This window comes from Melozone crissalis, unplaced genomic scaffold, assembly GCF_028551555.1.
Source record: "Melozone crissalis strain CALT ecotype California unplaced genomic scaffold, PUWL_Pcris_2 ptg000005l_1, whole genome shotgun sequence".
Taxonomy (NCBI): Eukaryota; Metazoa; Chordata; class Aves; order Passeriformes; family Passerellidae; genus Melozone; species Melozone crissalis.
The window spans coordinates 42318250-42462428 of record NW_026535783.1 but is presented as its reverse complement, the minus strand read 5'-3'; the positions used below and the strand labels follow the sequence as shown (position 1 = coordinate 42462428).

General features: G+C 38.3%; 3 protein-coding genes across 3 annotated transcripts; all 3 read right to left on the bottom strand.

Moving 5' to 3' along the window:
• Window positions 1-34995: 34995 nt before the first annotated feature.
• ZDHHC21 (zinc finger DHHC-type palmitoyltransferase 21) lies at window positions 34996-66015 on the bottom strand. Its single transcript, XM_054287001.1, has 9 exons — window positions 65957-66015; window positions 63822-63914; window positions 60488-60686; window positions 59622-59720; window positions 56777-56888; window positions 55744-55882; window positions 47947-48063; window positions 35753-35796; window positions 34996-35260 (listed from the first exon to the last, which is right to left on the bottom strand). Exons 3-9 carry the CDS (start codon window positions 60639-60641, stop codon window positions 35128-35130), a joined length of 798 nt encoding a protein of 265 aa, XP_054142976.1. The 5' UTR covers window positions 60642-60686; window positions 63822-63914; window positions 65957-66015; the 3' UTR covers window positions 34996-35127.
• Window positions 66016-75644: 9629 nt separating this feature from the next.
• Window positions 75645-77392, bottom strand: CER1 (cerberus 1, DAN family BMP antagonist). The gene is made up of 2 exons (XM_054289158.1): window positions 76865-77392; window positions 75645-75938 (listed from the first exon to the last, which is right to left on the bottom strand). The coding sequence occupies exons 1-2, from the start codon at window positions 77390-77392 to the stop codon at window positions 75645-75647; spliced, it is 822 nt and encodes a 273-aa protein (XP_054145133.1).
• A 9985-nt stretch (window positions 77393-87377) lies between these two features.
• Window positions 87378-143891, bottom strand: FREM1 (FRAS1 related extracellular matrix 1). Its single transcript, XM_054286988.1, has 36 exons — window positions 143664-143891; window positions 138507-138601; window positions 137666-137967; window positions 136963-137159; window positions 135980-136303; window positions 134480-134588; window positions 132519-132650; window positions 130518-130862; window positions 129722-129864; window positions 128965-129161; window positions 127723-127813; window positions 126536-126703; window positions 125774-125982; window positions 124903-124996; window positions 124289-124541; window positions 122371-122568; window positions 120967-121152; window positions 119777-119973; window positions 118778-119006; window positions 117066-117210; window positions 114646-114787; window positions 113136-113331; window positions 112145-112409; window positions 106617-107031; window positions 105292-105493; window positions 104706-104850; window positions 102335-102464; window positions 100875-100947; window positions 99849-99998; window positions 98434-98672; window positions 97701-97748; window positions 97269-97427; window positions 96952-97077; window positions 96170-96285; window positions 88928-89013; window positions 87378-87577 (listed from the first exon to the last, which is right to left on the bottom strand). The coding sequence occupies exons 1-36, from the start codon at window positions 143889-143891 to the stop codon at window positions 87378-87380; spliced, it is 6534 nt and encodes a 2177-aa protein (XP_054142963.1).
• Window positions 143892-144179: the final 288 nt, after the last annotated feature.

Sequence of the window (144179 nt, the reverse complement as noted above, 5' to 3'; positions counted from 1 at the left end):
CCCAAAAGTTTGCCAACTTGGAAGCATCTTTCATAAAACAATCACTTCTCTGGATCTGTGATTGCATGTGTTCAACTGCCCATCCTCACTCATAAGTAGTCGGAAGGAGAGCTTCTAATCTTATTCTAAGCACAGATAAGTACATAGTCTTCATTAGCAAGTTTTTAAAGCAGGGATAAACTTGGCCATTATGATTAGTAACTTTGTAGAAATGGAGAGCAAACTGACTTTGTCTTTGAAATACTCACCTGGTTGTTAGTTTGAGTTTTAGATTAATTAGAGAAGTAAATTCCTGAAGTACTCCTGAAAAACAGTCTTCCACACAGAAATTCTTTCAGTCCCTTTTTTGTTGAGGGTTAACAGGCCTGTAGGCAGTTCAAAATCTTGTATTGCATGCAGGTCTCAAGTTTCATGCAAAATTGAATTCCTGAAGTCTGTTGTGTAATGCACTAGCAGTTTCAAAGTACTTTTTCTCATGTATACCTCAACTCAACATGGGACCATGTAAACACAGTTAGGCAGAGAAACAGCTGCAGTCAAATATAGGACATGACTAAAGAGTGCCATTCACGTTCAAAGATATGTAGAAATATATGTAGATATATAGAAACGTGGAATATTCATGAACCTTTAATAGAAGATATGCAGACAAAAACTCCCTTGCTCCCTTTCCAAAATATACCTGAAGTCAAAATCATTTCGTTCCTATAGAAGTGTTCCTCAGTGCCATGCCCATATAAATTATAGCAGACAGATCAGTAAGTCACTTTCTTAATGATCAGAGGAAAGTGACATTATTCTAAAGAGACTCAGAGATTTCTGATGTAATTTTACTGAAGTTATCATGCAATTTCTTTATAGATAGCAACAAAAATTATGTGAATCAACAGCTAAAATGATGGTCACTCAACAGAAAGAAAGGACAAACCTTTAACCAGTTAACCTACAACCTATTTAGCTATCCTGCTTCAAATGTCTGCCAAAGACAGATCCCTCCCTAAACTCCACTGTTTCAGCAGCTTTTAACTATAGAGGGAGGCTATGACCACTTGCTCAAATGTAGGTGTCTACACCACCGCAAACTGTCTCCACCAGGTAAATCCCCCAAATCCCCCCCGTGCACTGCTGTGAATGAGCAAGAGCAATGTTTTTGTGCATCTTTGCGTCTGGTCAGTTTCCAAGAAAAATCATCAGGTGAAGTTGTAGGAGCTGTGATGATTGCTATTATTAGACTATCACCATGGCATTCACCACTGCATGTTGATTTATGGATATGGATTATTTTCAATTCTATCTGAAGAACAAAATAAGCAAACCTAAGAGCTTCTGGAAAGTAAAGTCATAAATATTATCCCTTTGTCAAAACATTTCTTTAACCTCAGTTGTTTCAAACAAGATTTAGTACCTCTGTTTCAAGCAGTGGTTGTATTACACTTACACTTTGAGGCTGCCAAGCCCATTACCATTCCAAAGAGGACAGAATATATCAGCATGTTAAGTGCAGTGAACTAAGTCCTGGTTCAAAATGCTAGGTTTATTATTGTTCAATTCCAAGAGTGGCTTGGAGTAAAGCAACAAAATGTACTGTACTGGCAAAAAGCACATATATTGAAACCAGTTCTGCTCCAAAAGTGAGGATTCAGCTTCCAGGTGAAGAACCAAAATGCTAAAATCCTAAAATGCTTTTTAAAAAGTTGCTTTGATGTCATTGTCTGATCGCAACTCTTACTCTTAGGTACCCCATATTTGACACTAGGATAGAAAATATTCAACTTCTTAAAAGATGTGCTATGACTTCAAATATGTTTTTAGATCTGTGACTGGCTGAAACACTTCTAAAGGTAAGAAAGCTTGCAACCTAATACCATAAATAATTCTCGTTTAAATATTAAATCAGTGATGAAAGATCTCACACACTTCTAATCCAAGCATGGGTTTGAGATGTCTGGGAATTCTTATTGAAGCAGAATTTTTCTCAAAAAGGCCAATTAATCCCAATCAAAACTTTCAACAGAAAATTAACAGTTTAAATAAAAACTTAACCCAAAATAGAGGCCAAATATATCTTTTTTAATGAAATAAGAAAAATGGGGAAAGGGTGGGCAAGAAAAGAAGCAGCTAAGTCTAGGGTTTATCATCGGTGTGGGAAATCCAATTTACCACCTTCATTCTCTTTTAGATGAAAGGTATATCCTCTAAATTTCACTTTTTGTTCTAGTTGTTAAATTTCTTGGTGTGAGTCTCTGATTCCAATTTGTAAGTTTGCAATAAAAGAATAATACTGCATTCACCAACTATGTATCTCTTTATTTCAGGTATGGCAGAGCAGGAAATTTAATCTTGTCTTACATTTTCCTGGATATGAAAGCAACATGCTGCTACATAACATAAGTTACTGTCTGCCCATCTGGGAGCCATGTTCTCTGTCTCTCTGCCTCGCACCTTCCCTTTTCAGTCCTAATGACTAAATAAACAAAACCAGAAACATTTTTCACTGATCTAAAGTAGAAAGTACTTGAAGCTTATTTAGAGAGAAAAACCCCTTATTTAGAGGGAAATTTGGAAAGGAAAACCAAATTAAAATCCACATGTGTAAAAATATTTGCAAAATATGCATCCTACTCCTTTTTATAAAGTAAGTATTTCATAATTTTTAGCTGCAATATTATCCTGTGTCTCCTACATATTCAGCTCAGACAAAACCAAAGATAAGGGTATAGATGTGATAAGATCATCATCTTGGACGGCTTTTGGAGCTTTCCCTCTTTCAGAACAAATGACCTTTCCGTTCAGTGCAAGACTTGGCATAAGGATTCTGGCACTTCTTACTTGCAGATCCATCCACAGAACACTGACATTAGATTCTATTTAAGTCAAAATTCCTGTTTTGTACTTTTTGTGGCACATCAGGAACTCAAGAGTTCTTACGCCCCTTCTTCCTTAGCTGCTTTAAATATATAAACATACTTATATACTAGCATATACATATATGTGTATATATATATACATATGTATGTATATATACATATATATAAAGTTGCTTTTCATTATGGAGGGGAGCTTTCATAATTGCTGTTCTGTGTGCATTTACTAACAGTTAAGGAAAGATGTTTTTATGAGACTTTTCCTGCCTGGCAGGAGGATTCAGCACAAAGCAGAATTAATTTAGATTCAGCAACAGCACTCAGATTTCTTGGGGCATGCTCTTGTGCTTCGGCCATGGACTGCACATATACTACACACTGCAGCACTGGCAGAGGGATATGCTCCACATAAGTTAGTTTAGGAAGTACTAGTATGAGAGATAGAGGTTATCACATTGATGCCTTCAAAATCTAGAAACAAAATAACACATTTTCAAGACAATATTAATGTAGGAAGTAACATAATGGCAGGTCTTCAATTAGAGGCCTTCATGTGCATATATGGCAAAATTCACATGTGATACAGGACTTCTACAATTTTATAAGTTTTAAAAATGTAGAATATTTGACAATCATGTACAATCAGAAGAGCAGTTACTTAAGTAACCCACCATTTCAGTTCTGACCCATTTGAACTACTCCCCCCCGCCCCCCGCCCTGAGTTTAGCCCCATATTTCCCCATATTTATTATTTTATCTAGGATACATAGTAAGAGAAAATAAGACTAAATAATATTTCAGGGATGTAGCAAATGTGTTAGAAGGCTAGCTAATTAATTCTAATTCTAAAATATAGGGGAAAAGGGAAAATATAGGAAAAATATTGGGAGCTACAGCCATGTATTAGAAATCTACAAAGCTACAAATATATGAAGAATACATAAAAAGCTCAGGCATCAACATGATGAATTATCCTGCTTTTCTTTCAGACAGAGTTTGATTATGTTTAAAACCTTTTACATTGTGTTGCCATACATATTGTGGCTTCTCCTATAATGACTATTTAGACCAATATTCTAAAACTGGATTCCTGTTCTGTTTGTTTTGATGACAGAATTATATTTTCTCTTTACAGTCAGAGACCAAAGGAGATGCATTCAATCATGCCTGCCCTTAAATGACAGTCTCTTTTCCTTCTTTCTGTTGAAAAGGGTATTTCCTTGAATATTTTTCCTCATTGGGCTGTTTGCAGAAATACAAATACAAATACAACCCCTACTTCTATATGCATTATTAAACATAACTTTCCTTTCTTCACTTTTTTATGTTTTTGGGAAATACTTATGTATTAAATTTCAGCAGACATCATCCAATTTCTCTAGTTTGGTAGATCATCTCATAAAAGAAGATTAATTTAAAGTTGAATTCTAGCAACATCAAGATAGGCTTTGAAAATGAAAATGTCTGAAAATGAAATGAAAATGTATCCAGCTACTAATTGTCTGAGCACCCTGAAGCACTTATAAGCACATCTACAACTGATTAAGTAGGCTGGTGTGGAACTCCTCACAAGGCATTGCTTGGAAGGCAAAATTAACTTTAGCAGTGCATGCTATTTAAGCTTGAGAAGCAGCAGCCTTGACAAAACAAAAACTTTTTCAGAATGGAGCCTGAACAGGTTTCATATTGCTGAGAAACTGCTCAGGCCCCATTCTGAAAATATTTTCAGAAGTCTGCCAGAGGAAAGGCTGATTTAAATTTTGCATTAGCTCTCCAACCGAATAGATGTCAAAATTATAGGTCATGTAAGAACAGGCAATGTATGTGAGGTACACACAAAACACTGCCCCAGTGTAATACCCCTACACTCATCCAAATTAGATCTGCTACTACACCCTGTAATATCTATTGTACTTTAATTTCAGTTCTAACTAGGCATTACTTTGAAATTACACTGCATAACCAATAGCTCTTTGGTGCAACTGAAGAATTTGTGTACCATAGGAATACTACAAGACTGCATTGCAGCAACAAATAGTAATAACAATAATAACAACAAGAGTACAGGGTATTCCTGAAAAAAATTTGTAAGCAAAGGCATACCTTGCAATAGTTTTCATAATTTGGTATTTAAAATAGCCATAATATCTGCTCACAAAGATTTGAATGACCACTCTGATATAGGAAGAGAATCATAACCTTTAAACCAAAAGCATTTTAAAATATATTTTTAACATAGTCTATAGTATAGACAGTCAACAGTTTTTTTCTTTTTTTTAAAGAAAGCACTCTTATAACCTAGGCATACTTCAATTATTAAGAAAACAGCTGTACCAAATGCTAAAATACAGATGATCAATTACTTTTAACTCATAGCATATGTCTACAAATACTCTTTTTTTCCTTACCCAACTAGTTTATGTTTATTAGTAATAGTATGGATGTAAGCATACACCATCTAGTTCTCTTTTTGCTTGAAATGAGCCTAATTTAAAAAAAAATCTTTGAAGTGTCTCTACTGTGTTGTGTATTAGGCACCCTATCTTTTACAGATTAAGCTCTTTGGCATTATAGGAGAAATCATCTGCTGCATACTGGCATCATCAAGCAAAAGCAGATTCATAAACTCTGCCCTTAATCTCTCTTTCAGTTTTCTTCCAATTAGAAAGAATCTTTCGTTGATACTCTAATTAATACTTACACATTAAAATATTAGGCATTATAGCATAAATCATCTGTTATATTCTTGCATAAAGCAAAACTAGGTTTGTAAGCCCTTGCCCTTAATCTTTCTTTCAATTTTCTTCCATTTAAAAACCATCTTTCCCCAATACTCTAATTAATGCAAATGATATTCATGATTAGTTAGTATTATGCTAATCTGAGCCCCAAATTTCCCTAAATCTACATGGTGTTGTCTGAGTACCAGATTGCTTTGGGTTCCTAAGTAAAATTACATTAGCCTGCCAGCTGTACAAAACACCATGATAGAGTAGAAATCCAAGCAAATCATCAAGATTACATTAGTTTTGTTTCTTAATGAACAACTGTTTGCATTAGGGATTACAGACAAATTATGATTTTCGTCTCTGTACCCAGGCAGCCAGGCATCTGTTGAGAAGTTTCATTTTTTTTCCTGACTAAATAGATTGAGGAGAGCTAAGACAGAGAGATGAGTCTAATATTTCACGTAATTGAATTTTTTCCATTACAAAGCAATCAGCACTCTGTGGCTCACTGCTAACCTTGAATTCTCTCTTCCACTCCAGCCTGGAATGCAGGAGAAACTTGAGCAGCTTTTTTTCAGAAAGCCATCAGTCACCCAGCTTCTCCTCTCTTCCTGCAGAAGCAGATTATGTACTTTGTAGTCATACCTGCTTGCTGTTACACTTCAAGCCTGTTTCCCAAACCGTGCTACCGCAATTCCTGCTGCTCTGGTATATAAGCAATGTGCCGCCAAAAAGCATCCCATATGGAAAACAGAGCACAGGGTTTGTGCCTGTCTGAGTTAACAGTGCACACAGAGAAACTCAGCCAGGAAACTGGGTGGTAATGAACATGGTACCACCAAGACTGCCAGTCTTTAAAGCATGACAACGAAGCGCAGCCCTATACATGTACACCGTCTGTCCCTGTTTCGTGTCAAACTCCTGTAGCATGCTCGTTGTCATGTTCTGCTTGATTCAATTATGCTCCTGGTGTACAGGTTTACTCATTCTTCCATGCGTTAATCTCATCTCCAAAACTCACACCGTGACAGCTCATTATTGTTGGCAAAAATGTAATACACAGACAGGAAAAGTAAGGTTCTGACACATTCATCATTGTGTATCGAGACCTCCTGATTACAAGATACAAGTAGCAAGTTAATCTGATCAGTCTGTAGAATGCAGGGCAGTAAGGGGTAGGTAAATCACCGTCCATATCTTAGGTGACAACATAAAGCAGCAGCAAAATAATTCTGCACAATTTCTTTTCACATATCAAATCGTATTTTAACATTACAGCTCACTCTTGGCCTATGCAGAGCATCAGATGTATAAAAATGTTTACTGAAGGGCACTGTCAGTGTTGTGGAATTTACTAAGAAACCTTACCTGAATATCCTCCAGAACACAACCTTCTTTTCACTTCATTCAAATAGCCAATTTAGTCAGTCATTATTAAGTTTAGCAACAACATGTGAAGTAAGAAAGTAAATTAAACTGAAAATTACCTTTTCTATTTATAGTCAAAATTTACATTTCAGATTTTCTTCTGTACTTTTTCAAGTTTTTTACTGCAAACTACTGCAGAAAAATACCATTCTAGATCTGATGTTATATGCTGTCAAAAGGACATAAATCTAAAAATATCGGCATATAAACGGTACAATAAATGTTATTAGGACTATCATGTTATAAAACTCATTTGAGAGCTTATGGAAAAAATCTAAGTGATTTCCAAAATGCCTTGGAAAAAATATTTATTAGTATACCTAGTCTGAAACAGGTAAGCTGCAGTTCTGTCTTCACTGGGTCTTATTAGCTGCAGCAGTTCAAATTGGAGCAAGATGAAATCAGGCCTTTTACTTGAGAAATTGCCTAAGAGCCAATTCAAGTGTTTTGCCTTCCATGCTTGTCACATATTGTACTTCTGCATGAATATTATTTTGCTTTTGACAATGTGTACAGAAAATTTAAAAAGTCACTAAAATTAGTCAAAGAGGAGACAACCTTCTTATCAGATACTAGGAAGCTTTTAGTTGCACATCAGCATCAGTTGGGATGTAGAGATTGGCAAACACAGTATCAAAAGTACCAGGGAGTACAGCATGTAAGTAAAATCATTCACTCCAAGAAGTAAAAACCTCTTTCAGAGTTAAAGCCCTATACAATTTCTGCTGTGGTAAAAGGCATCAATAAGGCAATTAAATGGACCTGAATAATCGATATGCTATCAAGTGCAGACATTCTGTCAGTTAATGATACATCAGTTTGCTTATAGATTTGTGAAAGAACACTAAACATTAATTATATTCTTCCTTATTACTTTTCCATTAAATAACTTGAGATAATTCTAGTAGCACTGTGTAAGAATACATCTGGGTGAAGCAGTGTGAAGATCACTGTATGATATTAACTTTGGGTAAGGTTTTTTAGTAAATCAGAACATATCTTCCATTTCTATTAACACATTCACATTGCATGCACTAAACTAAGACCTTACCCTCCTTATTTGGGCAGCACCATTAACCAGAGTATAATTTTACCTGAGAAAGAATACAAGAGCTCCCTTCTCTCATGGACAATTACTCCTCATCTGAGGTAGTCTCAGGCTTAAAATACACTCATAACGTTTTCCCCTCTGGAATAATTCCCAGGTTAGTAACTAATTTGAATGAAAATAATAGATTTTTATGAGAAATCACAGCATGAAGTTGGAGCAAGACACATCATTAACAGGATTAAAGTGAAGAACTTGTTGGTGGGAATGAGCTGAAATTGCTAGTGAAGACTTCAATACTAACTTGAATTAAGCAAATGGCCAACCTGGCTCAGACTCTGCCCCAAGAGTCCTAACCTGTCTCTCAAACTTGCTAATTATCAGTACCAACTGTGGGAAACTCTTGGGCTTTGGGACTGCATTATACCCTCGCAGAGCCAAGATTCAAGCCCAGGTGCAAAGTGAAAGCCAGTCTGCTGCTGCTGCATCTGCCATGGTTGTTGGGTGGGTAAATGGCATTCTTTGGGTCAGATCCATTTAATACCTTCTTCTAATGCTGGGCCTCTGAAAGTACACTCAAAAATAAATTTGACTGGCAGGCTAAGAAACTTGACAATATGCTAATACAGACATACGTGGACCATATTCTCCTTTCTTAGCATGACAGGATGTTACATTGCTGCTCTAGCCAGAGAGATGACAGTTCTGTGAAAGCAATAGCTGATGTAATAACAGACCCCAGCAGTATTGTGGCCAGCAGGAAACAAACCACCATTTCCCCTAGTATCCTCAAGGATTCCACTGATAAAGCCTAGATTTACAAACACTCATGCAGGAACAGTGCTATGGCTGGGATGCTGAGGCAGTAAACTCTCCTCAAGAAACATCAGTGTGTCTGCAAAGGTGTTCTGAGAGATAAAAACCCCGTCAGACTTTCAGGATAGTGCAACAAATCTTGGTGGTCTCTGAAACTGTATGAACTTTTACTGTCAGGTAGAACAATGATGCCTTCATGCATGGAACAAGCACAGCCTGATTTATTTGGTGAAAGAATCTTGTTTAATATCTTTTAACAGGTGATTTTTAAAGATGTTATAAAAGCAGAGTTTCTCAAAACATGTATAAGGTAGTTAGAGCAAACCAACACAAGTCAGCCAGAGCAAATGGAATACGACTGGTTAAATGGGACAACCTGGCATGTCGTAATAGGAAGATGAAGCATTTCAATTATTTAACTAGTTTAGTTTAAAGACAGTATTAAGGAATTCAGTTTGATCTTCAATTTTTTTTTAAGGGGAACTTAGGTCCTATATTTTATCCTTGCTTCTCAAGAGAATAGGTTTTGGTAACAGCTTAATTTTACAGATTTCTTGTCCTAAACAAAAGATCATATAACTTCATTGGTTCAAATTTATTACATGGAATAAATCGGAAGTCTTTATTACATGGAAGAAATTAAAACCCCTCTGTCTCATTGTCTAGAGCACTGGGAAAATGTACACCTAGTCTAACCAATCTAAGCACAATCTTTCCTTGACTTGCATAGAATTAAGTTCACTTCCACTGGAAGGTAATATTATTCCATATTCCCTAAGAAGTGAGTCACCATTTAAAATGATGATACATAGAAAATCTCTCCATTAATGCTGAATATCTTTGAGAAACTGACATTCCACAATGACAATCTGAGATGTGACATTTGACATTGAACCTGTGTTTAAAAACATAGATCTATCACTGCGTTCTACTGCAAGAACAGAGAAACTTTTGGATTACATTGAACATTCAATGGAACATTTTGATGACATTGCAAAGTACATCAGCACCATCTGTTAAAATATTGATGGTGTGGTTTTGTTCTGTTTTGAATTCTGAACAACAGTAGTGAAATTTTAAGACAGTTAATTGCGCCACTGCATCACAGCACAAAGTGTTAAAGTTGCTCTTAGCAGTTCAAAAAGAAAATCAAAGTTAGTTTCTAACCCTATTGGGCTTAAAGATTCAAAAGAACTGATTGTATTTGTTCTCAGTGAAGCTCTTTCTTCTTCAAACTATCTTTGCCTTGATGTTATAATCTCAATGCCAGGTGTAGCTAACCTAGCTATCTCTTATTTCCAATAAAAGAATGACCTAATCATTTTTTTTCTATGAATAGCTTCTGTTTCTAAATTAAATTGCAGAAAGAAATTGCAGAAAACTTTACCTGTCTTTATTTTAGCTCTTCCATTTCTCTCCTGATTTTTGCTCTATTCAAGATTGTAATTCTATTGTCTTACACTAGGATTCTGAAAATATATCTTAAAGAGTGAATGTGTTTTGACAGAATTTTCAGTCTGTTAGTATTGAAGCATAGAGAAATTAGCGTTATTTCTTCATTATTTGGATTCAATCATCATCAAATAACATTGGAGGCCATAAATTCCAGCTAGAAAACAATGTTTTTTTCACATAATGTTTTTTTTTAATGGAGCAAAGAAATCAAATATCTGGGAGGGGTAAAGTGAAAGAATCAAGTGATAACTTCAGAACAGAAAAAGCAACTTTATTTTGACTTGCACAGAATTTCTACAGGTCCTACAGAAGATTCAAGTACATCAAGGTGCCATAGTCTAGTTGGAGCACACATTTCCTCAGTCATAATACATGTTCAGAGAAGTTACAATGAAAAGCTATAAATGAATAGCTTGAAACACCAACGTTAATTGCATCTTGAATACTACAGTTGTCTAAATCTCAAGCACATTATTGAAAGTAAAATTGCATTTTACCTGCTGTAGAGAGATGATTTGGAATTACATAGCTGCTTTTTCCTGATATTAATGAGCTCTGGGTGGTGCCTTAAGCCAGCGCAGTGCGCACATATTTAGATACACAGCCACAAGCACACCTTCACACAAAGTAATGGACGTACAGTTTTCACCATAAGAAAACTCTCAACATTGCCAGAAGGAACAGACAAACTGAGGCACTATCAGACTCACAGAGTAGAATCCTGATAAAAGCATGAAGCACAAGCAGAAAAAGTAACTTTGCTGAGAAGGTGCTGCAACTGCTAAACGCCCCACAGTAGCAAATCTAACTGGAAACACAGTCATAACATGTGTCTAAAGACAGAGAAGAGTTAGAGAAGTATGTGCTTGACAATAAGTACAAATATGTTTTTCTTGGGACACATTTTTTTAAAATCAGCAATAAAGGAGTATTGAAAGTGATTAAAACCACCTTAATTCTACATTAGCACATGGTGTTAGTATGTGTGTAATGTATGTGCACTGCTACTGCGTTGTTTGGGTTTTTTTTGATGAAGGGAGATTATTCCCCCATTCCATTAATAAAAAACATTAAACAATAGAGATGAACATGCATTCAGTATTTACAGTTCTCCATACTTTGGAGAACTGTAAACAAATTTATTCCGAGTTGTCCAATTATACAGAGACCTGAGCCAAATATTTTTTATAGACAGAAATTCAATGGTTCTGAACAAGAACTAAAAACTATATATTTATAGTGTCTCATAAGCCTAACAAACACATCTCCCAAAAAAGATATCTTGCGACTCATCATTCAGAATAACCATTAGATAGTCAGTAAATGATCTTGCATTATGTTGTATATGATGTTGCCACTTTCATGTAAAGAAAACCGAACAACTTTTGTGGATATAACCTTATATCCTTCTGCCCACTCCTCCCCCTGAAATTTATAGAATTAAGATCTGGTGTTCTAGGTCCACAAATAAGCACAGCACATTCAATATGTCCACAGTTATACTGACATTTGTTTCTAAATCATTTAATTAAAAGTCATTATTGAGAACAAAGGATTCATTAACAAGCTGTACATCTGAACAACTGATGGAGTTGTTGTGTTATGAATATCATTTTAATCCAAATTAGAAAACTGCACAGATGTGCTGCTGCAAAATATTGACATACTGCAACTCCCCTGGAATGTGATTAACATTTGTATTAAACTAAAAAGTACATTAAAATCTGGATTTACTAATAAATTTAGGATTGGAATAATACTTTTTAATGCTGAAATACAGCATATTATTATTTAACCTCCACTTGTGATTATTTGCCCTATTAATATGCCTTAATACAACATGGTAAACTTTGCATTGACAGATTTTTTATTCCAAAATTTTGTTACAATGTCTTTGATCATCAGAACTGCCATTAAGCATAACAAAATGTGCAGTATTTACAATAGATCAGAAGCTTTTCATTGTCTCTGGTTTGTTCTTAATAAAATCTGTGATTTCAATATTTTTTCCCCAAGAATTTGAAAAGTTTTTCATTATCTCTACTGCAGAGGCATGTAAATTTGTGCACAAAAATAGGATTTTGATATTGGGAAGAAAAGATTTTTCTTTAGAATATGTTCTTTCCCCCTATATAATTGCATGAAAATGATCTGCAAACCAGAGACATCAGTTCAGACTTAGGCACAGATTTGACAAAATAGCTTTCAAGAGATGTGTTAGATGTAAGTATTTGGAATCTTTTCCCACAAGAAAAACCCAATAGCCTATTAGCAATGCCATAAAGTTATGTAAATAGCTACTTAGATTTTAATTTGTGACCTGTAAAGTGATGAATTATTAAATTTGTGAATTCAATCACAAAACCTGATTATGACTATAATCCCAAACTAGCCATTTGTCATTAATGAAGGGTCAATGAAAAAATATCTACTTTTTCCATGGATATCACTCTCTCAATCACCCACATTATCATTGTTCCTCACTTTTTAAGTGGAGATTTTACAGCAAAAAAAGTTTCTAGATTATTTCCCAACTGTACTGAACAGCACTTTATAGAGACAGGTTCTGTCTCTTCATGTCCTTTCCCTCATCACAAATTTTAATGTTAAAATATGATGCACAACCAAGATGTTCATATTTACACAATTACAAAAGAAATAGATAATCAGTTAACAGATTTCCATATATTCAGCTATTTAGTATATTAAAAGTTTATTTTTGTTTGCATTTGGTTGTTTATTACATTCTCAGTAAAACTTTTGCCCTCTTGTGTTTTAGTAAATATGTCTGTGTTCAGGAGAACACAGATGGAGAGCGTGTCATTTATGTTTGTTTGGTTGTTCCCTGACAAACCACGTTTTTATTGTAGCCAAATAAAAGAATATGAAGGAAACAAACAGGAAGGTAGGAAACAAAAAGCACCCTGAAAACTTAACAGTCATTCCATTTAGTTGAAAGAACAAGATAGAATGTTGTATTTCTTGATGACACTAGTTCAATGTAATTACTTTAAAGTTATCAAAAGCCAATATTCTAGGTTTATTCAAATGGAATTTTATATTAATATTTACATGCTGCAAAATAGTTATAGACAGCTTATGCATAATAAAATCCCACTAAGTTTATAATGATGCCTGCCATTAAAACATTTGCGAATAAACTTTTTTATAACTATGAATAACTATCTTATACAAGATTTCCTGTTCTCCATAAGGCATTTACAATTCTGTGTTTACAATCATTCAAGAAAAGCAGAAGCAGAAAGATAAAGTTTATCTTGCTTGTTTTTTCACTCAGAAGTCTTAATATTTTACTTACACTACATATTTTGGATAGGAACATACTGTAAATAATTACACAATAAATTCTGTGATAATATTTTGCACACAAAGGCATTGCAGCAAGAGGTTTTTCTTTTCTGAGAGAAAACAATTTGTATTAGTAGTGCACACACGGGTTTACCTTAGATCTTAGCTGCAAATTTGTATGTTAGAAATATGATGCAAAATCAAATGCAGAGCTAAAATATCATTGGATTTTTACCAATACAGAGCAATTCTTAAACTCTCTTTCCAAAGTGTGCATGAAATACACACTCAAGAGAGTGAACATTTATATTACATGTTTTACAGATCACCATTCAGGATAAAATACTGCAGTGAAAGTATTGATTTTCTTTTCTCTTTGGAAGCTATGTCATCTCACTGAAAGGTATCCTCAGTGAACACTACATTAAACTTAAGATGTGCTCCGTAATAAAAGCAAACCTTCATACACACAATATTAAGGAAATACACTATGCAAATATTTCGTAATATCTATGTCTAAACAACTGTCAGTCACTTTAACAGCTCTACTTAATAATGTACAAAATTACAAGAAGAAAATCTGATTAAAGGTCTAAACATGAATCGAAAGATGATACTAAACAGAGCAACACCCAGCAAAATAACAGTTTAACAAAACAGCTTTTTATCACCTACATTCTACTGTTCTTTTAAAGTTACGCCAGCAGTTCAACAAGTAACAAACACAGAATACTTCTTGTTCCCTGTACTCAGAAACTACAGAAACAATCACAAGTAATAAGCATAATTTAAATTAAATACTCCCTTCAGGTTTGATACCCTCACTGAAAGCACGTATCAACATCCACCTTTGGAAAGATAACGAAGTCCTCGCAAAACAGTGTAGGAAGGCAGTTATAATCAGAAACCTGCCTTCTGTCCAGGCACTGGGATGTGCTCTCCACTGGCGCTCCCCAGACCCCCTGCTCAAGAATAAAGTGCCTATTGTCCCAGCACTGTACTAATTGTAAAAACGCAGCGCATGCAGTAAGCATTATAATTATCCCGACAAACAAGCAAAGGCAATCAATGAAGGAATGAAAGGATAAAAATACGCCACCAGACAAAGCAACCCAAGAATGAAATTAATATTCATAATGGAATGCAAGCTGGCCGAATGTCCCTTTCATGGCATGGTTATTGCATACAAGAGACTATTGTCCACAAGTGAAAAAATCCATATGTGGAGAAAATTTCATGTAGTTCTGCTGAGGAGAAAAGCTTTTCATTCCCAAAATAGTTTCTCCTAGTCCCACTGTTTTGATTAAGTAAAGTTTTGGGCTCCTTTGCCTGGTAACATTAAAAAAAGTTGTCTCTCAGGATCCACCCTTCCCTGAGCTCAGTAAGGTTTGCTTTTTTTCCAGCTCTCCGCTTTCATTTGCAGCTGTATAAATATGAACAAAAAAGCCAGGCTCATCCAAACAAAGAAAAAATGGACTGAATATGCATATCCTCATTAACTAAATTTAATTATGACAAGCAGCATATTAATCAGTAGTTGCTCCAGTTACTGCATTCATTGGTAGGGAGGAGGACTCCAAATTAAAGAGAAGCGTGGGGGACAATCGCATAGTGATTAGGAGGCTGCTCACAACATGATACAATGCACTTTCTAAATAATTATTCAGAGGAAACAGAATAAAGAGGCAGATTGCTCTATTTTTAAGACCAACTCAAGAACAATTAGCCAAGAGCATGATGACAAGGCTGCTTTCTTTTTACCGTGACTGCTTCCAGCTCCACGTTCTCATACCAAGTAGCTTGACAAACTGAAAAATTTACATTTCACAGGGTGCAAGGGTGGGGGGGAATAAAAAAAAAAGGAAAAAGGAAAAAAGAAAAAAAAGAGGAGAGAGAGCTGAGCAGGAGGAGAAATAAAATGGAGAAAGTAAAAGAAAAATCCCATGCTGTACTTGCTGCTGTTTTAATGAGAAGGCCCATGCCCCTACAGCAGCAGAGAAATCCTATCTGTCTCACTGTGATGTTAGGAGCTCTGAATAGTCACGGAGCTGGAGCTGCAAACTGCGCTCTGAACTTTGCAGCACGTGCATTGCAACAGTGAAGGAGGAGTTCAGAAAAGAAAAAAAAATGCTTCCAGGGAGAGGAAAAAAAGTTATCACACCAACTTACCATCCACCAGGTCCTGGCTGACATGTCATAGCAAAGCTGCCATTTTATGGAGCTGTCCGATGCTTTTCCTGCCATTACGCTGTCAGCAACCTTCATCAGATGCAGCTCAATGGAAGATAAGACACCTAATCAAGAAAACATCAGCAGTGGCTTGCTGGGCTACATGTAGGCCAATCCTTATCACACTGCATCATGGGAAAAGCTCCTTTATTAGCAAGAACTCCAACCTCACTGATATGAAGACAAGGATCAGGTCTTTTCTTTTTCTTTTTTTTTTTTTTTTTTTTTTTGTCGGAAGGGATTGGTGAAACCAGCCAGCGTTCTTTGTGTATCATGTGTACACCAGTTTAGTATCTCACAAGTGGGCGGCTGGCTGCATTGCTGGGCTGCACAGACCGAAGTTTATTTGCATTCTTCTCAGTTGTATATTGTTTGACATGATCCATGGTCAGCTCCGAGTGCAAGAGAGGAGGGGGAAGAAATTATTCTGAATTAGTATCTTCCCCAAGAAGGACAGACTGGTTCAGCATTACGGTGGGGCCCTGGCCCAGAGGTCAGAGCACACGTGTGTGCACACGTGGATCTGGGCGCTCGCACACGCGTGCACGGGCGCGCGCCCCGGGAACACACAGGTAGCAGCTGCAGCTGGGGCAGCCGGGGCTGCCAAAGGCTACAAACTCTGCAACTGGACATATGGAAACAGTTTAACTCTTTGCAATCAGCTTTAGCAAGAAATAGGAAGACTGTAAGTCCTCAGCAGTTAGAATTTAAGTGATGCAGACTTTTCCTCCTCCCTTTCCCATGGATGTTCTTGATTTCCTCTGCTCTGGATGATCTAGCTGGGAAGGCGGGAACAAGTGGGCAAGGAACTATTTTAATCACGGCTCCCTTCTGCCCCACAGCTTCAGGTCATTTACCTCTTCTAAGTACTCTCACCCTCCAGGGTGAGAAGGCATTCTTCCTTCAAAGTTTTCCTTGCAGGGCTTTTTCCCTAAATGAAAATCTGTCATTCCCTGAAAGAAGGACTAACCTAGAAGAACAAATTTTTATGACTTTGTTTTAAGGTGCAGAAAAGAAAAAGTACTTACATAAGCACACAGAGGAAATCCATAAACCCTGGCTTACATTTAAAAGCTATATAAAGAAGAACCAGGATTTGCCAGTCCTGCATGAAGTGATCAGCATAGGTTTTACTGGAGTATTGCAGATTCTGTACATACCTTAGCAATAAATCCCTCTTTAGCAAAAACCATATCAAAGCAATCATCTTCTCCACATCTCTAAAATTTTATCCTTAAAATTAACACTTTAGCATAGCAACAAAAACTACAGCAATAACAACAAAGCAACAGCAACGCAACAATTGTTGTTGTTGTTGTTGTTTGGGGTTTTTTTGGTTTTTTGTTTTTTGGGGGTTTTTTTATATTATTTCCACAAGATCAACTCCTGAGTTAAGGTCCCATTTGCTGAGGTCCTGAAACACTGTCAGCATCTAAATAAATGACCCCCTGAGCCAGTCCAGAATGCTGAAAACAGAACAGCTCTGTAGCAGCACCCAGTACATCAAAAGATAAGAGCCGTTTTCCCTTCTCCCTGTGTGCTATTGAGGTTGGTTTGCAGCCTCAGTTTCTCAGTTGTTTTAAATACACTGATGAGGCCAGCATCAAAGAAGTCAGACCAAAATTAATGGGGATTTTGGCCATCCCTATCCCCTAAATCAGCATAGTTCTCTTTCAAGAAGAGTTTCTGTATAATAGATGAGGATGTTTCCTATTTAATTTCATTTAGGTCACAGTGATCAATTTGGATATGAGAAAATTTTTGAATACTGTAAAATCTGCCTATGATCATATGCTATGGGATGGCTCAGAGCACTTAGAGGGCACAGGAGGATTAACTCCAGCTCTGTACCCTACATCCTGCTCAAACAGCCTGGCTTTGTGATAAACATTATAAGGTATGGAGAGCACCAGCAACAGAGTTTTATCCAGTTTTTGGCAAGCAGTGCACAGGCAGATGTCCTGAGGCTGAATCTTTCATGTGGCCTTCACTAACATGCTCATCATGTTGGGCCTACAGAAAGCAGTCAACTGTGGGTGTGAGATAAACCCTGGACATCACCCCTAATTTCCTAACAAGCATATTTGCCAGCTCAAGGGAAAAACGGGACTGATGTTGAAGAGGGAGATTCTCTGCAGTTTCCCATCCACCAAAGTCTGGCCACAGGTGAAGAGACCAATTGCTTCAGCCACTAATCTGCCTTACTAGGGCAATTCACAAATCCCCAGCAGCACTGTGACGGCTGGGAGTGTGAGCCCACACTTTAGGTAATCATGAGCCAGTTCACTGTGCTTAAAAGAGGATAAAAGTTTTATCACACTGTAGCTAGCTGAGAGGTCTCAAGCTGCTCTCAAATGTCCAGCCTACAGCAGATCCAATCTTGCAGCAATGTCTTTTACTAAGTCAGTCAACAGTGGAGATGCTCCATCCTAGAAAGCTCCTGAAGTTTCAGGAAGACTATGCATCTCCTATAGCCACAAGCACCACATGAATATTTGCTTTTGTACATCCAGAAAAGACAGAGTTAATGATAAGCCTCCCTTCTGCTGCTGCATGTTGCCTTCTGGCATTAGCTGCAGGCAGAGTGGGGATTTCTGGCACCCAGGAAAACGATGCCTGCAGTGCTTCCCCCACACACGCTGCTCCCATGCCTCCTCCTGCCTGCTGGGAGGTCTGCCTTTCTCCCAGCCATGTCTGTTTTGCAGGTGGAACTTTTTAAACGCTGTAATATGTGGAGAGACCACATCTCCTATGCAGCTTGAAGATACAGTCATAACCAACATAGGAAAAGTATACAGTATAATATGCTTGTTACATAATAGCAATGAATTTCAAGGTAATTCAGGTTTACATATTGATATAAGTCTGGAGTTTTTTTTAAAGTGGAATAATTTGAATTTTCAAGTGAGCTGGATTATTCAAATTAATTTTTCAAGTGAATTTAACATTAATTTCTTTCGGCTAAGCATTTTTAAAATCTTTTCAAAGGAAAGAAGACATATATGAAAATATAAAATTTGGCAGAACTAAAATCTGCTTCCAATTTAAAATAAATTAAATGCAAGCAAGTTCACCCACTTCTAATATCTGTCTTCCATTAGGAAATAATTGCCAATCTAGCTTTTCCCCAAAGTTTTAGGTTTTTGTAAGGTTTGTTTTCTCTAGGCTTACTCAGCTTTTGATTCTACTCCAGGGAACAGTTCCATTTCATACCCAGAAGGAACCTTTAGGAATGTTTAATTTATTTCCATAAGGTTCCAACACCTACTAATAGGCTCAGAGTAAGAATTCACACTACTCTCCTCTGGAGGATAGGCAGTGCTGGGACAGAGACACAAATTAGTATTGTAGATTTAAGCAATTGTAGAAAACAAACTCATCCACGCTTACACACACTCATTGGTGATGGGCTGAAGCTGGGAGATCAGTCCCAGCTACTTACAGCGACAGATTTTACAAGTTTTAGATAGGTGTTGGAAAGCCTCTTTGGCATTCCCTTCTTTGGTCAGGGGTGCATACAGCCCTGCCTCAGAGCTTCTTGGGAATCCAGAAGGACTGCTGATCTCTAGAACCCAGGAAGATTTCCCCACAATCCTCCTCAGCATGTACCTTTCCTGTTTCTCCTGCTGTTTTCTGGTAAATATTTTAATTCATCACCATTGGCAGCTGCAAAACCCGTTAAAATAAACTCACACAGAAACATTCTTAATGGCATTAGGTCTTTTCATTTCTACTAAGGGAGCAGGATGTGGCTGCAAAAGCCTGACAATCTGCTGCCTTTGACTGAGTTACGTACCCTGGAAAATATAAATTAGATTATTCCTGTATAATGTGGCAGTAATGGGGGTGGGGAGGTGGGGAATACCTGCTATTAACTTTGCTCAGCCTTTCTATTTTTCCTCATTTGACATTAGTGAAGAGACAAATAAAGCTTTTAAAAAATTAATTAAACCATGGCAGTATTTGCCCAAGAAATATCTTTGCTGACTTCCAGAGTGATGAAAAGCCGTCATTCCTATTGAGCTGTTTTCTGGGCATCTGAAAATCAGACACTTCCCTCTAAGCACTCTCTTTCTTGTGGATAGAAATACCTCTTCTTTTGTGAAGCTCCAGAGTGTCCAAGACATGGCAGGATACTTCCAGGAACATGAAGAGCTCCCCAGTTGAGTTACAAAGGTTCCTGGCAGAGGATCCAGGGGAGGCCGCAGCAGTTCCACTGAGAGTAAAAGTGAAGGCTGACAGGCAGGCCGTCTGAGAGCGTTCTTCCAACACTCCTACTCTTTCTCCTGTCACAAGTGCCTGCTAGTCTTCCAGGCCTAGCACAGCACTTTTTGGGACAGGCAGAAAACAGAGGATGGCAGGTACCATCTGGGGTGGACAAGCTGGCTTCCAAAAGGCTGGAGACTCAGTCCTGGTCTGATGACACTCAGGAACAAAAGCAATGCTAAAGTATTTGTTTCAAATAGCTTTTTGAAGTAATGCATCTGCAGTGCTGACTAGCAAGGCAAAGTGAAAGCCCTTGTTATATTCAAAAGCACACATCAGTCCAGCTGAAAGGCAAATATGATTGTTTAACTTGAAAAAGGAATAATGATACAATTTCATTATGTCAAAAGAACTGATGCACCTTGTGTGTATATGTATATATATCCTTGTGGGCTATGGTACATTGCAAATTGGACAGAAGACAGTCGGGTAGTCAATGATGGAGACATGCCCAGAACTGGAATGTTCAAGTGTACGAGAAAAATGTAAGAAAATTATTCATTTGCATTATTTTCATCGAAATAATCAATGTGCAGTAATGAATCCAATGCACAATAAATTGACAAACTAAACTTCTAGCATTTTTTTACATTTATTTATTTTAAAAAGTTTTTAAAATGCAGTATGTAATTTTTTCATGTCTAAAAATACTTTTCCCAAAGGAAAACCATTATTCAAATGTGAAGGTGGAGTTACATTTGCCATACAAAAAAAACCCCAAACGTTTGACATTTAAGAATTATGTGTCTCACACGAGCATTCTTTCTTCAGTAAGTACCTGTTTCATGAGGAGGGTAGCCTTTAATGTTCAGTACAGGATAATACTCCATCCATTGCATTTGGTGATTGGATTTCATCCCTATGAGAAATGTGAGAATCATACAAATCTGAATTGTATCCCCTGAGATGTAGTGCTAAGAAGCCCAGAAATAAATGGAGGTCATTATGCTGCCTGCTCACAATCTCCTTAGAAGAAAGGATGGATTCTTTTTACCTTCTCTTTGAAGAGAGGGGCATACTGATAGGCTTTATCAAATACAGTGCACTTTTGTAACTGGATGTGGAGCAGGCACTTTGCTTACAGCCCATCTCCACTTCAGTGGCTGCCAAAACAGCTCTATCAGCCAAGACCAAAACACTTACACGGTGTTCACTGTGAGCCAGTAAAAGCAGAGGGCTCTAGGGAAAGCAGTGCCCTTACCCCAGACTGCATTGCAAATCTGAGGGAGTGGCGTAGGTACTGAAAAAACCAAAGCGAATTGCTCCCCTCTCCTAGGGCACTGCAAGCAGTAAAGGTTTGGAAGCCAAACCCACCCCTTACAGTGACTCCTTGCCATTTCACTGCCATGAAATGCTGGTCCATTTGCACGACAGTGCCCAAAGACTGCAGTGCCACACTGTGCCCTCACAGCCCAGCTGAGTGCACTCAAGGTGGGCAGGAGCAGTGGGGATGCTGCTGGTGCTCAAAGCCAGCACTTGCCTCTGGAGCAAACATAGCACTCACACTATTGAGAAACCACATTTGCCACATAGATACCGGTTCACAACTGCTGCTCTTCTCTCAGCTAGCTCTATCCCATTCTTCTCACACCTCACAATTTCTAATCAGTTCTTCACATCTCCAGGCTAACTCAGTTATTACTGGAGATATTAAATGCATAAAAAAGTCTAGATGGATTTCCTTTATTTAATATGCCATGGAAATAAATTATTTCCAAACAAAAAGTAGATTGGCGTATTTTCTGGATGCAAAACGTTCCTCCTCTATTTTAGTTCCATTTCACATTCATTTTCACAACTTTAGTTGCTCCCAATATATCTTTCTATGTTTAGCATTGATGTTAGTTTGGTGTGAGATGAAGCTAGCTCCAAGACATTTTCTGCCTTGTCTTCCCTTTTAACTCACGTATTTCCTTTGCTTGTAACCCCTCAGAAGTGGCAACTTCTCCTCCTAATTTGATAGACTTGAAATCTTTGCTAGTGTTTCTGCAGCTCTGTATGGTTTGTATTGGATTTGTGCAGCAGGGTTTTGGTAGCAGGAGGCTACAGGGGTGGGTTCTGTGAGAAGCTTCTGGAAGCTTCCCCCATGTCCAGCAGAGCCAATGTCAGCCAGCTCCAAGATGGACCCACTGCTGAGCAAGGCTGAGCCCACCAGCAATGGCAGTAACACTTCTGTAATAGAGGTGAAAAAGAAGAAAAAAAGAAGTACAGAAGGAAAAAATAGTTCTTGCACAAAAGTGATTGCAGCCACGCAAGAGAGAAACAGCCCTGCAGACTCCAAGGTCAGTGCAGAAGGAGGTGAAGGAGGTGCTCCAAGCACCGGGTGTGAGATTCCCCTGCAGCCATGGAGCAGCTCTGTCCCTGCAGTTCATGGAGGCTCCATGTTGGAGCAGAGATCCACCTTCAGCCAACTGAGGATGCAGGAGCAGGCAGATGCCCAAAAATGGCTGTGATTCCATGGAAAGCTCACTTTATCTATGGCCCTGTGGAGAGAGAAACTAGAGCAGGTTTGCTGGCAGGACTTGTGACCTCTGGGACTCATGCTGTTCCTGAAAGACTGCACTCTGTGGAAAGTGACTAATGCTGGAGCAGTTTATGAAGAACTGCAGCTGAAAGGATGGACTGAGAGTGCAAAAGTTCATGGAGGACTGTCTCCTGTGGGAGGGATTCCACTCTGGGGAAGGACTCCTCTCCTTGAGCAGCAGCATAAGCAACATGTGATGAACTGACCACAACACACATTGCCTGCCTCCCTGCACTACTGATGGAGGGGAAGCAGAGAATCTGTAGTAAAATTGAGCCTGGGAAGGCTCAATTAAGGGAGGAGTGAGAGGAAGGTGTTTTTAGGATGTTTTACTTTTTACAAACCTGTTCTGATTTTGATTTGTAATAAATTCAACTAATTTCCCCAAGCTGGATGTGTTTGCCCACGACAGTAATCAGTCAGTGATCTCTCCCTGTCCTTATTTCAACTGGCTTTTAATTATATTTTCTCTCCAGCTGAGGAGGGGAGAGACAGAGCAGCTTTGGTAGACATCTAGCATCCAGCCAGTGTCATCCCACCACAGGGCTTCTGGGGCTACTTTGCCTAAAGCAAGTCTGACACTGAGTCCATAGTCACCACATATATTGAGTATTCTGCCTGCCTTCTATCAGCAGGTTAGGCATGAGGACTACTTACCTCAGTGAGGGTAAGGAGATGTGGGAGTTGAATTGTGACTGGCAATCATTGTCCCTTAGCTAGAGATTGTCCAGGTAACCTCTTGGTATTGCAAACCACACTTGGGATGGGAAGAATGTGATGGATAACTGGCTGAGGGACAGGGATTTTCCCATGTGGTTAAATACCAGCTCCAGGCCCTCACAGCAAACTCCCCCAGGGCAGAAGGACTGGGCGTGGCAGGTGCCTTGGTTTGAGTGCTGGTCAAACCAGAGATGACACAGCTGGGGCAGAAAATATGGTCTCCACCAGTTTTCTTTGATGAAACAAAACTGAGAAGGTGAAGTGCAAAGAAAGGTGAAGGCCCTGTTCCAGATAATTTCTTCCAAGGATATTTATATTTAGATCCTTTATTTCATGTTGATGTTTTTGGCAGAATGATGTAAAATGGGTTTGTTGTTAGACACGAGGCACAGATAGTGAAGTCTCCTTGGTTTGGGGGACATTGTGTGTATCTGCTGAGAATAATCCAATGGTATCCGTGTAGCTAACTGGCTTATCTCTGAGTAAGGCTTATGGTTATATTCAGTGACCTGGCTGCCCAGGTAGTGATGGTTAATGATTTCCCCATGATGAGCATTTTCATGCTCTTTCACATCCTCATGCAGTTCACAGTCTGAAAGCCCATTCTGCTTGTAAAGAGAAAACTACAAAGGTATGGTTAAGCTTTATATAGGGTGAGGCATTGTAGCATAGCTGCAACTGATTTCACGTGAATGATTTTCAGCTGAAGTGAGAAAAGGGGGAGAACAGGTCAGGACTAAAAGAGAAGTTCTTACTTAAAATATCTAGGAACTCTATTTCCTATTAACTCCACTGGACCAGTCAATGTTTTTGACAGCATTTGTCAGCAAAAGGAGACTTCCTTATATAATGTTGATAGTAATCATAATCCTCTCCTGAGGCTAAGCAAGAATTCTGACTTCACTCAGCACCAGACTGGGTCAGGCCCAGCACCATTCTTTGAAGAATGCTAATGTACTACCTGTATGAGTTCATATACGCAGGAAGGCAGGAAGCACAGGAGGTTTTTAAACAGTGTTCAGCTGCACACTCAACACTGTGAGAGTCTTTACTGCCACAGTCAGTCACAGAGGCTGTGCTGTCCCACAGCTGAGCATATGCCTCCCTTGCCATAAGGTCAATTTCTATTTGATCCCCCAAGAGATCACCACTATGAGTCCCACACAGGCAATCCCTGCAGATGTAAGATGTTAATGTAAGACCTCTGATTTCTCTGCAATTCTTTTTCTGCTGGAGTGTCTGTCCTGCTGTTAAAAGGCTTGCATCTGCCATGATCTTCTCTTCTACATTCTGTCCTGCTCAGCTCTGGAAGGTTGGTGCTGTTCCAGCAAACAGCACTTCAGGCTATTCCTCAGTTTGCCGCCCACGGTAGGCAAGTCAGATGTGTGAAGGGTCTATGCAGACGTATTTTGCCTCAAGTTTTGGCGCCAGATCATTGGAGCTCACACAGGTATCTGTCTGATGCCAGAGGGGAGGATCAAGTTTTCCCAACAAAAGCACTAGCTTTTCAACTGAGTAGTTATCAGTATCCCTGTGACTACAGGTGTGTGATTTAGCTACCTATCCATATATGTGGATAGTTATCAATGCCTGCTACTCTGACTATTGCTATTGTGCACAATGCTATTGTGACTTCATACAAGTTTTGACGTGCCCTGTTGTTTAGGTGTTTTCTTTCATATTCATTGCTTCTGAATCTTCCTTTTGTCCAGTTTTACCATATAAAGATTAGCACACTGTGGGCAGAGTATGAAGTAACTCAACAAACTGACAAATCCTCTGCTGCCCGATTAGACACCACAAACCTGCAGGAAAGAGCAAACATGGGTAATTAGTGCACAGGGAGCTCAGTGGTGCAGCACTATAAGAGGCCAGCCCCATTTCTTTCAGTGCATCATCCTTCTTTACCCCAATGAAGCACAGAACAACGAGCTACAACAGAGAAGAACAAACTGTATATAAATAGAAAGAAGTATAACATTTAACTCAGTTCACATCTGGGAAAATTACTACCTGTCTGAAAACTGCTCCAGGGTTTCAGCAGGGTCTGTTTTTTAAAGCTTGCTTCTGAAAGGACTTTATATAATAATGTAGTTCAATTCATCTGAGCAGCTTAAAATTCTAAGGACATATTAAACAAATTGAATTAATCATTCTAACCACCTAGCCAGCTCCTCTGGGTGATAGTAACTGAAACATATTTAGTTAATGATAAAGATTTCTACCTACAAATGTCCCTGGGGCTTTTTAAAATAACTGCACAAAACATATGGATTGAGATAACATTCTGCAAAGAGCTCACTAAACCTGGACTTGCTGTCCTATTCACAAACTAATTACACATTGCATATCTGCTGTCCATTTTACACGATAAATAAATACAGCTCAACATCCATGGCATTGGTTTTGTACACAACCACAGCTGTAATACAATACAGACCTTCACATTCAAAGACTTTAGGCACTATAACTAAAAGTGCATTTAAGGTACGTTTGCCAAAACACTTATTAGACCTAGTAATGGTAAGTGGACATATGGAGCCTCATCAGTATTCTCCTAGATGGAGACATAGCCCTTTCTCTCCAACCCCTTTTAAGCAATACATTAATATTATTTACTGCCTATCTTTCATGAGAAAACAAACTGCTCTTTCACTCATTCATGTCTTTTTTCCCAAAATTTGATAAAAAGAAACAATGTGCTTAAAAAAGTTTAATCTTTTATCAGAATCAGCTGCAAATGACTGTCAGAAAATTTGCCATTGTTGACTTTCTCAAACAAAAGAGATGTAATTGAGATAATTGTTTCAACTAAATGCTGTTCTGTATCATCTGTGTTTATTAATTCAACATCTATTTGCAAGAATAATGGTTTCATTCAGACTTTCCAAAACTGGAAAATTGTTCCTATGAATCATACATGCTCACTGATTTTAACTGTGACAGATAAATTTTCTTTTTTCTTTTTTCTAAGCAGATAAAGTAAGATATGTAGGGAGTGGCACATCTTAAGTATAACATTAACCTCTGGCTTTTCAACTGCTTTTGAATTAATTTTTCAGAAAACAGCACTTGTATTTTAATGAGAATACTCTCCGAGGTACATAGCTATCAATTTGGCTGGCTAGTACATTCAGAATCATTTTGTTGCTTGAAAAAGACATGCAGGTTAGAAATCTGATCAACTGCACATGACTATGGCTAAACTTCAACAGTTCCATCAGTGCTCCATCTTCCGAGTATCTGCAGCTTTGACACAGTTGAAATGTCTAGTTTTTGAAAAGTAAGATCTCTAGGCAATTTTCAGGAAGGGTGCACTGTATGTCCCAGCCAGATGCACCGATTCATACCTCGGCTATTCCACAGGAAAACTCCAAGGAGTTGTGCTTAACAGAACAAGAGCAGCTGAACTGATGGCAGCAGAAAGGATGAAAAGATCAAGTAAGACTTTTTTTTTCACTGCCATTACTTGAAAATTAATATAAACTTAGCAACAAAAATTTTATCACCTACCCACAGGGAGATGCTACTCTGAGATACGGAGGATTGTGCTACATCTCTCTGTACATCTGCAAGAACAAGCAAGAAGATAAAGGGTCACAGAGCCACATTGCTACTCACAGACTCCTTTGCAGCCTCATCTGCACCTGATGCGCTGGGGCTGCAGTGCTGTTACTTCTGCTATCTTAAAACAACATTAGGTTAAAAATACATGCTTTATTCACCAAACAAGGCTCCTGACTCTCCAATATACAGCAAAAAATAATTAAATAAAAGAACACACTTGGACCAGCAGAAAAGCCATTGCAGCTCCTTTCCTAGTTCACCCATGTTGCTGTGGCTTTTCACTAACCAGGGATATGAAAGTAGTACCTGTTGCATTTGACTCTGTAGCAATATTTTTTCAGATTTAAGAGGCTATGAGATCATTTAACTAGTCTAAAGAAAACACTTCTTAGCTTTTTTGTTCTGGGAGTATTGAGGTAGAACACGGAAACTAAATTCCGATTTTTCAGTCCCAGATTAAAAAACCTTGACATAAAGCTGAACAGTTCATGATGCTGAAGATGTACTACTGGTGAATGGAGAGATGTACAATAAAAATTTTCAGTCCTGGCTGTTAGTGAAAAATAACCAGAATTAGTCTTCACCCATACACATTCTGCATTTATGCTTTTGTAGGAATATGCCCTGAATATGTAACTGTGTAGAAAATAGCCAAATTAAATTCAGAAAGGTATTTTCAATTTCCTTACAAGTACTTACTATTAAAAGGCATACATATAAAGCTTTAATATTTGAAAGCAAAATAAATTTATCTCAGGTGATTTCCCATGACATGCACACCTGTTATTCTTAATTTTAATCCAAATTTGAAGTAGAAAACTAAACAGTTTCTTATGTGATCTCTCTTCTTGGTGTATCCAAGAAGTTCATGGGAATGAGCTGAAAAACACATATGCTTCAAATTCCAGTCACCTATGCACTGCTAGGATGTTAGGGGGCCAAATTCCTTCCTCGTGTGACGTGTGGGATATGGCTGTTTCTTCTGAAGTGTGTTATTCAGATGTCTCTGACATGGGCAGTACACCTTCAGCACTGCAGCTCTGCACAACTCCCTAGTTGGAAACCCAGGTGTCTTTGCAAAGAGAACCACAGGTCACGCAGATGACTGAAGGCAGATATTCTGAGCCCCAGACTTGCAGTCTAACCCAGTGAGTTAGCATCCATCAGCTATCAAAACAAATTATCACATTCCACCTCTAAAGGGCTCAAATTTCTGCACTGTCCACACTCACATATCTTATACTTACTAAAAAAGAGGAGTCCATTATGGCAGCCAACAGACTGGATTTTTGGGGGTTTGGGCCCCAGCTACAGGAAAGTCCAAGCTTCATGGAATAAAAATGAGGTCAGGAAGCATATCCTAAACAGCAAAATCATGCTGTATTTAGAAATAAATTATTACTTGGGCTTGAGAGAGTTGCTACATTTCAGCAGCACCCATCCAGTTTATTTTATGTTTATCTCTGTGCAACTGAAATACAGCTTTTTGGCTTACACCACACAAAGCCTTTGCTCCATGTGTCTGTTGTCACACTAATCTTTCAGCAAAGTGAAGGTTTTTGAGATGGAAAGTGTAATGAGAGAATTATTGTGAAACTAGAAGACATACAAAAAATGTGCTACAACTGATACAATTACGGCCAAGTTTTTTTCAGCTTAGTTTAGCTTCTTTTTATTCAGACTAACACATCCTCCATCCTTCCTTGAGCCTATTTATTCAGCTTGAAGTACACAAGGTCAAATTTTCCCTCCTACTGCACTTCCAGATCAGTATTATTTTGATGTATATTATGATATATATTATTTTGATGTATATTATTTTACTCAATATGAGTAATAAATCAGACTACAGGACTGTTTGCATGTATTTTTTCATCTGTACTACCTGGTCGCCTCTTAAATTTATAGACTCAAAAATACTATTTCATTCAGTTTATAAATTGAGAAAACACATCAAGAAATACCTCCAGGAGCAACACATCAAGAAGTACTTTCAGGAGCCTTAGGCACTAAAAATACTGGAGTGTACATTGTAAAATTACTTTTATGGGCAACTTGGAATAGATCTCAGCTTCCGCACATTGAAAAGCTGGCATGCACTCATACAAGCCAGGAAAGATTGCTATGGAAGTGATTTTTATTTCTGTTATTAGCTGAATCCGGTTCCTGGTTTGAAACAGAAGATGCAAGGCCTGTAGATGCAAGGCCACCACCAAGTAGTTTGTGCCTCCTGATTCATGAAGTGACACAGTCCAGCTATGCTAATCATTTCCTTGCAGACATAACCACTGTTTTTTTCCCTTGGGTTTACTAGTCTTGCAGTGATCTTCCCAGGTGTCTAAAATCTTCCCTGTACTTCTAAAGCTGAGACTACTGCACCACACCCAGCAGCTTTTGTTTGATTGCTCTCTAAATTTTTTCCTGTGGCCACCGCTGCATTTCTTTTTACTTCTTTAATGCCAGTATCTCATTTGAAATAGACCAAAGTGTGTGAAAATTTTCTGCATCAAAATCTGACATAAATTCCCATGTACACAAAACAGAAGAGCTGCTGATTCAGATTCATTTGACTCTATCAAAAACTGCTCCAAGGATGAACAATCTAATGCATTGTAAAAAAAAAAAAAATGCAAGCCGAAGATTATAAACCCCAAACTCTATTTCTGTAATTTGAAAAAGGGCAATTTATATAAATCTTAATTGATACTGACATCAGAAGTTCCTACTTTGGCTGTAACTATAGGCAAGAAAATTAACCAATGCTGTAACTAGTGTTGTGTACCAACATTAGTTGATAGACTATTCCTATCAGAGAAAGATTTTAATGTTTCCACCAACATTCAGCTCTTCTCTTTAAAGCAAACAACAAAGTTCAGATAGTAAGTACCTCACTAACTATTCAGTGATTTTTCACAGTTCAGTTTTTCAGAAGAGTCATTTGGGATTGTAGCTTTTTCACTTGTTACAATAAAAAATATACAGCAGTGGGAGTAATTTATAAACTAATTAGAAAAATCTACAAACATCTGAAAAATATTAGTAAACAATGTACACAATTTTAAATCAATGTAAATGAAATTCAGTGAGGAGAAAAAAAATTTTTATTTTTTTTCTTAAAAATAAGATTTCATAAAAATACAGGAAAAAAAATTCTCAGTAGGAATAAAAAAATAAATCATAATTTTAATCCATCTTAAGTAATCTCACAGAAACATTACATGGATCAAATTAACAAAGATTAAAAAATTACAAAAATTAAAAAAATACAATGCTTATAGCTGAACATACTCATGCATTTTCAGATTTGATTAAAAGAATACCACAGTAAGCTTTCCTGTTCTGATATTATTCAGTCATTCACTTCGTATATTACCATTCAGGCATAATCAGTGTTAGACCTCATAATTTTCAACTCCAGTAGGAACTTCATTCAGCATTATCTGAAAACAGTCAAGATCAAATTAAGAACAAATGAATAAAACTCAACCACATGCCCATGTTTCAGCTACAACATTCAGAATGCTAGTTTAGAAAAATCAGTACTCTTTTTCCTGTTAAAGAGACAGAGTGATAATTTCCTGTCTGCAAACCACTGTGATATACAGATATGAGTCCAGGGAATGTGCATGGAAATCCCCAGAAGGGCACAGAAATTAGAAGTTAAATTTTGTATTTTCTAATTGAAAACCTCTGTACACCATTGATACTTAGATGGCCCTTGTTGCTACAAGAGGTTTTAAACACTCTGCCATAGCCTGGCCAAGACAAAAGATATCACTGGATAATTTCAGCAGAACAGAAATCCCAGGCCTTATGCAGTCCACAGATACAAGTATTTCAATGCCTCCTAAGGGCAAATACTCAGCCAGTGAGAAAGTAGTACAAAAATCTTTGAGGAATGTTTTCTGAAGTATCCCGTCATGTAGTACGTTACCTAAGTATGGACGGTGTATTTAGAAATACCTGTTCTTCCCAAAGGCAGTGCCGACCAGCATTCAGCACCACACTGTTGCTTTTGAGATCCTAATACTTCAACGAATCTAGAATTAGATTCAACTTCTTAGTGGGAGAAAATCACCTCCCTCAGCCTCTTGGCTGCACTTATGATGCAGCTCAGGGAACAGGTGGTTTGCTGTGCTGAAAGCACACATTACCAAGTCATGTTGAGCTTCTCATCAACCAAACATGGTAACATGAACAATTAAATATCCTGGATTCTGAATGCAAACAACAATGTGATCAGTCATAATCTGCTGGTTTGGGATGAGGTAATTTTCTTCAGGGACCTAATGCAGGGCTGTGTTTTGGATTTGCACTGGGAAGAGTGTTGATAGCACAGGAATGCTTTCCTTACAGCTGAGCCAGAAGGAAACACGGTGGCATGGCCTTTTTGCTCCTTACAAGGAGGTGCACAAGGAGGTGGGAGGGGACACAGGTGTGACAGCTGACCCCAGCTGACTCCAGGGACATCCCACAGCACATGGTGTGGCACTCAGCAAACAAGCTTGGGGAAGGAGGAACACATGAATGTTTGGAGTGATGGAGTTGTCTTCCCCAGTCACTGTCACGTGTGGTGCAGTCCTGATTTCCTACAGCTGGCTGAACACCTGCCTGACCATGGGAAGCAACAAATTAATTCTTTATTTTGCTTTGCTTGCCTGTACGGCTTTTAGTTTACCTATGAAACCTAGAGATCTTCTTTATCTTGACCCAAGAGTTTCACATTTTTACTCTTTCAATTCTCCCCCTCATACTGCTGGGGGGAGATGAGTGACTGGCTCTGTGGTGCTTAACTGCTGACTGGTGTTAAACCAGGATACATGACATTCCACTTGCATTTATAAACCAATTAGTCAAAATAATTCTCAAGAATATCTGAAGGACAGCTCAGAACATATTTTAAAAGTTAAATATATTAATAAAGACAGATGAATAGAAAATCTATTCTTAAAACTCCATGTATGTGAAAATTCAAGACTCATAACTCCTGCTCAAGAGTGAAAATTATTGTGTACCTGAACTACTAGACCAGCTGTGTGATGGAATCTCTCCTTCAAAGCAACAGATCAGAGGACAGATTCACAGATATTATTTAATAAAATATCTTTTATTTTAGATATCAGCATTTTTCAAATGAAATCTCAAATCTCTGATTATGAGAAGACAGCAAGTTAACATTTTTCGGTCCTACCAGAAGTTATCCCACACTGTAAATAAACCAGCTACTTCCAAATTTTTTCAGGGAGGAGTTCATTGGTTCTTAAGTTCTCTTTGTGCCTTTCAGGAAATCAAATATTGCCAAGTCAGAAGATAAGATTCACTTTTCTTAATAAAGTACATATTGTTCGGATATTATACTAGGATGAAATTTAGTAACACTGTCTTTAAGATTTTTTTTTTAATGCATAAAAATGACAAACACTAATCAACCTTGAAATTGCAGTTTCTACTAAAAGAAAGAATTCTAGGGAAGACTTTCTTTCCCTATGGAGGGAAAGAAAGCGATGGTTCAAAGGATTCAAGAATTTCAAGGTCTGAAGGATTTTAAATTGGTTGATAAAGTCTGATTTTTCCTGACAGAACAACTCATTCTGAGAATTAATTTCAGAAACATTACTTGGAGAAACTAGTAACATGATAGGGTCCTTCAGCTGAATTAAGAAAAAAATTATTACTTTTACCATTTTAGATGCCTCTCATTCAAAGAATAAAATTTAGTACCTCCTAAAATGTCAAGACTCTCCAAATTCTCCCCTTTGTCCCCCAAACACTTAGAAAAAGAAAAGGGACAAAAACGAGCAGTCTTAATCATGTTGCAAATTGATGCCTATCAATTATTATATTATCAATTATTATGAATATTATCAGTTATGATGAGTAGGAGACTGAGAAAAAGTAGATTTCAAAGGAAATCAAACAACATGGGAACATTTGAGAACATGAAATTGTGAAATTAGCACTTTCGTTTGAGAAACAGGCAAGATTTTCACAGGCATCACTTGCTGGAAAGTATAACTGATACTCCAGCCTGACACAGTAATACTGGGAAGCAGAACACACAGTTATATGCCCCATGATAAATACACCAGAAAATAGTTAAATTCTTGGTTCTCTTTCTGAATAAGGTTCAGAACTGTGCAAACTGCTCTGATAACTGAACAGCATTAAAAACTTCAAACAATGCTTTGCCCATGAAACATTTAAATATTGGCACAGAAAATGAAATATTATTTCCCTGTATATTCCAGAGACTAAAATAGTGGGGGGAAGGAAAAGAAAATAACAGAGCCATTACTTTATTATGTATATCCAGATTCCTTTCAATTTCAAGCATTGCTTCAGGCTTTTCACCCATTTCCTCAAGCTTCTTTTTGTTTAAATATTGCTGCCAATATATCAATACCACTTGAAAGAAAGCCTAACCTCACTACAACTGGCATGAGGAAAATAAAAAGGAAAATAGCTGAACATTAGGCTTGAAATTTAAATTAAGGAAACATTGCATCTATTTTTAATAGGACAGGAAAAGTAAAGTTGGATCAAATGTTAAACATTTACAAAAGTTAAAAGTTCAAGTGATTTTTAAGATGCACTTCTTTGAACTTTCAGTGGATCATCAAAATCTGTTAATTCAATAAAGGGACAAAGGGACACCTAAGATTGGCAGTAACTGTACTAAGACTTTAAGAGAGTTGATCTAAAAATTTTTTGTGAACATCAGTCATGAAAATTCTTATTCTTCTTTTTCGAAGTAACTGTTCACAAATAAACTATTACTTTCTGCACAATCTACATGTATAAAATCCTGATTTTGTGTCTTTTACTGTGTCCTGCTGCATGGCTGTTATTTAAGGGGGATCCTAGTCCTGTTAGACTACTCAAAAAACACAGTAAGCAGCATAGCTGGAAACACCGAGTTGTGAATTTCTCCTAGAAATCCATAGTAGTTTTCACAATCATGAAGTTAATATTTGTATAGATACAGAGAGCTAAAGCAGGTACATAACTTTTTCAGAGACAGGAAGACCGAGCTGGTACTTTGGAAATAATTATCATTTTACCAGATCTGAAAGACGCTTTCTTTGGTCAACTACTTCCACACTTAAAAGCTATCAACATTAACATAGTATCCTATTAAATGTGTTTATATACTTCAATGTTTGTGTTAATAGCAAATCTATAAATATGTATAAATATTAATTAATTTTATTTTAAATATACAAACACTTAGACCAATTCCAGCTAATCAAGACTAAAGAAAAGTAAATATAAAATTTTAAACTTTTATTGACAATATACTCTTCTTTATGACACATTATGCTAACTAACTACATCTAGATTTTTTAAAAGTAATCATTCTAATATTTGCACCATGCAACTTCTTTGTTGATTATTGCTGATTCAAATCCTTGGGATTTAGGGAAAACATGCATAGTATCTGCATAGTTTACCCTGAAATATTTAATCCCTCTCACTGACATAAAGACATGAACACTTTTCACTAACATCATATCTAGGCCAGAAGGTAACTCTAAGCTGTTCTCTATGTAAACACACACATTTGTGTGCCTCTACAAAACCTCTCTGAGAAAGGCTTAGGAAGTACTCTGCTTCAGCTTTCAATGTTACCTTTTATAGTGCAGTGCTGCAGGATTACTTTTGCATATCATAAATAACTCATGGAATCATGGAATTTTAAACATATGCAGCAGGAAAAAAGACATTATTATTATCCAGACTGACCTACTGATAAAAACTCTAAAAAAATTTCAAGGCAGAATAAGACACTTAGTGAGAAAGCTAACCACCAATGTAAACTTCAGTGCTTTCTACACAAAAATTAAAACAGAAGGAAAAAGAAAAGGAAAAAAAAAAGGAAGAAAAAGAAAGAGCCAGTATCAAACTGGATGAAGACTACATTCCAATTGTTTGCTTTTGGTATTAACCTCAAAGACAAAAGGAATCTCTTTGGAAAGCTAGTTTGAAAGAAAATAAGCCTGAAGTTGATTGAAGTATATAAACACAAGACCATAACTAAAATAATGCCCGGGCCACACAGTGATGCCTATGACTGGATTTTAATTGACTTGAAGACTGTCACAGTCCTATTATCATAAAACCTGTAATGCACTTCCAGCATGGAGGACCCATCTGTGCCCACCATCCATCTGTTTAGTCATGATTGGCAAAGTGGTAGGGAACTCGCAGTGGTTGCCGCTGCCTGAAAGGAATAAACCACAGGATCTTCCAGTGAGTGCCAAAAACTTCTGAGAAGGTCTGCTGCCATGGCTTCTGGGGCCTCGATCTACAGAAGACAGCATTATTAGTGAAAGACAGCATGCCCACAGCGCACTTCAGTCAGCTACAACAATGTAGGCTGGCTGGGAGTCCAATACTGGACTCTGATGAATTGTGTCCAAGCATCACAAATACAACTTTTATTTCATTACAACGCACAGCTGAGACTTAACTTTGGAGAACAGAAATTATCTGTGTCATCAATCAAACAAAGGCAACTTTTGAAGCACAGGCGACCTCAATATGAATGAAATGTATGTCAAAATGCTGCAGAAAGTATCTTTTGATCTGTACTTCTGAAAAGAAAATATAGTTCCACTGGCTTTGAGTAGGGAAAGAAAGGGAACAACATGCAGCTATTTTGTGTACAACCACTATTAAAAGATTAGTGAGGTGCTGCTACAGATAGGAAGTACAGTGCACAGTACCATGCAAAATCATCTTAACAAAGAGCTACTCCCTTAGCATTTCAGCAACGTAGGAATTTTACAGAACTTACATGTCTTCACAACAGTTAGACATTTTTTCTATACTTGTAGTGTCCTGTTAAAGAGAAAAAAATCCACAATGAAAAAGTATTTATTTACATTCCAAACTTTTAAAATGTCATTATGATAGCAAGTAACCACACCAGGGAATTAATTATTAATGTACGCTGTTTTGACTTTAGTTCATTAGGATGCATATTACACATATGCCATATTAGTTTTAAATAAATGTGAGATTATACATATAAATTTTAACTCAGTCTGTCTGTTAAATTATTTTTATAGGCATGATATGAAACTATACTGTGTAGTTTGGCTACAGTACCAAAGAATGCCAACAAAAAATTTCAGCATTATTACAGCAAAAATTAATTCAGATATTACAATTAATGCACAGGACATTTATGAGCAATATGTATAAGGCCATACTTTCCACAAGCACTCATTCCAGACTTGGAGTATCCCACTGAGATAACCTCAAAGCCAGTAAAATGCAGTCATTAACAGATGTAGTATTTTGAAAAGCAGGAGCTAGTCAGAAGTTTTAAAACCATTAGCTTTGTGAGTATTATAACACAAACAGCACAACTGAAAATATACCATGAGTTTCTACAGTTCCTATCACTAAATACAAATATAAAAATTGTTCTCTTAAAATGTAAAAGCTAATAATGTGCAGAGTGAAGGCAATCCTGCAGATAAGAGCAACTTAAATTCATACTTTAATTATAAAATGTCATGGTAAGTAACAGATCAGTTTTAGCTTAGCTCACCCCCAAACAAAACTTTTTAAATTACAAATAGTGCTTTTTTTTTCACTTTTCACTACAGATTTCACAAAAAGGCTTCCTTTGTGAGTATCATGTAGGGAGTTTCAATATAAATTCATAGCTCATTACACCCTGAAATCACTTGTGAAGTTCAAAACACAATCAATTGAAATATTCTTCATTATTTCAACTCCTTTTCATTGGTAGTTTGGTATTTCCCTTTACTTTTCACTGATTCAGGCGTGCACATAATGTACCTGTCAAATTACAGCAGAATTTGAATAAGACCAAGAGCTAATCTCAATTGCCTCAACCACATACAGACAGAAGGACTGTGGTTTAATTAGGCTGCTACTTCACTGTCATCTGAAACACTCCCTAGCACTAAAAACCACACTGTGCTCCTTGATTGTTCCTGCATGCAATTCAGTGCTGGAATTGCATGGCCCCAACTCCCTTGCCAACTTTTTGTATTCTGCTTCCCAGCTCTGAAGTGTTTTGGAACAGGATCCCTTACCACACACTAAACAGCAAAAAATCTTAACTCTGTCCATAACCTATCCAGCTGATACAGCAAAGGAGAGAAGTTCATTTTTCTCATGTCAATTCACCAGGATGCACAAGTTCTTGCCCAGAAGTTTGTGTAGAGAAGCCATGCCCAGTCAAGGTTACATAAACCACAATGGCCCCATTGTTAGGTGGGTTTTAACATACACTCAGCAGTGAGGGAGGAAAGGACTGGAGGAGAAAACTGTAAACACTGTTTGTTGTTTTGATTCCCACAGATAAACTGCTGCTCCTCTCACATTATAGGCCTGTCTTCCCTCTCCTGCCACTAGTGTGGCATTACACAAGTCCTTCTCCTTGTTAGGGCAGGACCAACTTCACAGCCAAGGAATACTTTGCTTTCTTGGACTGGCTTTTTACTCAGCCTTTGTCAGAGAAAACATCATCTTTCCCTACCACAAAAATTCAGACATGGCTTTTTGAATAAAAAGAACTAAGTAAACAAGAGATTACTTCCATGGCATTTCAGCAAAGTGGTAATACCATTTTCATGAGATGCTATAGTTCCTTTTGTAACTGCAAAAATATCTCAGTTCTAGGAATTATTCTCTGGTCCACTCAAAGCTGTTTATCGAAGAGTACGAAATAATATTAGCATATTTGAAAGCAATAATGGCAAATGGTCTTTTGTAAAACAATAACATGCTACTCCAGACTCTAAATGGACATGTAGCTATGGAATATTTATTCTACCATTTCAAAAGAGGGGCCTTTAAACCAGTTCTGGGTGCAGAAGTAACATCACCAAATATCTTAAACACGGCTTTCTGCTGTGTTTCTGCACATTGCTTATTCATTAATACACTTGTACCACTCCCTAAAATAAAGGTTTTTAGATTTTTGGGGGGAAAATCACAGATTGAAACCTGGAGATTGTATTTCGTTTTACATGTTGTTATGGCATGTTGTCATGACCCTGAGAACCTCTCAAGAAGTGAGAGGTTCTCAGGGTCTGCTCCCCTCCAAACTGTAAATTAACTAAGTTAAAGAACTAAAGCAGGAACTAACTTCCTTCCTTTCCTCCCTTCCCTTTCCTCTCTTCCCTTTGCTCCCTTCGCTCCTTTCTTTCCTCCTTCTCTTCCCTTCTTTCATTGCCTGCCTGTTTCCTTCCTCCCTCCCCTTACCTTAAAATGCCAACATACACTCCAGATTACTTTTGCTTTACAGCAAAGAAACTGGGGTTGAGCAGCGAGTCCTTTGCTTCTTGGATACTTTTTCAACATGAAAAAATATTTAGAGCCACATTTTAAAAGGTTCAAACTAGCAAAGAAACATTGCTTTGAAGTTTATCTGCTTAACAAGTACTAGTGACTGAACTTAAGAAACAAAATACCTTCCCTGCACCCTCATACCTTCCCTCCCCCCACACTGCTGCCAAACAGGCTCATCTGAAATCTGCTTTCATTTGAGAGTGAACCAGTTTACCTTTTCACATGAAAGTGAAACTTCACAGCACCCCAGGAAAGTCAGTAGCCCCTCTGAAGACAGGAGATGATGGAAAAGGAGAGTACCACAGTTGAGTTTTGACCTGTTATTTAAGGCTTCTTTCTCAGACATGAATTTTTTTTCTTTTGCAGACAAAGGACCAGAATAATCACCATTCTTCTGAATGAAAAGGTGGTCTGCTCATTAAAACATCTCATAAATGTCTTCCAATCATAGTATCATCTCTCTTATGCATTTGATGTGTACCAAGGTTTTGCAGCAACATCAGAATTACTGTGTTCAGCCTAAGAGGCTTTGGCTGTCTGCATCTACTATCAGCTTGGATTACTATTAATACAAATAGAACCGTGCTAAGATTTTTTTTCTAGATTCAAAGCTAATGCTAAAACCTTTTTTGAGTGCTGGCACTCAGCCAAAAGTTTAAAATAACTTGGTATGAGCAAACATCACATATCTATGCAGTCCTAGTAATCTCTAAAAATTTCTTGAAATTTGAAATTGCATACAAGATGAAATTGACAAATACAACTGATTAATTTAACATGATGGATCATCTAGATTCCCAAAGGCATCATCCAGAATGGAAATAAAAACTGCTCCTGCACCTGTTTATTCAGAGATACATACCCAATGATAAGCATCTTAAAGCAGCTACAGGAAAAAAAATCACACCTTAGTGAGACAGGAAAAAGAACTTAAGAGGAAATAAACACAGGAATAGGAAAAGGGCAAAGTTTTCAGATTCTGCTGAGGAGAGAAAAAATATGGGTTTTTTTCACTCCGAGGATATACTACAGATCCATAAGAGCAGTTTGCTTACTCTAAATTAAGTAAGCTACTGCCACAGCTAAGACTGATGTAAAAGGAAGGAGAAGAATGGAGAGAAAGAGATGTACGTAAAAGCACTGACAGAGTACTGCAAACCAACCTCAGATTCACTCACAAATGAATGCATCCAAATTAGCTCCAAAGAGAACTGCACCTTTCACATCTACGCTTCTATTTAGCATAACCAACTGCCAAAAAAAAATATAAATTAGAAAGATCACATGCACTGGTTAACCAACTGTCCTAGAGGATGGGTTTTATCATGAACTAACTCATCATGAAAAAAGCACACGCAAAGGATATTTTTCCCTTATTGATTCACATTTTCCAAAGTATAAACTGTAATTTGTAACTTACAGGATTAACTCCAAAGCATGTAGCTACAATCCTTGGTTCAGTTTTTCTTTTGTGTTTGCTTAAAGAGACATGCAATCATTACAGCTCTATTAAACACTTGCAGTAGTAGAATATAAGCATTATGCCATACTTTTATTATTTTCAAATGTTCACTGTAGGTGAATCAGCAGAAAAGTATGATGAAGCATAAAGAAAACAAAACTTGCAAGCCTTCCTGGACTTGCAGCCTTTGCTTTTATCTAAAAGTTCAAGACAACACATCCTTTATATAAAGGGTTTTTTTAATCTTCTGTCTAACATCCTTTCATGGTGTACATGTAATTGATAGATGAGCAACTCAAGAATAGAATATACTAAACATAGAAAGAATACATCGAATTTGATAAATTTTCTTTTCTTTTGGCATTAAATACATATTGGGTTTACTTCTGGCCAGTATTCTTTCCTTAATCTAGACTTTTCATATAAGATAGTTAATTTTATCAATTAAAACTATGTTCAGTCTGAAAACTATTAGTTCTATTTAAAGGTAAAATCCCTATATCAGACTCATGTACTAAATGAAAAAAAAGCTACACTCTGTTACTTCTAAGGGAATAGTTCTAGACTCTTCTATGTTCTGATTAATTTAGTTAAATAGATTTATAATTTTTTTTATTGGCTATTAGATACTGACTCAATGAAAAGAAACAATCTAAAATGGAGGCACCATAAAACCTCTTAACTTCAGGCTGTTGCAAATCCACAGTATGTTTGGTGCAGATAGCTGCATAACAAGAGACAGGACAAAACATATTCTATTTATTGATCCCTACAAATACCATATGATAAAAATAGAAGGGAAAAATATTTTAGAAATAACTGTTTATCATCTTCACAAAGAAGTCATTTTAATAGTCTGATGTCTAAATCTGACAAGCAACATGCAAACAAATGTAGTCAGCCCCTGGAACACTCAAATATTTTTATAGTTACTTATCTTCAAGTAGTTAAAGGTACTACCTTTACTATTAGTAAAATATATTAGTTAAAGGACTTCTTCTTTAAGTGATAAACCAGGGATAATTCTGACATATCTGATGATATTCTCTACTCCTTGCACAATTTAAAATCCGATTACATTTTCTAACTTGCACTTTTCCCTTAAAATATCGTAAATTATTAATTTTAAAAAAGTTCATATTTACATAAGACCATACAGTGAGCTAATTTAAAGTGATGAGATCTTTTTCTCCCTAGAATGTCTTACACTTCTATTTATTCCTACATTTTAAATAGCTCATAAAAACCAGATTTTTTAAAAATAAACTAGTAAATAAATAAATACATTTTATTTTTTTGTAAATATGTCTTTAAAGATGTCAGAGTACATTTAATAAAAATGCTAAACAAAGTGCAAACCCATTTGAGAGAAATAAGGTAAAGGTGCAAAAGAATTTACACAGTTAACAAACTCATATTCGAAGACCAGGACATTACTAATTCCTGACAATTTAATTTATAGAACTTCATGCAGTCTTCTAATAGGAGATCTAGCTATAGGTGGATTAAAGGTAAAGACAGGAAAAGGGGAAGAGATAAGAATAACAAGGAAGACAGATAATGTTAATATTAGTTTATTTTCTGTTAGTAATTTCCAGTTACTCTTTCAGGGTTATAATTTATGTATACTTTGCTTTCCCTCTGTAATTATTTTGCTCTATATTGTAGCCACATAAAGAATGCAATTGCCTGGAAACCCTAATTTCCCCTACCAACCCTAATTTTTAATATGCTAAACTTAATTATGAGGATTAATAGTTCCTTGATTACACTTCTGCCATGTTTGAAAAAACAGGAAAGCCCTTAGTATTCACTAATCAAAATAGTATTTAATAGATTATCTGATTAAAGATATGACTGCAAATATTTTTAATTACAAGATACTTATTATTAAAGACAAAAAGCATTTCAGCAGAACTAGCTCATTTGTCACTCTGCATATTAAATGAGCATTGGATCAATACTATACAATACACAAATACACAAAGAATTAAAAAGCTTTGATTTTATTAACAGAATAACTGCAGCGACATTTTCATTATTTTGAAACACAATCTTTGTAAAAAAGATTGGAAAACTACCTGGTAAAATACACTTCCTAATTTAAGGCGAAAAAGAGAATCACTGCAACAACAAAAAGCCACTATCAAAAGTATCAACATTTTTAAAAGCTTCTAAGGGGAAAAATGTATGTGATAGGTACCATACTGCACACCAGGCAGGCTGTTAAACACTATTTTCCCTTCCATCCTTCCTACAGAAAATAAAGGGAAATTTCTCTTTTCCACATCCAGAAAGTACTGATGGAACAGGATACTGGCATATCACTGGACACCATTCAAACAGTTAATTAACAGGAAACCCTGGTAGCATTAATTAAATTAATAAAGACACTGTCCACTTAGTTTATGATAATGCATCCACTACCTTGCACAAAGGCCACATGGTATCTATTAAATTTATAAAGGCCTATCCATTAAATAGTTCTGCCCCAGAGAAACAAGTTAATTACTAAATAATTTCAATGAAAAGTTTTCTTCTGCAATACTAGCATAAATCACATTAAATCATATTTAATGGACCATAATGGAAGAATTAAGAAAATTTCTTTTCTTCCATAGAAATAGTTTATTACAACATATGGAAAAATGAAAACACTGTTTAGTGTTTGAGATAAAAACAATCAAAGGTAATCCTTTAAAATTAGGGTTCAGATTAGTCTCTGCAAGGGATGCTGTTTAACTGAAACATCTGGTAGTGTTATGTTGAGAGACAGGCCTTTTTTAACTTTGGAAATGAGATTAGTAGATCAGTTATTTGTAAGTGTCCAAGTAATTTCTAATTATTTTATCTGGGTCACAGATAATCCGCTTTTACAGGGCTCCCACAATGACATCAGAGGATCACTGTTGAACTGATTATCCTGTTACCTTCCACCATCCATGGGAAGACCGGATTTTCCTTTTGTACAGAGAAAGAGAAAGAAGTGGCTGATTGCTTCAGACAGGTGGCAGCCAACAAAATAAAGAATACCACAGTTCTCGAGAGGAAGAAAATCTCATCTATGCAAAAGGTACCAGGTTTAAAAAGCAGTCAACAAAATACTTCTTAGCAGTGTCTGGTGCAATTTAAAACCTCACTAGATAGGAACAAATATCAAAATAATCAGAAAAGCCATTGTTTAAAAAACAGTATGCCATGTCATTTTTTACATGTTTTGTAGTAATGCCTTATAGATCATACATAACCAACAGAAGAATCCTGCAGTATAAACAGAAAAACTGGGCTTATCATCATTTAACTCTTAACGTGAAAGACACAGAGAAAAAATTTCTTAAAACCATAACGGAATATGAGTGAGAGAAATGCAAAAGCCAGGGCTAATCTTCTATTAATATACACACGAGCATCCCGGGCATTCCACCTTTTTTAAAAAGACCAAATCAAAGCACTCTTTTTAAAAAAGCTCTGTACCTTCAACAACCATACATGAGAAACAATCTGGAGTGGATAATACACACTTTTTTCCCTTGGCGAATTAATGCCTTTTCCTATGAATAAATAGGCATGTTATGGGGGCTTTTGAGATAAAAAAACATCTGTTACATATAAAAATAAGAGAAAAATCCTTGAAAAACACATGTCAAGAAAATATATTTTGAGAAAGCAAGCAAGTTTCTGGGTACTATTTGATTTAGCTTCCCAATAAATTGTATTATTTCATGTAACAACATAAAAAAACCAAATGGAAATAAAAATTAGTAACACAAATACATCCTTCTAACACTTTCTTCTAGCTTAAGTGCAAAATACTTTAGATAAACTTTGGTTTTGTCACTTTAATACAATGTCATTAATATGTGCAAGCAACAGATTGTCTTGTATTTTTTTTTCTCCAGAAGATTTTAAAACTGTCTGAAATGAACAAAGTGATACTTTACCTATAAATCATACTTCTATGACTTATGACAAAGCACCAATAAAAACCCATACCTCTACCTTCATGGAGCTTTAAGTGTCTACACTGCAGCTATTTTGTTACCTGCAGTGATTCAGGCCAAAGACTAATCCAAAGTACAAGCAGCTAAAGGAGGCCCTGAAGTAAAGAGTAACAATAATCTTTAAAATTGTTCTTTCTATAGGAGAGTAAAAGAGTTGCACCCTTGTAAGGTGCAACTCACAAATTCTTTCCGGTATGTTTTTCTGTTTTACTTAAAAGTTTGCTTCTACTTTTCAAACAATGCCATTTAAAAATCAGGGTGTCTGAGAATGTAAGAACACAGGCTCCAGTTAAGGAATATAACATTCTAAATTGCTCTACAAGAAATGAGAGGAAACAGAGGAGTGGTAAAGGAAGTAACAAGCACTAGAGACAGGCAGGCCTTCAACATAAATGGATAATCATTTTGGAAATTACCTTTGACGGTGTTTTAATTCATGGGTGAGACCAATTTTTTCCATCCAGTTCTGTAAAAACTTGAATAATTTTAAGTAAAAATACTAATTGTTGATGACATTTTAAGAGGAGTATCTTCTTAAGAATCCTAGAGTTTCTAAACTAGGATTTTAAATTTCTCCCTATTTCAGAGGCTTATGAATTACAGAGAACCTAGTTACCTCTATTTCAAAAGTATCCAAATAAAACTTCCCCAACAGTAATGTAAAGTACATGCTAGAAGAAGTATCAAAGTTCAGGATGATAACAAAATTAGAGGCAAATAAAGCTCAGAGAAAGCAACTGGGGAAGGAAGACGAAAAGAGCCATGTGCCCCTTCTGACAGAAGTGTGTTTCACATATGCTAGTTTCTAGGGAGAAAGCACTAATCCTGTATGCAGAGGCCACCTCAGCTGCTCCCCTCTTCATCAGAACAATTCATGTCAAAAGTTCCTCTAAGGACAGTTTTTGCCAACCAGCTGTTCTCCTCTCATTGTAGGAAGTCACCTCCTTTGCTCTTTGGCTTCCTGGACCTCCAAATGAGTTATGAATAGCCTTGTGCTAATGATACCCTAACAGTGATACCACAGTCACAGTGGTGGCAAATGTACTCAGAGAAATTACTGCGTGGTAGGTTACTTAGACTATTAATCACCTTATCAAGCACTACAGCCTCAGGAACATTCTCCCTGTAAGAGACAAATTTTAGTACACAGCTTACAAAGTTTTCATTCTTACCAGAGAGCACATTTTTTCCAAGCATCTTGAAATAGATATTACCAATATCAACAGATACTGGCTTAATTTCTGGAAAATAATGTAATGATGGTCAAGCAAGTTTACCTTATGGAAAAGCAGGCAGTCTTGTTACAAAAGAGTTAAAGTTTGATTAATCTTAGATTTATATATCTAAAATTTCTTTCCAAAAATTTTTGCAGCACTTGTAATGTTAAACACCATTGAACCTGCTGGGCTTGTTCAGCAGCAGTTTGCACCCACCAAAGTTTAGATCACAGAGCTGCAACACTTACTGTCTATACTATTTAAAACCAGCTTTTTTTTCCAGGAGCTGCGGAATTAATCTTGGTACATGTTAAACTGCAAAAAGGAGGCACAAGAGCATGAACTACAAAAATGTGTATTACCTGCTCTCCCATACAAGCACAAGAATTGCTTTGCCTGTATCAAAAGGTCCATGTTCTTTTCCCTTGCACACATCTCTAGGCAGCTTTAGCAATCACTAAAATTAATGCTTTCAAGAATAGCCATGGAGCAATTCATATGACGTGAGTGCTTTAACTGCATATCCATGCCTTCAAGCATCTTAAGTTTGTTTCAAGGTGCTTTTCTTCATATTACACTTTCATGATTGGGTTCTGCTATCAATCTATACCTTATAGTAAGTTAATTTCATCACAAATTCCACATTTAATATACAGCTCATTTCAGTTCTTACACCACTTGTAGACTAATCACAACTGCACCAAACGGACTTGCTTTGTTTGTTTGAAGTCTGACTAACTGTTGCCAAGCAGAGTTCCTCAAAACAACGGTATTACTTATACTTCCTAATTCTGTATTTGCAAAGAAAGGAATGAAAAGGGAGAAGACAATTGTGCTGCTGGTATGAAATGCTCTGAGTGGGGGATGGACTACATGACCTATATTCTTCAATGAGTCAATGCAACAGCATCCACATAGTGTGAATGAATTAATATTGGAGATACACCAGTAATGGATTTCTACTTCCCCAGCAATCCCATCAAGCCTAAAAACTTGTCCATGTGACAATAGCCCTTCTGCTTTTGGGGCAACAGGTAGGGTGCAATAAGAGGCCCTAATGAAGATCTGTACTTTTTAGCATCTGCCTCTCATAGACCATCCACATCCACAATTACTGTAGCATGGTTGTTTCACAAAGCTCAGCAAAGACAACAGAAAAAACTATCCAGACATACTGCAGCTCAACAGCTATGATTTCAGCAGAAAAACTGGAGGTAAAAATGCTATACCCCACACCTGGTCCAGTGTAGCTGCCAACTCTGTAAGTGAATAGGATGTACTTCATGGTATGTACAACAGACAGAGAAAAAAAGACTTTACAGCAGTTTATAGAGTGCAGCGGCGGCAGAGGCCTGAAAGTGTTAAAGCTCAGGACAGCAAAGTTACAACTGGGCATTCGTGCCTGTTACAGTGGCAGTGCAGTTAGTATCCTGTGTCAGAACAGAAACAGCCCAGGTTTCAGGTATATCTGACAGAAATAGGTTCAGTCTGAGAGGTCATATTTCACATCCAGTAATAGTACCTGAATGGGTGCTGATGGTCACTGCTAAAATTTAGTCCAGCTTCTGGCAGCACACAGAACAAAATTATAAACTTAGGGTCTGGTTTTCTTGTTTTCTTCTGTATCCTATCTGTGGTTTAGTGCAGTCTGATCAGATGAGTTTTTTGATCCTTCTCATATATATATCCACTTAACAGAAACTAAAACAACATCCATATTTCAGTACCTAACAATTAGGCTCACTAAGTAGTTGTCTCTGTCTCACCTGTTACTGGTGAGCAGAATTAACCACATCAGCTAGACAGCCACCTTAGAGGTGGTATAGGAAAACATCCCAGCCCTAGATAATGCAGACATAAAGGCAACATTTAAACAGGGAAGAGAAAACCTGTCAGCAAGACCCCGGAACAGAAATCAGGCACACAGTAAAGGTGCACAAAGGTAAATCTGTTGAGCTGGGGGTTGAGAGCATGTGTAAAACACATTATGGTAGAGTAGCTGGGGAACAGTAATAATAATAGACAGTAATAATGGTAATAATAATAGACAGTGTAACTACCATGACAGAAAAAGCAAAAGGCAGTAAATATGTAAAAGTAATACAGTAAAACTAAAAAGCAGTATTATTGCTTTATCTAACATAATTTAAAACTACACTGTAGGTTTTTTTTTCTTTATTCAATACAAAAGAATTACACCATACAGTTGGGAAGTTTTCCATTATGGACCTATAAAAGTTAATGCTATGCAAACCTTCATAAGTAACATTCCAAAGTGAAATCTCAGGCAGATCTCCAACAGTTGTAGCCGAAAATATGCTGCCATCTTGTACATTATTGCCTTTAAAAAAAGTTCAGCAGGCCATATCAGACTCTTTCAACATGTATATGTAACTAATGTAACTAATGTACTCTCTCTGTCGTGCTGAACAATATTTTAAATATTTGTATGGATTCTCAAGACAACTTCAAAAATTTGCTGACAGCTATTAACTTCTAATGTACAGAACAGGATATTATGCCAAATAAAGGTTGTTTCTTGCAAGTATTTATTACATTATCAAATTCACTTAACTGAAAAATTTTTCCATGCAGAGGGTATTTTTTTCTGTATATGTAAATGCAGAATACCCACCTGGACTGTAAACAGCACGATTACATTGCAGTTTAGCAAATAAAGAGATGAACATAAGCATATTTATCAAAATGCTTAACAAAGATGCTGTCTGTTCTCAAAATGTGATTTATCAGTTAGCCTCACTGTCACATAAATTTTGACCAGGCTACACAAGAGTTTAAAATAAAAACAAGAATCAACTACATATCTTGTACACTGTGCAATTCCAGGACAAGGTATGAGTCCATTTTACTAATACAAATCACGAAACTGACTGAAAGGGATATTATTAGACACTTCTGCTTTGACTAATTGTACTGAAAATAAAACTAACATATACTTCTCAAATTAGATACTTACAGTGAAAATACCCATTAGCTGAGTGTAAAAGAGTCGACTTATTCCACCTAATACTATTAGACCCATGAAGGCAGATATTCTTAGGAGAGCAAGTTCATGTCTAAATACAAACACATCCTAGAACAAGACAAAAAGAAGAGAGAGACTTTAATTTAGTTACAAATTAATTAAAGTCTTTGAATCAAGCAGAAATAAGCTGTAAGAGGCGTTCTCAAAGCCTTAAAGCTGAAGGCAAATATTGGATTCTGAGCTACATTGCACATCATTGGTCTATTTATGTTTTAAAAGCAGAAACCAGTAATATTTTCTTTATACCTGTTAACAGTTGGGGGTTTATGTTGCCAGACTGTTAAAAAAACTCCTTCAAGTAGTTAAGGTTTTGGAAATAGATCAAGCTCAAACGGATTATTTCTGAATCTTCCATCTCAAACTGTGCCAAACTACTACACACAAGCTATATAATACAGGAAAACTACTCCTGTTAAATGGTCTGGTTTATTATAACTCGGCTACCAGGCACAGCTCATTTCATTTTTACATCACCTCTTCTGAAAGAAAACAAACATTCCAAGATTGACATTTGAAGACTGTACCCATAAAGTCCAAGTACCCCTACTAGATTGTTCTTACTGTGGTGCTATCTATTATCCAATATAAACTTATCTCCAACTTTTAAATTTTGGCCTAGAGTTGGATTGCTGCGACTTTGGATAAGGATGAACAGTACAGATGCTTCAGGGCACACAGAAATATGGATGTATTCAATCAGCTGCATTGGAAAGTCTATTCTCAACCAGCAGAAAATATAAAAAGTATTACAGGATGTTATGTAATATCTTCAAAGGATAGAGCACCTTATTTTAATCACAGAAGAACATTTTTACATGGCATTAGGTGTACTGTGAGTTCAGACCCCATTCTCTTATTTTTAAGTTATATTTATGTTCTCAGAGCTGTTGTTCGAATATACACATCGGTTTTTTCACTTACAGAAGTTAGATCATGGCAGGAAAGTATTAAACCCTTTCAAGTGAACTTTATATTACAACCAGAATATAGAAGAGAACTGAACGAAAAAATGAAACAAAACAAAAAAAAACCCTAACCAACAAAAAAAAAACCCCCCCCGTTTATGTTCAACCACTAGAACTTGAGGAAGAGGGATACTGGGTTTTCATTAAACAGAGAACAGTTAATGCAAATTATGTTTAGCAAAAAGAAAAAAATCTAATTTTTCATTTAAGTAATTTCCATGAAGATCCAAAATATGCCTACTAAAGCTGTGAAGAAAGTCAGTATTTAATGAACAAGCAGAAAGCACTAGTTAAGCAGCAAAAACAAAAAACAATCCCCAACAGTAATTTCTGAACTATGGTAATGGTTCATCCCCTCTCCCCTCACTTGTTTATACTGGCCTTTCTTGCTGCTGTAGAAAATAGACTCATTTCCATTTCTTTTAATGCTTCTTACTCATTTAATGAGTTAATTCAAAGATAAATCAACTCAAAATAAAAGCAGTCACACTATTCTTTATTTCCCTTTCCATTAGCTAATGAAAGCTTTAAAGAAAAGCAAGGTAAGACACAACTTATACTAGTTGTATTTCTTCATTACTTTTCAAAGAAGATGCAGAGTGGGCTTAGCAACAACATCTGCCAGCTCCCTCAGCACCTGTGTGTGCAACCCATCAGGCCCATGGATTTGTGGTTTTGTCTGCCTAGCCAATCTCTAAACAAACCTTCAGTGGCCAAGGGCAAGTATTCTTTTCTCCAGCCTTCCTCTCTTGCCTCCAGGGTCTGGGATTCTCGAAGGATGGCCGCAGCAGTGAAGTCTGAGGCAAAGCAGTAATTCACTTTGCCCTCTTTGTGTCTTCTGTCACCAGGTTACCCATCTAAATTCAGCAGCATCTCCACATTGGTGGGGATCTTTCTAATCCTTGTTTTGTTGCTGATATACTTGTAGATGCTTTTCTTGTGGTCATTGATATCCCTCAACAGACTTTATTCCAACGGGCCTTGCCTTTCCTTGTTGTATCCCTGCATTCCCTTCCATACCCCTATAATCCTCCCAGAGGCCCTCTCTCTTTTTCCACATCCCTAGCAAATTAATTCCTAAGCAATTATGAACTGGAAATCAATACTGAGCACTCAAATCTCTACAGACAGAACAACATTTTTCTACAGAAAACCACAGTATATGCAGTAACTGAGCTTTTTGGTAATCAGACTTTAATAATAGAATGAATTACACAATTCTACATGGGAACAGAAATATTTACCTCCATGAAAACAGAAGAAAAGACCATTTTAAAAAGCAATAATAATAATAATAATGATGATGATGATGATGATGTACTCAGGATGCTGCAGCTTTGCATGAAAGCTCAATGCAAGTTGGTTTTATTATCCCTTTTTAAAACTTAGACAGTAACTCTTTTTCAGATGAGAAAGCCAATCAAAACTATAAATAATCAAAACTAGTCAATAATGAACCAATCCCTCTTTCAATGTGTTTTGAACAGATCCTCTTGTTCAACAGTATTCACCAATATCAGTGCAGTGTGAGTACTGACTTAGTGTGATTTTGGAGTTTGCGGTGCAGGCTACTTCTGCTAACAGAAAGAACTGTACAGACTGAGCCATCAAGCATACACACAGATAGCTGACATCACCAGTGCATGAAGATTCAGCTATCATAGCACAACAGGGTTTTGCTCCACAGCAGTTTTTTTCTACATTGTGCCAGGCTGGCTGTCACATATGGCCTTGGCACAGATGCTAAAAGCATATTCTTAACAACATGAGAGCTTGCCTTCACATAGCCTCTTTCTAATCTTCTTTATGTCAGCTCCACAGCCTAAGTGGTCTGCCAAAACTTCATGCTCACATGGGTTGCTGCCACTGCCTTTCTACTTCTCCTACACCACACCACACAGCACTCCCCATTGGCTGCTGCCTGTTCCAAAGGTTTCTAAATTCCATTTAGCTGCTACTTCTATCCATCCAGTAAAACTGCAAGGATTCTTAGTTACCCATAAAAATGCACAGAAATGTGAACAATAAGAACTTGTCACAAAACATGTGTAGGTTATAGGATTATGTTGAAAAATAGACTACAAACCACAAGATCTGGTATCTTTATCTCAACAGACAATATTAATACATTCTACAGAAAGTCTCTGGGGCAGATAAACAAGGGACTTCCTCAACCCCACAGCAGAAAACATGCCTCATCTTCATTTGTGAGCATCAACCACTAGAATCAATGCTACCACTGACTAGAACAACAGCTACCATGGCTTTATGCTATCATACAGGAGAGAGGTCAAAAACCACAATGGGTCCAGCTCTAGATTGTAGTCCATTATAAAACCAACACTTCCAAATTCAACTCTCTTTGTCCCCTACCAACAATAACAACAAAAAAAAATCTTAAAAACATATAACAAGTCCCTGCCATGTGCATTACTGTGTTATTGTTTTCAAGGATTTACAGTATTCTTTTAAAGCAGCATACTGTCCTGAGGACAGAGCTTTTGGCAGGAAACACAGGACTATTGTATCTGTTCCAAAAGAGATCATCTTCATAATTTTTCATTTACAATGGAAGATTAATTTATTCAATCTTTATTTTTTACTGAAATATGACACACACAGATTAATATACAAGAAAATACATAAAAAGCCCTCTTTTTTTCTTGGTGACAATATTTTGTGTAACACATGATAACCTGGTTGTCTGTGCTCAGTAGTAAATGAGGTCAGTCTATCAACTTGGGTATTGCAAAAATAGTGTATAATACAAAAGAAAGTCAGGCTTTCCAGAAAGCAAACTAAAAATACAGACTGCAGGTTTTTTAGAAAGAAAGAGGAAGGACTTAATTCAATATTCATGTACTGTCCTTACAACCATAGTGAAGGACAGCAGGTCTGGGTTGGTTTTGCAGAATGCTGAGAAGAAAAATTTTGATGTTTTTCATTTTTAAAAAGAGAAGAAGTTCCCTTTGGATGATACATATTTCCAGATTTTCATTAATATTAGTCAATGCATAATATTAAGATTACTGAAAAAAATCCTTTTCCAATGCAAAGACAATGATTTGCAATTGCAGAAACAGGAACAAAATAAAACTAAATCAGAGCAAAGGGGCCTAGGTTTTTATATGTTAAGAGGTTTGGCTATGACAATTATTGTAGCAAAATTTCTAGCAAACAGAATGTATCAGCAGAATTCCTTTTGCTTAAAATATTAAAAGCCTTCTATAAATAAGGTAAAATATTCTGCCAAAGCATTTACTTTTGCAATAGGACCAGCTGTATCTAGAATCTGTGCCAGCACAGCCATGGAGAGAGCAACTATGTAGTTGTAAGTCTAGTATTTATTCTTCTCATCTCACTATTCAGAAGACTGACTACTTCCTAAAATACACAGACTTCCTGACATTTTTTCATGAAGATGTAAAATTAAGAATATTCCTGCGTTAACCTCTGTAAATCACCAATGCCTGCAGAAGAACTAATATGCTGATTTTATTCGAACAATATATTTTGTCTTGAGCTATCACCCCACATAATCAATTTAACAATCATCTCCTTTATTTCTAGCAGTAATTGCACTCCTCCTGCTGGACAAACAGAGGTAACAACCATAACCTAAATTTCTGGCAGTGTATGTTACAAGAACTAAGACTACCATGAAGCAATTTTCTGCAGTAAGAGGTGAAGGTGAAAGATTGTATCTCTACAGAAACATCTTCCTCCATTACCTTTAGAGCTTTCACCCTTAACTCAGAATAGTTAATTTAAAATTTTGGGGGTTTTCTTTCTTGACCCTTTAAAAAAAAAAAAAACAACACAAATTCAAATTTGGAAAGAGATACTAACATGCTGGCCAAATTTGCATAATGCCTTAATCAGTACTGTAATAAAATTATCATTTCACAACAGCACTAAAAGCAATTTTAATTCTACAACTTCCATGTTTTGTACTACTTTATATCTGAAGAATGAAAATGTAGATGAAGGCACACTGCCAAAAAATTCACAAGCATTTTAATGAGCAAGAATAAGCTTATTCCAGATGGTTTTTTGGAAAAAAAAATCATCCAGTTCTTTGAATCTGTTCTAAACACTAGTCCCTGTAAATTCAGAAAATGTAAGCTCCCAGTTACAGCCAAAATTTCAACAAAGAACTGTGCTTTTGTGAAAGGCTGAAGGTACCTCTGGAATGCTGTGGTATCTCAGCTTTAGTTGATATAAAGGAGATAAAAAGAATCTTGCAGAATGCTTGCCTAAAACCCTAACTACTACTAAGCCTATCTTTTCACCAGTCCTGTTCCTTTGGTGTCAAAAAGACATAGTTCTGACAAATTATTCCGTGGCACAAATCTACACAGCATCACATCCTTAGCAGCACTTAAAAAAAAAAGCTTCATGGAGTTCTGGTGTTGTTTTCCAGGCAGATATGTTGACTAAGCATGACAACTATTTCAGCTTTCTCTACTTCGCTGTGTGCTCTCCTATTCTACAGCTGGAAAACTGAGAAAGCTAAATACTATTTAGTATTTACACTAATACTTAACAAAGGTCTTAACAGCCCAGACCGGCTGTGTCTACTGTTTTTCTATATTGTATAAACATATTTTTCCTCTCTGGGGCACAGAATACTGTATACTATAGCACAGATCCACTTCGTAAAAGGAAGAGTGCCATTTGAAGTGTTCACATATGGAAAGTAACAAAACAGAGCAAAGTAAGCAATTTCTTCCCCAGTTCTCTGTAAAGTTAGGCAGCCAAATACAAGAACCTGAGCCCCTCTTCAGGGAAACACATTACAATGCATTAAAATAATTGTTGCATATGTATTCTGCCTTCTAACCTGTCACCTGTCAAAGGAGCAGGAGCACTAAAATTAGGCCTCTCTCCAAACAACTTCAAATGAATCCAGTTATACCGGCAAGTACAAGTTTTATACATATTCACACTTGTTTTTTGAACTGTCATTATAAATAATTATTTATCATTACCTCCTTAGGTATTGTAAAGTATCTGAAGTAAACATGATTTCCATTTCCCTCTCTTGCATAGACCACCTCAATCAAATAATTTGGTTACTTTTCACACTACTTTTAAAAAGCAAGGCTAACAGACAGAACTTTGGCATGTTACCTAAAACAGTGTAATTACAGGAAACAATGCATTCCGGGAATATTCACAATAAAAAGGAAATACCTTATCATGACATTATACTATTAGAGTCTAACAAGTCTGTTTCAGTGCCTATGGAAAGATGCTCCAAGCAGACAGCAAATTATTTTCTGTTCCATATTTCTAAAATCCTTTTAATGATTTAAATGGAAGTATTGATGTAGATGGAAAAAATAATTAAATTCCTTTAGAATACAATTTCTTTCAAGAATGAGTTACAAAAATCCTCAACTTTGAAACGTTCTACATAATAAAAACTTGGTATTTATGAATTTGAATATAGCACTTTTATCAGCTTTGGATTAACCAAGTAATACAGTCTTCCTACACTTTCAGCTCTCCTTTATCACATCATCTTCACATACACTTCTATGGGAACATCACACCCAGTTCAGACTGACACAGGAACAAATAAGAAGCTTGGAAGACTATGTCGCATCTTTTTCCAGAAGCAGAATTTTTCACAAAGTGAAATTCTCACATAACATAGGATACAAAATCATATGACAAACTTAAGTTGTTCAAAAAAACGGAATTTTTTTTGTGCCTTACCCACAGCAAAGGGTCAGGTTCCAGTAGCCTGGAAAGATGAGTATGACATCGCCAGCAGAGAGCATGCTGGGGTGTCACATCGACACAGAATTTAAAAATCTTCTGCACTTCAGTATTTTGAAAAAATCTCACCAAAATTTAGAGTGTAATATCTGAGATAATCTTATTCTCGTATGACATTTGGAATGTTACCTAATTTTTAAAATGTTTTAAACTTGTTTTCTAGGTTTTTCTCTTTCGTGTACTTGTATTTGTTATAGTCCAGTACAAATACAAAGTTCATTTCAGATTTAAGCTTGAAGTTCTTATGGTTCTTCATAAGCAAAATAGTATAACAGTTTTCTTATAAAGAAAGAACTTTCAAGCACTGAGCAAATTTCAAGCAACCATCTTCAATATTCTGAATACTACAGATAATAGACATAAATGAGCACCAGATAGGAGCTCTACAATGTAAGTTTCATAGGGGAAGGAAGACCTTGATTTTTTACTCTACTCCAGTCAGTAAGTCCATATGAAACAAACCAAACTTAATTCTCCCTTAACCCACATAACCTTTTCAAAGCAACAGAAAATGCTGCTACAAAACCAATGTATATTTTACCCCTTGCAGAATGATCATGTGTTCTTCTTTCCTTTCTTAAAAAAGCTGATACTGCTTTTTAAAACATCATATTAGGATAGCTATATATTCTGCATAAATCTACTTTGGAAAAGTAAAAGGAAGATTTAATACATCTAAAGTACTCTTTCCAGTACTGATAATCATTTCCAAAGAAAGCTAATTGGTTCTTCCCTCCTTTCCCATATTCCTAAGAGAACTAATGTTGTGTTTTTAACACAAAGAACTCATATACCCTTTCATAAAAATATTTTGTTACTTACTGTAAATCAGTTTGCTTACTTAATAACATACAGCTAGTTGAACTGTCTTCACTAAGAGTGAAACTGAGCTACCAAAAATGTGCAGTAACTAAAAGCCAACACAAATTACATTGCAATACTACTTGTTCCCTTCACAGAGAAAACAGGTTCTTACCCAGTTTTCTTTTTTCAGAGGCAAAAAGTAGTAGTAATGGCAGAAGTCAAGTATCAGCGTATAGGAACTAAGGATCTGAGTGTAGAAACATAGCTGCAAAAACAGCCAATGATTGTCTTCACCAACACAATTATTAATCCTGTAGAGAAACAAAGTGTGCATATATAAAAACAGAAATACAAATACTAAAGTTATGATACCGTGAATAGAAAACTTTATGATTTCTTAAGGAGCAAACTACTGGATCCCTTGCACCACAACTTAAAGCATAGATTGCACTACCAAGATCATTGCTTAGAACAGGAGACACAGTTTTCTGTATTTTTATATAGCAAAGATACTGCTGCAACTTTAAGTAAAAATCTAGTAATAAAATTATTTTATCTTCTGCTACTCAATACATTTCACAGTTTGTAAACTACAAGAGTGCAAAAACGCAAACAAATGTTTTAAAATAAATGTGATGACAGGCTAACCCAGTAACAAAGAAATATGACTTAAAAATGAACCAAAGGCACAGAAGACAACAGAGGCATCCATACTCAGAAACTCCTGCATATTCCAACATGAAAAGTGTAAAGGAAACACAAGGATTCTATCTGTATTAAGTACAAGATCAAAAGTTACATGGATGCAAATTCATACAAGCATTGGCACAGACAACAAGCTAAACCAGAGTGACAAAAGCACTATACTAGTACTATCCTCTGAAGCAGAAAAACTTGACAAAAAAAGGTAGTTTGAAAAATGGCTAAACCAATGTAAGAGAATCCTGATGTCATTTTTGTACTCCGCAATTTGTCTTGTAAAAATTATAACTCAGAACTTCTTTCAAAAATGTTTATTTTCACTTACTCTGATTTTTACTGGTAGATATAGGAAAGTTCAAATTTATTACTTCCTTGCTTTATATGCCTAAATGATTAAGCACTACAAGGAAAAAAACCAGGAAAAATGAGCAGCAGTCAAGACCACAAATTTCAGAATGATTCACTAAAACAGTAGATAATTAGAAGAAATGTCCTGATTTTACCATGGACAGTGGTGATCCATCCTCCTCACACAATGTCCACAGCGACTGCAATGGTGTGAACGCTTTGGTCTCATCATATTGCACTTGTTACATAACTCCCAATGTTCTCGCTCTAGGTGAAAATGTAAAGACACATTAGAGAGATTTAAACTCAGTTAATCAATGCGTACTCATAATAAATCTGTATGTTTGTAACTCTAATTAAAAAAACAAATCTTACTATGATCTGAGAAGGATAAGCACCACATAAAAAGCTTTTTCCCACTGTGACCTTAATTAAACTGGAAGATATTACTGCTACTCCATGCCAGTTTCCATCTCCAAAATGCCCTCTCTTCCTATAAATTTCTACAAAGTAATTATTACAGAACAAACCTGTTACTCAGACAAGGAAGACTGTAACTCAATTATTTCCTTACATTTCTACTGTGAAAAAAATTATCTGCTAGGCAGAATCAGGATACAATCTCACTGCTGTTCCAGAACCCCCTGAGGAAATACTGCTTCTGCTAGCTAACTAAAAGATGACACACAGTGAACACTTCAGGAGCATCTTCCATCTCAAAGCATTTTAATAACATGCAAATCACCACATGCAATTTTACATATAAGACATGCAAAGAAAGAGATCAAGATTAGGGTTGTATATACAAATATATACTATTTTTAAATTACTAATGTGAGATTCTTTAAAAGCTAATATCCAGAGATACTGAGTAGCTGAAGCTACCAGGAGTACGATTGCTCAGCTTGTCTATTATTTATCCCAAATGCACCATCCAAATTAGAGGAATTCTTTGAAAAGCAGAATTCAAATTATATGTTCAAAAATTTCATCTTCACATGGGAAACAATAAGATTAACACTGAAATACTTCCAGTCACAAAAGCATATATTTTCTGTCTTTAAGGAAAACAGGTGGATGACTGAGAAATACTTTGACTGTTCAAATTGTTTCTACCTAAACAATCTTTTTTGAGGCACAAAAATTTCTCATATCTCAGGGACAGAGGGAAAAAAAGGGGAAAAAAGCTTCATATTTACAGTAGGACATTCTGAAATTTTCTACTGTAAAAACACTGTCCCAATATAAACAAAATAAAGTTATATTTAGCACTTCTGAGACACCTGCAGGCAGCTCTAATCTGGTTTTTCTTCCTGCAAAATAACATTTGGACACTGGAAGTAAAGAAACCCAATATCTGAGATCATTAAACAAGTAATAATGACAGATGGAAACTGATTTACAATCTGTTTGCATAAATCCAGTGTCACAAAGGTGTCACTCACTAATAGGGTAGATACCAGAAGAGTTCGGAAACACCCCAACTCATTTTTAACACAATTTACACTGTGTAAAAATGTATCCTCCTGTCAGCCTAGAGCACACCAGACAATTGAAGCACTACCTCCAAAAGTACAATACCCTGATATATCAGGCACCAAATCAAAATATCAAAGTCATGACCTAGCCTAAACATTTCCCCTTCGGAAGTACTTATTAAGTATGACTGCCATATGGACTGAATGGAGCATGCAAAGTTTGGGGAGCTATGCAAAGAGACACCTCACATTAGAAAAAACCCTTTGTGTACAAAGGGAATTTGCACTGCTGCTGGTACTTTGACAGTAAATAAAAACTCCAGTATAAATGTAACTGTCTGTAACTAGCGAGGGTCTCCATTCTCCAGCTCAGGTTGCAAAATCCATGTTGCTCCCCCTGCAGCAAAACTGCTGACTCCAGAACCCAAGTCTGAAACACCTGATGTTTTACTGGATCAAAGGATCAGCTGCCAGAAGCAGAAAGAACACTGGCATGAGATTGTCTGCAATTAGTAGTGACACATCTGAATCCTAGGGAGATACACTCCTTTCTACAATAAACTGTCTACTTCATGCACATCATATCATCAGCACTAAGGCTAAAAAGATCATGTCTCCAAACACATCATCCTAGATTTTCAGTAACATCAGGAAAAGAGAACAAAATTTTATTCTGGGCATTCACCATATCTGAAGACAAGACTGAAGCATTCAGCCTCACTGGATGGGACACATTTTCTTCATTCATAAAGTGTTATCTGTTAATGTGACAAAGCTCATGCTGTTTAACAGCCCTACTCCATTCTAAACTCCTAAGTAAAAGCTCTATGCATTAGATAATAGCTGTCCTTTTCTGTGGAGAATCATTAAGGTTTTAAATTTCGTCCAACTACTGGAGCACTGGATACCATACAGGAATTGTGGGATAAATTTGCAAGGACAGAAAGTTTAAGTCGCTACTTTATACAAATGCAGTGTAACTAGCACCATGGTTTAGGTTTTTTGTTAACAGCCCATACAATCATAAGACTCTGGAAAAAAAACAGCAAAAAATACACAGGCAAAAACCAGCATAGGATTACCTTCCAACACCATTTTCAACATCATATAAATTTACTAAGACCAAAGATATAGAATTAAAATAGCTAGCTATCTATAAACATTTTTCATTAAACATTATCAAGTTAGTAGTATATGCATAATGTTTGAAAGTCTAGAATGCAAAAAAAAAAAACTTCCTGTGGAAAAATTTTCTAGCAGAAGGTCCTACATAACTGAAGAATGGTAGAATTTCTGGTAGAATACAAGTTTAAGAAAAAGAAGTTTTGAAACTAGGAACAGTGGTTCCTAGGAAAAGGAAAGGTGCTAGAAATTTACAACTTTAAAACAGTGACATAGTAACTTTATTCAGCAAGGACAGATCATGGTTTCCAATAAGTCTCATAAACACAAATGTATTCCTAATTATTTTGAAGCTATTAAAATAACTTTCATTCAATTATATAGAATCAAGTTAATGTACCTGTAATTGGTATTTCTGGATTTTCAGGTAGTTTTCCTGGATCTGCTACTGAGGCTCTAAATAATGAAGCTATACAAAACAATGAGCAGAAGTAATAACCTAAAAAATAAATAAGCATTTGTTAGATTTTTTCATACGTGCAAAGTACACTGTATCAAAAAATACAGATGCTCCAGAACTGAGCTGGAAAACACTCAGCCTCCTCATTCAATTCCAGATATATTTTTGATATTAAGTACACAACATTAGGAACTCCCCAATAAATAGAGCGAAAAAAGTAGTAAATAGTTCTGATAGCACCAGCAGGTGCTACTTTGACCATTTTTCAGAAATTCCTCCATCATCTTACCATACAAACACCAATCGTATCACACCTCAAAGCCCCCATATGGAAGATATTTCCAACAGTGCATCTTCACCTTGAAGTTTGTTCCAGCCATAATTCAAGACTTTTCCCCAGCAAACCTATGAGCCAAACCTGTATGAGCTAACCCACACAGGGACATATGACAAAACTAACAAAATTTAACTTGTTGCCAGTCATCACTACTATCACACCAAATTCTGACAGGCACTCGCAGATGTGAACCTGAAATCCTGTCAACAAGTTCTAAGTACAGGACCTGAAAGCTACATTCAGCCTTTTCACCAGTTTCCACAAAAACAAGTTCTACAACAGCACTTGCAAAATAAAGTGCTGCAGCTTCTCAGAACACAAAAACATAAGACACATCCACTACATTTACCCTTTATCTTACCTTTTGTCTTTACTTTCACCCTAATTTTTATTTTCTGATAGGATTTTTTTTAATGTACATTAAGTAGAAGCATTATTTTAGTAGTAGAAAAAAGTTAAAATTACTTACACAAAACTGCCACAACTGAAATATTGCCCTCTTCATAATGAGGAAAAAGGATGACCTTTGGGATGAAGATTGTATTGTACAGCCAGACAAAGATAATTAGGCCCATGCAGCACCAACCCTGAGGGTCAACCACAAAGTGAATCCGTTGCCCCATTGAACATAAACAGATAATAAATTGTCACGACCCAAGACAATAATCCTAGAGATAAATAAAAAATATTTTTTTTTAAAAAGAGTAAATTAAGTAGTATAGTGCAACCTATACAGTTCATACATTCAAATTTGTACATCCAAGTAAGAAAGAAAAAAACCTATCAACTGTTGATTTAAGGAATTACATAAAAACTTAAAAAACATTTCACATACATTTTTTAAGCACCATGCAAAACATTTTATGAATTCATTAATTAGATATATCTGGCCAAGAAGCAATATTTATCACCAAGATGCAAGTAAAACCACTACCTGGGAAAACTATTAAGCAATAGGTAAAACAGCAACTGTCAGTCAGGTGGCAGCAGCAAAGAAAACCCTTCCATCTAAGTAAAAAGGTTTTAAAGCAAGTAAGAAATATAGGGAATTATTTATGTTCCACAAAGATTCACCCCACCTATCTATTGCAGTCTCCCCTGTATTTCATGGTTGTTTTCTTAAAGATTTTATGCTAAAATAGTCAAAAGTATCACTAAGAATTCAGGGTTTCCTCGCTTAAAAAACGTCCTTGGTGACATTAACAGCAAACCAAAGGAGAAAGGAGTAATTACCCTGACATCTTTCACACAGATTATTAAAAATATCACACAAAAGAACATTTTCTATTAATCACATTTAAAACATCAAGGTTTCCATCTTTACACTTTAGTGGGCTGATTTCCTTTTGGTTTTAGACTGCAGAAACCTCACCTTGTCCTACAATGTGAACTTCTGAACTTCATAAACCAATCTCAATAACACAGCACTAAGTCCTAACCACTATCCAGCACAACTATGACGGAAGGGGTTATTACTGTTATTTTTTTGTCAGACTACTTTCATACACATATTTTATTACTGCAATGCATATATAATCCCAATCTACTCTCTTACCCGTTAGTTTGCCCAGTTTCTGGGCTTCAGGAATCTTGTTCCATTTCTGATGGTTTCTTTCCATTCCTTTCAGCTCCTACTTGTTCCACTAAAATTTTGTTTATCAAACAACTCTGTTTCCAAGGGTTTTGCTTACTTGTTTCATGTTTGACTGTCCTCAAATGGATTCAAAATTTACTTAATACTATTCAAAAATTTCATTGTCTTCCTTTCTTCTTCTTTTAGATGTCTAATCAAAATCAGGCTCAAACAAGCTGCCATTTTTCCCCACTTCTCCTTTGTGTTATTTATAATCACCCTTTGCTTGTTATTTTCTAATGTAACAGTGTTCCTATTCAAGCACCATACAGATCCCCACCAAGTTCTTGCAGCCACAGAAACCCCCACCACAAGAGGAGGAGCAAATAGAGTCTCAGCTTGTCAAGCCAGACATGTCAAGCCTCTGAGCTCCAGCACCAGGAGGACAGCTCCTGTTCTGCCTGCAGCTCTGATCTACAGAGCAGGGTCTGAGCCCTGGCAGCACACATGGACAGCAAGCTCTGTCCAAGAAATCCGCTGAGCCATCTGTGCCTGAGTCCTGCAGCAGCACCCATACTGGGTATGAGGAACAGCATGGGGTAAGGAACAGCAATGGGTCCCTGCTTCTGGGACAAAGACACCCCTGCTGATCCAACGTGTCACCTGGCAAAGTATGCTGCTTGCCAGGGGCCCGGGTCCTGGATACCACAGACTGACTGCTACTGAGGCTGGTAGTAGTCTGGCCCTCAGTCTATTACCCTTAGCTGCTCTCCCATTCAGGCACCATGGACACAGCCAGGGGAGACCAGGAGTTTACCAAGCATGACTACACAGTTAACAGGATGTTGGCCAAAGTCTAGTAGACAAGTGGTATCTCATTCATGCTGCTGATGAAGGGGAAGAACTTGAGGAGAAGCACACAGATCCTGCAAAGGAGCAAGTGGTTGTGCAGCATTTACATCCATAGAACCTCCTATAAGGCTCAAAAACTGAGGGTGAAGGGGAACAAGATCCACCTGAAATTACATGGGTGAGAGCATCTTTGCCAAGAGGCTGGTTAATCAGCTAGGCGAACACTTAAACAAAGAATGATGACAGAGGAAGTTGGCGGTCACATTTCACAAGCAAAGGATGCAGGATGATGGGGAAAACAGAGATCTTATAACCAACCAAACCAAGGTGAAGTGGGACTGCACCAAGTGTGCGCACACAACTGACACAGGAACACCACTTAGGTGCACTAGGATAGAGCTGGGAAAACCAAGGTCCTCCTAGAGCTGGTGAGAGATATGAAATTCCAAGAGAGATTTGTACAGGTACATGAGCAGCATAAGGAAGGCTAGAGAGGAAACGCCAGCCTGCTGCCGAAAGTATCAAAATCATACAAAAATGTCAAAGCACCTTGTTTATTTTGCTCTTTCATGGTTAAGACCTGCCTTCTGGAATTCCAGGTCCCTGAGACCCATGGGAAAGTGCAGAAAACAAAACACTTAGTCTGAGTGAGGGAGGATCAGATTAACAAATTTTTAAGTGAACTGGACCTGTCACTTCCATGTGACCTGCTGAGGTGCCAATCTGAGTGCTGAGAGAGCTGGTTTTGTCATTGTGAAGTCATTCTCAACTAAGTCTGGAAGTTTTATGCTGATGGGTAACATTCCAGAAGACTCAAGAAAACAAGTGTCAATGAAAATCCTGTTTTCAAGGACAAGAAGGAGGAGCAAGGCAACTAAAGGCCTACTAGCCTTACTCTGGTCCCTGGGAAGGTGAAGGAAACAATCCTGGAAACTACTTTCAAACACATGAAGGACAAGAAGGGGACTGGGAGTAACCACCATGAATTTACAACGGGAAAATCATGCAGACTAACAGAAATATAGAGGCCAAAAAAACCAAATGCAGCTAGAAACACTGCTGACCACTGAGGAATCCATCTGTTTTCCATCTTATCAGAGCAGCAGAGATTCCATGACTTCACAGCACTTCCTCAGAATAACAGCTCAACAAGCAAAACAGAGATATAATTAATGAAATACTTGCTCCTGAGTGACCTACTTGTACCATGTGTGAGCAATAAGCAGTGAGAGGGATTCAGGAGAAAACAGTAAGAATGCCTATCAAGAAAATACATCCCAAATTTTTATCCCTAAGTAACTTACTTTTGCCTGCATGACTATATTCACTTTTATAATTAGAAAACCCAAACAAACCTCAGCCATGCTCAATACCATACCTTGGATGGCAAAATCCAGAATTAAGCAAGAACTACACAAATGCAGATGTCACTCTCAAGACAGGGTGATTTTTCATCTGTCTTCTCTATCTCCTGAAAGTGTGATATGCAAACAACCATTATAATTTGTTTGAAAGGCAGCATGTAACAGGTTACTTTCTATTTTGGTTTTCAAACCCCACCTTACTGAGTAGAGCTGTCTCCAAACAAACATGTTAATTCTAACTAGAATTTCTCAAATCTCAGTTCTAGGCCATTTCAAAAGTCTAATTTTTTTAAAAGAGAAATGTCTGTGTAAAACGGCAGTACTGCCAATGTGTTTCAGTTAAACACACTTGTTTCCTGTTTCCTATGATTGTAAATTAAGTTTTATATTTTTCATTATACTTCAGCAGCAATAGCAAATAAATGATGTCAATATATTGACTTACTCTGGCAAAGTGATTTTTTTCCCCTCTATCCCTTGGTTTATGTACCATGCATAAATATATAAAGTGTGAGGAATAAAGAAAAAGTAAGAGCTTCAAAATCTGATAACGAGGAAGGAAGTACTAGATTAAAATTTAAATCACAAACAAAGTGAATGTATTACTCTTTCAAATACAGTGCCAAAAGAAAGAGATGACTGATCTCATATAATTTTGTTATTCAAAATTCATAATTTCTGATCAGAAAAACTACAATATGCAAAGAAAAAACTCTATGAGAAGGTTAACAACAAATAAATGGAGAGAAACAATTAAGTGATTTATATCTGCATACATCCAGGATTCACACAAGCAATGAAATTCTCCAAGCAAAGTAATTTTCCAGTTAAATAGCTTAGGAGAAAATACAGAGCACTAATGTTAGAGCTTTTGTGGTTTTCTTCCCTTGTGCCCTAACTTATAGCTATTTCTTCTAAATAAATAACTCAAATACAAATAATTTGAAAGCCAACAGTAGCTGTGCCTATGAAAAGCTTCAGCTGCACTAAAACATGACTGAGTCTTTCCTACATTATGGGGAATTTTCTTGCCTTTCCAAAAAAAAATACCTTTATTACAGGATGCGTGGGCAGCATTTTTCCCTAACCCTTTTCTTTCTGCACAGTTCCATCAATGATATCATAAACTCAATATTTTGTTCACTACAATCACCTGCAATATGACTCTTCATGTGACATCCACAGAATACTAAGACTACAGAATGAGTAAGGCAGGTGAAAAGTCAGTTGCAAGAAATGAGAAAGTTCTGTGCTAACCAGAAATGTTAAGGTGAAATATAAATTGCTTTAATAGACTCATTTGAATGCAACCTTAGAAAAATAAAAAGTATACCATTTTGCATCAAGAATGTCCCAAAACATTTTTAGAAACCATATTTCATAAATACACCCAACAAGAGCAGTACTCAATTTCTCAGCCTAAGAAGCACAACAGTCAGCTCTGGGGACATCCTGTTTCTCGCACATTCCTGGGTGTTGCACTGATACACAGCTAGAAACTCTGCCTCACTGTAGCCCTGCTTCTTAAGAAAAGTATGACTTCTGAAATTTGACTTGCAGAAGTCAAGGACTTCTTTTAAGGACTTTTTTCACAAGTCCTTAAACAAGTACAGAACAACACAGATCAGTAACATTGTTTGCTTGCCATGAAAGACAATTTTAAGACTCCACACAAACTGAACAATATTATGCACCATATTACATATTTTGAGAGTGGAAGAAACACCACTTTCTAAAAAGGCTGTATCCTAAACAAGTCAGAAAAAAGAACAGAGAATAGAAACACAAGAGAGGCCACTTCTCATAATATTTGTGATAACTAGGGCAAGGCAACAACAATCAACAGACCTCCCCAATTTCTGGATCCCGCTGCATTTTCACACCAGTGACCTTCCTGAAATCTAAGTAATTACTGCCAAAGATTAGTGACACTAAAACAAAAAATACACTTTAATGGGAATAAACAAGGTGGACTTGAACCAATCAACTGAATTTATTTTACAAACCAGATTTTAAGGATGTCACGTGTCAGAATAGAACTGCCATTAAGCTTCTTGCAAGACTTACGTTTAACAAAACAGAATAGGTATCTGAATGGCCAGTTAACATAAGCAACAGCATATTTGTGCTATGACAAACCCCCACACACCTGGCACTTCTCGCGTTTATAGAACGGATGGTTGCAGCAGAGACATTGGCACAAAGCAGTTGCTAGGTGGCTGTTGACAGGTTTGTTGAGGTAGGCAAGACATTCCCACCCAGTCACTTTTCATTGATAGGATCTAGCAAAGCATACCTGTAAACAACTACTTCATTTATAAAAAATGTCACTTGGGCTTGGAGAGGGATGTGGCTTCACATTCACATACGCACACCTAACCCTCTTTATCACAAGCCCATCAAATCTATCTTCACCCACTGCTGACCAAACAGCCACTTGTAGACAGATAATGCACGTTACTTTAAGACCATTACTGTTTGGATCATCAGTCTGAGGCGAAGACCTGCTTATCATCTCACTAACTGCGAGAGCCGGGAAATGAAAGTGCGAAATACAGGGACGCCAAGGCCATTGCATTTCCTTGAGCCGCGCTGCCGACCACACAGCTAATCAAACCTCGTGCCTCTCCTACTACCACCTCAGTATCACCGAACCCCCTCCTCCTGCTTTACAGGGCAACCAGCACCCTGGACCTGCATAAATAAAAGCGACAGCACCATTTCCTCACTTCACAGCTGGGGAGATACCCGGCAGTTCTGCCCAGGGCTTCCCTACCCAACTCCCTGCACAGACAACAGCAACGCTGGAGGGGAGGTGCAGCGATGGAGGAAGCCCCGCAGGAGCATGCCCGCCGTGGCGGGGCCGTGCCCGAGGGGGTGCCGGTGCCGCCGCCCCCGCCCCTCCCTCCCGCCCAGCCGGGCCCGGCCCGGCCCGGCCCGACCCTGCCCGCCCGCGGCGCCGCTCCCGGGCCAGCGGGGGTCGCGCGCGCCGCCCCCCGCCCGGGCACGCGGCGGAACCAACCCGTAGGCTTCCGCCGCTCCAGCGGCGCGTGCGCGCTCCGAGCGCCCCGGCGGGCGGGACCGCGCCCCTCAGGGAGGGAGCGGCGCCGGCAGAGCCGCCCTTCGAACCCGCCCGAGCCGAACCGGCTGCCCCCATCACGGCCGCGGGGCGTGGGCGTCTGGCCTCCTGTGCGAGAGGCGGGCGCACGGCCGGCACGGCCGGGGTCTGTGTGCTGAGTGTGTGTAGCGCCGGAGGAGCCGCTCTGGAGCGGTGGTCTACCCTGCCCGGTGGGAAACCCGACCAGCCGCATTTCCCCGAGGCTGGAGCTCGCTGTCACTTGCTCGTTCCCGAGCAAGGACTTCAGTCAGCATGAGCCTTTTCCGTTTTTCATTTTTGCAGCGTCCCTTTGCAATCCCTGTGAAAAATGAGCCCTGCAGACAAGGCCTCTTCCTCAGTCTCCAGGCTGCTCCTAGGAGAATCTGGCAGCTGCCCGAGCGAGGCCTCATAGCTTGAAGCTAATAGTATAAAATAACACTAGCTTCATTAAGAGAGACTTGCTTTACCTTGTATAGCACATAACCATGGTTTCACGGGGTAAGTGAAAGGCCCCAGCCCACCGCAAGGAGGAGGACACCTCCCAAGGAGGAGGACACCCCCACCTTGCAAATAAGGACCTCTTATATTCTGTCTCGTCTCTCAGAATCATAAAGCCACCCATGAAGAAGAAAAATGCCTCTGGACTATGAAGATAACATCAGAATCCCAGTAGTTTCAACACCTCTAGCAAAACCCTGCTGTTATCTGGCATTGGTGGTTGTAGCAAGACCAACTCCCGGGACACCTAAATCAAGAAAGAGTCTGCTGGATGGTGACACAGTAGATTTATTGCTGTTTTCCAGAATAGCAGCATGAATGTGGGTTATGTGGTGCGTGGTCAAATCATGTTGTGTATAAATGCATGAAAGTGATAAGAACCATTTGTTAAACACAACCATTTGTTAAACACAACTTCTTCATGCTCATGAAGGAAGAACTACTCTTGTAATTCTGTGCTTTGCATCCTTGCCTCTCCCCTCAATCAGCTCAGACCAGTTGGAACATTTTTATGACATTCAGGTCGCCTGCTGTGCTGTGCCCCTTGCTCACATAGAACCCTTACCTGTCTGCAGAAGCCAGTCAACATTTTAAAAAGATAATTCAGACCTGCAAGGGATTACCTTTGGATAAGAGCCACCGACAGCTTGTAACATACAAAATTTTCAGTGTTCCCAGCTGTGAATCGTGCCTCGAGCACCCATTGCTGATGAACATATATGATCTTTTGGCTATCTAAAGGTACCCCATCTGTCTGAATGGCATAGTTCCCACTGTAAATTGATGGGCTCTTACCCTGGAGCAGTTTTCCTTCACAATGATGGATGAAATAGATGGAGTAATGTTGTGAAGACTACCAATGCCGAAAACTCACCTTTATTACTGATCAGATTCTTCCTAAAACTTAATCATAACATGATTATTCCAGGGGGAAAAAAAACAAATAAAACCCAACAACAACAAGACAAATAAAAATTAAAAAAAATATTACACAGGGCAATTGTTAACATTTCAATCTAAAGTTGCTCTATTTGTAGCAGAAACTGGAGGTTGTCTGGAAGAAGAAAGAAGCATGTTCCAGGTTCAGAGAAGATCAGATCAGAGAAAATCAAATCTTTCAGAACAATCTGTATATGTCAGTAGGAGCAGGTAACACTGAAAATAATGGACTTATTAATTGGACTGTTAATATGTCTGTTATAAAGGGGAAAAGAAAAACTGAAGTTGTTCTTTTATAAATATTTAAAAATAACAAAAAACAGCCTCTGGCTCTATTCCATGACAAATTTCATATATATATATATGTATATATATATGTCTATATATAAAAGACCTAATAAGCTGTGAAAATTTTTCACGGAAGAATTCATTTCAATGGGGAAAAAAAACCAAAACAAAGCAATCAAGAAATTTAAAGAAAACCATGTTCTTGGGAAGTAAAATGGAAATATAAGAAAAGAATAATAGTATGATTTCATATGGAATGAAAAAGAATCAGTCAGTAATATTATCTTCCATTTGAATACCAAGCATTTGCATTTCTGCTGTGGTACACAGATAATGGCCAGTCTTTAGACCTGTAGTCCTGCCAGGCAGGTTATATTTTTTTCTATTCAGGAATGGGATGTATACCTAGGTTATGGAACAAGGGCAGTGGTCTTTTCTTTTAGTCATAGCACAGTATTCCCCTTTTGTTAATTTTTTTTTTTTTTTTTGAGAAAGCACTTTGCAGGAGGAAAAGCAGGCAGTTGTGTGCTGGACTTCCCAAGTGAAAAGTCTTGACCTGGAGATACTATCTGACTCTTTTGCCAGGTTATCAAATCTAGATAGATAGATAATGAGTCTTTGTGATTAACTACATTCTGTGTGGGAAAACATACCTATGGGAGTCCTAGCTTTGCATAATATGGATTTAAATAAAATCCAATATAGATGCATTACAGAAAGATCATTAGAAGTCTGCAAAATTATTCACCTTCTTCAATACTGAATATTGCACAATGGCATAGAATTCCTCTTGGATTTTCTGATGTCTGTGTTGTGTTGTTGTTGCTGTTTATAAATTACCACAGGAGCCACCAGCTGTCGTCCTATAAATTTTATTGGCACTCTGTAAATATTAAATCAGCCTGCTAAAATCAAGCCATGTGCAGTAACAGCTGAGGCTCTGTTATGGGGAACACATGCAAGAAAGAGGTGTGCACTGTGACTCCCATGATTCTTACAGCTTACAAGCCCCTTGCCTTCTTGAGGCTGTTATCCAGGATTCATTTTTAGCCCAACTGTGCCCCTTGACCACATGCAGAAAGGACATTTTTTGTGCACAGATACATACTGAGCTGAGAAGTCTGCCTTCTCAGCAGTACTCAGTTTCCTGGGTCCTTCAAAAATTTGTTGCTACCACATTTCTGCAGCAGCACTGCACTGCTCACTTGTAAACCTTGGTAACATACATAAAATACAGTTGTAAACTCTAAAATGGGAGCAGAATTCTTGAAGTCATGAAGATCTACATCATGTAGAAAAAAGTCTGTGTCAGAGAAACAGCATGCTGAAACAAAACCTGTTGTGGCCCACATAACACTATGTGACATATTGAGGATGAGGCTGTAGATGTTAAAGGAAAATGTGTCTCAGGCTCCATTTTCTCTTTTACTTAATAGCCAGAAAAATCAAAGACAAGGTATGTTTTCTGATCTGCCTGCCTCAATTGTAGACATGGTGAAATCTCCTGATCCTGCAGCCCAGATAGATTAAGGGAGCGCTAAAGTAGACAGGCGGTCTGATTTAGGGGGTTAATTTTCATCTTAGGCACTTTGGTGGTGTAGGAGTTCTGCTCAGATAGTGTCCATCTGCAGATGTCCTAGTATTAGTTCTTCTAATGACTCTCTTCCTCCAAGAGTTGCTGTCTAAACACCAGGCAGGGCGACACACTGCTTGAATGTTCCACATCTACTCAGTGAGGTGAGTTTGAAAAAGCTTCAGCAGATACTGCCTTGTTCAGAAGGCAGCTTAGGTACATGCCAGCTCAGTTTGAACACTCTGACTGTGGGCTGCAGCCACCAGCAGAATGTCAGATTAAATGACTGGTAAAAGCAGTAGTTAAACAAGGAAAAATGAAAATGCCTCAGAAAAACCCTTAGAGAAATAAAAGAAATAAAAACCCTTTTTTATTTCTTATTGCTGTAATTATCATAATTATTTTTATTATTGTTATTATCATTGCCATTATCATTGCCATTATCATTGCTAAATCAGTAGTAGTAGTAGTAGTAGTAGTAGTAGTATTTACCTTCTGGTTAAATTTTAATTTTCAAGTGAAAATGCAGTTTGCTGATGCCATGGAGCCTGAGGTGCTCTAAACAGGACAATTTTGTTCTCAATAAGGATAGTTAACCTGTTTTCAATATTCTTGCATTGGGGCTAGCTACAGAGTCTTTTCATCCCCATTCTTTCTCACTTGAGCAGAAGGATTGTGCACAGCTGTCAGGGAATGATTTCAGGTGAGCTGAAGTTGGTGGTTATATACCGGATATTCAAGGAGTTAGGTTTAGCACAACTGAAAATGCAAAATATTTATAATTCATTACCAGTGTTTCCTGTTTCTACTGGTAAAGTGTCTGATGGAGGACCCAAAGTAGCCCCAGTTCCACACCTCTTAGAAATGCACCATCTGGCACAGCAGATACTTTCTGAGTACATTGTGCAGGATCTGCTGCTCCAGATGGAACCCTGCAAATCTATGAGATGGGATTCATTTGAAGATCCTCACAGAGTTAGCTGATGTCATTGCAAAGCCTCTCTTAATGATTTTTGAGTGGTCTTCGGAATCCAGAGCAGTCCCAACTGACTGGAAGCTGGAGACCATTGTCTGGTTTTTAAGAAGGGCAAGACAAAGAACTTACCTTGCAGAAGACAGAAACCTCAAGGTCCTGTTCATCTCACTTCAGTGCCTGGTAAAGTTATGGTGATTTTTCTGAGGGGCATTGAAATACTCCTGAAGGACAACACAGTCATTGGTCACAGCCAGCATGGCTTCATGAGGAGACAGTCCTGCTTATCAAACCTGATTTCTTTTTATGACAAGGTAACACACACAGATGACCAAGGAGAGACAGTTGATGTAATCTTTTTCGGCTTCAGCAAAGCTGTTGATGCTGTCTCTCACAGGATCGTTCTGAAGAAAATGTGCAGCACACAGCTGGATAAACACATCATGGGATGGGTGAGCACCTGACTCACAGGCACAAGGGGTTACAGTGAATGGGGAGACATCAGGCTGGGGACCTGCCACTGGTGGGGCTCCAGGGGGCTGCATCCTCAGCCCAGTGCTCTTCAGCATCTTCATAAATTACTTGGATGTAGGACTGGAAGGGATGCTAAGCAAGTTCCCAGGTGATACAAAACCAAGAGGAGTTGATGCCCTTGAAGGCAGGGAGGCCCTGCAGAGAGGCCTTGACAAATCAGGGGTCTGGGCAATCACCAACCATATGAAGTTCAACAAGAGAAAGCAGTGCCGTGGAAAGGCACCTGGGGGTCCTGGTCAATGAAAAGCTGAACCTGAGTCAGCAGTGCCCTGGCAGCCAGGAGGGCCAACCCTGTCCTGGGGGGCACCAGGGACAGCATGGCCAGCCAGGCGAGGGAGGGGATTGTCCTGCTCTGCTCTGAGCTGGGGCAGCCTCACCTCCAGTGCTGAGGGCTGGTTTGCTCGGCTGAATATGAGAAAAATACTAAGTTATTAGAGAGCATCCAAAAGAAGCCAATGAAAATAGTGAAGGGTCTTGGAGGGAAGGAGCCATTATGAGAAACAGCTGAGGTCACTTGTCTGTTCAGCCTGACTGAGGAGACTGACAGAGACCTCATTTTGGAAGACAACTTCCTTGTGAAGGAAGGGGGAGGGGTAGACGTTCATCTCTGTGGTAACCATTGACAGGATCCAAGGGAATGGCCTGAAGCTGTGTGAGAAGAGGTTGAAGTTGGATATTAGGAAAAGTTTCTTCCCCCAGAGGGTGGATGGGCACTGGGACAGCTCCCCAGGGAAGTGGTCACAGCAGCAGCCTGACAGTTCCAGAAGTATTTGGACAACAGTCTCAGGCACATGACTCTTGGGGATATCCTATGCAGGCTCAGGAGTTGGACTCAATGATCCTTGAGTGTCCCTTCCAGCTCAGCATATTATGATTCCAGACATGATTAGGCAGCTGGCAGAGAGCTTCTGCCTGAGTAAGGAGTCTTGTTTTGCTCTTGCAGCAAGGAGCAAGTGAGTAAATTTAGGAGATAGCACTGCAAGCAATTTCACCACCTGCCAGTAAAAGCTAGTCAGCTGAGAGCCATGAGGTTAGTTGTGAATGTTTCATAGGCGGTGAAAAAAGTACCAAGCACAGTGTGAAGTGCAGCTTCAGAGACTTTTCCCTAGAATATATGGTTGTGCAGAATTCAATAAAAGTTGATGTAAACCTGGTTGCGTTAAATTGACACTTAAAGGAATAGCATGGATTGAAGATTTCTTTTGCTAAAGGAGTAGGAAAAAAACAGCACTTCACTTACTTTCTACACAAAGCACACCCATTTGAAAAAGAGACAGTGGGACAAATAAATGAGCAGAAGTGTAGAAACTGTGCTTGGAATTGATTAGAATTTTCAGAGAGCTCTGCAACTATGGTCTTGTTCTGTAAGTAGGTTTGCACAAGAAGTGCTCTAAAATAGATCACCTTAGCAGCACTTATCAGCATAGCTGCATTGGAAAAGCTTTCATTACAGAACACATGCAAGCTCTGAGCAGACACAACTAGGATCTGTTGCTATTGTGTTACTACTGAAAGCATTCATATAGTGATACGGATCACACCCCTCACCTTTCTAATCCACAGTGTTCTGCTTGTAGAGGTAATCATTATGCCCAGAGAGCAAAATCTCTTTAGGCCCTCGATAAAATATATTCCTAATTTGGATTTTTTAAATGCTGAGAAATCTGATCCAATTAACACTTTGATTGATTTTGCAAAATACTGTGCTAATTACATGCAACCAGTCATTGCTGAGTTAATTAAACATGCATCCAAAAAACCTACAGCTCTAATCTAATTAGCAATTACTACAGCTGTCATTACCTCTTTTCACCTACTTTTAAACTGTGCAAATTCACACTAAGAATCTCATCCTGCAAACTCCTTACATGAATAGCTTTCTCTGACTGCTGTAATGCTTCAGCACAGAGAGGAACCTTTAAAAATTGGGCTGAATACTTTGCAGTCCACAATATAGCTTCTATTCAGACATCATTATGATAAACTTATACTATATCCATCAGTTTTGTCAAAATTACAAGATTGGAAGATTTTTCTTTTTAATTGACGTGATTTTACTGGGAGTGGTTGTAGATCCTACCTTCAAGTGGTTCCTGCAAATCTAAATGCATACTTGCATTTCAGAAAACAAAAAAAAAGTGGATGAACATTCTTATATATTCAGACAGCTTTAAAACATGTGTCAAAAATTCTGAGTAAAACATCTCAGAACACAAGTTTTTTTCAGATTAAAGAAAATCATCAATAAGGAGAAAAGGTTTGTGAACTTTAATGCTGTGGGTTTCTTCCTTAGGCTTGATTAAAAATGTACACCAATTTTCACACACAATACAGGGATTATAAAACCTTGGTATCTAGTTACTTGGAATGGCATCATATATAGAATATAAACGGCCATATATAATTTTCACAGCAGTCCTTCATATAAAAGAATAGAGAGAAGACTTGCTTGAGTTTTAGTACACAATTTTTATTATTTAAAAACAGGTTTATATGTAATAAAAGGTAGCTGTATACTAATCTTTAGTTCATTCACTGCAAGTGACCTGCAAAAGGAAACAGCTACACATCCAGTATCAGAATATAATTCAGATGAAATTTTTAGTAAATATTCAACTTGGGCCTTGGACTCCAAAGCCATGCTGCGCATGTTTTCTGAAAGAACATTAAGATATTTCTAATTCCATTGCAGTTCAAATACAAGGAATCATTTACCCCAGCCCTTGGGTCACAGCATTTGACCTTGAATAAGCTAAGTCAGTAGTGATTTCCAATACCCTAAAAAAGAGCTTGGACAGTTCAACAACTGCAGCCCAGATCTGAGAGCAGATTTCCAGAGGACTGAAAAAACTGGCATAGAAATATGCTGAACTCTTCTGCTGGAAGCTGATCTCTGTCTGGTGTGCCAGGTCTGCAAGAGGAATCCAGGGTGAAGCAGCTGGAGAGAGCCAGAAAGCCAGTAGTTCAGCTAATAATCACTATTGCTGTGTTGCCTAGCAGTAGACTCCAGTGCTTCCTAGCAGGGCTCTCTCAGCTCTTCCTGTAAAGTTGTTAAGGTATTGCTGTAATGATAAAGCCCTCCTCAGATTTTCTATCACACAAATGCCTTTTCTGCTTTAGTCTAAGAGTTGAGAACATTATTTAAATTTTATCTTAGATTCAGTGACCATGTAAAAATTAATCAGACTGGAAAATGTGCACTGTCTTTCCACAGTGAATTTAAATAATAACAACACTGTATTTATCTGTGATGTTTTCTGTAGGAGTATGGCTTTTTTTTCCTCTTTCTGCAGTTGAACACTTTAAGTAAAAATAAAGGTACAGAGTGAATGCAGGCATGTGGAAAAGACAGCAAGTGGTTTCTATGGCAAAATACCCCTTGCCATTATCTATTGATGTAAATTGTGTGGTATATTAGTTCAGTGAGAACTGAACTCCAACTGAGCTCAATCAGCATGACATTAACTAGTCGCAGCTTTCTATGTACCTCATGTCCATTTATGTTTTACACTCTCCAGCCATTATCTTTCTGCAAAAGTAGACCTGTTTTTGTAGGGAATAGACTAAAATCTCATCTTTGTTGCCAATAGAGCTATATTGGCACTCCTCACAAGGAAAGGCAAAGAAAACAAGTCAACATTCAGGTTTTGCACAGATAAATCATGTTAATTCAGTCTTTGTTGACTAGCATCCAACAAACAATGATAGGATTTTAGTTTTCCCTTGTTAAAGACCTTTACACATAAGCCCAGTAATTTCACCTCATTTTCCTTAACAGCTGCAAGGAAACATTTGTTACACTTTAGGTGAAGTATTGTTGAAACAGAAATCATGTAGAAAGTCTACATTTTTAATGTTTATTTGTACTGGAGTGATGTCCACTTGTTTTTCATTGGCAAATTCTTATGATCAAGTTAAGAGGTTCTTTGCGCAAGTTAATTGTGTTCATGCATATTTTCATAAAAGTCTGACAGTAGAGTCCCAATCACAGGGTCTTTAATCTTCCGACTTTCACATTTACACTCTTCTACAATCATGATTTCTTTCACCACTGGAACAGAATCAGTGCAGTTGAGATCCAGGCGCTTCATGGAGAACTTGCTGGGCAAGCAACGTGAACAGAAGGTATAAAGATGATCTTCTGAACCAGGAACATGAAAAGAACTACATTTTCCAAAACACAGATTATTCTGCACTGTCACCTTCTCACAGTTGTTATGAGTAACACCCTGAAACAGAAAGCAGTTTAATGTTTCTGATGCAGAAATTACTCCATGGACTTTGCTAGAAGGCATGAGCAAAAAAAAAAAAAAAAAAAAAAAAAAAGGGACAAAAAAACCAAAAAAGCTACTGCACTTTTTCCTTCTCAGAACAAATAGTACAGGTTTCTAGGCAACATCTGTATGTATGTATGTCTGTGTGAAATAAATTTAGTTTTGGATGTGAAAAGACGTAGTCCTTGACAGAAAGGACAGAGAATTGGTTACATGGTTACAGAAACACTGAGAATTGATGGTGATTTACAAGGAATACAGCACTTTTACCTATACTGTTTGCTTGTCTTAATGTTACAATGTGACAGAATGGCTTAATCTATGCATGGGACAATTTACCAGTTCTCTGAAATTCTTAGCATAGAGTTAGACATAAGAACCGGTTTTCTAATTAATACAGAAGAAAACAATCCTTGCTTAGGTGTAAGAGAACAACCAGCTTTTCCTGTAAATACTTGTTCTGAGAGTTTCTATATGCACGTGCGCACACACACACACACACACACACACACGTATATCTATACATATATGTATATATTAAAAGAGAGAGAGGTCATAATTCAGATGTACAAACCGTGGAGATATATATTTATTGAATGGATAATTACTCGTCAATTTCCTTCCTACTTAGACCATGTTGAATGTCTGTGCATAAAAATAATAAATAACTCTATAAAAATTGAGTCTGTGGCTTTCCAGTGCTGCAGTTCAACAGTTTGCCTCATCAGACTAAACTTTTTCATCAGAGTCTTTCAGCCACTTTTGATCAAGTGTTCTGAAGGCCTTTGACTAAGTTACTTAAATAACCCACGTCCCTTTAGTTGCTAATTACAAGAGATGGGGGAAAGGCATATTTGTTGACCTTGGATGCTTGTTCTTACCTGGGCAAAAGGCAGGGTTCTGCAGTTTTCTTGGTGCATTTCATTGGTCTTGATTGGCAGGACAACCTCTTCAGATGCTGAATTTTTCTTTAACATGAAATGGTCCCAGAATTTCTTGGCATCTTTTCTGTAGGGAACTTCAGATTCTCTCTTGCTGGAATAATGGGATGGAGAGAGGTTTTCCACAGGAGAGGTCTCTCTGGATGCAACCCAGGTTCTTGGGGTTTGGTCTGCATGGAGTCCTGCACTGGGAAGTATGAATCTGGACATTTTTTTCTCTTCTTTCTTCTCACTTCCAGATGCTGTCTGTGGAATTGATACAAAAAAGCTTGGTACTTTCAGGGTCTCTTCAACTCCTACTGGGTTCTCACTTGTCCGCTCAGGAGAACTTTGGCTTTCAAACAGATTTTTGTTCAGGTAGAGAAAGTGCTGAAATGGCGCTCTGCTTTTCCTTTGCTGTGAATTTCTCTGTAGCTCTGTGGCTCCAAGACATGAGAGCACTAACATCTGAAGCAGAAGCAGTGACATGATCCTGGAAAGGGCAACCTTGTAGAGCTGCTGCTTTTGCAATGAATGTAGTATGCTAGCTTTATACAAGAGGTTATGGCAGAGGAGAGCAGGGCTCAGGAGAGACCCTGGTGGGGCTAATTGCATTCATTTACTGTAGATTACAATTATGATAGTGAAGTTTGTGCTAATGAAACTCTGCTTTCAATCTGAGTTATGTGTATTAGAAGCTCCTATCTGAAATCTAGTAACCCAGGATGTTGTGGAGGACAGAAGGAGTCAACAGGGGGAAATGTTTGGATAAGGTGTCTAGTTTAGGCTGAGGAATTAAGTAAACATTTGAGGTTGTGTATTAGAATGTTCAGTGTGGTCTCCATTGTTTATTTTGACTTTCTATTCCATACAGCCAGAGACTGTCAAAACAGGGAGTGTTATTTCATTACGATAGGAAAAGGCAAAACAGTTGCTGAAACAGTAAGTTCAATCTGGAGACTGTGTTTTCAAAAGTTAAGTCTAACTTTGGACTTTCAGGTTTAGGATATGACCCAAGGTCTGCATGACTAACAGACTGCTGCTCAGACAGTCAGAGGAATCTGTCAGGAAGCACTAGTCCTCACTTCATCTTCCTCACAGCAGGTTTGCAGCTGCTGGAGTACAGACATGCCACTAGCACAGAGCAAAAGATCTTAAGGTGAAGAAACTCTGCTTCCTGGGTTTTCAAAGATTCTCTTACATCCTGTTCAGGCACCAAAGCCACTCCAGACATCCTGTCAAGTGATAATGATAAATGAATATTTAAATAAAATGTGTTAAAAATAGGTATTTATGATTCTAGCTATCAAAGTCTCAACAGGATTACCTAAAGACTATTAGACCTTAAAACAGAGGCATCTTTTGCATAATTACCATGTTATGCAACATGTAAGAAAAAATAATCTGCTAGAACAGCATACAGAGAAAAGCTTTGGGAGAAAGAAAAGTTATTTTCAATAAACATTGCAAACAGTGATGCCAATATTAAAATACAAAAAATAAATTCTGCTTCAGATAATTTGCCATTTAGGTATGCTAATCTTCACAGCTCCTGTTTCTACAAAACTCTATCAGAAGACTCTAAAGTTTGTATTATTCTTGAAAAATTGTGTGTACTAGATGTATGATGTTACTTTACTTTGATTTTCAGGGAATTAATTTCTTGCCTAGAACTGCATTTTGATTCCACACATCATATTTGTGTTCTCCAACAATTTGAACTGAAGCAGTTGATTTTTGTAGCTAAAATACCTTTTGTCTGATGTGTATTGGTAACAGTCACACAAAACTATCCAGCAATGTCTTTCAAACATGAAATTTTTGAAGCAAGATACATATTTGCAGGTCATCTAAGGATGTCTCTGATGATGCACAGATAAAAAGTAAGTAAATTGTAGAACTGGAATGATTTGGCTTCCCAGACTACCTAAACTAAACTGGCCTGGGTGCACTGTAACTGTTAACAAAGAATGTATAAAAATCTTAGTATTGACATATATATAGAAATGTTTTGCTGCTAATGTTACATTATAGTGCAATGGCAATGAAAAAAGCCTCTTCAAGATCAGAATCCACTCCTGTCCTGTAACATACAGCAAGAAGAGAAGCCTTTGAGACCTTCAGATGTAAATGTAAAAATTATTATTTACAGAAGGGTAGGGAAGAAGACCGAAGCAAAGTGGTGTCAGCAAGTCACTCTGAAAGCTGGTCTGCAACCCAAAGGCTGATAAAAGAGCTCTCTTCACTACTAGGTCAGGCCAGTTCTAGTTCCTGGGGTTGGGATGGTGTTACTTAAGATCTGATGAGACCAAAAAGCAGCATGCCAGCTCTAGTTCTGCTAAGAAAGTCTAACACTGTTCCTTCATGCCTATAATATCTATGGCTGCTTTCCACGAGGCAAAAGTGGTAAGATATGGGACGTGGTACATCTGGGCGTGGTTTTCAATATCTAAGTACTACCATAATCTGTTTTGAAGTCGGCTGCCTATATAACTGTGTAGAGGCAGCAGGTCTCTCCTTAGCCTCTCTGCTTAGGCTCTCAGGAAGGCATCCCAGTTCAGACAGCAAGCTCAGATAGTCATTCTGAAGTTAAAAATAGCAAGCATTTGCAAGTCTCTTTGTGGTGACATTGACTGCATAGACCAATAATTGACTACTGGCATTTGACTGGGTACATAGTCATTATGTTCCAAATAGACCTAATCTCAGCTTTCTACAAAAAAAAATGCTGTTTCTTTTCTAAAAAATTGTTTTCCTGCCTGATTGCCCTTTCATATAAGTATAACATGTTTTCACTGTTTTCTAGTTATTAAATCTTACAGCTATATGCAGCAGTGTCTTTCAAGCAGGCAGTAGTTTACCTTCATAGTAGCAATTTATTCAGGACATTCTGTTTTCACTAGAAATAGTCACTGTGAATGTTTGCCCATCCTTTTAAAATTGTCAGGTCTATAGATGATGAGTGCTATGCAAATGCAAAATGGTATCATTCATTTGTTTCAAAGCTGGAGTTTATTCAGTCATTAATGGACATTATCTGCACTGCTAGTTGATGCCTAAAAATAATTCTTGGGCAGTGCTTGAATTATTTGCCTTCTGTTGAGCTAAATAGTCTCATCATACCATGATTGATGATAAAATCATTAAAATGGATTATATGTATACAGTCCAATTCAATATCTTGTAATTTTTGAAGCACATCTGATGTAGACAAACTTGTATCCAGCTATATCTTTCACAGACCCCATATGAAGACCTCAGAACTAATGAATTATCGCTATGCAGTTTATTCTCCAATAATTGTACTTATCAAAGAAGGCCATCTGTGGTCTTTGTTTTACTGAGTTTCAGGGAAGCAGATCACATACAGACCACATGGGAAATTTTTAATTATGAAAGCAAGAGTGTCTTAACAAGGTATGAGAGAAAAGAACAGGCAATAGGTTTGTTTAGTTTTGTACTTCCAGCCTTAGTTACTCTACATCATGAACTCCCCTATGTTTCAAGTCCTCTGTTGCACTGTTTCTTTCTCTACTCATTTATATTTCCTTGTTAACATTTCTCTGTTTCTTTTCTGTGTTCTGGCAACAGAACTAAGAACAGCATTAAATTTTCATACGGCAGCCAAAATGAAGGTGCTCTTACTTTAGAACATTTTTTTATGGCTTCAGTGGGACTAGTCCTTTCACATGTATTGGACCACGTTCCCCTGGCTGTAGGTACATACAGAGGACACAGTGGGTGATTCTGTCTCTGAATGGTACAGGCACTTATGTGCTGCCAAACTGACAGTGTATCCAGTTCCAGACCCAGCCTGATGAGTTCTCCTGGGTCTGTAATTGATTGCAGCAGATTGCTAAGGCATGGGACAGGGAGAAAGACACTGGGAAAACCTGTGGGACAGGGAAAAAGAGTTTGGGCAAAGACAATCAGTGTCAGGAAGATGCAACTTCCTAGATTGTTGCGAATAATTTGAGAGACACAGGTTATTCACTGAAGAATTTGACACCACCACCAAAATTTTTGTAATATAGTCCAAGGAAGATGAACACAAGATTTTTTTTAGTTAATACAAAAATAGATACAAACTTATCTTAAAATTTCTTCTATATGCATGAAAGGATATTCTTTTGCTCACTCTGATTATATGCAATTCTTCAGATACCAGATTCTTAATCACAGAATCACCCTTTCAGTCATTAGGGTTGAAAGGAACGTCTAAGGATCATCCAGCCCAAACCTCCTGCCAAAGCAGGGTCACCTAGAGCAGGTGACAAAAGAGTGCATCCAGGTGTATTTGGAGTGTCACCAGAGAGGGAGACTCTGCAGCCTCCCCAGGCAGTTGTTCCAGTGTTCTGCCACCCTCAGTGTAAAGTTCTACCTCATGTTGAGATAGAATGTCTTATGCTTTAGTTTATGGTCACTGTACTTAAACCAGTTTCTGGGCACCATTGAAAAGAGTCTGGCACCATCCTCCTGAAACCCACCTTTGAGATATTTCTGTGTATTGGTGAGATCCCCTCTCAGTCTTCTCTTCTCCAGACCAAACAATCCCAGCTCCCAGAGTGTCTCCTCATGAGAGAGAAGCTCCAGACCCCTGATCATCCTTGTGGCTCTCCACTGGACCCTCTCCAGTAGCTCCTTGTCTCCCTTGTGCTGAGGAGCCCAGAACTGGACACAGCACTCCAGCAATGGCCTCACCAGGGCTGAGTGGAGGGGGAGGATCACCTCCCTGACCTGCTGGCCACACTCTTGCCAATGCAGCCCAGGATGACATTGGCCCTCCTGGCCACAGGGGCACTGGTGGCTCATGGACAGCTTGTGGTGCACCAGGAGTCCCAGGTCCTTTTCCACAGAGCTGCTCTGTAGGAGGTCAGCCCCAGGCTGTGCTGGCACTTGGGGCTGTCCCTGCCCAGGTGCAGGACCTGGCACTTGCCCTTGTTGAGCCTCACCAGGTTTCTCTCTGCCCAACCCTCCAGCTGATCAAGGTCCCATTGAATGGCAGCAGAGCTTTCAGGTGGATCAGCCACTGCCCCAGTTTGGAGTCACCAGCAAGCCTGCTGAGGGTGCCTTTGATCCCTTCCTCCAGGTCATTGACAAGTAAGTTGAATAAGTTTGGTCCCAATATTGATCCCTTGGGAATATCACTATCTGCAAGCCTCTTGCTGGACTCTGCTGCACTGATCATGACTCTCTGAGCTCTGCCTTCAGCCAGTTCCTGATCCACCTCACTGTCCATTCCTCTAACCCACAATTTCCTAAGCTTACCTATGAGGATTTTATGGAAGACAGTGTCAAAAGCCTTGCTGAAGCTCAGGTAGGCAACATCCACTGCTCTCCCCTCATCAACCATCCTGCCATGCCATCGCAGAAGGCCATCACATTGCTTAGACATGATTTGCCTTTGGTGAGTCCATCTTGACTACTCCTGATGACCTTCTCTTCTTTTATGTGCTGGATCACAGCTTCCAGAGTGATCTTTGCCAACACCTTTCCAGGGATGGAGGTGGGGCTGACTGGCCAGTAGCTTCTCAGGTCCTCTTTGTTGCCTTTTCTGAAGATGGAAGTGACACTGGCTTTACTCTAGTCATCAGGCACCTCTCCTCCATTATTTTTCAAAGAAGATGCAGAGTGGGCTTAGCAACAACATCTGCCAGCTCCCTCAGCACCTGTGTGTGCAACCCATCAGGCCCATGGATTTGTGGTTTTGTCTGCCTAGCCAATCTCTAAACAAACCTTCAGTGGCCAAGGGCAAGTATTCTTTTCTCCAACCTTCCTCTCTTGCCTCCAGGGTCTGGGATTCCTGAAGGATGGCCGCAGCAGTGAAGTCTGAGGCAAAAGAGGAATTCAATTACTGTGCCTTCTCTATATCTTCTATCACCAGAATGCCCACAATACTCCTATAGGTCTCCCATATAACCTCTCCCTTTTTCCATGTTCCATAAATTTCCTGTTTGAGATTTGCTAGAAGCTTTCTGCTCATCCCTGTAGGTCACCTGCCACCATTGTTTGATTTCTTGCTCATGGGGATCCATTTGTCTTGAGCTGGGAGGAATGCTGAATACTGACCAGCTATCCTGGACTCCCTTGTACCTCTAAACCATGGGAATCCTCCTATTAGACGCTGTTGATTCGGACTACTTCTGATTGAAAAAAAGACATTACCTCAATGCAAAAAAAAAAAAAGTCTTGGGAACAAGAGCTATTTTGTTCATATCATTTAAGTGTACTGACACTGAGAACAGTATTTAAGTAACACAGAGTTGTCCATACTACAGTTAGCGTAGCTTCTTAAAGGGTAACAAGGGAGGAGAACTTCCTCTGAAGAAGACTGAGGTTTCTGAGGGACAAGGACTTTTTTCACATCGTTATTTAAATCAAGAATCATATTTAAATAATTTTTATAGACTGGCAGTCTTGCTTGAATTCATTCTTCTTCTTGTATATCTGCTTGCAGACCTATACCTTTTCTTAGATTTATTTCTCAAAATAAGCAGCATTTTGTCTTTTATGTGGGGTTAACTTATGGTACAAATGTCCTTATAGCATTGACTCAATAATCGGCCCAAACAGAAGTAAAAACTGATCAGAAGCTGATCAGAGTAAACAGTAGCTATATTATGCTGAACTATAAGGGCATTTATATTATAAATTTATATTATTTATATATAAAATATAATATATATCATATTAAAATATAATTTATTTATTTATGTCTATATATGATATATATAAAATATAAATAAATCTAAATTATAAAATCTTATATTATGTATAAATATTTATAATTATATATTTATATTATACATTTATATTATTTCTATTAATAACTAAAGTCATTATCGCTAGAAAGTAAGTTTTTGTGCAATTTTGAAATTAAGAAATTCATATTCAATAAAGTATGTTTATGGGTTTTTATTAACACACATTACAGAGTTAAACATGACAATATATATAGTGTTTTGAATAGAAAAATTACCATAGCACAAACCTTGTGATGTAAATAATGCAGAATCACCAATAGTCACTGAATTTTATGCATAATTCTCTCAAAGTTATTTTGATAATTTGAGTGAATAAAGGCTTGAAGTATCCATATGTAGGAAGAAGATCTGGAAAACTTTTCTGATATTTTTCATACTAAATACTTGATATATGTATAAAGTTAGTAAAAACTCAAGTGTTTTAGAATACTTTGGTTCAGAGCAAGTGCTCCTGTGACCTGTTGCCTATCCATTTTTTCCACAATCATTGGTTTTGAGTTAACTACCTCCCTGTAAAATTGGTGTGAAATATTGACATATTTAAAAGATATTTGACAGGGAATGAAAGTGTTTAAAAGTGACAAGCACACACAGTGCTCACACAGCCCATCCCTGTATATAAATCTAATATAACTGCTAGATTCTTTTCACTTAGCATCTTGGTTCTGTTGCTGTTGGGTATGTATTTATGGATAGCTCTGGTGAAATAAATCCTTTGATTATCCAGAAAGTGTGGCATCTACATGTGAACACCAGAATTTCATGCTCCTTTTTCTTAATTTCAGCCTTTTGAAATACTCCTCATATCACTCCTCATAGTGCTGATCCCCTAAATACTGATTTTTCCTGGAGTTTACTCAGCATCTAATTCAAAAATGCTGAAGATGAAAAAATCCCCAAAGCTCCTCAGAACTGTAGGCCCATCCATTTCTAAACTTCTTAGAAGCCATAATTTCCTATGTCAAGAGAAAAAAAATATTTGTGCTTTCCCTGATTTGACTGTGTTTTGTTCTTTGAACTCTAGTATCTAACAATGACAATAAAAGATGTAAAGATCTGTGAAAAAATACCTATTTAAGGACAGGAAAAATAAAATTTATTAATTAAATGTTTGGAGCAGTTAATTGTATTGGAAAAAAAATCAGCAGCCCTTCAGGGCAGAAATATACTTTCTCTGCAATATAAGAATTTTAATTTCATTAGTGTATTGTTTCAGACAAAACTAAGCCAGTAAACTCATGCAGTTCACACAACTAAAAATCTGTTGTGTAGTAAAATTTTCATGCGCAGAAGTCACTATAAAGTAGTTCAAATGAAGTACAGAAAACAGAAAACTTCCCCTACTCTCAAAAGCAAACTTGAGGTCGCTGTTGTGTCAGATGGCATGGGTCATTTATTAGTTACTGATCAAGTAACAAGCACCTTTGTCAAAATCCCCACTCTGTTGATATCATTAATTTATTAAATAATTGGGAGAGGTATTTGAATAATCTCAATAAGTTTTATCAAATTAGCACCAATAAATTCCACATGTTTTATTTTAAAAAGGCCCTAAAAAAATCAAAGTTTATGTTAGTCAATTTTCCCTGGAATTCCAGAATACACCACTGAAAGATACTGAGAGTGCTTTTTTAGATGCTTTGTTTTTTTCTGTAATGAAAAATTTCAGGAATAAAATGAGGTCTAAAACCAGATATTCAGGAGTACTTGGTTTGGAGACAAGTAGCATATCTATGTTGACCTAGAAAACTCCTTAAACAAAAGAGTTTCTGTCTAGCAAAAGTGTCTAAAAACTTCTCACAATTATTACCTTTAAAAAATTTTAAAATAATTTTTTAAAAAATTAAGAAAAAAATTTAAGAAAAAAATTTAAGAAAAATTAAAAAAAATATAAAAATCCTGGAAATATTTTTGTCTGCATCTGTTGATAGCAAGAGAAAAGGTGAGGAGGTTCTGTCCCCAGTATGTTTTTTCTCTGATTCTGCAATGCACCCATATTTATTGGCAGCAGTCCTTTCAGGGAGGCTCTTTCCTGTATACAAAGACTGTTCAGCTGCTCACGTGTTGATATAACTTGTTACAGGCAAGGAGGAAGGATGAGTAACCCATGCATGACAAAGGCAAAGAGGAGGAAGATATAACCCCTGAAAGTGTCCTTTAGCTCAGAGAGCAGAGGTGATTCTACTCTGTCTGTCTCTTGCAGGACTGAGAAATTGGTATGAGTAGCCCGAGAAGGAGGTTTTGCAGCTCTGTTGCAAAACTGATCCAGAGGCTGGCTGAACAGATGAGCAAGGGCGATCAGCTGCCAGCAGCAGGCAGGCAGATGGGAAGCATGAGGGTTCATAGGTGTGGGGCAAATTCACCCTATTCACTTCCAAACCAGCTGCCACACACTGGCTCCTATTGAGAGGAGATTTAATATTTGTTTTTTAGGAAGCCTATGCTTGGATCCTCATTTCATTTTTGTTTGGGTTTTTCATTGTTTTTGTTTGTTTGTTTGTTTTTGTTTGGTTTTTTTGGTTTGGTTTGGTTTGGTTTGGTTTGGGTTTTTTTCATTGGTTTGGTTGACTTTTCTGGGGTTGGTTGGTTGGTTGGTTGGGGTTTTTTTTTTTTGTAATTTTAAGGCTGGCAGTAAAAATTTCAAAAAGCAAGCTTTTGACGGGTAAAATATAAATCTACTATATTGTTACAAAATGGTTATAGTGCAACTGTATTTTTCTAAAATAATAAGTTCTGGCCCGCTGTTTTTTTCCTATTAATTGCTGAGTTTTAAGCTATTCTTAGAAATAAATCTGGATTTTTAAAAATTATTTTTAAAAGCCTCAAAATCCCTAATAAGGACTTAGATTAATACTTTTCAAAAGCCATAGCTGCTTTACTATGAAATATGTCTCATGATTACATTGGTTTATACACACATCTAAATCCTATTGATGTTCATGTATCAGTGAATATCCCCAAATAATATCCTAGGATTAAGTTGTGGGTTTTTTTAATAAATCATCATTTGCTGTAAGACTTGATTTAGAGATGTCCCATTATTTAATTACACTAAAAATTACAACACCATCCTGCAGTTCCAGGAAAAAAAAAAAAGAAAATTTTGCTTAGGAATGTGAAACAGATGCAACTCGGTGTGGGCAGATCCATTAGGTTCTGAAGCTGGCCTGGGGAGGTAGAAGAAATACGAGGCCTTGCTCTTGTTAGTACTCTGTGACCAGGCAATGTCCAGCCATTGGTACTTTTGTAAGATGTACTTGTGTATCCACCAAATAAACTCCAGTAGTTACATGACATCACTCACATCATCACCCAACTGTCTACCCTTATTTCCAGCCCCAGCAGCATTCCTCTTTGTGTAACTGCAGAGTAAAACTTCCTTTAAGAGGCAAGCAAATCAATTGACATGGTACTTTCTTTAAAGAAAAATTACTTTTGCTCAGAAGTGTGATGAAAGCCTTGAGACCCAGCTCTTTGGTATAAAAATACTCATAGGTAAGTGGCAGATCAAAGTTTTTGGGGAGATTTCAAAACCTTAACCTGGGCTTAGTTTTTGCATCTGATCTCTATACCTTCGTCAGTTGCCAGTGCATCTGCTCCTCTGGCAGCATATAAAATAAGCCCTGCTGATGATTAGAATGGTTTTCTAACACAGCTAACATACTGAAATAGCATGAATGTCCATATTCTTTCAGAGGCAACTCCATCCATTACAACTTTCTTGAACATATATAGCTGTTTGGTTTGACCTTCTTGCAGTCAGTTGCTTGCCATTTTCCTCGCTTCTGCACAAATACACAATTTCTTCCTCTCACTGAAAAGTGGTAGGAGCCTCTTCTCCAGTTTATGTAGGTTACAGGCTCTCCTCCATTCCACTCCCAGTGTCCAGGATTGACTTGGTCATTCAAACCTGTGTGAAATCAGTAAGACAAATCAGTGGTGTTTATTGTCACTGGAGCCAGATGCCAAGAGAGTTATGCTGTTCTATAAGTTGTTCTTCATTAAAAAATGCATACAGTTGCATGCTGAGAGAAAACATCTGATAGAACACAAGCAAAACACAATTTATGATTTAATTAGTTCACTTGAATCACAGTTAGTGCCGTATGAATAAAGGAAAGCGCACTTCTCTGCAATAGTGCGTCTCTAAATGTTTCTTTCTCCTTTCATCTTTGCATTTCTATGACCTCATAGGCTTCTCTTTCGATACTTGAAATAGCAAGGAGTCTGGGCAGCATCAGATGCCTTCAGATTTCTTCTGAATATAAAATTCTGCAGATCTTTATGGACATGATTTACACTGTTTAACACTTGTAAAACTAGTTTGTGTTAATTAGTACAATAGAAAACATATCTTTTCCCCTAGTCTCTAAGACCAATAGGCATGGCATAATTTCAGACATGACTTGTCTTCTTGTGAGAGAGCATAATTGACATAACAATCTTGTACTCTTTATCTTTGTCAAATAAATTTATTTCTTTCAAGTTAGCAGAATTATGATACCATTAAACATGACCCAAAACTAACTGTATTTTTCTAAGTTAATTTAGTATACCTAGTAGGTCCATCTCAGCAAATGACTAAGAGCTGATAATCACAGTCCAGAGTCAGAGCGAAAGAACAACACTGAGGACAGTGTAGCAGAAACAAGGTTAGAAAAAAGCAGTACCACTAGTATATGAGCTAAGGCAGTTGTTCACAGAAAGGATGTACTAAGACCCATCCAAATTCTTTCAATTTCTCATTAAATATTAAGTGCCTAATAAGAAGCAGCTAAATCTGAAATGATATGATGAAATGTTCTTTAGCTTATCATCTAATTAATTAATAAGATTTCTAACACAAGACAACACCATTAAATTAGGAGTAACACAAATAATTATCTAAGTTAAAACAAAATAAAAGAAAAAGCTAAATTAGGGATAAATAAAATAACAGTTGAAAGAAAGACAAGATAAACAAAATTGTAGGAGCTGGAACTATTTTCTTCAGCTTGTGTCAAAAGAGGAAAGGTTTCAAGGCAAAAACAGTCCAGCAATAGACATCATGATAAACACATCTTTTTGATAAAGACTTATAAAAGTAGCCAGGTAAATTATGGCTTTTTGGTTTATGCCTTGCACTGAAATAATAAAGCAGCAGAAATGTGAGAACAATACAGTGTTTGAAATCTGGGCTTGAACTGGTACAGCAGTTTCTGCTTTTCAACATGCACAGCAACTGCAGTCTGCAGAGAGAGCTTGCAGCCAATATACTTGCCTATCCAAAAGGGCATCTTCCCACTGAAGTCCCACAGCCACTGCATGTGTTGTTCATTAGCTACACTTGTTAGACTCCCCAGGTACCTAAACTCAACGAGAGAGGGCAGAGTAATTAGCATTCCACAGAGTGACAGACAGCTCCCATCAACTTATCAACAATGGGTGTTGATTCTACTATAAAGCATATAAATAATGAGTCACAGGAAAACCACAACTTACTGGCATGAAGGAATAATTACATGAAGATGAAGTCTTAAAATTGTGGATTACCTGGGGAGGAACCAAAGTCCTAATCTGGTTTCTCTAACAGAAAAATTAAATCAGTTTGGCAACTGAAGGAAATGTATACAGGAAATATGTGCCTCATACTCACAAACTGTGTTTTAAACTATTGGCACAATTATTGATACCTTATTTTCCATAAAATAATAAACATCCTACACTGAAATCCAAGCCACTGAAAGATACAACTTCATCTATCTGGTAGTAGAAAAGGAGATATCTTTTTTAAATCATATTTTGACAATACTGAAGCCTTGAATAATACATTTAAGTGGTAATGCAGTTCTGAGAAGTAATGATAGAATCAGAAAATCATAGAATTTCCTGAGTAGGAAAAGACTGAAAAGACCATCAAAGTCTAGCTATTGGCCCTGCGCATGACAGCCCCAAGAACCACAAAATGAGCCTGAGAGCATTTTCCTAACATTTCTTGAATTCTGTCAGGTTGGTGCTGTGACCACCTCCCCAGGGAGGCTGTTCCTATGCCCAACCACCCTCTGAGTAAAGAACCTTCTCACTATATATAATCTAAATCTCCCCTGTCAAAGTTACACACACATCCTCTAAAACCAACATTCGGGTTGTTGCATCCTCCCCCCCCCCTCCATTTCCTTCCTCTGCCTCTATCCCAGCCCTTTATTTTTTGCATTTTCGTCCTTTTCAAACAGAACATCCTCAACAAGCTGAGATGTTCTGTTTCTCCATCCTCCTGTGAACCTGCACTCAGTAAATGCAGGTATCCCATGGGTTCCCCCAGCTGTTCATCACAAGAAATTTGGTATCTGGAAAGCAACACATTCTTCAGAGGATTATTTGCAGTGGCTATGCATTTAGTTCAAATTGGAGAGAAGTTTTGGTTTGTATTAAGCAGACTAATTTCTGAATTAAGTCAACACATAAGCTCTGTTCTGCATTTGTACTTATAGTTTGTCAGCTCCAAAGGAGGATTTGCAAAGTTTAGCCACTGAGAGGCCTTGCCACTGAGAAGTCTTCCAACCAGTACCAAACATACAAGCACCAGCAGGCTATTCTTAAGCCATTTAGAGATCGGACTAAATCTTTAGGCATTAAGAGACAAATGTCATTCTTCACATTTGCTGAGAACTGTCAGCCATTAGTGGCTCCACTTTCCTATTTATCCATCTTTGTGTCTGCATTGGTGTATCACCTTTTTACATGTCACACCTGGTGTTGCCATCCCTCTGATGCTGAACATCTGGTGCTGACATTTATTTTGTCCCATATTTCTGACTGCTGCTTAATCTAAAAGTGATGCCAACCCCTTCAGCCTCCCAGAATATCCTGAGTGACAGTTGATAGGGCCAGAGCAAACAACACTGTTCATAAAAACATTTTAACAGAGGAAAAAAAACTTTTCTAACATCAGAATAAGTAAATGGTATTGTAAGGATTTTACTAATTTCATTACTTTTGCCAGATAACAGAGACAGAAGATCACTATTGCTCCAGATGAAGTGATAACTCTCTTCTTTAGGAGCTGGGGCAGCAACCAGGCCTGAAGAATGGCATGGCAGACTTGAGCTCACTATGGAGACCATGAGCAGATGTTAGAATGAAAGCCCACCATTAAGCATGCCACCTAGTTAAAGATCCATGCCTGGAGCTCCATTCCCATTATTGCCCTGTATGTCTTCTAAGAGTACTGATCCCATGGATTTCATATGATGCCACACAAAGGGAGTAGGAAAAATTTACATGAGAAGAATTCAAAGTAGTAGTCCACAATATTCTGCACAGTCCATACCGCACAAAATCTGGACCATTCCTTAATCTGGGCCCACAGGGCCAGGACATGAAATAAATTAATTGTTTTTTTCTGAGGGGGTATGCTCCTGCTGCAAAGTCCTCCTCCATTATCCCTGCAGGCCAACCAAAGCAGGAGGGGATGGAGCTGCCCTCTGCTCCATGCTGCACAGTGGATCTGCCAAGGCCAGCAGGTCAGCTGGGTGTTAGCCCTTGCCTGTGCCATCACAGCTGCCCTGGGGCAGGCACTGCGCAGTAACAACAGGCCCATCAGGGGCACTCTGAGTTCCTGGGCCACCAGAGAACAGCACGTAAAGGTTCACACTGACACCTGTGTACACTCTCCTCAACTAAAGGTGTGGCAGAACAGCCTCAAAACTGTCTGGTAGCAGTCAGGATTGTACACCCACTGTGGTAGAGGCCCCCAAAACTGCACCCAGTGAAGGTGTCAGCCGAGCTTAGCTCTGCCTCTCATCAGGGTGAGATGTGCCTGTTCCACCCTTGGGACAGGCTTCCACCCTTCTGGGCCAGTCTGCCAGGCATAGAATCTCTGCTGAGCTAGGAGCAAAGCTGTTATTCTGACAAACACTGTCGGGAATTTTCATACTCCATCTTCTCCTACAGACAGAGTCCGGGAAAGCAGGCATAGCTAATTCAGGTTGTCCTCTCAGGCTAACTGCTTCAGCAGCAGGATTCCATTCTGCCTGCCAGGGGCTGTGGTTGCACTGACCAAATGGACCTGAGAAGAGGTTTGCACAGCAGTTTCTGTGGTATCACTACTAGGTGAACAAGAACAAAAATAGGGCATTTTATCTGGGTTCTGCTTAAGGACACTCCAAACCCAGGAACTAAGTAATTTACTTTAGGTGAGCATAAAGCATTATGCACCAAAAAGCATCAATATGTGTCAGTAACTGCTCTATTATTTATGACATACAGGCATAGTCTGAGCAATAACAGTTTCAGACTTCAATCCACGTACCAGGGAGAGACTTCATCACTGTGAAAGGAAAGCACTACAATAATTATAATTTAACCTAATATTTTCTCTGTAGGAGTGTTTTCTAAGTACAGCTTCACAAACACACAAAATTACTGCAGAGATAACAACTGTTCTAATTGTTATACCTGTTTAGGGGGGTTGTGTATTTTAGGAAAATGCAAACCATCCTGAAAGAACATAGCAGTTCCATAATGTTACTCACTGAACCCTGAGGCATAGGATCAGACACCGGAAATTACAAGATAATGTTATTTATGGCGTGTGCATCTAACACTTCCTAATGTAAATTAGTCAAGATAAGGAGTTATTATGCCTTATTAGGGAAAGAACCCAAACAAAACAAAAAACAAACACCAACCAAAAGAAGCCACAACAAACCCACACACACATCACTTTTTTCTGTGCTAAACCATCTATTTAAAATTGTTCCTGCATGTTTTATAATTTTTGTTATAGAGTCAAGAGCATCCTTTATCTTAAAGCAGTTGCACAAATTAAGGAAACATTTTAGGTAGCTATTGACCTTGAAATATTATATGGAAATATTAGCACAAAGACTTTACTGATTTTCTATTAAATTGCCTGATGCATTTAAGAGTCTTGTACCATTTTGGCAAATTTAGCAATGGCAAAAGCACACTTGACTAAGTATGAAGGTCTCCATGGGACACAACATTTTATTTGAACTGCTGCAGTAAATCTGTGTCCTATCCTGATATTGAAGGGTGTGGGGGGTGACTGAAAGACTGTGCTTATCTCAGTCTTTTGTTTGGTCACCTAGGGAGTTATCCTGATGCCTTGAAATAGGTGTCTCGTGTTGCTTACAACACCTCCTATCATTCAGAACATTCAGATGAGAGTGGCAGACATGATGCAGAGCTTGCAGAAGCCCTGCACTTCCAGACTGGCAGTTGAAAGCCAGACAGCATACACAAGGCCTTTAAAATTACTCTAGGTATCTGGATTCCTCTGCTGGAGTCACACACATATGAGTTAACCATTTAGAAAACCAGTACTAGAAGAGGACTGATGTTCCTAGGGAGCACTGACCCAATCATGAAGTAACTATATTACTTTCGATGTGATTCTGCCTGTAATTCCGAAGGACTGGGGCCGCATGTAGCTGTTCAAACAAAATAACATGTCCTACCTTACACAGCTAGCAGTACAGGATCTGAAACCTAATAATATTTGAGCTTTAATTAAATGTTCAACTTCAAAAAAGATAAAGGTATAATATGACTAACAAGGCAAAAGACACAACTGTGGGTTCTATCTATGCAGTTCTCCCATCCCTTCAGTGGCAGCAGTGAAACCATCTCACACACAAGTGAGTCCTGCTGTACTGACCCTTGGGGAGGACATGTTTCTATTGGATAAATAAGAGCTAAATAAATATAATCATCAAAATTGCTTCTAAATAAGACTGCTGTGGGATCACTCAGCCATAATATCCCCCAGATGCTTCTCTTCAGGTTGCCAAGAGTCTCTTCATGCATACAAACAAAGCTAGAGAAATGAGTTCTTAAACCACCTTTCTCTCCATTGAATTGGAGAAGGGTTAGAAATAGTGCAAGATTTTCACAGCAATTAACTGAGATTTTCCTGTCCCCCCATCCCATTTAACACTGTTATATAGAAACTTGCATCAAGACAAGCACTTATTTTTGTCTGCTTCTACCCTTGAACACGAAAACTAAAGAAAAGGATTGTATACCACCCGCAACAAATGCATACAATGTATATCAATATGAATTCAAACAGGCCTGCATTAGCCCATGCATATGTACTTATGTCTAGACAACAACTGCTTCCACAACAAATACATTACTGTGATGGAACAGAATCATAAACTGTCATGTTGAAAGGAACTCTAAGGATCATCTGGCAAAAGGACAGTCCAGATAAGATGGGCCAGCACTCAGTCTAGCTAAACCTTGAAAGTGTCTGATGTTGGGGAATCTGCTATCTCCTTGGAGAGAGTCTTCTAACGGCTGATCTCACAGTAAAAAAAAAATTCCCTTGTGTATACTTGGAATCTTCCCAGGAATAACTTGTTCTCCTAGCTGTTCATCTTTTCTATGTGACTCCTTGTAAAAAGGGAGTCACTATCCTCTTCTTAGCCACCCTCTAAATATTGAAATACAGTGAAAAGGGCTCACCTATGTCTTCTTTCTTCACATGGCAGGCTTTACTGTGCTTTGATCAACTTTGTGGCCCTTGTCCAGACACTTTTTAGCCTACTTCTGTATACTTTTTGTATAGCCTATTCCCAAGTCCATCATCTCAAAATTGCAAGATTGTCTCAAAAAGGGTAGGGCAGGAGACTGTTAGTAAATCAACTTCAACAATGCTTGGGCTCTTTTTCCTGCATGATAGAAAAATTCTAGCAAGACAAATGAATAGGAGCTTAAAATTATGCCATTTTTTGTAGTAGTCAAAAAATTATTCTTTTTTTCATGAAAGTTGGCTGATTTACTAAAAGTCAATTCTAATATTTTCATTTAATATCTAGTTTGTTGATCTATTGAAAATTGAGGGCTGACCTCCATGGTAGTTTTATTTCCCTGTTGTAAACATTTAAATGTCAATAGAATCCATGTTAATAACAGAAACACCACAATTAGTGGTGGTGATGGATTGCTGGAGGAGCTGGGGAAAAGCACAAAATAAAATTTAATAAGTTATGTTCTTTTACCACATTTTAGCATGTTCCTGGAGCTGTACTCTTGTAAATTAGTTCCAGATGGAGGCAAGGAGTACTCCATTTACTAGGATAAATCTTCCTTAGTCTATGCTAGTATGACATTAATTGAATTAACACTGCCGTAGGATTCATTTCCTTGTGGATTCAGTGATATGCCTTGATTTTCTGTGTAGCTTTTTTAACACTGTCCTTTAGTTACTGTTGTTTACATTTATTTACTTTTATTCAGTTTAGTATCTACATTGCACTATCAAGAAGCTCCCACCTACAAAAAATATGGGTCACAAAGACTACACTCTTTTAGAAGATAGGATACACCTCCCAGAAGAGTGACATATGGTTCCAAGAGATCAATTCACTGTTGAAAACTTCAGAAAAAAAAAAAAAAACAATTTATAGCGTTGTTTGTTAACAAGTAGCATAATAAAAGCAGATAATAACAAAAAATTTCAGGAGCTGAAATATTAAGTAAAACAAGTGTTAACACAATATTTAGGGTTGGCTTACAAGAGGACATGACATTTACACTTTAGTAAAGAATATCTTCCATCAGCTGGGAGGTAGTAGTATCAAGACTTTTCTTTTGCATGTTACCAAGACAACATAATCTGGCATAACTAAGTGGAATGAATCAATGCTTGTTATGCATGCTTGGCCATGATTCACTGTTCAGCATGTCCTTCCATTACTTTAGGAGCATAAGCTGTTTCTATCATTTCCCACTCTTCCCTGTTTCAATTTTCTTTTGGAGTAATGGAGAGGTCTGTTTAAGCCCTTCCTATTTTTCAGATTGGTTTTCAACCTGGTGCTCACAATTCAGGACAAGGTACAGAGCATGCCTATCCTTGGACAAGCTTCATGATATCATGGCTAACATTTTTTTCCAGTGCTAACCTAATACCCCTAAAGCCAAAATCTCGAACATGTATCCAGAAAACAACACTGACAGGTTTTTTGTCTCCTACTTTGAGACAGCTACTATTATTATTACTATTGTTGTCGTTACTGTTGTTGTTGTTGTATCCCTAAAAAGTCAGAAATACACTGTTAAATTGAATGTAAAAGTTTTCAAATAGTTACAGAATCTTCAAATCTGCATCTTCAGAAGAATACAGCGAGGCACACAGGAGCTGGCAATATTTTACCGTTGCTATATCAAGAGGAGGTAGTGCCAAGGAAGTGGTGGGTAAGAGAGGATTAAATTCTGAGTCTCTACTGACTCCCACTTTCACTTCTCCCGAACTAACTCTCCCATTAGAAAAATATCCTCACTGCAGATGGACAGCTTTGGGAAGCAACCACCTGAAGCATTATGAGACTAATATTTCTATCGTGCACTGTGTTTGAATCCCAGGATTTGTGCAGTTTTGGGGGGAGCTGTGCAGAGCAGCCAAAGCTCGGCTTATCCAAATAAATTTGGTCTCAAGAGCAGCATTTGTCTCAGGGCAACAGCGCTGTACAGCAAATGCGTGATGGTCTCTTACTGATCTCTGCAAGCCTGAGCAGCGATGTTCCAGGTGACCTTGTGATTCACTACCAGGAAGTAGCAGCTGCCCTCATGATAAGTCCATCCAGAGGGACATTTCTTCATAGTTACCTCCTAAAATAAAAGAGGAAGAAGTAGAGCAGACTTCTGTCTATGCACAGATAGTCTGTGCACTAGTGTCCAGAATTAAACCAAGCATGAACTTTGGTGTCTATAAATAAAGATAGAGCATTGCTTAAAAGATTTAAACAAATAATGCCTGACAGAGGATCCTACAGTTTATAATTAATAGTTTTGATGGTGACAGTAGAATTGATTTCCAAAAATCTTCTAAAGACTTTCTATTAGTTTGGGCACCATTTTCTGTTTCCTGTACTCTGTACAGGAAAGCAGCACAACAAAATTCAGCATGACATCTTAAGTGGTGGGGGGAAAGTATGTTTACAGAATACCTAAGTAAGCTTATTTTACTAAATTCCGCCTATTCTCCCACAGACTTCATTCACTGACTGTGTTATGTCCCCATTGTCCCAAACACCACAACACGAGTGCTCATGTGGTTTGTCCAGGAGCACCTGTGGATGACAGAGAGAAAAGGCAACCACAGCAGTCAAGTCCTCATCATATTCCTGGGAAACTTTTGTTTCTGCTGAAAGCAAACCTGAATCTGGTTAACTTTTATGCCCTGTTCAAGTAAATAACAGGTCCTCTACTTTAGGGTATCACCAATCGTAGACTCCATGCTCTGATGTAGACACCTAGACATGGCTACATTTTTACCTTGCTTTGGGAATTCCAGAATTTCCATGATATCCCATCACACTGAAATAATTTCTGTGTTCTTTCTTCATAATGCAAGAGACCCTTTAAATCTGGTGTACAAGGCTTTTGAAAAGTGTTAAAGTCCTGGAAAGAGAAAATGTCATTTGAATATTTGAAGGAAAATAATTACACAAAACAAGTGAAATGAAACAGATTAATTAGGTCTTATATTAAAATTGTATGCCATGAAAACTCTTCTAGGTGTTAAATCATTTTGGAAAACAACACAACTGAAAACAGATGGTGAAAATGCCCATGGAAAAAGGATTTCATACCTTATGTCTTGATCTGGGTTCAGCTGCAAGTTCTGCCTTATCAGCCAGTGGGATTTCTGTCTTCCTAGAGGAGATTACATTTATCTGTGGTTGTGCTTTCTTGTTGGTTTCAGCTGAGGAGGTGTAATCCTCTATTTTGAGTGATACAATCCCATGATACTTCATTTTACAGTATCACACAAGAACAGGAGAGAAAAAGGGTTAGTACATACAGGCAGCTCTTTAATTTAGTTTATTTAAACTACATTAAAAATAATAAAAAATAATTATTATAAAAATTATCACAAATAAAGGGAAATTACACCAAAGAAAAAGAAAGATAGAAAAATAAAGTATTAGACATAACAAATTATTAGGAGTGATAAAGCCTAGAAAGAGCAGAATCAGAAAGAAATCATGGAAATATCCAACCAACACCCATAATACTCTTACTTTGAAAATCACATCTGTTTCATTTCTAAATACAGATGAAGGAGGAACCTGAAAAACGTAGAACAGCAGAATGAGATGGGATTATAGAAACAAGACGACTTTATGCAACATTTATCATTAGGTTATACGTCATGCAGAGCATGTTCTTTCTCTTTTAGTATAGAAGCATATCATTTCTGAAAGGAGCCATTAAAAAGCACAAATTACAAGTGTAATGCTCAGTGTTCATAAAAATAGATTCTAGTAATCTTTAAGGTCACAATAGCAGAAAGTTACTGAATACCTAACTAAATTAATATGGCTTTGGCAGGAGAATCAGTGGAAAGGGTTTAAATAACTATTCCGTGTTTAAACCAACAGTATTTTCAGCTTTATAACTTCAGTACCAGATACACAGCTTTGCCTGGTTCCAGCAACTTCTAACTTATCCATAATTTTTATAAGATTGGGAGTTTCATAATTGCTGAAGTTGCTTCATGCCCGTTTCCTCCCCCAGGTCTTGATTTTATTCCTCTCTTGCATACATGGATCCTCAAAACATTTGGTTTGTTTTTTGGCTTTTTCCTTACAGTTTTTTTTTTAATAGCCCCAGGTCTGACTCAGAGCAAACTCATGTAGTTTATAGTTATTGTGTGATCAGATAGAATTGCTACAAAAATGACAGTTAAATGAAGATGTCACATCACAATAAATTCACAAATCAGTTCATCACTAAACTACAGAAGTGTCTTACTATTCTGCCATTTCCAGTTACTCTCAGCCTGGTCCTTGACCGATTCGCCAAGCTGTGCTCCTGCCACAGATCCCCTCCATGCCCTCTCATCCCTTTGGAAGAAGGCAGTGGGATCCTTTCCAAGGAAACATTGCCAGGCCTGGAAGGTGATGAGGAGCCTGAGGAAACTGGAAACAGTGTGCCTCTCCCCCAGACGTCATGCTTGCTTTGGCCAGAAGAATGGGAATAGCTGCATTGACCTGAAAGCATAGAAAATGGCAGATGGTCAGCTTTAACTGCATGAGCAAATAACTGGTCATGTTCACATGGGCACATAAACAGCTTTTCCTTAAAAGTTGGATGATTCTTTCACTTGAAGTAGTTGATTTGCTGTTTGTTCAGTCACCCTCATTTTTGGGGTTATCTATGACTATAACTGCAACTACTATCTCTCTAAGATTTTATATGTGATGCATCTGTCTACCCACAGGTCAGAATTCAACCAAGCATCTGCTGAAAACACCTGCTTTCATTCTTATACTGGGCATCGAAGTGCTGAGGTTTTTGGCCATGAATATACAGGTATCTTTAACTACCATTGATGATATTTCCATCATCTCCAGAGAAGCTTCTTCTTGGAAATCCAGGATACTGTTGTTTCAAAGAAGTCGCTGCATCGATTAAGTCCTGATTTACACTAGGAATATTTAGAAGACAAATCTGAAATTTTAAAGGGGCATTTTGTAACATGAAGCCTAATTCATTGCAATATGGATATTTTAAATATTGTTTCACTAAACACCAGAAGAAGATACACTCTTCAGCAGTCAGAGGCTGCAACTGCTTTTCTAGTTATTTCTATTTTTCTACCATTTTCCTATGATTCTCTTTCTACAATTGCCTCCTTTTTGGTCTGATTTCAGATACTCCACATTTGATTGCTGAAAAATATAATGATAATGCAGTCTTCAAAGACTAAACTATTTGTTGTGAAGTTATGGACTGTGCTTTTTAAGTATTGGAAAATATATTGCTAAGAGATTGATTAATTTGCTACATTTCTTTTTGAGAGAAAAGTAAATCTCTTTTAGAGGGTGTGTAACAACTAAATAATAACTGGGGGCAAAAAACCTAATGGATCTAAACCAAATTTTCCGCACTTTAGAAAATGCAAGCTGAACTCATGTTGTTATGAAAATTGGTTTCTTTCCTGGCATTTTTCTCATTTTGTACTCGTTGCTTTTCTCATTCTGTGAGGATGCATATGATTTTGTGAGAGAATAAAGGGCCTGCAAGTGTCAAGCCTGTTTTCACTAAAAATAAATTAGGCAGTTTGGTCTAATGGTGAATGTTAGGAACAACTCATGGTTGAAAATAGGTAACTATTCAGCCAAGATTGTCTCACCTTTTTAGTCACAAAGATCAAAAGAGAATACCTCCTTTTGAGTCCAAAATTTTCACTACAGCTTTTGTCCGTGTGCCAAGAACAGCATTCACAGGGGAGTTCAGAACAACTTCAAAGACTTCATCATCTTCCTCTAATCCGTCATAGGTAATTGCTATATTCCACATCTTGGTTGACACTCCTAACAGAAATAAACATTTTAATTACTCTTTAAGTGCTATTTCAATCAATCAGGGTGTCAAAGAAATAGATTAATTAACATGTCTGCAGCTTGAGTGGAGTAGATTGTGTATGCTATTGTGCTCTTACTGACTGACTGGACTCCTGCTAATCTTCCAAATAACATTAAGTTTGAATTCGTTCCTGGGCAATGATGATTCAGTTGAAGTGCATACACTGTAACAAAATGCTGCTGTAGATGTGCAAAATTGCACTATAATACATTGATTTAGGACTTCCACTGATTTTCAAGAGAAAATGTATCATAGAGTTTGTATCTGAAAAGTTTAACTTTAAAGATTGAGCACTTATTTAAAATACCTGCGAATGGATCAAAAACCATGTTAGACTGAAGTGCAACCATTTAGGCAAATCTTACCATTGTTTTTTCTTGTTTCCTTGTCTTTACTGGGTAACTTCAGTATTGTATGTGAATGAAATAGGGCCTTGGACATCTTGAATACCCCAAGTTGTTCTCAGTTTTGTCTAAATTTGACCTGTATCCGGGGCTTTACCTATAATGATTGAAGTCCTTAAAGCATCCCACAGATCAGCTCAGGGTGAGTCCTATCCAGCCTAGTTGTTGGCAGATCAGGAGACATCATATCAGCACTTTTGATATTTTAAAAAAAGTAAAAGACTGTGGGCAATCTCATGCCAAATAATTAGGATACCAATTCACTAAAGAAGCCCACAGCACTTCCAAAAAACGAGCTCAAGCCTTAAATACTATTCAGCTTCTCTAGCTATAGATATGTAATAGATTTCATTCTCCAAAGCAAGAGGTTGCTCTTCTAAAATCAGTGATTTTAGAATTACTCAGTACACTATTTCATACCTGGATCAAACTGAACAAGCTTGGATGGAGTCACTGTGAAGTCCTTTCCCAGCCTAGCAGATACTTCATTGACCTGAGAAGAAATCAAACAGTAAATACTACACTGTGACTCTTTTCACCCAACCACTGCACTCTGCTGCATCCAGAAGGTACTTTGGATGTCTCAAATAGACAGGCCAACCCATACATATACTTAGGCTGGGGAAAAAGATAAAGAGCTGAAGAATAAACCTTCTTATGTACAACTGTCATTCTGTTCTTGCTTATGGCTTACAAAATTAATCATAAAAAATAAAAATCCCTATCTTAAAGTTTTGCTAATTTCCCTCTGAGATTGCTATTTGACAACACCAGGTAACACTGCTGTTCACCATGCCTGGGGACCCTGCCATACCTGGCTCCTGGAAAAGCACATCCTGTCATCTCAGAAGAGCAGCAACAACTTGGCCATGTTTTCCTATTTGGCCCTTTGTGATATCTTGAAATAAGCTTTTTTGCACAGAGCCTTCTGTCACTCCCAAAGACTCATTAGGATAGATGTGAACCCTACATATGTAAATATAGGGATTCCAGCAACTCCCTGAAATTTCACAGGAGGCACCAGAGCACACCAGTTGCCATACTGTGTATGTTTCCTGCTCTTGATGCTGGAATCAGTTTCACTGCTTCAAGTGACTGCTGGAGTAGAATCACCAAGGTCTGTGAAGGGTAGGACAAGATGTTCCCCGAGGGCATCGTTAGCAAAATTCCCACTCATTTCAGTAGAAGAAAAATCAAAATTATGTTTCTTATTAGGGCTATAATCCTGAGAAGCTCTGAGGGGGAAAAATGGTATTTCTCTAGCAAGGGGAGCTGATAAAACACTGGAATTTCCATTTTATGAGGAAAGATAAAATTTGTGAAGGCAAGTTGCGCAAAACCTGCTTTACAAAATTATAGCCTGCAGCTTTCAGTCTAGTCTTTTTGACATTAGACAGAGGCAGTCATTGAAGGTACAGGGGAATTTCCCTTGGCTGTGGGCAGTAGGGGGTGAAATGGAGAAGGCTGCCATGGCTGTGTAGTTGAAGTACCTATACTTCCTGGGCTCCTGCAGCCTGAAAAGGCAAAATAAAAGCCCCAAGGCCCCAGGCTGCCCAAAACCTGAATTTTAAAGTGGCAGATCCTGGAAACCAAGCTTCTGAGCGCAGTGCCAGAGGAAACTGCCTGCTCTGCTTTTTCATCAAAACTGAAACGCTGCTCCAAAACATTCCAGGTTTGGTTAATCAGCATTTCTACTTAAGACTCAAGAAATTTTGTCAGAAGTATTTCAGCCATCTGTAGTAGCAGAGACAATGTCCCAGTAAGTGTGGATTGAATCACATGGCCTCTTTGATGATTTTTGAATTATATTTACATCTGAGGAATAAAATAACAGGCAGCACTAATTATTATTAAATTAGGTTGTTGGCTTTTGGCTTTACCTTCACAGTTATAAAGGCAGACTCCCCCAGGTGTCCTGTCCTGGTGATTTTCAGAGACACCACTCCTGTGTTTTCACACACCTCATATTCAGTCTGTAGCATTTCAATTCGAGACCACCGTAGCTCCAGCCTGTGGGAGAGAAAAGAATGTGAGTTTAGAGCAAAGCCACCTGGCCAGCTGCCCCCAGCCCCTGCTGCTCAAGGGCTGTGTGAGGAGTCTTCTCTCCCGACTGCTGATTTAGCCAATACACATACTGAGTCTTTGTCTCCAAATTAACATATTTGTGTGATTTAACTGATTAGGAAGAGGCAGTAATAAATCTTCCAGACTAGCCCTGATGTGCCCTAAGCCAAACTTGAGCCTTATTTTACAGCCAGAGGGATTCTGTAGTAACTTTGAGAAGAGCAGTTTGTCCATTACAACAATAGGCCTAGACAAGTTATCACTGTTTATCCTGGTTCCCTTTAGCCTTTCAGTTTATTATACTCTCACTCCCCAGTCTTTCCTCAGCAATATCCTCCTTTCTGCCCATCTGCCTTCATGTATCCTCCATCTCTCCTCCTGAAGCACACAGAGTATGCTCTAGGACTTTTCTGCCTCTGTGCAAGGGACTTCTCTTCTTCCCTTACTTTAGTACCCGGCACACTTCACTCTTCAACCGTTACCCTATCTGATTCCAGGTGTCTTATGCACTGAATTTTAGAATTTTTTATGGAGGATGGGGGCAGTGAACCTCAGAAGACTGTGTGCTGCACAGGATCGCCAATAAAGATCTTTCCTTGTTTAGAGCTGTAATAAAAATTAGTAAGACTCAGAGAAGGATGAATGAGATTGCAAAGGAAAATAAGCTGAGCTATTTACAATTTGTACTTTACTAATACAAAATTCTAGGACTTTCACAGCTGACTAGCTCTATCACCAGTGGAATTTCTCTCCTGTCCTCCTCTACCCTCTGATTCTGATTTTGTGGGAAACCCATTTGGAAGCTGATTTGCTTTATTTTTGCTAAAGAGGATGGATGTGCCAGATGTAGTCCAGCAGCATTCAAATAAAAGCTGGGACATGAACAATAAATTGTGTATTTTGAAACAGTTATCATTAGGTGATAACTTACTTTAAATTGAAAAAATACCTCATAACCTTTTAAATCCAATATTAAAATGCTATTTTTTCACTAAACTTCCCCTTTGATCTACTGGCAGATAACTTCACTGAAACACTTATTTTCTGCAAAAGAGTTTTTTCTTTGCTCTTCTCCTAAAGCTGTGCTATGCACTGTCATTCATTTAAAAGGAGTTGCATTTTCCGTGAAGTGGCATCACATAATGGTGATTTTTCATCTGCAAGCCAGCACAGAGTAGCTTGGCTGTCCATGCTCAGATGTGTTTGTGTATGGGGACATCTTTTGGCACAGCACATAACTGCCTAAATGCTGCCTCCAGCTCAGCTCAGTCCCTGTCCTCTCTCTAGTGTGCAGAGAAGTGCTCTGCCCCTGGGTATACAGCTCTCTGCTTCTCTTTCTTCACCATGAGTCCTGGTTTGTGAGTAGCCATTTTAGCCCAGAAAAAGCATATTGGGTTTTTGGTGGTTTTTTTTTGTTTGTTTGTTTGTTTGTTTTGGTTTGGGGTTTTTTTTTTGTTTTTGTTTGGTTGGTTTTTTTCAATTTTTTCTGATTAAATAAGTTGGTTGAACACTTAGCCCTATTTTCAGGAATAAAAAGAAGCATTGCCTCTACTGAAGAGCTACTTGCACTTCTGGCTTTTATCATCAAAGCCCAGTTCAGATGATATTCTAATTTTTCTACATGAGGCTTATGGTATGTCACAAGTATATATTGGATGGTGTGCCTAAAGCATGCAGTGGATGACAAAGGTGTTGTGTGTTCTTTACCTTCTTTCAATGCTCTTTTGCAGAAATATGGCACTCAGCTTTATCATTTGAGAGCATCCCATCCACTGTAATGTCAAGCTTGTGAAAAATGCACTGCCATCAGCTAAGGGCAAGAGTGACCTGCAGCTGCAGGACCATGTTCATGAAGCAGTAGTCCCATCCTTCAGCATGCAGCATCTCAAATATCCAAATGCCCAACCCCACTAAATGCATTATGTTTCCTGGTGAAGCCCTGAAGGCCCTTGAGAACTGCGACACAGTCTAACCTGCAGCTCAACCCTTGTTGAGATTCAAGAAGGCTTCAAGAAGGCTTCACCTTCTTGAGGAGGAGAAATCTTCTCTACTCTTACAAAAGCAATGGCAGGTTGAATTGTAGCTATGTCCATGTCAGCGTGGCTTCAAGCCCAGCACTTGTTCATTTGCCCCAAGGGGTGGCAAGCACAGTGCAGCACAGCCCATGTCACCAAGGACTGGAGCTACCTTTGGGGTGCTGCAGAGTTTCCACTGGCATCTGTCACTTGAAACTCCAAGTTGTCTGAATTCACGTCTCGTGATTTGTTGATGACATAAAGTATGATTTTGCTGTTTAAATCCTTTTGGCTAAATCCATCCTGAATGAATCCACCTAGGAAAGACAAGTTGTATGCAGGTGAACGAAAATCCTGCTAATAAGAACCATGTAGATCATATAGACTCTTTTCGACTTTTCGTTTAGTTGAGTATCTGAACTTTGAGACATGTATGTTTATAGCTAAACAGCAATATCTGTTCATTATAAGCCCCTGCCAATTTCTTTATTTTTATCAAAAGGCCAAGTTCAATATTAATCTTTTTTTTCTTGATAGAAATAAAAAAGTTTCTCAATAGTTATTAAAAATTATCTCAAACTCTTTGAGGATTCGTAACAAACTTAAGACTCAGGTTTCATTGTCAAAGTTTTGTTATTACAGTCAAACTTTGCCCAAAGTTTGCTAAGAAATTTTGATTCTATCAAGCAAACATTAACAGGGTAGGGTTTGAAGTCTGGTCTGGTATGGCCAATCATAGAGATTATAGAAGAAATCACCTGTCGTTATATTTTCCAGGTAGCCATAATGAGGACCTCGCAAAATCTTAAAAATTATTTTGTCATCTTCTGTATTGGGGTCAGATGCCCTCAGGGACCTGGCAGTGATATAGATCCCATAATTGCCATTCTTCAGCAGTTCCACGTCAGAAAAACAATGGAGATGAGTAATTTTTGGTGCCATTTTGTCCAAATGATCCACCTAAATCAAAGTTAGACATTCATATTATAACATCAGGATATTCTCTGTCCTGCTTTTGCTAAAAGAGCAGTAGCCAGATCGGGGTGGCAATAGCCACTTTGGCTCACAGTCTGCTGCAGACCCCTGAGTTCTAGTTAAGTTGTACTTCACATGAAAAGTTTCCAGGTCCAGATTACCCATCACTTGCCACATGTAGCAGGGTATAGTACACTCTGGGGAGTGAAACACAAATTCTATATACCTCTGCCCTTATGTCCCACATTCTCCATAGCCCTCATTTTTTATGCAATTTTCTTCACAGCAAAAGAAAACTGTGACAAAGGTTTGTCACCTCTTTTTTATAATGACAATTCCATCTTTCACAAATTCTGGTGAACCTTCTAGCAGTCCACAATGGTTGTTGCTGTTCCCATATATCACCCTCTGCTGAAATAGTATTCCTCACTGGTTGTATAACTTGAAACTTTGTCATCAGGAAATATTAACAGTCTCTTCATTAGCATCAGGGTTTTGAAACACAGAATTCTGACATGCAGTGCAACCAGACATACTTTGTGTACTGAACCATACCACATAAATAGATAGATACAAAAAATCACAGCAAACAAATCTGAGCCTATGACAAGGTATGAAGGACTTGAAAACACAGGAAACGGGAAGTGAACAGAAAGATTCTAGCAAAGAAAGAAGAATCAGAGCATCTTACACAGAGAGGAAAGCTCAGAGAGGACAGGATGTCTAGGTGGGGAAGCAAAGTGGCTGTAATTCAGGATTCGTGTGACATGAAGATCAGCAATCATACTCACACCCCCATATGTGCAAATCACAGGATCAGGCACCAAGTGGGAAAGCAGAGCAGCAGAAAGTTCTATCCTTCCCATAGTGGAGATTCCTATGTAAAAATTTTAGCATGCAAGTATTAAGTATTTACTTGCTTATCTTTATGCATTTTGGTAAGTAGTTAGTTCCCCAGGTTAATTGTTTGAGGAACACAGGAAGCAAACATACAAGCTACACAGTTAAATCAGAGGCTGCAGCAAGTACCAGCTGTCATCAAAACTGCTACATTTTTGGCTTTATCATCCTATTTATCTCTCTTAAGTAGGTCTGTGATCACACTTGCCTGAATGGTGAATGTCACCGGCTCGCTCTGCACCCTCCCATTCACAATGAAGCCTTGGTTAGTCCTATCCGAGGCAACAAATGTAAACCTGTCAGTCTGGGAATTCCCACCTCGGTGCTTGTATGCAACATCCCTGTTGTCCACATCTTGCTGTGTGAAATTGTACTGCAGTAGCACAGTCCCATTATAATAGAGATGACCATACTGGGGGAGCTGAGCCAAGAGGAAGGTAAGGTTTTCTTTCGCAGTATCTGGGTCTGAAAGCTGCAGTACATCAGGAGTAAGAAGTGCCATGGCTCCTTCAGTTAATCTTAACCCCATGTTCCTAGATAGAGTGGGCAAAGCCTGGTCAGCTGCCTCCAAGGCAATCTTGAATGTCCCATGCTTAGTCCTCAGTCCATTGCTGATGATGAATCTGGCAAAGAGAGGCAAGGCAGTCTTCAGCATCTGTTCTTGATTCAGCATGTACTGAAATGAAATGATAATGCAGACCTTTACTACAGGACTTGCCTGTGTTGATACTGCAAAAGTAGAAGAGCTGGGTGGAGCACAAACTCAGACACTGAGTGGAGTGGATGTAAAACATAAAAACATGAAAGCAGACAGCCAGGTATTATGACAGGAGTTCCAATGCACTGGCAGGGTTGGAGCAGATGCCAGAGGAAAGGCCTTGAACATCAACAGTCATAGCGGAGCCGATCTCAGCTGGAAGCTGAGGTGCAGGTGGAACAGATCTAAGAGGAAAGGCTGTTGGGGGGGGGGGCTTATTGTAGCTTCTGGTGTACATATTTTATAAATCCTTAAAATTTATCTTCACTTGGTTACCTGGCAGTAGCACCTACAGCTTACAGAAAGATGTATGTTAAGTGCATGACCTGCCAGGTTTGGTTTAGTTTGAGTGTCTTTCTGTTCACTTTTACAAATCTTTTCTACCCAATGCCCCCAAAGCTGTCTGAAAAACCAAACTGGAGAAAGATTCAGCCTTATCTCACTTCATGGGTTTGTTTAGGCACTAACTCTATCTTTAAATTTTTGTCCATTCAGTAGAATATGATTTATGTTTCTTTACAGAAGTCAAGCAAAATTTCACTGAAATGCTAAGATATTGGGCAGAACTGTACAAGTTGATAGGATAATTTTAATAACATAGGTATCCATAGCATAAATTTATCAAATGGTCATATCTGTACAGCTCTTCTTCCATGCTGGGAATTTCTATCAGTAGCCACATAATTTCTTGTAGCTCTCTCTCAAGTAGTGATGTCAACTAGTGATGTTTCTTTAGATACACTAAAGATTTGATTATTCACTACAGATAGTTTTCCCTTCAAAACTAAGAGAAAAGCTGTAGGGAAAATCTGTTGGAAGCTCTGCTAGTTTTGACTGGGTTATAGTTAATTTTCTTCATAGTCATTTGTATGGAATTATGGTTTTGATTTGTGCTAAATACAGTTAAATAGTGTTGATAATATAAGGATGATTTGGTTACTGCTGAGCAGTGCTCATACAGCATCAAGGCTTTTTCTGCCTCTTATACTGCACAGCCAGTGATTGGGCTGGGAGTGCATAAGGAGTTGGGAAGGGGCACAGCCAGGACAGCTGACCCAAAGGATATCCCAGAAAATCTGGTAGCATGCTCAGTGTATAGAGCTGGGGGAAGAAGAGGGAGGGAGGCAGGGAGGGAGGGAGGAGGAGACGTTTGGAATGGTGACATGTGTCTTCCCAAGTCACTCTGTGCATAATGGAACTCTGCTTTCCTGGGGATGGCTGAACACCTGCCTGCCCACAGGAAGCAGTGAATGAATCCTTTGTTTTGCTTTGCTTGTGTGCACAGCTTTCAATTTACCTATTAAACTGTCTGTATCTAAACCCATGAGTTTTTTCACTTTCACCTTTCCAATTCTCTCCCCAGTGCTACCAGGTGGTGAGGGAGCAAGCAGCTGCCTGGTGCTTAGTTGCCGGCTGCAGTAAAACCATGACAGAAGCCTACCAACTGGGTATGGGCTTTTGCCATACGTGTGTCAGCATGGTCTGCAGAAATTTATTACTAAATTTAGTTATGGAGAAAAACAAGGAGAAAGCCAATCTTTTAGCCTTTAAAATTCATCTTTCATTTCACAGGCAAGATAATTATTTATGTATTTTCTTCTGAAAATAATTACATGGAACATTTTCATGCCTGTAACAAAAACTTTTGAGGGTATATGAAACTAAAAATTGCTCTGAAAATGTTTCATCATCCTTCATGTCCCATCAACTTATAGCATGTATGAGTTACTCTTTCTACATAAGTTTCAGTGGTTTTGCTGCACAGTACATGCAAAAATATTTTGTAAGGTGGTTTTTCACCCAGGTTGGTTCTGCCTGAGTCAGAGCAGAGTCTAGTGTGCAAAGAAATTTGTCTCTACTAGAATGGGACAGTTGTTTCAGCCAGTATGAGGGCCAGTCTCCCTGGCTGCTTTCCATGTAACACTCTTCTACCATACTTAAGTGAAATGGGGAGTGGCTGACATTTAGTGGGTTATCTGTTTCCCCTTGGTCTCTTGACTGCAGACCTTGCAGATGTACTTTTAAAATTACAGGGTCAACACCTAGTGTATTGCTGCATGACTTGAATGGGAGTGACTTTCGGTAGGTCATGGAGCAGCTTACTGTGTCACAGAGACTGTCCGTCTAAAACTCCTCATTTCCTTCACCAACACTGGATGATTAGAGCTTGATCACTTGTAAACTGGCACTGGGCCATGAAACAGATGGGAATGAGCATAGGCAGACCAGGGACTATGTAGCAGTTTGAAATATGTTTGCTGAGGATGGTATTCCCAGCTGGGAACCCAGAGACATCTGCCTACACTGACCAAATGCTATTGTGCCAATGGTAAAAGGGTTGTGCTATTTGTAAACTATCTGAAATCAAATATAGAACTAAAATAATGATGATAAATACTGTGATAGGAGAAAAAGGGTAAAACACCTTCAGTCAAAACCTTAACCTTCTCTCAAAACACCTGGAGCATTGCAGCAGAAGTCAATTTTCTTTCATTCTTTTGATGGTGTAAAAAACGTTTGGATGATGTCTCAGACAATATTTAGTGAAAGACTCAGATAATTCAGTTAATTAATCTGAATATTTATCCAGCCTTCTCCAGAATGCCAGATAGGAACAAAGCTCCTGCATGGATACATCAGACTGAAATTTACCATGAATTTCATTCACTGCTCAGTTTCACAGGTGATGAAACTGCCTGTGTCCAAGATGTCCTTCTGCACTTTGGGATATTTTGGTTATTTGTTTATTTCTAGTTTATCTCTGCTTTGTAATTTCCTCGGGAATGGAGAGCAGCCAATATTCTCACTCTGATAAAATTTAGGATACAATTCTCAGACAAAGTTTGGAGGACATGTTGCATGGTTTGATTTCACAACTACCAACATTTCATGCTTTCTGCAGTTTGATGGCAATAGAGTTGGCTACAGGACCTACCATCTGTCATGGCATTTAAAGGATAAAAATGGAATCATAAATAGTGCCAACTCATTACAAAATCGAGCCAGCATGTCAAAATGGAGGACATTAGCATGTTCCTTTAGCATTCTGCTGCCAGCATCTGATGTCAGGTTGCTAATCACTTGAAGTCATCTGTCCAAACAAGCACTGCCAAATCTTTCTTCCAGGCCAACAGCACTAAACAATACAGGTAAATTTATGTCTGAAGGAAGTACTTTAGTGGGAAGTAAAAATCTGGTCAGTTAATTCCTCCTCCTCCCACAATCACCCATATAATTAATTCCTTGTTGAAATAATAATACTGTTCTGCCAGAATATTTATATGTGTAGACAAAACCAAATCATTTTCCAAATGATAACATCAAGGAACTTAATTATTTGGATTAAAATAGTTATCAAATATCAATATTTATTAAAACATCATAACCTCACTTTAATAAGACTGACTTTCTGGTTTGTTTCTTAGCCATTGGCCTAAACAGAAAACATTTGGTTTATTCACACTTGCAATTTGCCTAGAATTGCTTGATCTGTTTTTAATAGTGTGATATGGGAGCCATACTGCCACAAGGCACTATACTACACTGCCCAAACTAGGGCTTGCATGACTGTGACCTTACTTGAATAATCTAATTCTAGTTTGGGTGAACATGTTTCACAATTAAGAAACATAAAACCAGGGAATATTTTCTCACTTTTTCTGCAGTGAGTACAAATGAATTGGACAAATCTCCTAACAAGAATTTCCACCACACTGAATGCAGTGGAAGGGATGGTTAAAAATGTTTAATCTGAGGAAAGTTTCAGAATTACTTTTGGGCTAAGTCTGGACAATGCTACCTGACCCAGTATCATAGGGAGATTTATTTGATGTCTCCATGCCCAACTTGCTTGACTTGTCTGCAAAAAAGTTCTCAAATTGGATGATGCAACATGTTTCTGTGAGGATGATTTCATCATGCCTCACAGAAAAAGCCATTCAGATCAGAAGTCTATTCTAGGAGAGTTTAAAAAGGAGTCTTTTCTGAATTTCAGCTCTTAGGAGTCAATTCTTCAATTTTTAGTAGTCACAAATGAAAAATAATAATCTCTTAATTTTGAATTTTACAGTAAATCCATCTTCTGTCAAAAGCTGTTTTCAGACAAAATTACCAATATTAGCAAATAGTAAGCGCTCTTCTTTTAGAAACATTTTCTTTATTTTTGAGCTTTTTCTTTTCCCTGTTTTTGAACTTTTTACAAAACTGTCCACAGAACATCTGCTCTTTATCTGATGATAATTCATTGCATCATTCTACTTTATGACCAAGAGAGCTTCATTTAAGAACAAAATGAATGCACCCAGTCGAAACTGTTCTAAGTGGAAAATTTCAGAAATAGGTGAAAATAATTATCATTAGGCTACTGAACTGGGCCTGTAGGTAAACATACGGATTTACCTCAAAATTTCAAGAGTCTACATGAATTTCCATGTCAAAATAGCATGCCAATGATAATGTCAAAATAGATAAGGTGCACTGGTTTTCATTATATTCCAGAATACTTAGGGATTCAAAAACCCATAATCAAATTAATATGATAAATTATAACCTCACAGATAAGAAAGCTTTTATTTAATACCTGAATGGACCAGCTTTACCGCATCCAGCTGTAGCAAGAAACCAAAGGAAAATTCCACCAACTATGTTCTCAGTCCTTCTCTCTCGCTCTAATCTTAACAGCTGTGTATGTCCGGGTGCTGTAATAATGTTGAAGCTGGTATCAAGTAAATGTGTCTCTGATTATGTTTTCAGGGTCAATGAGAAAATTCATTTATTTCCAAAGCATTCCCAACTATATTTATTGCTGTAGAAATAGATGTGCTGTATAAACATTGGGAATTCACACAGAGCCTCCAGCTCTTTTAATAAATTATTTTGGGGGCTTTTGGGTGTTATTTTGGGAGTTGCATAGTGCAGGTTTTTTAAATACCTCAAAAATTTAAGGGGAAGAGCTTAGGGGGCGGGGTACTACCCCTTACCTGAATGTATCTTCACGAACAACTGCCTTGGCTCTGTGAACATAGCAGACAATCTGTCGTGCTACATCCATTTGACTGAAGCTCGTAATGGGAATGCCAGGATAGCTGACATACTCTATTTGTCCATACTGGGGTGGGGAGGTTATCGCATAAAGGAGCTCCTCTGGCCTGTCAGTACCATCCAATGCAAGGAGGACATCAGTTGTAATGTAGCTGTGATCTCCTTTTGGCACTCTAAGGAGTTTTGTAAAAACAGCAATGTCTCCTGCAGAATAGACAAAACAACACTAAAATAATCATGTTGAACTGGATGATCTCTTCTGCATTTTTAAGCCACAGGAAAGCCATCACTGGTAAGAAAAACTAAAAGACTTTAAGATTATAGAGAAATTCAGCATGGAAGTGACTTCAGGATATCTTTATTTGACCTTCTGCTCAAAGCAGGGTCAGCCATGAGATCAGCCATTGCCACAATGCTTGGGGTTTTATCCTGTTGGAACCTAAAAGCTATTACCCTTTTGAGGCCAAGGATGAAGAGACCACAGACTCTTTTGACACGTCTTCCAATCTTAGCATTGTCAGGTAAACCTTTATGTTTCTAATAGAGAGGAAATTAAAAAAAGAGAGACCCTAAGACTGTAGAATAACCTGGAAGACAGAGCTGTTTCTGAACAGTCTTTTGCCTACTTTTTATATTCTTGCCATTTTTCTGTGCTGCTTTACTCAGACATAAAGCTAATTTCAGGAAGATATGTTTAGCTCTATTTGCAAAGCAGCTGGTAGTCCTGGGAGGCAAGGTGGAACACATTGTATTCAGTGGAGCCTTTTCAAATCCCAGGACCTGGCCAACAGTGAAATCCGAGCAGTTAAATTTACGGGATCTGCAGGAACACTGGCCAGAGCCTATATAAGGAAAGGATCAGGACACGTACTCAAATATCTTGGTTTCAGAAACAGGCACTGTAAAACATCAAGTTTAGTGGATCTTTACCCTTTTCCAAGTCCTTGATATTTATGTAGAAGTCCACAGCTGGAGATCTGTTGTACCCATCCCAGAGGTAAAATGTGAAGCTGTCTTTTTTCTTGGACCCCGCAGTTCCTGTGTGGACATATCTCACAAGGTTCATATCCAGCTCTTCCTGAGTGCACTTCATTCCAGTTAGGAGAGTAACCCATCCTTGTCCTACCTAGAAAACACAAGCATCCTTCATTAACTGATAATCACCCATGCATCTTTCTCAGTTAATTGTATTTCTTTGTAGTTATATAGGCTGCTAGTGGCAGCTACCTGGCTTTCCTTCTATAGGCTCTTTCCTCGTAGTATGTTTTGAAGGACAGCAAATAACTGGAGTTTTTTTCCAGCAGATATAAGGCTGGAGAAGATACAATGATCATTAATAATGTAGGAATATGGAGTTTAGCCACTTTTACTCTGGGAAATCATTTTATGCACACTTCTCAGTCAGACACCAAGATGAAAATTAAATAGTTCCTGATCCAGCTTATGTTTTCTATTTCTTAATTTCACAAATCTGCTCTTTATCCTATCTGAAATCATAGCTAAAACAGTATGAGAAATAGCTTCAGGGAGCATGGGAGTTTTAAGCCCCAGAGGTCCTCAGCTGCAAAAAGAAAAACCTTTTGGGGATGGTTTTTGGACCAACCAACCAACCAACCAACCAACCAACAAAAAAAACCCAACAAAAAACCAACCAAACAAAAAAAACCCCACAAAACAAAAAACCTAAAAAACCCCCACTTACACCATAAAATTCTGTGCTTTTCTGAAGATAGCCTAGTACCCTAAATTAAACTGATCCATGAAGTTCGTCTCATGTGATCCACAGATTGATGTTGAAATCCAGCATCAAAATGCTTTCCAAGTTCAAAAGATTTGGAAACAGAATTTTATTTCTATCACATAGGCACACTATTTAAAAGTGGCATTTTTTTCAATCTTTGTTCCTTTTTCTTATTTTAGGTCAACAGATTATCATCTCGCCTTCCATTTCTAATCTTAATTTTTGTGATTCCTCTTGACACATCCTTTCTATCATCTCCCTTTTCCCTTCTTTCCCCCGTGCTTTGCTTCTAGTTGATGGGGTATTACTCACTCTTTAACATGCAACGCCTTCCATGCTTTCTGAACCCTGAAGTAACTGAAGTAAGGGTTGGATTTTTTAACCAGAGACTTTCCCCCATTCCCCCCATCTTGATTTTCCCCCTTTGTGGGATTATTATCCCAGAATCTCTCTCAATTTTCACCTCAGTTGGTCTGCCATGTTTTTTACCTTCCATCTTCTCCTGTTCAGGATCTGGGTTTTAATGCCAAAGCCTCTGGGACAGCACCATTGTTGTTGCTCCTTCAACAATTAAGCTGGCCAAGCTGTCTACTTCAGAATATGACAGGCATTTGGGAGAAAAGGAAAATGAACTTCATTTTGCCCTAAAAAGAGAGAGTTCTTTGCATGCCTGCTTTTTGTTGAAGTACAAAGACTAACCTTGAGCTGAAGCTGACCATTTTCTGGAAGTCTTTCAAATAAGTAGTAAATTCTCTCCCTGGGGGTATCTTTATCTTCTGCTGACAGAACAGCACTAGAAATTATATGACTTTCACCTATGTTCACCTCTATATCGTTCTTCCTGAAAAAATTAAAAGTCATGTATTGATGCAATAAAGGAACCTTTTCAACATGTAATTTTTCTGCCAGAAATATGGATTAGCCAAATGCTGAGAGAAATGACGATTTCAGAGAGAATAGAAGAAGGGTGCCTTTTTCAGTTCAAAAGAGTAAAAAAAGCAAGCAGTGCAGACAAGCTTCTCCTTACAATGATAAGAAACAACAAAGATACCTAAAACACTGATTTAACACATCTCTTATTCCCCTGTACCCTATTCTGCTCACCTTTATACAATTTATAGGAATAAGACAATGTAAACCAGTAGATTGCATTATTACTGCCAGTGTAGAGCACAGCAATAGTGGTTCTAATGGACTGATTGCTTATTTAAGAAATGACTGTCTTTCAAACAACTAATCTTCGAGGCTCACCTTTATCTGTAGGAGACACAACCATATCTAAGTGGCTTCTTCTCTGTACTCCTTCTAGCACCCACATCTCATTTTGGGAAGAAGCTCTCAAGAGGAATGTGTGAAGGCTTTACATTCCCCAAGGGCACTCTCTGTTACAGGATGCAATCCAAGAGGTGACAGATTGAGGTTTTGGCAATCACTCTGAATAAGAGGCACTGTTTGCCAGGCAAAAACATCCCATCACAGGTTCTTCAGTCTGTTGACCATGACTAATGGAGATGAGAGCTGAAAATCCCTGAGGTGGACAGTGCCCCAAGATCAAAAGGTTAAGAAAAGCTTTCAAGTACTGCCCAATATTCAGCTGTAAAACTGCACTAGTATAAGGAACTCTGTACCCTATAGTGAACATGTAGTGACTGAATGTGGCAGGCTAAATCACCTCAGTGTCAAATTGAACATTTTCCTAAAGCATACTGCTTAAACACTGGCCACACATCTCATCTAAGTGGAGGGGTAGCAGCTATTCCTTCTTATAAAGGAATAGCTATTTTGGGAGTAAATTTTTCAATCTATGAAATTGTTCACCACAGGAATGGCAAGTGGTGAGACCTTATATTGCTAGACAAGGAAGCAACAGTTTCTGGATCTAGCTGGGCAAATCTAAAAACACTTGATTTCTTGCACTTCATCATCTTCTTTCACAGAGAGGGGGTGGGAAATGGCATATCAACAAGCTATAGCATGTCAGGAACAAATGGGTAATTATCAATAATTATCTGTATATAATATATGCATACATAAATTATACTCTTTATTCTAACTGAAAATTCTCAAATGTTAGCATTATGTGGTCATTGAAAATCTTTTAAGTAAGAAACTGGCATTTGTTATTGCAGGAAGCTCTACCTGGTAAAAAAATAATAATCACTCTGATCTGAAAGTAGGCAAATACCCTGACGGATCAGAAATTCCCTCCTTAGAAGCAGTTGTGATTCTGAAATGCAAACTTTAGAGTTTCAGAGCTATTCCCACAAAACCTTTGGACTCTCAGCTTCCTGTCTGTCAGTCTGGGGCTGGAAAAGAGTCACAAGTATGGAGGTCCTGATGCTCTACGCCAAGTCATCAGCTGGAGATCCCAAGGGATAAACTTCTTTTTAAAATGTCCAGGAGGCTTGGCTCTCTTGCAGCCAGCTGCCTATCTATCTATATGGTCTGCCAGGCAATTTCTTATCATGTCTAATTCATTTATGACTCCTAGCTTTGAAGTGTAAGGGAAGTTAGTGTGTACTTTTGCAGCAGTTGAATTATGGCAGAGAAAAGTTTTAGAATATAAAAGAGAATTATATTCAGAAAGCCCTTCCCCTGCTTCAGCCTTGTGGATCCTCCCATTCCAAAACCCAGAGCTGCTTTCAGAGAGGTATTTTAGGCAGGTCTTTGTCTTAGGGAAGAGAAAAGCAGTACCATGGTGGTCAGTGTTCAGCAGAGGTACAACAGCTGGCAAACACCTTGAAGCAACTTATGAAAGAAACAACCAAAATTTTTCCCCCCACACTTTTATTTTTCCTCTATTTGCTTAATGTAGAGCAACACTAAAGCTCTCCTTTCAGTAAAAATTTTTTGCTAAATAGGCTAATAGAAAGAGACCTATACAGAAACATTTGTATTGGCATTATTCTGTTGATTGTTATGGCTTCTTCTTTGCATCAGACACCAGACATTGTTTAATGGTAAACATGGTGAGATGCTAGACTGGTGGCTGGATTTGATTATCTTAAAGGCTTTTTCCAACCTTGACAATGGCACGATTCTATGATTTGGTGTTTTGTTCTCTTTTCCATCATTTTGTCTAAACATCCCACTGTCAGGAACAGAAACATGTGACTTACTTGCTCAGCACTGGTTTCTCATCATTAACTGGAATGATGTTTACTGAAATGGTTCTGAGGACTTTATGTTTTCCATCTGATAGCTGAATTTTAAAACTGTCAGTGAGATTTTCAGAGTTGTCATGCATGTACATCAGCTTCATCCCTATGTGAGGCAGGAAGAGGGTAAAAAAGGGAGAAAGAGAGGAAGAGGGACAATGGGTGAGATAAATGGAAAGAATAACTTAATCTGACTCCTGCACAATCCCTCTCATCACTTCGCTCTGCTTCAGTCACCTTTCTTCCATCTCCTCTCTCCATATGCTAGGGTAACAACAAACTTGCCTTAGCTATCAGAAGATGAGTTTGATGAGCCATTGCTGATCAGTGATCTAGCAACATACTATTGACTCAGGGTCACCAGCCTGACCTAAGTAAAGAGTGACTGTCCAAAAAAGGAGTCTCTGACAATCTGAAAAAGGTGCATTTCTTCTCCTCTCCTTATTCGATGGGAACTATAGAGAGGATGAAACTGCCAGGCAACACATTCCTGTGCTTTAAATAATCCTCAGGGAACTTTGAAGAAGCCTTTGGAAGGACAGCTGGCTTTGTATCTATGACCATGGACAATCAGATGTTATAGGCTAAAGATGGCTCAATCACCATTGTGGATAACAGGCAGAAGCCAAAAAGAAAGTCAAAACCAAGACTTGGGAAGGCAGAAGAATTTGGGGTGGACTCCTGATATTTCTGGAGGCTCATGTTAGACAGAGAGACAAAAAATCTTTCCTTGGTTTTTGAGGGCTGAACTGAAATTTGAGTGACGGTATTGAATTCATGCTCCTCTATAGTGATAGATTCCATCTTTTACTAAATAGCCACAGTCAGGAGGGATCCACCATATTCCTTGCACTGTTAAATACACTTTTTCATTACATGTACTTGAAACAGATTTGCTGCTTTAAAGCAGGCTGACTGCTCATGCTAAGCTGTGGAATCCCAATTTGTATGTTTATTGCTAGACATATGGTATATTGCAGCCTTTCAATGTCTAAAGAAGGCTTGTAGGAGAGATAGAGAGACTTATTACCAATGCCTGTAGACATAATAAGGGGCAGGAGTAGGTTTAGGTTGGACATAAGGACAAAAAGTTTTACAGTGAGAGTGGTGAGACACTGGAACAGTTTGTCCAGAGAGGTTGTGGAACACTGGAAGTGTTCAAGGTCAGGTTGAATGGGGCTTTAGGCAACTTGGTCCAGTGCAATTTGTGCCTGGCCATGGCAGGGGAGGTGGACTAGTTGACCCCTAAAGGTCCCTTGCAACCTAAAATGTTTTACAATTCTGTGATCATTTCTAGAAACCTCATGATCAGTTAATGTGTTTTTAAATCAGTCTTGCTGTCTCTCTATTCTAGATACTGTAAAACATTTACAAATGTATTTGATGATGTTAAATTATGTTACATTATTCCTTTTATTTCTTTTCAGAATAGATGATTTTCCTACTCATATTACTACCCTTTTCGATACAGAGGTCTCTCAGGATGATTTTATAGACAGTTCCTAAAATCAATAGATAAGGACAGCATTAAATATGGACAACTTCCATTCCTAAACATTGTCTTGAAAATAAACATAAGGCAAGCGAATAAATAAATTATGAAGATTTCTTTGGTGCGCCGCTTGCCTCATCAAAATAATGAAAGACCATTGTAAGAAGAATGCTGCACCTACCATTCCTCAGTAGTTCCATGGAAAAGGCATGAACAAGCAACCCATGGCTGTGGTGGCCATGGTTAATTAACTCTTTATAGTGCAGAACATCACTGCCGTGAACACCATTAATAAGGAACCCGTACAAGGGCATCTGCACAACCCCAAATACCAGAGGGTCTTGAGGCACATCCAGATCAACTGCATTGATAACAGACAGATCCAGCTCTTTCATCTCCCCTTCTTGAACCTGAACGTGAGAGAAAAAACATCCAATTCTTTTACATAAAAAGAAATCATAGAATTCTAGCATGATTTAATGAGTATTTTTGTGTATAACTGTATCTCTTGATTCATCTACCCTCACCAAGGAGATTTTTAACCAACCTCTGATTTCAACCAGTTTAAGAGACAGAGAAAGTGGTTACAGTGACAGAGAGAGAAATTGCAATAAGAAGATCATTTTGCCCACATTAATAGAAAATGCATTAAATCAGTGCCAAATCTAGTGCTCAGAAATGCACAAAGGGGAAAGTCGTTTAATATATAGAGGCATCTAAAAATGTCGATGCATATAGATTTATACATCCACGTTTTACTTTGCAGTTAGTTTACGCTCCGTTCATGGAATTATTTATATTAATGACAGTCTACAGAGAGGGGAGAAGCTATGCAGGAAATATTTAAAAATACTCTATTAAAAATGTGAAAGCTCTTAGGAATGCAGAAGGAGATGAAAGATCTCACTGTTTTCTAGATCACATATTTGTTTAAAGATTTGATCACTTCTTTTTACTTAAGTGCAAGTTTCCAAGATCTATGCACTGCTCCTATCCCACTGAAGTTCTGCCTTATAGGTTTACATGGGATTTCACTGGGCTGTTTCCTGAAGTAGGCTGAACAACAAAAAGTAAGGGAAATATGCAGAGGAACAGATATCAAGACAATGTTCTTATTTATATTAAAGAGTGGTTTCTGGTTAAAGTAGTTCTATGACAGACATATTGCTTATTTCCTTACAGTAATATTCCTGGCTATGAATTCTGGAACTTCATCATTGGTTGGACTGATTAGCACAAAAAATGGAGTCTCTGCTGAGCGATGCAGCCCATCAGTGACATAAAGTACAAATTTGTCTTCTGTTGGCTCCATTCGCACGTGCCTGGCTTGAACGTAGTTTATATTCATGGCTTTCAGATGCTTCAGCTGAAATGAACCTACAGATTTTAAAAAGAAAATGAGTTAGCACAATACTTTCATGTCTCCTAGTCTTATCCAGCATCAAAATAATTGAAACTATGTCTTTTTTCAAAGAATAAGTAACTTGAATTTTTAAGTTCTTTGTCATTTTTTGACAGTAAGAGTTACATTGCGCATGTTACTCCAGGAAACAAGCCCTTTACCCCCCAAAATGCATCATTTTCCTTCAGGTGGGATTCTGAGGCTTCTCACTTTTCAGTTAAGACAGAAAAACTGAGCCCACATGAAACCAACTCAAAAAACAGGTAGGAAAATATCTGAGGTCCAAGATTCCTTGATAGTGCTAGGTTAATCGCCGGACTTGATGCTTTTTCCAAGCCTAATGATTCTATGATTGTATTATTCTAATTACATTTTGAATGAGAGACCACAAAAATGAGAACTTAGGACTCAGTGATTACAGGTTTCCAGCTGAAGATGCCTGGTAAAAGCTGATAGCATTACAAATCATGTTACAATGTGTTCTGCTGAGGGTGAAACTGCCTTTCACAGTTTGAAAGTGGACAAGGGAAGTCATCATCTAAGTCAAACACCACCTCTAGCACTTCTGCAACTTTGCCTTGGAAACAAATGTGGGACCCAGGCTACTGCATTTAATTGGCAGAGGTGTAGGTGATGGGACACTGGAGTCTTTCATGGGGGACTGAAGAGGAAGGCAGGGAGAGCAGATTTGTATCTCGTATCGTGACTTCTAATAGATCTCAGCAGGATGCATTCAACAACTGTTGCCTTGTGTGCTTCAAGGGCCGATTCTTCACATTTGCATTGCTTTAGTCTCCCTTTGAACTCCTCCACAAAGTCCCACTGCTCTTCATTTGTCAGCACCTGCGTTCCTCATAAGTCTGTATGAATGCCCACACCTGCATCTGCACCACCAGAGCCCACTGCAGAGCTTTCCACAAGCCCTCCAGATCTAATCTGCTTGATTATCCTAAATTGTTAAGACTTACCTATGCTTATCCCAATGTTGCTCTTCTCAAAGCCAGGAGAAGGCAGTATGTTTTCAATGTAACCAAACTGGGGAGGAGAAACCAGCACAAACTGTAAGTCATCTGCAGCAGTGTCAGGGTCAGTGGCAAACAAATGTTTGGTAGTAAGGGTTGCTGAGGAGCCCTCCTCCACCACAAAGCTTGCACCTGCACACAAAAAACATGTTAAGAATTATTGGTCATGAGCTGATTTTACTGTTGTTTTTGGTAATAAGAATGGAAATAATAACAAAGGGCGGAAACACAACAAATACTGAATTACTGAGTACAAAAACTATACTGTTTTGTTTTAATGTTTTCTTCTCTGCTTTCACTGACAACTCTGCTTTTGCCATCACAGAAGTAGAGAAGAAGAGGATCATGAAATTATTTTACTGGTTAAGTTATTAGCTAAGGTTTATATACCGCTCAAGAACAGTTGTTACTTCTGTTTGTCAGAGCATTAATTACATGAGAGCTGTTAAGAATTGCTCGTAATGAACAATTTTTCATGCATCACTGCTTAATTTCCCTGCTGGGACAATGCTTTATTTCCAGAACATTACTTGGGTGAGCGCCTGCAAATTATAAAGCTATTCATACATATGCTTAAATAGTCTCTGAGATACATAACATATACCTGATATTTACAAACAAATGACATTGAAAGACACAAGCATATAGAAAACATATTTTTAATATGTACACCACAGACCACACTAAAAAGCCCAGGAAATTGATGGAAAATTCACATAATGGGCTGCAGTTGGACTAGATGTACATTATGAACTATATTTCCATTTTAACTGAATTTCTTAGATTCAGAAGTGTAGTTGTGAAAATGTGGCTTCATATCTATTAATGTATAGCTTTTGTCTTTATTTGCTAAAATAATTAAATATGATGATTCTGTCCCAAATTTCTGGTTTGTGCTCTACACACAAAGGTAAATAAATATCTCTATTTATGGTTATTTATGGTTATGCTTTTGCCCTGTATAAACCTGATAATTGTTGAGCCATGAGTTCAGTTCAAGGACAAGATATAGATCACTTTTACCTAGACATAGCTTACATATGCAGCAGTTAGCATGTAGACATGGTAGGGAGCAGATCTGAGTGCTCTTATCTCTAAGTGCATGCTTTAAACATGCAGCTGAAGAGCAGCCAGCTCAGACTTGCACTGGCAGCTGGATTGGGTGTTTGAACTGTACAAGGAAATGAAAATTAAATTGATGAAAATTCTGATACAAAACTTTTGTATGCTGATCTCAACTAACTATTTCTAATGCTAAAAATCAAAACCAAAAGCAGCCACTCTGAGTCTTTAGCCATTACAGCGCTGGGTAGCCCCCTTTGTACTGCTGTATTGAGAGGAAGCTTTCACCGGTTAAAATTGATGGAGGCTGGTTGTCCACTGGGAGCACGGTGATGTTAAGGTCATAGACAGGAAAGGGATCATCACGTGAAACTGGGGGGGAAGGAAGTCCATCGTAACAGCAGTCTGTCACATCTAGACCAGCCTCGCCATCAGAGACAATCAAGGTCAGGACCTCAATGCAAGGAGTCAGGCCAATCTCACCACCTGTGAAAAAATATTTAGAAGAAATTATTTATCAAAACTTCCTGAAGACTAATTTTTGTCCTGCAAGGACAGTCTTCAATATCAAGTCAGAAGAAAAAGAAAGCAGCAGCAAAATTACTGGAATTCTTAATTCTGAGTGGTGAGATGCTGCTTGGTTAGAGATTTGGTTTGTTGTTAATAATTAATTTTAACCAGCTCTCTTATATGATATAATAAGAGGGTGTAGAAAAGAGTCTTAGCATTGTTATAGTAATTATAATGTTATAATTGCAATGTTATGATATTATGTTATATTGTAATAACACAGTTAATAGTCCTCAAGATTCTGTTCTTTGTGCACTAATGTATGTACAAAATTTATATTATGTGGGGAAAGTGTTTTTTCTGCACTTCTTATCAAGGAATGTAGGAAAATCTGTCTTTTATATATGTTTTCCTCTATGACAAATGGTAATATCCATGCTCTTCCAAAAGAAAAATATTAATATAGCAAGTACTGTATATATTCTTATGTGCTTCTTATCCTTAAAAAATGGACTATAACAAGAACTGTACTTTATTGCTGTACTTTATTACGGTACTGTATATTATGCCTATATGCAATCACATTTAAAATGTGGGTTGATACAGCACTGGGAACTGCCACCCCTTGCAAGAAGCATCTGTGGGCTCAGAGCATTCCAGCTGTCAGCACTTCTGGCAGCCTGTGTCTTGCATTGCTGCAAGATATCATTAATAAGCAGCCTGAAAGGAAAGTGACTCCCAGACTTCTCTTGTAATACCTACTGACAGCACATTTAATGTTAGAAATTTGGAAATGAAAGCCACAAACGCTACATCCTTGAAAGTAAAACTTCATTGCCCCTGAAAAATATTGTCATTGAAATACAGTTTGTGATGTCTTTGGAATGCAGAAGAAAAGTTTGTTGGTGGTGGCCACAATTAAGTACTTCCTTTTCAAATACCAGCTGCTCATTTTAGACAGTGCCAAGCTTGAAAATACCATATCTATTCTCCATGCTAACACAGAATTACAGAATCATTAAAGAGAAAACCAGAATATTTCAGGGGAAAAAAACCACTAAAGCTGCTATTCAAAGACGTAGAAAGGATAAATCAATCACAATGAAAGGATAAATTTAAGTAAGAAAGGAAGTTTACCAGCCCTTGATTTCTGCCAGTAATTAAAAAAAAAAAAAAAAAAAAAAAAAAAGTACTAACAATAAAACCACAAAATAAAGCATTTTAAACATTTTTTTGTCTTTATGAAACTCAGAACTTATCTTTTGGTATAGAAAGACTATGAGCTGTCCAAAGTAGATAGCCTTCTAAATTGGAGAGGCAAGGAAGAAGTAAAAACGGGGGGTATAACTCTCATAAGACACACCAAAATACTGTAGTTTGTACTTAATAATAATTTTGTCAAAAAAGCCCAAGACATTTTGTCAGCAACAGTGAAAGTGTTCCTCCTGGATTATGGTGCTTTCATATACTTGTTCAAATATAATTTTCAGTTCAAGCAGGGATTTGGATAACATATTAAAACATTTGGTGGTTGTCTATCAGACAGCTCTTTTTTAAAGCCAGTTTATTTTTTTCCCTAGTCACAACGCACAGTTTCTAAGAAGTTCCTACTGGAATTCTGCAAAGGTGTTAAGATATTTTTTACTAATACTTGTCTGACCACCTTTCATTCTAATTGTGTCCTTAGCTCACTTACTGGTGTGCGTGTAGGTGACTAAACCAGCGATGACATCAGCCTGGGAGAAACGATCCACGGCAGAGCCAGCTCTCCTCACTAGCCCATGGTGGGGCTGGCGGGCCAGCATGAACACCAGCTCCATGTCGTCGCTGTCCACATCTGTGGCATAAATGTACTCCGAGGAGAGGACAACTTCTTCACCCTCCCGGCAGTAGAGCACGGGAACAAGGCCTGTTTGCATAACAGGTAGCTCATCATTCACAGGCAACACCTAATCAGAAAAATAATTTAAGGTTTTCTTACTGTTCATTTCAGTGGAAGCCAGTTGTTTCAGGACACTGCTTTGCAGCTCAAGCTAATAGTTTGATGCCACTGTCAGAGAATACTGAGCTTTCTCTATGAGCAAAAAGAAACCAGCTGAAGTAAAAAAAAAAAAACAGTTAAAGTACAAAGTGCAAGTCAAAGCTCCTCTTAATTTTGCCACATTAACCTGAAACCTACGGTTGAAATGGAAGCCTAGCATATCCATTATCTTCCAGTTTCCAAGGTAATGCAAGGACTTTCAAAAATCAACCTTTGAACCATTTGCCTCCACACAGACAATTGCTCTCAGAAACGCGCCACACACTGACCTTGACCTGCAGGATGAACTCTACAAAATGGATGCCATCTGAGGCTGCAAAGAAAATTTCATCAGTGAGAGTCTCAGAGCTGTCATGACGATATCTGTGGAAAAAAGATTACAGAGCTACACAAATTTTTCGCAGATAAAAAGAATCCATGCTTTCTGGTCATGCCTTACAATGTGTATCCCTATCTGTGTAAGGGTGTACACCTAACCCTGCTGATTCTGAATCAGAGTTTCTCCAAAGGGTTTTTGGGGTCTCTTACAAGAAGAAAACTCCCAAAATAAACCATCCATCAGTCAGGAAAAAGATTTCCCTAAGGATTTGTCATGTATGTCCTGGCTGCTTGTGAGGTGTTTAGTAAAACGTGTATTTCAGGACTGTGGTGAGTCTCTACTTTCTAAGAGATGGAATAGAGCCAGGGAGCTCTAACTCTGCATGCATGTGTCATGTCTTCTTCTTGCCACAAATAAAGAAGCAAAATTTTCTTCTCTACATTACTTAATGTTAAAAAAGTTTTCTTGTAAACAAACCAAGCTTAATAAACACACAACTTTCTTAAAAGAAAAAAGCTGGCACCAGTGTCTTCTTCACAGGAGCTTCATGGCTGAATACAGAATTTGTCTCCTCACCTGCATGAAGCAGTGCTTTTATAGAGAAATCTATTTACAGCAGACATGCTGACTCCCATTTCCTGGCCACTCAATGCTCATTTCATGGTGACATTACAATCCCAAGGTTCAGCCAGCAATCTTCTGGAGCAGCTCTGCCAGAGCTATGGTGAACACTGCTATGGTGAGCTCTGCACCACTTCAGGCTTTAGCTCATTCAACTGAGAGCCTCAGCTACCACAAAAGACAGCCACCTCTCTTCTAACCTCACTGCCAGGGTACGCAGGTCCTCACAGGAAAGCCTGTCACCTCCATTCATGGGAATGTTATCCAGCTCCACCACCCCATGCTGCGGCTGCCTCTGCAGGAGCAGGAAGAGATGCTCTCCTTTCGTGTCAGAATCAGAGATGAGAATGTGTCCCTCTGTAATAGGGGTCGTGCCACCCTCTTGCACTCTCAAAGGGGTTGCTAAAACCTGCAGGGAGGAGAAATGCTGAGCTTTCCGTGCTGCTGCACCTCTAAACACACACCAAACAGGGTTATTCCCATTTGCTGTGCTATAAGGGTGTGGGACACAATACAAAAAATATGCCAAAGGATATCTCTTTTCTGCTGTGTTAGAAAAAGCTAACAAAATTACCAACAGTGGTCTATAACATGTGCATCATAGTTCTCATCCCATTTCTGGAGGCTTCAGACCTCCTAAGGCAATAAGCAACACAAAATATAGGGATGCAGTTTTGCTAACCAAGATGCAAAGCATATATGTTTTTGTACAGATACATAGATGCCAAAGGTAGTCCTCTGCTTATCAAGGAACATGACTTTGCACACTCGCTAGACTTCACTAGAGAAGTACTCACCTAGTGCTTCTATCCCAATGCAAGCTGTGTGCAAGACTCTGAAACCCTGATACCATGGAAAATTATTTTTTTAACTCAGTAAAATCAGAACATTTTATTTTGTTTGTACCCAAAGCAATTTCCAAGTCCTTCCTTCTCACTTTCCTGCCCTACACACTACCCTACCTCTGGGGCTTGATTGTCCACAGGAAGAATTGTAATATTGAAGCAAATCCCATACAAAGTGCCTCCATGCTGATTGCTGACAGAAAAAACAAACTGGACTTGCAGAGGTTCGGGTCCAATGTCCTGCAGGGGTGGCATGTAAGCAACTTTCATATAGTTCACAGCATGCTACAAAAAGAGAAGAAGGGTACATGTAAGAGAAAATCATGGGGGGATATTCATAATCCATGACATTAGGGATCTTTATCCTCCCCTGTTTAGGTGCTCTCCAGCCATCAAAATAAACTTTAGAAATTTTGTATGCTTTAGCTACTAGCCATACCTTGATTAAATGCATCTTTAAATATAAATTAGGTGAGTACACGTTCAAGTACTCAAACTTCTAGCAAAGAAATTCTGATATGGTTTAGAAGTGATAGCAGATGTCATGGCCTAAACTTCTTTAGGGGTCCCTGTCAAAATGCTGGTCCAAGGACCTTTTCTAATTGTGACTTTAAAATAAACAATTCATAAAACCTAACACCTCCCATAGCAGCTGAATTTGCCCTCATTATTATGAATAGTAAGTGCATGCCCTCTCTTTCATGGCAAGGACAGGCCAGTGATAGGAACGTTAAAATCTTGCATCCAGATACCGATATGAGGCACCCTCTGTAGGGTCAGAGCTCTCATTATGGTTCTGCAATGATCATCATGCCACTTTAACCATACAGCAGGATATAAAACAGGTCACTTTAGTAATACTTATTTGTCAAACTACAAATGCATGAAAACTGAATTACAAAATCCTGAGAAAGTCTGTTCCAGCCTGTTTATCCAGCACTACTGGTATCTACTAGAGGAGACACTGAGATGAAGAAAGAAAGTGTTCAAGATCTCATTTCCACATTTTTCATAATTTTTCATTTCTCTTTCATCATGTGAAGCCAAATTCAGCCTACCCAAGCAACTGTAGCCCCTGCTGCTTTTAGGATATTTGTGTTTACATATTGAAAAACTGAAACATGATAGAAATTTGTTTTAAAATCTGGTACTGGAATAGCAGAGTTTTGAGCTTCTTAAGCAAAGATTGTGATAGTACTGCTCCTCAGTTTTCACCACTCGTTTTCCTGTCAAATAAAAGCTATACACTTGTAACTTTTTAAAATTGTTTAGAACTCATTACGGTATCAGGTAGCATAACAAACCTGAGTAAATGACCGCAGTGCAAGAGCAGTAGGATCCTTGACCAGTTTGGGAATGGTGTCCACCATAAACAGCTTCCCAGCATCTGAGTAGCTACACAAAAATATGTGCGTCACATCTTGTCTAGCAATACCAAAGAACAAGGAAAATAGCCATGTAGCTCAATCTTGCATTTCAAATTATCTTCAAACTTCCACCTGCATTGAAAGGAAAAATATTTTCCTTTCTTCCATCCTTGTTATCCATTTTAACATTACCACAGAAAACTGACCAAAAGAAATACTTTTCATGATGATCATGAAAAGTCATCCCATAAGCAAGAATTACTGTGAGTGTGTCTCTACACACCCCAGATACTATTTACACCACCTGCAAGTCTAGTCCATCACAGTATTATTATTATTACTCGCCCACCTGCATTTATCTTTAAGTGGAAAAATTAATTATTTCTAGTTTCATGCATGCTATAAACTCTGAAATTAACTGGTTTCCAGCAACCCAGCTTTCCAACAGCAGTAACCAGCAAACTGGATAACCATGTGGCTATTTGACTGATTAGGAAAACAGCCGTCTCTCCCAGCTACATAATGATCCTTTGCTGCTTGAGGTCAAAATTGAAAGTGTTAATCTTCAGCTTAAACCATGCAATTTCTGGATTTGAAACTTTTCGTTTAGCAAATTGTTGCTGATGTTCTAATGAGATTACACCACCAGTGATGTAAACTGCTACTGCACCCATTCATTCCATACCTCCCTTGCTCCCATACTGTGTTTTGCCTGTGTTCTGCTCCACGTCTTCCTAGTCCACATTCGGGAGTGTCTGATACATATTTTTGAAAAAGCTGCAGCACCTCCTGGTCTCAGTCTGGGGCAGGCACAGGTCAGCCCCATTCTAACTGTTAGAAGAGGTGCTGTGTCTTGTGCTTGAGGCTGTACAAAATCCCAAAAGTCAGTGTAAAATTCATGTCAAACAAAAGGAAAGTATTTCACAAGGTTTACTCCTTCTTGTTTCTTGTTCAACTATGAATTACCTATTTTTTATTACTCTGAGTATTACTCTCTTGCTTCAGGCTCTAGCTTACCCTTAATCATCAGCAGGAGAACTGCATCCAACTATTGTCACCTGCACTTTCAACAAACAGAGGAAGAACTTGAGGCACCAGTATGTTACTGTCACTGAGGCTGCTGCTCTTACATGGGTTATTCCCCAGTCCCATCTGAAAGGTTTGTCAGGTTGCACCTACCCATGGGTGCAAGAGAAGAATGGGGAAGTGGTTATGGTGTATGTGAGCTCCCGGTCTTGCTCCTCCACATCTATGAAGTGGAGATGTTTCTTAGTTAGGTGAGAAATCTCAGTCTCCTTAACAACCAGGTGGCGGGTCACTCCTGGAGCTTCTCTGGGCAGCTGGTCATCCACAGGGATAATGAGAACCATCATCACCTGCAATTGGGGAGACAGTAGAACCATCAGCCATTGCTCTCAGTAAGAGAGTGTCCCAAGCAGCTGTTAACGAACAAGCACGAAGAACTGGATCACTGGACTGTGAGATACAGGATGTGGCTGTCATGTCATATCATCAACACATGATTAATGGAGGTATTTAACAGTTAAAGGCAAAGCTTTCGAATCTTAGAGGTTTCCCTTTAAATTAAATGCAAAGTTAAATTTAGTATGTTGGACTTTTGCATTAAAAAATAGTCTATTCTCAGTTGACTTCAGGATGGTTGTTTAATTTGTTTGTACTATCCCCAAATACGATTTGTTTTCAACATTTTTTTATAGCATAGGAAGAAGTCTTTTTGATGAACTTTAATCAGCCAGGGAGAATTACCCCATTGAAAGCAAGAACAAGAAATAGCCCTAAAGAACACGAGTTTTGGTGATGACTGTCATCAGAAAAAATCTATACAAGTTTTATTTGAAAGCCTGTCAGAACATGTAAGATATTAGCCATTTGAAGAAAAAATTCAGGAGACTGCAAAGATGCTTCCTTTCCATACCTGTGGCTCTGAGAGATTTGGAGGGTCATGACTATCACATAGCACAAACTCAAGGGAATCTTCAAATACTTCTCCTCCCAAATGATGATAATAAATCATTCCATTAAATAGATCCCTCTGAAGAAAACTGTTGACAGAATACCCTGTTGAAATGAAAAATTCATCTTCTATTGAACACTCCATGATTTTAATGCTACATTAAAGTTATGCAGTTAGTTGCCCAAGTAACTGGAGAAGTATAATGCCCTCTTTTTCACCCTAACTGGAGCAAGTCCTTCAAAATGTTCTCGCATTGTCTTCCACATTCTCTGAAGATCATCATCAAGTTCTTTTCTGTGTCAGTTAAAGATCATTCAAAAATGAAGCAAAAGCCCTGTTCAAAAGTCAGAGCAGAATTTGCAGGACTAGCAGCCTCTACAGCCTAGCACAGGAATTTCTGGGTTATTACATGGAAGAAGAGTTTTCTCATCATTTAGCATAATTAGGATCATGTCTTAGCTCTGACTTTGTCACAGATCCTTGCATGTAAACTAACTCACACCAATACTTTTTCCGGAGTAAAGAACTGCAGGAAAATGGACTCAAAATGGAAAAATTACAGGATAAATTGTGTACATAGGAACAGTTATGCTAGTGCAGAGATCAACATTAATTAGTGTTGGGGTTTTACCCTACAATTAAATAAGTCCAAAATTGCCACTATTTTTCCTGAGCCAAAATAAGGTGTCTGACTGTAACATGTTCTGTATTTTTAAAAGGAGGGGACAAAGAAAAATTTGCGGATGTGCTTCATTACCTAGCAAGTTTGGTCCTGGTTTCTTCAAGACTTCTCCTGCTTGTGGTGGCTTGGTAATATTGAATAGTATGTAGTGATCACTGGAATCCATGTCCGAAGCATGGAGCATGGAGCGCTGAATCAGGATTGTCTGTCCCTCGTGAACTTCAATGACCACATTGCTGATCAGAAATGGAGGGCTGTCATCTTTAGGGAGGATATTTATTGGAAACTTGTGGCGAATACTGTGGGAGCCATCAAAAATTCTAAATACCACAAAGTCCTTAGTAGAATCACTGTCATCATGATGGTAGTGGACAACTCCAGCCTGAATGTCAGAGACAGTGAACATGAATCCTTTCCCTCCTGTTAAAACAGTGGAAGAAAAGGCATCAAAAATGTATGGTTCAGCCCAGAAAAGTATCTTTTCACTAATATGAAGATTATTGAGGGAGAGAGATGAACAGCATGTTGCTAACTAGAAAAATCAAATGCAATTTCACCTATCAAAAAAAAAAAAAGTTGTAGGAGTTGGAATAGCTAATAAGAATGCAAAATTTGTAACTGTGACAGCAGAGAAAATCCTCCAAACGTCACGAAAGGTATGTGGAGACATCAAGGATTTTTAACTGTGATTGTTTCCACTTTAATTTCTATTTTCTTATCAGAGCATTTTACAGGCATTTTAAGCATCAAAGAATATATCAAATATATATATTTATAATTAAGGATCAGGACTTCATTTCAAGTAAAATATAATGATGTAGGGATTTTGGTATATTGAGGTTGTGGTCTGTCATAAGACAGTTTTATACCTCTGCTTCACTAGAAATGTTATGCATACAGACAAATATTCAGGCAAGCTAAAGGATTCATGAACTGCAAGCTGGCACTAAAAGGTATGATCTCCCCAGGGCCACCAAGAAAACAAGCCAGGCTTTCCTCTAAGGTTTTGCCAACAAAAAGACAATTCCCAGAAGGTGTGGTGTTGTTTTCCTTGGCATGAGGAGAACCTAAAGAGAATAAGGCACAGTCACTGGAGATAAAATACCCACCTCTGGCTGTATGGTAGCCTGAGAAACCCTCAAGCTCAGTATGCACAGGCAGGATTGCCACAGGAGATGGGCCCTGGCTGGCGGCACAGCCTCCCTAGCACTGTCTCTGGGGAGACACAGCACTGCTAGCACTGCTGCAACCCACCCAGCACTGCTGCCAGCACGTGGTTCCTGCCTGCAGCTCTGCAGGAGGATGATCTTGCAGACACTGTCTTTTTACTGCCTTCTTAAAACTTCCTGATTTTTATAGATTCCCACACTGGACTACTTGTCCGGAGTTCCCTGGAGTTAAGTTTACTTCTGAATAGTGTCTGTATCTGCTATATTCAAAACATCATCCTTCCCTTCCTTTAAATAGCTTCTTTACGTCTTTAGGTTATGCATGTTACATGAACACATTCAACTATCAAAAAATCTCAGCATTGATAGTGGCAACATGTTCCGACCCTGCCAAGAGCAGAGTGATTTCCATTACATAACCTTTTCCCCAAGCACTGTGATGACTGATATGCTGGAGAGTAGAACTAGTGATATTGATAATGCAGAAGGCTAATGAGTTAGAAATCTAATTTAATTTCAACTTTTTGAAATAAACCTTAAAGCTGCCAGTAACAACTATATCCAAATGCTGTCTGTATTTGCCAACAAAACAAAATCACTTGGCATTCCTTAACATCTGCAAGCAAAAATGTAAGAACTGAAAATGTATTGACTGTGTTTCTCCAAAGTCATGTTTCTCAATGAAAGCATAGCTGATTTCTTTAAAATTTTGCCTTTGGAGTGTAAACATACATTAAGAAAATGAAGGTTTAAATACTGAATTTTTGGAACATTCCTGTTTTAATACCTATGCCTAATACCCATGCCTAGCATGGTTGTAGCAGGGGAAGGCGGTCAGCAGAGGGAGCAGAGCTGTTGTTTTATCACAGAGGAGATTTTTCCAGTCTCTGCAGTTGAAATTACCTACCTCTGACTGAGAGCTGCCCGTGCTGTAAGCCATCGACTGTGACCAAGCGAACATTTTGGATGTCATCGTTGTCTACAATTTGGAAGTGCTGCCATGTGATGGGTCGGGATTGCCCCTCTAGCAGGTTGAGTCCTACAAAGAGCAGAGAGTTACGTCACTGTGAGCATCTAACACTTCTAAAAGTGTTTCCAACCAGAGGAAAAAACTCAGAATATTTAATTCTATCTGCACATCTATCTGTGAAAGGCATTCCAGTGGAGGTTTAGATATTAGGAAAAATTTCTACACTGAAAGAGTAATTTAGCTTTGCAACAAGTTCCCCAGGGCAGTAGTGGAGTCACCATCACTGGAAATGTTCAGAAAACAGGCGGACAAGGCACTTCATGATATAGTTTAGTGGGCGTGGTGATATTCAGATGAAGATAATTTTGGGGGTTCTTTTCAATCTTGATACTTCCATAATGCTATGACTTTAAGGCCACCTAAAAGTCTGACAACAGCTTCTGACATACTTGAATTTTTTCATTGTCTTTAAGGAATCTTTTTCAGAGAAATAACCAATTCTGATGTTGCAAAATGCACCTAGTGCAGGTAGCTTCACGTGTAAGTTGCACATTGTGTCCTGGGGGAGGGAAACATCTGGAGCCCCAGGCAAAGAACCATCAATAGGCATGGGGTGTGTCTGGTCTAAAAGAGGGCATGGGGTCTGTCTGGTCACCCAGAGACTGCAACAAGAACAAATATCACCACTGGAACAAGTACACACAGACTGTGGGGGTATAAAAGATAGGTATTCCTGTGTTTGGGGTCCCTCCCTGCAGACACCCAGTTTGAGGTAATTTTGTGCTGCTGCACCACAATTAAATTACATAAAGGAAACAGACAGCAAGGATTCCAATATGGGAAACCCAGACTGAGCCAGCAGCAGAAACTTGTCTGTTTGTGTGTGTGTGGTGAGTGTGGGAAGTCAAGCAGGACATCCATCGGGTCACTGGAGCCACCTGCTGTGGATGGCTTCAGTCCCAGCAGTGCAATGCCTTCAGTCCTGGGTAGTGCAGTTGTGGCTCACAGGGAGGGGTATCTGAAAGGTAAGGCAGGAAATTTCCTTGACATCTGGTTTCTAATTATCTGATAATCTAATGAGGCACATTTCTGGACATTCGCACTGACAGGAGCATTGCGCTTGAAATCTCACAATGTCTGAAACTGGGCATTTAGATTTTTTAGTGAGTTAAAAACATATGTTGATCTTCCTGAGAGAGGACAGGTGCTCCTTCTTAATTAGATAGTCATTTCAGGTGAGGTTTCTCTGGAAAACATGAGGCGCCTTCTGCTCAGATCCTTTCCTTTTCTACCATAGGAAAACTGCACTTTCCCTGGTGTTAACTTCTAGACGTGTTTGATCTTATATTTTTTCCTTTTGATGATTAAATATCATGCACTCTAGATGAGAGACTCTGTTCCCTTTCCAGTGCAGGCATTATAAATCTGCTTGAATTAGACCTAACCCTGTAAGGTTTCCAGGCTTTAAATGCTGGTGGTATATCATGCCCTTTTTCCTATTTGTTAATTTTTGCACACTTCCACTTTAAATAACACCAACAAGCCTTGGTCTTTCCTATGTGCTACCCCATTCTTCCTATTCCATAGGAGTAGCCCTTAATATTCATACCTTTTTATGTACAGTCCATTCTTCAAGAAAATGCTATATGAATAAATCACAGTTCTCCTGTAACTCTATTTTTTCTTTATTTTTCATTCCAGTTAAGACATTAGATCTTTTTCAAGTTGTTGTAACATGTTCCCTCCAAAATGGATATAGGGGAAAATAGATTTCTGCTCCTTCACTTTAATGATCCTTAGACTCCAGGTGTAAATCTGATTTTTAGAGCTTTGTCAAATATTTGTGCCAAAATGTTATTGATTCTGAAGCAAAATTAACTTAGCGTGAGAGATCTCACCTGTATTCCACGAAACCCGTGGGGCATTTGTATCTGTTGTTCTGATGGAAAGATGCACAGTGATTGGTGAACTCCTTTCAAAGTAGAAGTCATGCACCTCAAACTCCACCTGTTGTGAAAACAGATAAACTGCTTATTGAAAACTGGAAACAAAAACGCATATACTCCAAAACACATATAGTGCATTCTCTTCTGAGAGACCTTACAGGCTATTATCTGATAATATGTTAATAAACAAAACTTGATTTAGCTTCTAAAAAGAGACACGGAAGTTCTGCACAAAACTGAACCTTCTTTGCTCTTCGCAGTGAATTCTGTGAAACTTAGTTTATAGTGTGTGTAATTTTCATTTTATTTGGGGTAGTTAAATCATCAATTAATATGGAGCTTTTTTAAACTAGTAGTAATAAAAAGTGAGGGAGACATTTCCTGCTTCTTTAAGATGCTTTTTTAAGGACTGAAATAGGTATGACAGAAAATATATGCACTAGTACAGAAAAAATAATTTAAAAATAAATCAAACTCTTGAGCTTTCAGATTCCAGAACTGTCAAATTCTTGAACCTGCAATCAGACAATGCTGAAAGCAGAACAGAGATGAGGCACTTAAGGAGCAGATGTTTTGGTAGGATGTCTGGTCCTCACTTTAAGGAAACAGGGAAATGGGGCTCCTGTGAGAGCCAAGAAAAAAAAGGTGAGACAAGTCTTGTCAGCATCAATTGCCAGTTACTGTTGCTGTTGCTCTGCTTTCCAGGCAACCATTTCCTCAGCTTATCTTGCTGATTTCTTGTTTGTTCAGTTTTATTGCTTTAGTACCAACCATTTTGCTTTGATTGGATAATTCCTTAAGTAACTTATCAGACAGTATTTCATAACTCGCTCAAGAACCTGCAGACAGAAACCTGACCTCATTCATCATTTCCATCATGCTCTCTGTGTTAGTGACATGCGTTTACTACTCCCAGCAGGAACTGTTGGGAGCCCTTTTTTGTTATCCCTAAATCCTCATTATCACTGCAGGTAGGCTGTAAGGCCAAAGAGCAATCCTGGCCTTTACCTGGTCTATCTTTCACGACTTTCAATATGTCACCTCTGCACAGGTCACAGAGATCAGTAACATCATGCAGGGATAAAAGCTGTGTGGAAAGGCACCACTGATCTTTCCAAAGCCTCTTGGGTAGAAGTAAAAGCCCTGTCATTTCACTATTCCTCTTACTAAAAAAAAAAATCCTGTTTAGGTATTTCTCAGTCAGAGGGGATAAAAGGTTTCAGTACAAAGAAATTCTTATGGAATGAACAATAAACATGTATTTTGTGTTAGTTAAGATGATGTGTCATAGGAGAAAGTGGTAAAAGATTTTGCCTCTGCTCCTGTATTGCATATAGTTTTCAAAACTTTTTTCTCCTGAAAAATGTTCATTACATGCGATTACATTTATTTCCATTTTACTTAATCTTAAGCAGGTGAAAACCAGTAAATGTTCACACATCCCCCTGTTACCTCATAATTCCTCCTCTCTGTGTGGCTGTTATTTGGAGGCTGATAAGCAATGAGCATGTCGCTGAGATCGTTCCACGTGAAGGAGCCAATAGGTTTGGTGTGGTCAGAGAGGTGAGTGATAAAGCCTCGTGGAGGTGGCTTGGTGATGTTGAATATAAGCAGGGACTTTGGAGTTTCATTGTCTTCAGCATCAATGGTTGTGGTTGTAATAGGGGTTAAAATAAATTGATCTACTTCCAGGATGAACTTTGCCATCGGGGCAGCTTTGGGTCTTTGGTTGGGAACAGCACCTCTAATCTGAACAGGCAGCCATGCATACTCCGTCTACAACAGAAAAAAATGAGACAACTGAAAAGGTAAAGTAAAGTGAAAAAATAAATCAAATTTCTTCTAGCTTCACATAGCAAATCAGGGTACATGTTAAAGCAATAATTATTTTGAAAAGAAAAAATTAAAATATTTTAATTAGAAAATGCCTAGAGTAAATATTGAGACATCAAGAATATGACTTTCAGGTTCACTAGTCTTATTTGTGTCCTTAATTTGAGGCTGAAATGACTTACTTAATTTGATGTGAGTTTAATGAATAACTTTATCTGACAGAAACATGCACAAGCTATTAATTATTATTAACTGAATATGTTCACAGAGCTCTTAACTTATAATTACTGTGTATGCTGAAGTCAGTGCAGATCACGTTGTACAGAAGTTGTGGAATTATGCCAGAATTAATTTTTCTCTCAGGATAAACTAGTTATGTCTGACAGTAATCAGTCAGAGGTGTTTCTCTCTAGCCATAGTGGTCTAATCATAGAGGCATGGAGATAATGCCTTTCATTAACTTAGCTGGCAAATTTCTAAGAACTGAAAAGATTTAAAGGCTCCCTATCTCTCTTCAAATGTGACAAGGAGCAAAAAATTATTAAAAAAGAAACAACAACAGAAACCACAGGATGACATTATAAACTTGCATAAAAACCTACCTTGTGCAGGGTTTTGCTTCTGCTGTCTGAGAGATCCAACCTCACAGGAATATAATCAGTGTCAGGTGAGGGGGGATCAAGGTGTCGATACTGAATTCCCATCCTCAGAAATTCTTCACAGCTCATCTTTTTGTTGGTAATGTCTCCTAGTCCCTGTGCACAGCTCCTGTTTCTGCACTGTTGGCCCAGGCTGTGCTCTGTAACCCAAAAAGCAACAGTGAAATTTACCAGAGCAGAAACCACCATGGGGAACCTGCCCATGTAGCTAAAGCAACCCTGAGAGAGACAGTGTGATGAGAAGTAGGGCTCCTTTCCCTAATTTCTCCTACAGGATTTTGTTTTCCTCTGATATCTTCCAACTCCATCCTACCTTGGTGTTTTGGTTAGGTGCTGCCTCCAGCAACGACCTGTTCTGTTTCTATTGAGTCTTGGCACATACAAAGCTGTCACATTGGTCCTACACACATCTATGGGCCAGAAACCTGGCCAGAATCCAGTCAAGGAATTATTGACCCAGATCTGTGATCTGCATGGTGCCTCACAAAAACTTCATGTGCCTTTCATGCCCACAATAGCTCAAGCTGCTCATTAAATTTCACACAACCCACTGTTACACAGCACGTCTGAAACAGCCCACTGCTCCAGACTTAATCTGCTGCACCTCTCTGGAGGTGCCAATGCAAACAAGAAAAGCACGTCATACTAGTGCCAGGGAAGAAGCTCCATGGCTGATCTCCACCAAACTGCCCTTGCTGCATTTTCCCGGCAATAAGCTGGCCATGAGCAGGCAGGTGAGTTTCCGAAGAGACTATGGAAATGGTGCAGTCCAGGTTTATCTTCCTGTCGTAATCAAAGGTGAGGATGTTCTTGTCAATCACCCTGGACAGACCATAGTATTCAGGGACCTCCAACGCATGGGACCGCATTTTTATGATGTTACAGTCTGGCTCAAGTAACTGCACATGAAGGGTGAATGTTTCTACAAATGTTTCTGTTTCTGTAAACCTGCAAAGGACAGAAGAAAATCAGTTATGCTTCATGCCATCTTCTGTTGCTTTGTGATCTGGGCATTGTCCTCATCTTTGAAACGGAATTAATTGAACTGATTTCTCTCTTTGTGCTCAAGCCTTGAATCACCATAGCATAGATCCTGCTGCCCAAATTCCCCTTCTTATAAGGGGGTGTGTGTGAAGATGTTACTGTCTGTGTGTATGTGAGAGTACCTGTCCCTATCAGCAGGACAACAGAGAGCATACATGCAGTATTCTGAAAGTGCTATTGCCCCTTTCCACAGCATAATGAAAAATCACTGGTTGTGTGTAATAAGCCAGCAATACATAATACACGTTAAATGAGCATATCTGCAATACATGGTGAGAAATGTTTCTGTAAACAGATGGTCACTTCCTGACTAATGATGCAGCTAGTGGATCTAAGTGGTTACATCATGTACAGCAGAACATGCTTTAACTGTAAAAAATGTTCTTCCTAAGGTCAGCTGGGCTCCTGGTGACAGTGAAGTGTGACCTGCTGCTGCTGCTTACCTGTACAGCCTAAGCATGACCATGTCTTCATCTAAAATTGGACATCCATTGTGGGTATATTTGACTTCATTAGGAAGGAAGTGGCAGTCAAAAACCTATGAAGGAGAAAGAATATTCTGGCACCACACTGCCGAAGAAGTTAACTTCACAGCCCCTGTTCCACTTCTCTCTGAGTTCCTGGAACCAGACTAACAGAATGTTTGATATGTAGTTTATTTCTGTGAATAGGTATTCGCCTGTACTGGGATCCCATAGTGAGAGCCAGAGCAACCACTTGGCCTGGGGCTGCCTGCACGCCACAATTAGAAGGGCAAAGGCTGTATGTGATTGTTTCAGGCCACCAAGTCCCTCCCCAGTACAATAAATAGTTTGACCTCACCTTCTTTACCACTACAGCCTGTGGAGTTAAGGCTGTAGATACATCCAGAAGCATATACAACTGCAGTGGAGCTGAAAAGCCAGCAGTTCCAGCACTAAAATTTGAGACTTATTGACTTTTAAAGTTGCTCATGACAATAGCTTGATTATAGAGTAAATCTTGCTTTATGTCCACCACAATTATACCAAAAAAGTACGACACAGCTAACTTAGAATTGTTCCTAGTTTTTGTGATACTGACTTTGTACCAGTAGCTCTTTTCTAGATCAGACATCATCTCTGTGCCATACAAACATCCATCCCCAAAATCAATGTAATCCACAGCACAAAAGCAAGCAGATACCTATGCTTTCCTACCAGCTAATTCAAAACGGACTAATTCTGACAACATACCTGATATAAGCAAAATTTGGGAGTCTGTCTGGCCACAGTTTAACCATCTAAGGCAGACACTTCTTTCAGGCAGATTGATTTATTTAATGGTTGGTTGGTTTGTGAAAGCAAGGCAATGAGGAAATATGCCTGACACAAATAGAAAAAAATTGCTTTGACACACCCGTTCTTTGGAAAAGGGATTTGGATTCTGAGGAATACAATTTCCATGTTCTCACATACAGCAATTGGCAAGACTGGCAATTTAAAATTCCCTTGCAGTATTGTTTCTTTAGTGAATCACCAGCTAAAAGCTCCTAGCATTGATAGACTGTGTTAGCCTTGTGATAAAAGGGAATCCCTACACAGTCCATGGAGGATGGGACATGCTCATGTTTCATATCTACAGAGAGAAAAGGCATATTCTAGCCAGCAAGAAACCAAAATCACTGCATTTCTTAAGTGAATCTTCACTGTGAATCTAAACATAGTTTTCATTGCATTATTTGGGGCAGTATTCACAAATGATTATATGGACTTCCACAGACTAAAGTGAAATTTGTTCAACACTTACTAACAGACATAATAAGGCCATAACTAATAGCAGTTAATATATGTATATGGCTGACTGACTAGCCACCTTTTTTTTTTCAAAAAAGAAGAGGCAATTTCTTAATGACAGTAATTTTTTAAAATATGACAAAAGAATTATGAAAATTATTCTTTGAGCCAATTCGTGCAAATGCCTTTCATGAATTGTGTTCATTCCCTAACCACTTTAGATGATGGTGAAATGGCTGAGAGACTTTAGTAAGGTTCTAAACTTTTGACGGAAAGTGTAACTCATAGAGAAAATCTTTGGATGCTCTGACTTTAAGTGTAAAATTTATGTAATAATTTAATTCTAAATTAGTTGTTAATATATGCTTAACTGAAGCACCTCATGACATCTACATTAAAGAATTTAAGAATTATTGAACTTTGTTTCTTTCTAACCATTACACAGAAATATAACTTACATCCTTCTTTAATGGAAGAATAGTTAGAGTTTCTCAGCTTTCATTATTAGTGAAAGGGTCTACTTCCACTGAAGTCATTCTCAGGTGCTCAAGCAATGTGATAATTTTTCTATATTCCAAGCAATTTTAAAATTTATTGCCTGCTTTTAACTTTCATCAAGAAGTGCATCGTACAAAGTCTTTCCTTTTTTTAGTTGTTTTTTGGGGTTTTTTTAAGTGATGAAATAGTTGATTTTCAGACAAATATATATGTGGATTAACCTCTGGAATAATCTGTGGTTTTATGGAAAGTACACTTGGTTTTATTTGTTGGGTCTGCTTAGAAAGGAAGGACAAGAACAATATGTGGAAAACAAAATTACTCTCATATGATGAAAATTTTGACTATGTTGTGGCTGTTCTGTTGTGCATTATTTTCAAATTCTGTAGAAATATGTGCTCTGCTTTATTTTTCAAACAAAACCAAAAAATATTCCTTTTTCTTACTTAATGTCCTTTCTTTCTTAATACAAACTAATATAAAGGAACATGATATTTAAGTAATAAAATGTATAGTCTTATGTGATAGTCTACAAAAATGGAAAATAAAATTAAGAAGTAGTTATGTGGTATGCTATCTTGAAGAAAGAAAAAAAATTATATACAAAACCCACTCATATGGTAGATTCAGAAGCTTAATATTATACACTGAAAGTAAGATTCTTCACTGACATAAATCAGTGTAGAGCCCTCAAAGTCAGTAGGATTTTGGTTTCATAAGGGTGTTGTGGGGGACACGGCCAAAGGGATTACAGAATTCCAGATAAAAGACACCCAAGCCCTTCCCTTGCCCCCTGATGGAATCACTCCATCACAGAAAGCCAAGGGGGGGGTCAGGCAGGACCTGCCCTTGGTGAAGCCATGCTGGCTGGCTTGAATCACCTCCTTGTCCTCCATGTGCCTTAGCACAGCTTCTAGTAGCATCTGTTCCATGATTTTCCTAACAGAGAACAGAGCAGAGGCGGACAGGTCAATAATTCCCAGGAAAGATCTACCTTTTTATAGGATGGTTACTGTAGCCATCCTCACCTGGCTGCCATGACTTTTCAAATATTATGGAATGTGGCTTCACAGCTACATCAACCAGTTCCCTCAGGACTCAGGGATGCATGTTACTGGGTCAAATCATATCAAAGAGTTAATGTCCTTATTTTTAAGACATCATTAGTTGCACATCTTAATTGGTAACAAGAGATTGGAAAATTTAGAACCTTTCTACAAACATTTGTTACCACTGACTGACAGTCAGTTTATATGTGTATTTAGACACAATCTGCTTTGCAAAAAAAGAAACATCTGGTTTATGTTTCCCGATATGTTTTCCTTTTGTATGAACAGGCAACTCTAACTGTCTATAAATTCACTGGGTAAGACAAAAGAAATCTAAATATTTTCCTAATTACTGTTGGGCTTTGGATTTTTCCACTTCAACTGCTTTTCAATTACAATTTATAATTAAATTGTCATACATTCCTAGAACATTACCCAATCTTATGGAAGCAAATCAAATCATACCAGAGACATTTTCTGGCTGCAGAATTTCCTGTAGAAAGACCATGAGTGGCACAAGGAGATCTGGTCTCTGGCACATTTTTTCAGGAACGGTGAAAGCTCAGGCACCACTAGCAGGCACAGTCCTTGTCCAGCCTGGTGCCCTGGGGCCACCAGCCCAACAGAGCTCTTCCCTCTACTTGTGTGCCTCCAGCTGCCACACTCAGCTGCCTGGGCAGATATGCAGGGCCATGAAAGAGCAGGTGCTTAACAGATGTGGGGCTGGGAGAGGGGAGGTTGTTTGGAAAATAAGGTGCAGTGAATGCACATCTCCTGGGACCTCTTGAAAAGCTATGTGCTTGGAAGATGTCAGGTTACACAGGACAAAGTGGCTATTTCAAAATGCCTGGGTCCTACTGCACATAGAAGCTGAGGCAGAAGTTAAAAGCAAAATTACTCCTCAGCCGGACAGATTGCCTACAGAAGAGGTTCACTATGTAAGTCCCTCTTTTCTTCCTCTCCTTTAGCTTGTATATTATGAAAAATTTCTTTACTGAAGAAATTAAAACAGGCATTAAAACAGGTTCCCCAAGGAAATGGTGGAATCACCATACTTGGAAACATTAAAAAATTATATATAAGTAGGTCTTAGGGACGTGGTTTGTAGTGCACCTGGCAGTGTTGGGTTAATGGTTGGACTCATTGCTCTTCAAGGTCTTTCCAGCCTCAATGATTCTATGTTTGTAGGAGCCAAGGACCAGCCTGCACTGGGGAAGTAGAGGTGGGGCACTAAGGTCAGTGTTCCTGGCTGGCAGAAAACAAGTCCTGGGTAGTTTCTGCAGATGCACTACACGACTTAAGGCAGTCTCTAGAGAAGATCACACATTGTCTTCCTGGTTTCCCTGGTATGCCTCTGCTCCTTAGGAAGGCTGATTCAGCTGAAGTACTTGTCAGTGGTTTCTTGCAAAAATATTATTATTGCAAAAATAATACTGAGGACCAAGCCAGAAGTTTTGAAAAATCTATTGAGATTGGTGCTTCTTCACCTATCTTCACAGAAGACACCAAAAACCCTGGAAAGGAGGTTGAAAACTAAATTCATATACAAGCACATGAAAATGTATGCTGTGGCACAAACCAGAATTTTTCAAACTCCAAAACCTGCTTAGTTATGACATTAAAACAATTTATTTTCTGTCTGTAACATTACATCTTCATGACAACTGTGTTCAACTCCTTCCTGCCATAACTCAGGTGGGCAATTTGTAAAGCAGATGAGTAGCAGGAAAGTCATATGTGAAATATATTTCATTATTTCTACAAGCTCGACATTTGAAAAGAAAACAGGGGAGTTTTAATGCATTTGCCATCTGCTAACAATTTGGCTGTTGCAGAGCAGAACAAACAATGCTGCACACAATGTGCTTATTGTATGTGATTATTTTTTCTTAATTGGTCCTTAAGTAGTGGCTCCGTGACTAAAATTCAAAATGCTGTAATGGGATGTGCATTATTCAAGGGGCACTGGCTACCCTCATGGGAGAAAAATAAGCAGCTGAGAGACTGGAGGATATCTCCTAACTGGAAGTTTTGAAATACCCATTCTTCACTTGTGAAAGGAGACTGACCAGACTCACTTCTGTGCACTCATGCTGCTGATCTCAGCTTTTGGATTTCGGGGTTGCAGTTCTCTGCCAGCTGTCCACTTAAGCAAAAGGCTGAATCCCACACACCATTCAGATTCATGCCTTTTAGTCGCTACCCAAAAGAGGAACAAAAATCAATCAAGCAGCCCCTTTTAGTTTCTCCCAGACCTGCACACACCAATACTCAAGGCAGAAAAACAGAGCCCAATTACCTGTGGAGTAAGTTTCCCAACCCTCTGTGTTATTGGCTCATTGATCACTTCTACTTTGCAGACATCTTTCTCTCTGGGGATGGAAAAGTTGAGGTCTTCTTCTGACAGGAAGACAGACTGTCCCTTCATCACTTTCACCCCAAGGTTCACACTAATAAAGGAGGAGCACACAACTCTTAACACGACAGGCAGCAGTAGAAGCAGCCAGCCTTTCTCAGAAGGCTTCATATTACAGGGGGGTGCCAGCCTTCTTCAGTGAAAAAATTTCTTAACAAAAGGAGTCTTCTTCCTCCACCAGCAGACTTTCACCATGTAATTAAGGCATTATTAGTCACAGATGAAAAATGTATGACACATTTTCTATTAATAGGCTCTCCTTGACTGAAATTTGGGCAGTTATTGGGCAGATATTTTCAAAATATCCTTAGGTTTTTATAAAATTGATTGGTCAAGCCTGACAAAATGATGAATGTGTTCTCAAGGTTTGTTAATCCTGAAAAAAAAAACAAGAGAAAG

Excerpts from the sequence above, each read along its gene's own strand:
- ZDHHC21 (XM_054287001.1), bottom strand. The coding sequence starts at position 60,641 with ATGGGGCAACGGATTCACTTTGTGGTTGACCCTCAGGGTTGGTGCTGC. Across the intron at positions 48,064-55,743 it reads CTCTGAAAAAAGAAAACTGG|GATGTGTTTGTATTTAGACA; the intron begins GTAAGAACCTGT and ends GTCTTGTTCTAG. Across the intron at positions 35,797-47,946 it reads AGCTAATGGGTATTTTCACT|GACACTACAAGTATAGAAAA; the intron begins GTAAGTATCTAA and ends TCTCTTTAACAG.
- CER1 (XM_054289158.1), bottom strand. The coding sequence starts at position 77,392 with ATGTCACTGCTTCTGCTTCAGATGTTAGTGCTCTCATGTCTTGGAGCC. Across the intron at positions 75,939-76,864 it reads GAACCCTGCCTTTTGCCCAG|GGTGTTACTCATAACAACTG; the intron begins GTAAGAACAAGC and ends TTTCTGTTTCAG.
- FREM1 (XM_054286988.1), bottom strand. The coding sequence starts at position 143,891 with ATGAAGCCTTCTGAGAAAGGCTGGCTGCTTCTACTGCTGCCTGTCGTG. Across the intron at positions 132,651-134,479 it reads ACGGGTTTCGTGGAATACAG|GACTCAACCTGCTAGAGGGG; the intron begins GTGAGATCTCTC and ends TGCTCTTTGTAG. Across the intron at positions 89,014-96,169 it reads GCTCAGGCTTGCAGAGATCA|GTACCTGGGGAGTCTAACAA; the intron begins GTAAGAGACCAT and ends CGTTGAGTTTAG.